At 39.4% G+C, this 144,179-nt stretch overlaps 2 protein-coding genes across 3 annotated transcripts; one reads left to right on the top strand and one right to left on the bottom strand.

The window, feature by feature from the left end:
- Positions 1-2,515: 2,515 nt before the first annotated feature.
- SMARCA5 (SNF2 related chromatin remodeling ATPase 5) lies at positions 2,516-26,906 on the top strand. Of its 2 annotated transcripts, none has more exons than XM_074823736.1 (24): positions 2,516-2,876; positions 5,340-5,414; positions 7,841-8,007; positions 8,757-8,857; positions 9,518-9,618; positions 11,572-11,751; positions 13,209-13,364; positions 13,451-13,582; positions 14,431-14,499; positions 14,854-14,963; positions 15,228-15,454; positions 17,167-17,288; positions 17,377-17,529; positions 18,725-18,861; positions 19,565-19,709; positions 19,940-20,059; positions 20,285-20,395; positions 20,945-21,058; positions 21,243-21,365; positions 22,652-22,784; positions 23,776-23,894; positions 24,837-25,049; positions 25,469-25,579; positions 26,607-26,906. In XM_074823736.1, exons 1-24 carry the CDS (start codon positions 2,736-2,738, stop codon positions 26,670-26,672), a joined length of 3,126 nt encoding a protein of 1,041 aa, XP_074679837.1. In that variant the 5' UTR covers positions 2,516-2,735; the 3' UTR covers positions 26,673-26,906. The 2 variants fall into 2 exon arrangements, with proteins under 2 accessions (XP_074679837.1, XP_074679838.1); XM_074823737.1 differs by lacking the exon at positions 2,516-2,876 and adding an exon at positions 3,140-5,185.
- A 2,717-nt stretch (positions 26,907-29,623) lies between these two features.
- FREM3 (FRAS1 related extracellular matrix 3) lies at positions 29,624-99,230 on the bottom strand. The gene is made up of 24 exons (XM_074821284.1): positions 94,145-99,230; positions 92,187-92,276; positions 67,581-67,727; positions 64,848-65,078; positions 64,472-64,597; positions 61,564-61,815; positions 52,426-52,575; positions 49,984-50,193; positions 48,753-48,950; positions 47,991-48,155; positions 46,574-46,756; positions 44,873-45,003; positions 43,147-43,305; positions 41,614-41,917; positions 39,501-39,632; positions 38,878-39,209; positions 37,233-37,425; positions 36,364-36,468; positions 35,981-36,108; positions 34,970-35,104; positions 32,459-32,585; positions 31,192-31,379; positions 30,958-31,104; positions 29,624-30,154 (listed from the first exon to the last, which is right to left on the bottom strand). The coding sequence occupies exons 1-24, from the start codon at positions 99,228-99,230 to the stop codon at positions 29,624-29,626; spliced, it is 9,450 nt and encodes a 3,149-aa protein (XP_074677385.1).
- Between the last annotated feature and the right edge of the window lie 44,949 nt (positions 99,231-144,179).

Consider the following 144,179-nt stretch of genomic DNA (forward strand, 5'->3'; position numbering starts at 1 on the left):
TCTTTTTTTTTTCTCCTACCTCTGACATAGAGAGAGAGAAAAAAGTATATTGCTGTTTCTATTGTGGAATTAAGATTTTGGCCAGGAATATTTTCTGATAATGTTTCACCTTTTGTGAATGAAATATTTGGGGCTGGTATTTTCTTGCATGTTAACTTTGAAATTTAAGTAAAAAATAGTTTATGGTAAAGGCAGAGTTTCTCAGGAGTAAGAGGAACGGAGAAGGTAAAGCAGTAACCAGGAAGAGAAGAGAAACAATTTTCAAGTAGAGATGAATGATAGCATATTAACATTTTCTGATACCAGGCATACAAGTATCTCAACACCACCCACTGATGTGGTGCTGTTTTATTTTGCTGGATGGCCAAATAAATCAATGAGATTTGGATGGAGGTGGTGCTTCTCTCCCTTCTCCCCTTACTAACTTTTCTCACCCCCTCCACCAAACCAGATCTTACCTGGTGATTTTAGTCTGATTATAAAAGATGGTGTTGAAGGTGCTGAAACATCCTCACCTCTCTTCCTAAATGCCTGACTTCTTCCCAGCTTTTCTTCAACCAGTGATCCTCCACGTGTGGTTTTGTTTGAGTGCTTTGCAGGGGAGACAAAAGAGTGCCAAATGGGGGGGGGGGGGGGGGAGCATAGCTTGCTTCCCGTGCTTGCTGACGCTCCACACCATGCAGACAGCACTGCATCACCTGAAGCAACTCTAGAAGAGGAGAGGGGGCAGAAGCTGAGGCAGAGCAGATTAAAACTGGACATAAAACTATGCTGGCATAGTATAGGTGGCTAAGCTAATACAATTTAGTGTATAACTTGCTGCTGCATATATTTAAAAGTTAAAGCCGTCTCCCTGAATGCAGAGAAAATCCTTCAGCAAAGCTCAGGGATTGGGTTTTCATCTGTGATAAGAGATGACAACAAGCAGTGGGAAAATATGTCAGTAAACTTGTTATTACTTGAGAAATCCTATTCTAGAAGAATTGAGATTTTTCTGGGAAGTTATTCTTCTGAGTAGTTTTGGCAGAAATGAAGTGACACAGTCTTTTGGAAATGTCAAAGCTAATCATTTCAACTTCAAAGAATTGTAAAGGATGTCTGCAGTAAAAACAATGGAATGAAGAGTTGTAATAATCATCGCAGAGATGCTGCTACCTTCATGGTTACAAGAGTTTCTCAGGACGTGGGAGACGCAGCTTCACAAACCTGTGGAGTACACTCACTGCCTGCATCTACATTAACACTCCTTGTGATTGCAGATATGGATATAACAAAAATATAACAAACCTGCAGGAGTAGATCTGTAGAGCAATTCAGCTGATGTGGAGTACCCGTTTGTCCACACCGTGTACCGCTCAGGGGACTTTTGCTTCAGACTAGCTCAGGTCAGGCCCTTTGGACTCAGCCTCTGTTAGCAGTTGGAGCGCAACAGTGGTGCTTTTAAATTTACCTTCCTGTACAGTTTCGTCCATTTTGTGCACTCCGGGGTGGTTCTGGGATGTGCACCCTGGGATGTGGTACCTGGCAGTGTTAAGTGGGGGTGATCAGTGAGGAGCATTCCTCGCCTGAGCAAAGGTTTGTGCTCAGTCATGCCCTGAGGCAGGGGTCTGCAGCCCCTGCTGGCTTCAAGACAGGAGCAGATGCTGCGTTTTGTTCAGTTGGTCTATAAAACCGTACCTCTATACCTGCCAACCTTGTCTAGCGAATAAAGTGAGGGAAGGTGACTTGAGCAGTTAGCTCTGGCACGCTTTTTGGTGAACATTCAAGTCCTATTCAAAATTCACGCTTCTTCTGGAGAGATGTTCTATTGCAGACATTAAAAAAGCACTTGTTTTTATGAAGACCTGCTCTTTGGTAGCAGTGGTGTCCTCCTTGCATTGTATTTTAAAGAGCACACCAGTTAAATTTTAGTAACAAGCCTTTGTGACCTTGTCAGGAGAGCAGCACTGTGATGTTAATTAACTTCAGCCTAGCTCTTGCTTTTAACAACAAAAAATCGTGATGAGGAACATATACAGTAGCACAAGTGACAGGAAGTGATTTTGACTTTGCACAAAGTTTCCCTTATTGGTAATGTTCCCTTAAAACACAGTGTAGTCACCTGCTTTAATTACACACTCTTGCAGCTCCAACACGGGTGCCAGGAGGCCGCAGAGGGCTTCACCCCGGGCCCAGGCCCCAGCGCGGGGCTCCCGCTTGCGCGTCGCGGAACGTTTCTTGGAGGCTCTGGGGCGGCTGGTTCCTGGGCCGCAGCCCGGCCCCCGCCATGCCCCCCCCCGGTTCTCCCGCCACCCTCCCTCAGCGCTGGGCGGGGCTCCGCGCTCCCTTCCCGCGCTTGGGCGGCCCCTCACCTCCACCGTCGGGCGGGCGCGCGGGGGGAAGTGACGTCACTCAGCCCCCTCCCGGCGTCGGGGGGCGTTGCCAGGGCTCCCTCCACGCAGAGGCGAGGCGGCGGTTGGCGCAGCGCACGCGCTCCCGCCGCGCCGGCCGCGGGGCTCTCGCGAGAGCGGGGAGCCGGCTCGGTTCCTGGTTGGTGGGCGCCCGCCCGGAAAGCCGGGGCGGCAGCGGCGACAGCAGCGACGGGCCTCCGCCGGCGGCCGCGCACCGGGCTCAGAGCCCCGCTTCCCCCCAGCCCCAGCGGCCCGGCGGCCGCCCTCTCTTCCGTCGGACGCGCAGCTGGGCGAGCGGGCGCGGAAGCCCGGGTCCCGGCGGAGCATCGTCTTGCGGCGAGGATCATGTCCGCCGGGCAGCAGGCGCCGCCGCCACAACCGGACGAGCTGCCCGCGCCGCCGCCACCGCCGGGCGCCAACAGCGGCGAGGCCGCGGGGACGGCTCCCTCCGCCGCCGGCCCGTCCAGAGTCGACACCGAGATGGAGGTCAGGCGCTTTCCCCCGGTGGGGACACCCCCCCCAAACACACGCGCACCCCCCCCCCCCCTCTCCCGAGGGCTCGGGGGCGCAGCGGCGGGGGCGCGCCCGGCTGCGCGGCGGCAGGTGCCCGCCATGAGGGACGGCGCCGGCGGGGCGTCCCCGGGCCGCGGGAGACAATGGAGGGGCGGGCGCGGGGCCGTGCCGAGCGCGACGGCGCCTCCGGGGAGCTCCCGGGCCCGGGCGGGAAGGAGGGAGGGCCGTGGGGCCGGGACACGGCCCGGCGGCGGTTAGGGAGGGGGTGTGGGGGGCTCCGACCCCCGTTCCCCCTAACGGGCGCCGCAGACGGGCCGCGGGCGTCGTGTTCCTCCGCCGGCTGTTGCCGTGGGGACCAGGGGAGGGGAGGCCTCGCCGCCAGGTCCCTTCGTGTGTGAGTATCTTCTTTGAAGCGGGGGGGGGGTGCTCCTCTCGCATCCGCCCGCTTTGGGGGTGGGGGCTTCATCCTCCCACCCCTCCGCACACACGCTGGTTAAGCACAGAGGTTTTTCTAGGTTCGTTACCCGCTTTTTGAAAGTGGCCTTTTCCTCCTCTCCTCCCTCCCTAAAAAGCCTCCTCATCCCAGCCGCAGCCGCCAGCAAGTCCATCTTCTAAAAAACTAACGTTTTCTGTCTGCCGAAGTGGTTCAAAACTTTTTTCATTTGAAGGGAGTTTTTTTTGGCAACAGGTGCTTATTCCCGAAATTTCAAGGGGTTTGAGCGATTGCCTGGAGATGCTAATTTTATCGCAGCATTGTTTCTTTAACGATCCGAGGAAACTGGTTGGTCCTGCTTTCAGCGCTGGGTGTTTTGTGCTCTTGAGTCACGCTGTATAGTCCAGCCTACTTGATCTAAATAAATTTGCAAATACCATATTTCTGGGATGAGCAAGTAGCCAAAGCACTGTGGGTAATAAGTCCTGCTCGAACCTGCAAAAATAGGGCAATTCCGGGCTGGGTGAAGCGCATGGAGGCTGTGAAACGCGTGCTCTTGAGGTGCTCTCCGTGCAGGCTGAGTTAGTTCCTTTTCCCGTGGGGAAGGGGTTACCTTGCATAAAGGGAAGTTGCGGTAGAAATAGCTGCTTGGAAGTCCTGATCACCTGAGAGACTGCTTTTCTTGCTCTCCAGCTAAATTGCAAGGTTTTGTCATCTTTGTTGCACGTGACGAGATCGGGTGGCGTGCTGCTGCGCTTCTGTGCTTGGCGCATTAGGCATTTGAGGGGAAACGTGAATTTTGTACAGAAATTCAAACAGTCCAGTGCTTATGCTCTCTGGTAGGTGGGTGTTGGCCGAGTCCAGTGGGAAATGAGTAAGAAGATTTGGGTATGAGTTTAAAAGATCTTTAGCCATAACTTGTTATGCTTAGCTCTTTCTATTTTGACTGGTGAACAAAACGTTTCTACTAGGGTTCTTCTGTTTCCACATGCCTTACCTGCCCGTTTTATGAGGAAATGCCCACCCACAAACATCCCGTGTTTTGCCTGCCTTTGTTTCATGTTGTTTCTTACTTTCCTGTTCCTTTGTTCTACACTGGCCAGTAAAGATTGAATTTAGCTCAGTTCTTACTTGGCTCAATTAAACAGACAGTTAATAATGAGTTTGAAGGCATCTCGTTTGTTTCCTTTTCTCACCCTTTCAAGAATTATTTTGTAATAACTGCCTTAGCGTGGTTCACTAGGGAAGGATCATCCCGTTGTTTTTTGTTTTAAGAACAGAAGACAAAATTACACGTGGGACGTGATGGGGAAAGAGTTAACCTAGTAACAGGAGAGACAAGGATAAAAAAGCCCTGCTCTGAAAGAATAATTGAAGGCAGTATGTCAAGGATTTGGCAGGAAGGGGGGTTGAGGGAGGACTGCCCCCTCCCAACCAACTCATTTTTCTGTTAGTAATGGTACAATTATTTGATTTAGTAAACTAAATAGGGGGAAAATGCAGTTTGTCTAAATTCCTACTCTGCTTGCAGTCCAGGTTCTTACTTAGACTCGTTCCCTTGATACAGAGTGATGAAGGATTGGGGTAATCTGGAAAAAGGAAAAAAACTTGAAACTACTCTTGCTTTGAGACCTAAGCTAGTTCTTTCACAGCAGTCTCCAGAGCCAGCTTTAGGAGGGTTTGGGCTCAGCACCCCAGAAGCGGCATGCTGAGCTCCTGGACCACAGCTGTCTGTCTCATTCACATTGATGTGATGCTTTAGTGATGGAGCTAAATCGGATTACAGAAATCTAGCTCTGTCCCCCACCCTGTGGCAGGGATCTTTGATCCATCTCCAGGTAATTTTACGGTAAGTAATAGAAAGCTGACTATATCAAAGCAGCAAAAGATGGCTGTGCCATCTGATGTGGATAGATAATAATTTGAAACAAGCTTATTTTCCTTTTCATGGGTATCTTCCCGTGTTCAGAAAATATTTTTTTTCTAATTCTTTTTCATCTCAGGAATCTTTTGATGATACATCACCAGGAAAACAAAAAGAAATCCAGGAAGCAGATCCTACGTACGAAGAGAAAATGGTATGTAGTATTTGGGACTGTGTACAGCTATCCAGTACTTAGGCAACTGCTTCAAATAGAGTTTAGTTTTCTGCTTGTTTGAAATCTCTTAACTAGGTTTATAAAACTTTGTCTAGTTATTCAAAAATGTTTAAGTAACTTGAAACCAAAAAATATCCAGAAAAAAACCCCTCAGACCCTCCCTTCTCCTTTTTAGCATTTTGCTCACTGGTCCTCTACTCTTTCTCTATTTCCACTGTAGTCATTTGTGGGAATAACTGTTAAATGTGTTTTGCTGTTTCTAGGAAGTATAGCCCTAGCAGTTTTGAGGTGCTCTAGTTTTACAAGAATGGTATAATGGGAAATATTCAAATGTCTTAGGGGAAAAAAATGTAATGAAAAGTTGTCAAGATGCTTTTGAAGTTATCTATAGAGTTGTCCTTCCTGTAAGCAAGGGGGATTATGAAGATTTGAGTATTCACTTTCTCAGTCAGAAATGGAAGGATTATCTAGGAAAGCGTCCATGAATGAAGGACTGCTACCTTACTTTCTCAATGTATGGAATCAGCTGAAGTCTAGGACGTTTTTTATATCACTGTTGAATATGGGAAAATAATTCCAAACTTACTTTGAACTGCAGGAGTAGCAGTCCTTTGTAGGAAAAGTATATTAATTCCGATTTGTGGGGGTGAGCAGCAAAAAGAAGGGTTTGGCATAAGGCTTTGAGCAGGAACTGCGTTTTTCAGTTGAAATATGCTTTAGTAGGAGGACTTCAAAATAGGCAAATTCTTTCAAACAGTACAGTTTATGAGTCAAAGTAAATAAAAGTTAGCTTTCAAAATTCACAGGAGGCTGAGGAAAGGTTTGCTGTTTAGGACAAGTGCTGACTGTAAGCCTTGGCCAACTTTTCAACACTTTCACTTTGTCTAGACTGAAAATGAGTTTGTTAGCTTTTTCTGAAATTTAATTTGTTCTTTGTGAAGCTCTAGTTAGAGTCCTCGAGCTTTTGAAGACAGGTGATTCTGTGCTTCATGGGTTAGCTAGGAGAAAACTTACTGTTTTCCTTATTTTTAGTTTTTATAATATCCTGAATGTAAGAGATGGAGTCGTTCACTCCTTGCCATGTCATTGCATTTTCTTTCTCTGTTTCTCCCTGTTTTCCTTTCTTCCTGTTTGTAATTCCAGTGTCTCTGACTGCATGTGGAATTTCTTCATAGGAAAGTGAAACTGTTTCTTATAATTTGCTGCTTCCTGTGTTGTTTCTTCTTGCCGCTGAAAATAACCCAGCTAATTTCTTTGTGCTACTTCCTGGCAAACTGAAGAAAGTTGGAGTTGTCTCTTCTAGTCTCTAGACAGGCATGATTACAGGGAGAATTGTGTTTTATTGTCGCAGTAGTTGGAAGATGCACTGAAGAAAACGGGGAAGGTTCCTCTGTTGGTAGAATGATAGCTCAAGGTTGCAGAGTACAACCAGTTCTTCTCTGTGTCCTGTCTACAAGATGCAAATGTTTGTTTGTCTCTCAAAGGAACGTAAATGTTTGTTTGTCTCTCAAAGGAACGTATGTTCCTTTTTACTAAGAAAACTAACTTCCTCTAACTGTGCAAGTTGCTAAATACCAGGTTATGTTGTGGCAGTTGGCAGAATGACAGAGTGGTTGCTGTAAGCTCAGAACTGGTTTTTGTCTTGATTGTCTGTTCTAAAGCCTTGATGTGGCCTTGGGAAGGTGTGTTGAATCCAAATGGAACCTGTCTCAAAGGAACTGAACCTTTTAGATACTAATATTGTCTCCTGTGATCTTTTTTGCACAGCAGAAACAGCAGCCTATATCAAAGGGGGCAGTCTGACAAGTTAGACTGAGCATATCTAAGAGGTCTCTGCTGCTGAAATAGGCGTTCTGGCTTCTACTATGGGCTCTTCTGCCCACTCCACCCCCTTTCATGCCAGCTCTTTTGCTTATCTGACACCGCAGTGAGGTGGTGTATCTCACTGAGCAGGCAAGAAACTAATGTGGTAGAAAATATTTGTTGCCAGGTTGATGAGATGAACGAGTTCATTGAACGATGTTGTGTGTGCTGGGTGGGGTTAAATTTCTGAGAGTGGGACCATCATTTTAGATAGGAAAGCGTTGTTAAGGGGACTCTGGCCTTGTCTAGTGACACTCATGCAATCTTTGTGCCAAAGCCAGATTTCAGTCTTAGCGCAGATCTGTCTTGCAACTTTGATCTTACTGTGGAGCAGAGGCTAGCCTTGACCCCGAAAAAGAATATTGAATCTGTCAGCAACAGTTATATTGTTGATGTTAATCATTTCTTCTTTGTTGTTGTGGCTATTTATATACAGAAATGTGAATCTGTATTGTTTAAAAAGCATTTGTTAGCTTTTTCTTTTGAATGAATACATACTGTGATGTCTCACACTTGTTCCACTTAATTTTTCTTGTCAACAGCAAACAGACAGAGCAAACAGATTTGAGTATCTGTTGAAGCAGACTGAGCTGTTTGCTCATTTCATTCAGCCTGCTGCTCAGAAAACTCCGACTTCCCCTTTGAAAATGAAGCCTGGACGTCCACGAATAAAGAAGGATGAGAAACAGAATTTACTGTCAGTTGGCGAGTGAGTGATGACATGTAGGCCAGCTTGTACTGTAATTATGGATTTTATTGTACTTTAGAAGCGTAAGTTAAACTTGCTAGTCTTTTGTCCTATTTTTGGTGTGTGTTTTATGCTGTATAATTGTGGGGTTTTTTTTTCAACTGCCCACCTGTAAGTTGAGGGTTGTTTAAGAATTCTAGGAGTTACAAGAATTTTGTGTTGGTGGTAAAGCACTATCATGATTAAATGTATTCCAGCATGAAGAGAAGCGGGGGCAGAAGTGTAGAGCATTTGTGGCTGTAAGTTGTAAGAGTTCACGGAGAACATCAGTATGCTGATACTGCATCTTAGAGGCAGCTTGAAAATCAGAAGTGTAGAAATTTGGATTGCCTTCATCGCAGCTCATATGGCTACAGTATATCTAGCATTTGGCAGATGTTCCCGAGCTCTTAAATACAGTGTCATTCCCTGTCCTGTAGTTAAAGGCCAGCACTGACGCACACAATTTATCCCTTTCCCGTCACTTTGCTCTAATATTTGAGCCTGCTAAAAATGTGCTCGTCTTATTTTATTAAAACGATAGTGGCTCTAAAGAGTTAAAAAGCAGCATTTCAGTTGATCAGCTACAAATGAGTTGTTTTGAAGAATCTTGCTGGAAGCTTCTTTGGGTGTTTGCATTCTGTACTGCAACGATGTCATATTTAATTTTGGAACAGTTTCACATCTTTTCAGTTTAGCCAGAAACTTACTTCTTTCTTGCACTTTTTCAGCTACCGCCATCGTAGAACAGAGCAGGAAGAAGACGAGGAGCTGTTAACAGAAAGCTCCAAGACAACTAATGTCTGCACTCGATTTGAAGAATCCCCATCATGTGCGTTTCGTCGTCTTCTTTTTTTGCCCCTGTTCTTGTCCTTCAAAATGTTGTTCAAAATGAAGTTTATTTTTATCCTTCCTAAGGACAATGAATCAATTCTGGGGGACGGGAGAAGGAGGAAAAAACCCCAGCACCGGTCTAATGGGACAAAACGTATTGGCGAGGGACTGTTTATTTTCAGTCAGGCTAGAAAGATGGTCCAGTGAGCCTTGCCCTTTAGCAATCCAGTTGCTATACTTTAGTTACTAGGAAAGAGCTAGCTGTTTTTAACTCTGCCATCTTACAATTTTTATATATGTAACCTATCTTCTGATACAATTTGAAGTACCTAATGGCTTCCAGTTCATTTAACAGAATTCAGTATTCTGTTGTTTTAACGTTCGACTGTGTTCTGATTTGGGGGGTGGTGATAGAGTTAGAATTTCTGTGTATTTTGGGTTCTTGCAGAAAATAAAGCTGTTAGAGCGGCTTGCAGAAACAAAATTAACATGTCACTGTCTCCAATCTGCATTGTCCTTGGAATTTACTGCATGAAATTTGCTACTTGGTTTTGTTCTGTAGCTTAGATAATCAACGTCAGCTAGCAGGCAAGGGATGGTGAAATTCTGTGTTAAGTTTTTACAGATCTTTTAGTCTGTATTCTTTCATGTCTTGTAGATGTTAAGTGGGGAAAGCTGCGTGATTATCAGGTCCGAGGACTGAACTGGCTTATCTCTTTGTATGAAAATGGCATCAATGGTATCCTGGCTGATGAAATGGTATGCACCTAGCCCATGTTTCTGGGGACTTGTGAACAAATGCGATACAATACAATACAATTTTAGTTCAGCTGTATATATGGGGGTTTTAATAACACAAAATGCAATGTATAATTTTCCAAATCTTCTAGTGTATTTTAAGTCACTAATGTTAAAAGTGTCACAGGTATCTTAGTATAAATAAACTGTGCCAGCAGTTTAAGAAATAGTCATATCAAAAGGGAATCTGTCAACCTTTAGAAAAGATAAAATTTGTTGGAGGGGAGTTGTCCCATAGAATGACGTGTCCTCTATTTTTTTTTCCTCTATAAATTGCAGCTATTCTGCAGTTATTTCTGCAAAAAATACATGTTACAGTATTCTCAAGCTGCCCTTGTGAAGAGAGTGTCGTGTATGAGAAGAGCAACAAATGTGGGAACACTCTGTTGTTGTTAGGGTAAAATGCAGATAGCAGGATACGAGTGTCCTATATGGACTGATCTCACAGCAAGGGCTACTCCAGTGGGAAATCTTCTGCGAAAAATGATGCAAAGATAGATGTAGCCAGAGAGCTGTGTTAAAATTTCTTTCACACCATGACCATGGATATTTCAGTCAGCACTGGCTGTAGTAGCTTTTGCTTCTGATTTTATTCTTCTTCCCTGAAAGAGAAGGGATGAATGCAGAAGAAATTGTATTGGTTCATCAGGCTGATATGTTTTTGTCCTCTCAGTGATTTTAGTCGTATCTGTTTTTCATAAGGAGCAGATAAGGAAAACCAAAAATCTACTTTTATTTCAGTATATTGCATTTCTCATATCTTCTGGTAATTTATTTTCTGTGTAATAAAACCTCTTCAAGATAACTTAGAAACAAATGAATTTAAATTACTGTTCAGTAACAAGTTAAATTTCAAATATTTTCTTTGACATAAGTGCTTATGATTGGAGGAATTTTTTTTCCTGAGTGCAGTTTTAAGTGGAGCAGGCTTGTTTTAACAAAAACTTTGTCACTGGATTTGTCATCTTCCAAAATGCATCTTGCGTTGAGGAGTTTAAATATTTACCATTAAACGTTTTTTGATTCGTTCTTAAATATTAATCCTTTTGAACTTATTAATGCCTTTCACACAGCTTGTAAACAGTTTTCCACATCTTACACTAGGTGGAATGTGGTTATTTTGAAGACAAAAACTTGAACTTTAGAAGTAAAAATAATGTGCACTGATGGTTTTTGGGTTTTTTAAATCCCATGTGTTTGTGTCATAATCTTTTTGAATTACTTAAATGATATGAGTGATCTGGTTTTTGCATGTCTTCCTCAGTTTTGTTTTAATTAAAATTATATGCTGAAGATAGGAGGTTTTAAATATTTCTGTTGAATAAAGAACAGAGCCCTTAAAGTACTTCTAAAGAAGCTTAGTATTTGTTTTCTTCTTTGACATATGCAGCTGTTTACATTTATATTGGGCTTTCTTCTTGCAAGAACTGACATCATGTCGTAGCCTATAAAAGCCTCCTTACAGGGTTCTTAATTTATTCACTTTATTTCAAGTTTAAGAGAATGCATATGTCCAGCTTGTAAAGTTCATTGACCTCTAAATAAATAATATGAATACACCCTAGTCTACAGAACAAAATTTTATGAAATAATGTTTTCTTGCACTTCTAAGAATGTGTTTTATTTGAAGGGTGAGGCAAAATTCTAACTTTGTAATCCAAGGTTTGAGAATGTTACTTTTAGTTGTTGTTTTGTTTTGGGGTTTTTTTTTGGTAAATTAAATGGGGGAAGCCATAAAAGGTTTTCCTAACCAAGATTTTGATGACGCTTGTGAGTAGCACTGTTTTTAATATATCTCCTCACTTGTTCAGTCTGATGTGTCTTCCTTGTTGTACTCAGAGCTCACTCTTGGGTTTCTTTTAAAGGTGTTTCCTGAGAGATTTTTTTCTTCTGACCCGTTAATGTCTCTTACAGGGCCTTGGAAAGACACTGCAAACAATTTCTCTCCTTGGGTATATGAAACACTACAGAAATATTCCTGGTCCTCACATGGTGTTAGTTCCTAAGTCCACTCTACATAACTGGATGAATGAATTCAAGAGATGGGTACCTACACTTCGAGCAGTTTGTTTGATAGGTGACAAAGACCAGCGAGTAAGTTTTGATATGGTTGTTTTTCCTGTGTAAATCCACCACGTGATCTTGCTGTACTTCACCTGTACCTTTCATTCACAGGGAAGGATATTACTTGGATCTGTAGTGGTCAGACAGTAAGACCTATGAGTGCTACCTACTTAAAATATAACCAGTTTAGAATTCACACATATGTTGCCCAGATATCGCTTCATCACTTTACACTCATAATTTCTTGTCCAAAGATTTTCCCTCTCCTTTTGTGAAGGCAATACACTCTGTACACCAACAAAACCTGCTAAACCTTAACATAGGAAAATGAAGCGTTTCGTGTAAAGTGCTGTCATTTGTATGAATATCTAAATCTGTAAAAAAGTAATTTATTTTCTACTAGACATAGTACAGTACGTTGTATTGACTGTAACAGCAGCTCTTAAGAGGATTATGGGGTCTGTCACTAAAGAGCTGTTTTCTGAAAATAGTTGTCAGCTTAATGATGGAGGGGGCAAGGTCGGTTGGTTGGTAAAAGTGGTATTCAAATGGATCTTATTTGGTGTGAATTTTGTCAATTGTAAAAGAAAATATTGTTCAGTCTGTTATGGCCTTACTATTTCAAGCATTCCCTTCTTGTAACTTCAGTGTCTGTTCTTTGCTACTTTTTTTTTAGCACGGCAAAGAAAACTTAAAAAACATGGAATATGATGATACATCTGTAGATTTGTCAACTGGAGTTACCCATTTATTTATGGAAGGAAGAGTGCCATTAAACTTCTGCTTTTGTCAGCAGACTTTCGTTTTTTTTTTTATTCTAAGGACATCTAGCTCTATTTTCAGAGTCTGTTGGGTTAGAAATTTACAAAATATTGATGAAACTTTAAATAGTTCTGGAGGTCATTGGTCCAGGTCTGATATCTTGTGATTTTTTTTAGTGCATCTTTCTGGAATCCAAAAGTTCTTATTATTTCTTCAGTATATTTCCTGCTTATGAGTTAAGTTCTGCATTTCGAATTCTGACAGATTACCATGTCTGCTTTTAACCTTGGATGTCAGCATTCTAGAAATCGTTCAGTTAGCCAAACAAAGTGTGCTTGGATTTATTTTTTATAATCAAAACCTACCATTTTAAAACTTAAAACAAAAAAGAACCCAAATCGTACCTACAGAAAATTAATTTTGAGTTCTGATCTTCTAGTTCAGCTTTTGAAAACCTCACACGTGTAGGTAGTCATCTGCAGTTTCCAAAGTCAGAAGTTAGAGCTGAAATCCTTTCTCTGCTCTGCCCCCAAGGGTTTTAGCATCTTCAGTACTGACAAAATTGTCAAGCTTTACAATGGTTGTGTGTTATAATGCCTCTCTAATTAATTTTATCTTTTCTTTCAAATTTAGTAGCAACATTGTTTTAAAATTTTAACAGTGCTAGTGTGTTCCTTTTGTTTTAGATTTGACAAAGCCTCAGTAACTGTCACCTTGTTGTCTAGGCTGCATTTGTTAGAGATGTGTTGCTGCCTGGAGAGTGGGATGTCTGTGTAACATCATACGAAATGCTGATCAAAGAGAAATCGGTATTCAAAAAGTTTAACTGGAGATACCTAGTTATAGATGAAGCCCACAGGATTAAAAATGAAAAATCAAAGGTAATTTATACTTTCACTGAGAGAGAGATTTGTGGGGGTGTGGGGACTAGTAATTTTATATTTGCTCGTGTCTCAATGTCCTTCAGTTATCAGAAATTGTGAGGGAATTCAAGACTACAAATCGGCTGCTATTAACTGGAACTCCACTTCAGAACAACTTACATGAACTCTGGGCACTTCTTAATTTCCTTTTGCCAGATGTCTTCAACTCCTCTGAAGTAAGTCTTCATTCCTGCTAATCAAATTAAATTAACTTTGCTGGTTTTCCAGACTTGAAAATAGACCTGAATATGTATAGTTAGGAGTATCAGTTACTGATAACGGTAGATTGACAGTTAGAAATGTTTCCAGAATTGTGAAGTATAGTAGGGTAGACTATTTTTCTCAGCTTGGCCATTTTTAAGGGCTGTTGTGAGCTTAGCAGATGTAAGAGGTATTTAAAATCACGATGTGAAGATGATCCCCACTGCATTTCAAAATAGGTTTAAACATTGAATGGCTAAACCAACTAATTCTGTTCTTATATTTAACTATAAGTTACCTTATTGTTTATCTTAAGACTTCTTTCCTGTGAGTTGGGAGATACGATATAATGAGCAATAGACTTCACAAAGTGAAGGATGTGCTTAATTGTGTTGATGAATTGGGAGCGTAACATCTGTAGAAAGGGAAGCCTTGTGGTGCATTACACCAAAACTTTACTTTTTCCTTTTAATTTTTCATCAAATGCTGCAGTAGTATGCTTCTTCCAGATGGAATTTGTCCAGTGGAGTGATATGAGTGAATCTTTTTCAACAGAAAAGGACTCACATATTGAGTAATTTTTTTTTTTTTTTTTTTTTCCCCCCCCAATGGTGTGGAGGTTTGTGGGTTTTTTGTTCTGTTGGGGTTTTTTTGGAAGATGGTCTGTAATAGAGCTTTCCATAAAAATAGACTGAAGAGGGTAATTTGTTCTTTTACTTATCGCCTGCCTAAGAGAATCACTCGAGTTGTATTTATTCACCATTGTAATGACATTGCACCTTGAAAGGAAACCTCTTACATACCAATGATTTTGTTGATACAGGACTTTGATTCATGGTTTGATACAAACAACTGTCTTGGGGATCAAAAGTTGGTGGAACGTCTCCATATGGTAAGTCTTTCTGCTTTTTGTGTGTTACATTTACCTAAGTTAAGTTCTAAATAATTCTTCTAATGCTGCTTGTGACAGAATATTAGGGTTAGATAGCTTATTCCTAAACTATGGTAGACTTACCTCCTCATCTGAAAGATGATTTTGGCCCAATCTTTGAGTCTTCCAAAGAAAGCACCCATATATACCCATGTATAATAAATAACCTGTCCATATAGACTGCTTTTTCAGATGATCTGGTAATAGGTCCGGGGTTTGAACATTCAAGATAGAGAATATTGGCACTGCTTTTGTCTGTTGACCCGTTCAGTGTTTCAGTTTCCAAAGTACGTTTTACGATTCAATCTCTTTCAGGTGCTACGACCATTCCTTCTACGTCGCATTAAGGCTGATGTAGAGAAAAGCTTGCCTCCAAAGAAGGAAGTTAAAATTTATGTGGGTCTCAGTAAAATGCAACGAGAATGGTAATTCGCATGCTTGACTGTGCTGTAGTTAACGCTCAGAGGGAATGTGCTGCTTGTGACTTGATTATTGTGTGGAACTTAATTCCTTCTGGTGTACTCCCAACTCATACATATTTCCTTGTGATGCTTTTGTGATGACAAAACCATGCGTATCGGGGAGAGCTACCTGATGAAATGAGGGGGAGCTTTTGATTATACTTATCATTTAAAGAAAGGCCAACTTTGTTTTAGAGTTACAAAAGTTTTTTCTTTCTTTGATGATAGGTATACGCGAATCTTAATGAAGGATATAGATATACTGAATTCCGCTGGGAAGCTGGACAAAATGAGACTGTTGAATATTCTCATGCAGCTGCGAAAATGTTGCAATCATCCATATCTGTTTGATGGAGCAGAACCTGGTCCACCTTACACAACAGATATGCATTTGGTCACCAACAGTGGCAAAATGGTAGTATTGGACAAATTGCTACCTAAGTTGAAAGAACAAGGTATGCATCTCATTGTTGTTGTTTGAGAGTTGTTTGGTTCGATGATAAAAATGAGCCAGTGCTTGTTAATGTTTCCGTGTATCCTGAGCAAAAGCCAGCACACTTTAGCCGGGATTGTTGTTGGTTTCTAGCATGATACCATAAATAGCTGATACAAAACCAATTTGTGAAGTGCCTTCATAAAGAATTGGATCAATAGTCCATTATGGCTTTTTATGATGGTGAAGTGTTTTGGTTTTTGTTTTTTGTTTTTTTTTATTTTATTTTATTTTATTTTATTTTTATTTTTGTCCCAACTGAATTGGGACCACAGAAACATCAGTTGGTCTGGGCCTTAGGTTTTCTTTCTTAGCATTATTAGCTGTTTGAAACATAATCATGTGGTATTTCAGCCACTCCTTTGATTTGCCATGAAGTACCATTTCAGATTCAAAGTCTTCATGTAGGGTTAAAGTCAAATCTTTTGTGAAATGTTGGTCTTTCTTGCTGGGTATGTTTTTGAGCAGCACCTGAGTTTTTTTCAGTGAATTCTTTAAGGCACACAAACATGGGGGAACACTCAGTCATTTTAAAGTTATTTGATGGTACGGACAAAGCTCTGGAATACATTACTGTAAAACTCAGTTGCCACAGAATTTTTTACTCTGAAATAAATTTTTAAGTCATTATTTAATGACTTAATGAAGTAACTTGGCTAAAGGAGTGGAGGAAAGTTTGTGACTAGGAGACGCTGCAGAATAATAAAACCAAGTCCAAACCTCAGCCTTAGGTAATATAGAAGTACCCTGTACTTTGTGTCCAGGTATCATTCAAGCAGCTGTGGCGGTACATGTCATTGTAAGACTGAAAAAGAAGAATTCAGTGGTTACTGTGCTTTTTTTGATCTTGGTTTCTTTCTGCTAAGAGGCTTCTTGTTGAGATGTGGCAATTAAATCGGCCTGGTCTTAAATCAAGTGATCGACTTAAACAAAAGAGAGTTCATTATTAGACCTTGAGTCCGAAGGATGAAAAAATCATATTAAGAGAATATAGAGGGAAGTGGAAGGTTTGTAATAATCTGTGTTTTACTTAAATCTCTCAAGTCGGTTGGAAATGGTTGTGTGTGTATATCCATACACACATTTTTTTGGAGGTTCTTGGCAGGTAAGTAAACTGACCATTCTTTAAGAAGAACTTACTTCATTTCTAGATATCTAAATCCAAAACAAATACTTAAAAACTTCATTCTTTACACTCCTTGATGTGTTTATATTTGTGTTATCATCTTACTCTGCTGTGTCTGGGAACATTTTGATAAGCAGTACAACAGAAAACAGAATTTAAAAGGCAGCCACTAACTAGACTCTAATATGCAGCAGGACAAGCAAGCTCAGGAGCCTGCCAGTTAGTAACTAAACAGCTCTAACAGCTGTGAATTCAGTCTAGCATACTCCAGTCACTTCTATTGTTATCTGGAACCCTTCAAGACCCACGTTGGGCACCAAAAAGGACTGTTTTGGTTTAATCCCAGTAGGTGGCTAAGCCCCACACAGCCGCTATGATAGCAGTGGCTGCAGCCCTGCGTTATATATTGGGTTGTGAAATTCTTAACTACTTTCCTTCTTAGTATGTGGAACTGCCCTCCTTCCCTTTCTGGTAATGCAAAGTTGCAGAGTTTGATAAATCTTAAGCTTTGGTGAAAACAAACATAAGAAAGCTTTTTACCAAAACAGGTTCAAGAGTCTTAATCTTCAGCCAGATGACCAGAGTCCTTGATATCTTGGAAGATTACTGTATGTGGCGAAATTATGAATATTGTAGACTGGATGGACAAACACCACATGATGAGAGACAGGTATTTAAAATTTCGAGTATTTTATTTAAGTAAAAATAGTACTCGTAAAACATTTGGTTCAACTGATATGTTCCTTTTATTTATTTAGGCATCTATTAATGCGTATAACGAACCTGGTAGCTCAAAATTCGTTTTTATGTTGAGTACACGGGCAGGAGGTCTTGGAATCAATTTGGCTACTGCTGATGTTGTAATTCTCTATGATTCAGACTGGAATCCACAAGTAGATCTTCAAGCTATGGTAAGAATTCAGATGGAAATTATGTTCTTCTTTCTCATGGAACTTTCCTAGAAATGTATGGCGTGATGTAGTATTTCCAAAATAAATTGGTATTTTTCCTGTTTTAGCACAGGAGTAGTATTTGTAAGACTAATTTTCAGTTCCAGTGCAGCTTCCGCTGTGTGTGGAACCCTCAGTCACTTTTGTGCTATACAATGTTTTATGCAGTGGGAAATGCTGGGTATATGCTACAGTACTCTTAGTAACATTTAACAAAAATAGCCTACTTTGTTTTTTTAAAAAAAACGATGATGTGGCATGTTAATTCCAAAACTATAAAGCTTTACTTCTGTCTTGAAAGACAGAAAAAAAGCGAGAAAGAAAAGCTGAATTAAACTTTTCAAAAACTGCTTTTATGGTGGTAAACAAGCTCATTTTAGCAACCATCTTTTCTTTTTTTTGAAGTAGATTTGCATGCATCTCTAACCTCTGGACATACCGAGAACACTACTGATCACATAAGAAAGTAAAACTATTTAAAAACTAGAAGTGTTTTTTGACAAATAAGGCCTTTCAGTGACAAATCTTGGATATTTCTTTTTAATTATTTCAGTTAAGCTATAGATTCTCAAGTATTCTAGCAAAAATTAGTTCAAAAGAATGATGGAACTGGTGTCTGGAAGCTAAAGTGAGATAGTTCCAGCTACCACTAAAGGTGTATGTTCAGAATACTAATTCTCACAGTGGTTAATGATTTGCCAGTCAGGTGAGGTGGTGCATTGTATTTTTCTTGAAATATTCATGGCACAACTGGACGATTTTGAAAAAGGGAGCTTTTGGTCAGTACAGAGATAATTTCTTAAATACTTTGATTTTACAGAAGGTTACATAAGGTCAGGAGCCATCCAGTCTTCTCCCCTGTGTGATTTAACAAAAAAACCCACACACTATTTTTAGGTGTGACATCTAGAGATGTAGTCATTGTTGATTTTATTGAAAAAAACGCCACAAAACTTGCAGTGCAGATAAGAATGTGCTATCGTGGGAAGTCATATTTAACTGGATGTTTATAAAGATTTAACTAACCTATGCTATTGTGTTTTGTAAATTAGTATGTTGAAACTAATGAGAATTTGAAGACTAATCATGTAGTCATGCTGAAAACCAAGTACTGAAATTTTGGTACCTACTTTATGTTACTTTTTTTTTTGCCTAGGATCGAGCACACAGAATTGGCCAGACAAAGACTGTTCGAGTGTTCAGGTTTATCACAGACAATACAGTGGAAGAAAGAATAGTGGAACGTGCAGAAATGAAACTCCGGCTAGATTCCATAGTCATTCAGCAAGGCGAGTATATGACAGCAATTTGTTTATATATATGATGTGATTCTCTTCTTTTTTTCACAACTTGTGAACTATGGTGAAAGCAGCTAGTAAGAATCAATGGGAGTGCTGCTTTTGCCTCAGCTGAACTCCAAAGATGGAGTGCAAAGGCCTGATCCACTTGAAAATCTATTTTACTGTAGGGGTAGGCTTTTCCTCGCTAACTTTTTGATTAGCTCCCTAGTGTTACATTACAGGCAAGTGGATACAGTCAGATTTTTTTTTTTTTTTAAAGCACTATCCTTTGAATGGAGAAATTAATGCCTTTTTTTAGTAGATGGGGAGAAATGATGACAATGTAACCTTCTTGGTTGGCTTGACTGGAATCAGTAACTTTATTTCTGAAAAAATGATTCAATAAGGTTTAGTCTGGAACTTGTGAAAACATGCACCATAACAAAGCCAGTGTGGAAGACCTCACATCCAAAATGATGTTTGTTTGAACACAATTCATGTGTAATAAAGCAAATATATGTGATCCCTGGCTAGATTTTGCTCACTATTTTTTTTTTCTCCTTTGTTTTTTTCTTCATTTGGAATTTCCTTTACTGAGAAAAAAGGCTATACCTTTAATGTGGAAATGTAAGGGGGAGGAAAATCATGTATTGCTCCTTCCATAATGTAAACTCTTTGGTTAGTTGCTATCCTCCAATGCTTTTATCTTCAGGAAGACTCGTGGATCAAAACCTGAATAAACTTGGGAAGGATGAAATGCTGCAAATGATTAGACACGGAGCGACACATGTGTTTGCCTCAAAGGAAAGTGAAATTACAGATGAAGATATTGATCACATTTTGGAAAGAGGTGCAAAGAAGGTGAGATGAAGTTTAAAAAATATAGAAGCCCACTTGTGAACTTAAACTTGATGGCAAGATAGCATATCCCTAGATGATAACTTGATTATGAGATGGAGAGAATAGTAGCTTTGCTATTGAGGGTTTTTATTGTCAAACATGTTTGTTTTTTCTGCTGTTGTAAATGAGATGGTTTATAATTAAGTACCTTTCAAAATGGCTCCTGTTCTTTTCTCTCTCCCCCTTCCAAGACTGCGGAAATGAATGAAAAACTTTCAAAGATGGGTGAAAGCTCGCTCAGGAATTTCACAATGGATACAGAGTCCAGCGTGTATAATTTTGAAGGGGAAGACTACAGAGAAAAACAGAAGGTTACATTTAAATTTCTTTTGGAGGAAAGACCGGAGTGGTGTGGTTGAACCATATTTATTTAAGAAGTGTTGGTTAAAATATAGTATAATCTATGAAAATAGTTTATAAGTTTTATTACTTATTTAATGAAGTAGATGTAGAGCTAAGTTTTATATAAACTTGTAGGTAGTCTGAATATTTTTCAAGGATAATATTTTTTGGGGTGGTGGCATTTGTTTTAATAGATGGCGTTTACAGAGTGGATTGAACCACCTAAACGGGAAAGAAAAGCCAATTATGCTGTGGATGCTTACTTCAGAGAGGCTCTTCGAGTCAGTGAGCCAAAAGCACCCAAGGTGAGTTGCCCAATTGCATGATAAAAAGCTGAAAGTGAAAAATTAGTCTTTATTCATAAAAACTGCTCTATTCACTTTTATAAATTGGGAGGCAATTTAAATTTAGAAAACTCCAAAGGACTTGAGACAGGCTTCTGTGAGAAAAAAAGAGCGGAATGAAACTTGTAAGATGTTAGGAGGGCAAGACCAAGGCGTTTCTTATTTTATTTTTATTTAAGCAGCTGTGAATTTTCCTTACTTGTGGAAGATTTCCTTATTGCTGCTCAGAATACCTGAACTTTGTTCAAGGGGATGCATGTGTGACTCGTTCCCCAGCCTCTTCCTCCTTCCAGAAGACCCTCTCCCCTTTTCTCACAGGTCTTTTACTTTTAGAATTCTTCATGGTTGTAGTTGTCTCTTGCATGGTGTGGCTTTTTGTTTGTTTTTTAGTTAAGACAGTGCACTTTTGTAACAATAAAGCCTCTTTTTTTTTTCCCCCTCATAAACTGAAGTCAGTTATTACAAGCAAACACATTCTGGAGTCAAATACAAACTTTGTATGTATTTCAGGCACCACGGCCTCCAAAACAGCCAAATGTACAGGACTTCCAGTTCTTTCCTCCACGCCTGTTTGAACTACTGGAAAAAGAGATTCTTTACTACAGGAAAACAATTGGATACAAGGTAATTGAAGAATTCACACCTTGCTACAGTTTACTGCAACAGTAGGAGAATATGTACTTGTGCTGCCTTTCACACTAATTTAAGTAAAATCATGTTGAGCTGAACAAATTATTAGTTCTGTTAAAGAGAAGAGAGGCAATTACCTGTGGAAAAAAACAAATTTTACAAAATGCAATCCTTTCAGGTACCTCGTAATCCTGATCTTCCAAATGCGGCCCAGGCTCAAAAGGAGGAGCAGCTTAAGATTGATGAGGCTGAACCTCTTAATGATGAAGAACTAGAAGAAAAAGAGAAGCTTCTAACCCAGGTATAGTTGGCTCTCAAGCGAGGAATCTGAAATCAGCTGAAGCTTGCTTTTGTTTTACAGTGTTATAGGAACATTTCTTGGTCTTTGATTCACTCATGCCACAGTTAACACAGCTGCAAATTTTGGTTCATACTGAGAAGAGGTTTAGCTTTTGGTTTTTTGTGGGCCTGGATACCTTTGAAGAAGATGCACCAGATGATTAGTTACTGCACTCAGATTCTGGTGAATCTGATCTATGTTCTGTGTATTTTAAGCCTAAAGAGCAAGAACTAGCCCAGTGTCAAGAGTCTGGCTTCCCAAGTTTGCAGTGACTGTAGGCTGTGACATCTTTCCTCAGCTGTGTGACCTCACAGACCAGCTGCAGAGCTGAATATGCTACTTAAAGCATATTTTCTGCCAAAGTATCACTGCCATGTGTAAGTGAGTCCTGCAGGGTGAAGGGTCAGTTTGCCTAAATGTGACTGGTAGTGGATAGTGTCCCTCCCTTTAAGAGGATGTAAGCTGAATAGGTATATAATTGGGTAGCACATACATTTACATTTAAGTTATTTAAAACAGGTTAATGGCTGTTATGCCTTATTTGGGTATTACATCTTCACGTTGTATCTTGCAGGGGGTGGAATTAGAGGACAAGATCTCTTGTTTGAGTAGTAATGCACTGGAACAGTTCACTATTAAAAACAGTGTAACAGTACAATCAAGTAAGCTGCGGCTAAATCATAACATGGCTGGCAGAATGTTTTTGTAAAAGTTATTGCTAATATGAAATTAGGCTATTTTGGCAGCTGATAATTTCAGTGTTACTGTTTCTGTCTCTACTGAGCATCATCACAAGATGGCTTTAGTCCTGAGTGAAGGTGAGCAGGGAAAAAGGCTGATGGCATCTGTGAGGCACTTGGTGGGTCTTGTCAACAAAACCAAACCATTGTAGAGCCTATTGCTTCACTTGAGGGATTTTTCTTCTTAAAAAGTGATCCCGTGTTCTCTTTCAGAGAATGTTGGGAGGAGGGGTTAATTTATGAACTGAAAACTTTTGTCCTAAACTAGTAGGTAGGTAGAGAACCAGTGCTAATCGTTACGCAGTATTTAGATGCAGAGACTACAGTGACTGCAGTATAAAAACAGTTTTTCTACTAACCTTAAAGTGCAGAGGAAGCAGAGGTTTAATACTGTTGGAATGATGGAAGTGTTACTGGCCGTTTAAAAAAAATAAATCTATTGAAACAAACATAGAACAGGACAAATACTGAACTCCTGTGCAATGTTTCCTTTTGATTGTTATAAAGGGATTCACTAACTGGAATAAGAGAGATTTTAACCAGTTCATCAAGGCTAATGAGAAGTGGGGCCGTGATGACATTGAAAATATAGCAAGAGAAGTAGAAGGAAAAACCCCCGAGGAAGTCATTGAGTATTCAGGTAACTTACTTTTTGATTAGTCAACTCTGTGAGTTCCATATCTAATGCTGCTTTCCTAGTTTGGACTGCCTATGAACATGGTCACATCTTCTGAGAATTTCTTACACAGCTCTTGGAGACTTTCAGGGTAGAATTCGGTACTGACGGATTTGGGATCTACTGATCTAGATTTTACCATGTTTAGTCCCTGCATAATTATTAAAGCTGTGCATGTAAACTGTTACTGACCCACTTTAAATATCATAAATCTACTCTTAACTGCATAGTCTTCAATTCTTGTTAATTTTTGCAAAAGAAAAAGCTGAGAAACAATGCTTAGCTGGAGAGATTTCACTTTTCCTTATATTTGCCAACCAGTAGTTTTCTTGAATCTTTACACCTTTACTACCTCACCCTCATCAAGAGTGGGATACAGTAAACATTATGTGACTGCATGTATAATGGCCATTGGTTTTTATAACTTAAGTCCACTTGGCTACTCACCTCTGATGTCTCAGAAGTGTTTTCTACTGTAAGGCAGCTGCAAGGGCCCAGGGCTAAATTTCTAAATGTATATAGTAACTTACAGATGTGAAAAATTATTTTAAAAATGCTTTTATTTAAACACCTGTCTTTTAGACACTTGCTCTTGTCTTCAGCCACTTGGTTGCCCTCTCACTTCCCTCTGTAACAATGTATTGCTGTTATATCAGTTTACATTTGAAGAAGGTTTTTTCTTTGAGGAGATCGGTTTTTGTTAGCCATTCTGGCTTGTATCGCACCTTGTTTAAACTGAAGACTCCTATATCTACCGCCTTCAAAATAGTGTTTGTAATACTGCAACACATGATATCAGGAAGTGAAGGTTCCTTACCAGGTAAAGGCATGCCTATTCTCATACAGCAGTAAGTTCTGGTGAAAGGAAGTAACAGCTAACATGCTTTTTTTTAAGGTGAAAAACCCTAACTTTTAAGATGCATGATAAGAAACTAACCAATTGTTCTGTTCTTAGCCGTGTTCTGGGAAAGATGCAATGAACTCCAAGACATAGAGAAGATCATGGCTCAGATAGAAAGAGGAGAAGCCAGAATTCAGAGACGAATCAGCATAAAAAAAGCACTTGATACAAAGGTATCTTTGCTGTGTTTCTTGCTTCCTTTATTTGAGATGGAGGACTCTGTGTCTAGCCACTGTGACAACCTGTTGGGCATTGTACTTGCCTCTTTTTGCATGTTCCTCAGCAGTTGCTTCCTATAGCTTTTCCATTCTATAGAAGTGCTGTCCTGGCTAATAGCTGTGATAACTTCAGGTATGGCCCAACCTCCTGTTTGTAACAATCATCTTTATCATAGGACAAACAGTTGATAGTGCCATATAACAAACTCCCAGTAACTACATGCTTTTTGAAGAAGCAGAATTTCTTTTGGACCCATGTAACTGAAAATCCTATATTTATGTTTAGAGCACTTAAAAAGGGATGACTTACTGAGCAGAGGAGGTTTTTGTTCTGATCTGTTTCACCAACCAGGGTTTGGTAATGAACAGGTTTGTAGTAGATTAAGACAGTGTATCAGAACTTCCCCCCTCCACACACACACTTCAGGTTTGACTAGTTAGTTATCTCTTCTAGGGAAGTCAGGGGAAGAACAGGGTCTGACTCAAATTAACCAGAATGCAGCTGAACTGTGTGTACAGTCTTGTGTACCCTTTTTACTCTGATTTTGACCCCTCCTGAGGATTTGTATGTTAAAAGGATCGCTGCCATTTGAAGCCTGGCAGATCTTGACTGTTTTCAAATGTAGTGACAGGTCTGCAGTCTGCCGTAAATCAAAAGATCACAAAGCTGTGTGTTGTCTAAACCAGAATTTACCAGTTGAGATGCATCTAGAACCCACAGTTCCTTACATGTGATGACTTAGCACCAGAGATCATAAAAGATCTAGTTTTCTAACTTGGAATTGTTCATCTGCCTATCTTCTTGTCATGTATTCATGTATTTCTTTCCTATAAAACAGTTCCATGCTAATTCTGAACTATTTCTTAGTTTTATATGATCTTATTTGTTTTGTTTAGATTGGCAGATATAAAGCCCCTTTCCACCAGCTGAGAATATCATATGGTACTAATAAAGGGAAGAATTACACTGAAGAGGAGGACCGCTTTCTAATCTGTATGCTTCACAAGCTAGGATTTGATAAAGAAAATGTCTACGATGAATTACGACAGTGTATCCGAAACTCTCCGCAATTCAGATTTGACTGGTTTCTCAAGTCCAGAACTGCAATGGTATGTCTATTAATCTGGTTTGCTTTTTGTTCATAACGACACAGTCATACACCAGGCTAATCAAATAGCTTCTGAAATACTGAGGTATGTGCATGTGCACAATATAGTAAATTTGTATAGACTTTCCAAAAACTCTACTGGATGGCAAATGCAGTAAACTAACAGGTCTTAATGGGAGGAGAAATTCAAAATTCCAAGGTACCATTTTTCAAAAATCAACATGAATTTGAGTTAAATACAAACATGTTTTAAAAAGCAAACATCTGCGATCAAATCCATTCCTGCCAGACAGTAGCTATCAAAAAATATTCCTTTTTTGCTCTGCCAAGGCACTACCTACAGGCATTTCTAATACTATAATAGGATTTTTACATTAAGTCACTGCCTAATGTAGTGAGTGACTATGTTGTGCAATTTAGGAGCTGCAAAGGAGATGCAATACGTTAATCACCCTGATTGAAAGAGAAAACATGGAACTGGAAGAAAAGGAAAAGGCAGAAAAGAAGAAACGTGGACCAAAACCATCTTCGGTAAGATTTAAAAAGGCATTTCTGTGGTAAAGCTCATTTGAAGACAGGGTGCTTTTCTCATTGTCTAGGAAAAGTGGTAGCTAAAGTTATTTAAAAACAACAAAAAAAACCCTTCTAGGGCAATGTTAAGAGCTGCTTAAAGTTCATGCTGTCATCGAGCTAGTATGGTTGTGGATGTCAAATAAAGGAAAATAAGTTGAGGTTCTAAACTGTAGCTCACACATGCTTTGGAGCAGATCAACTTGTTACATTTTGGATCACTGAGTTGGGATCCAGCATAGGTTTACCCTGGTAAAATGAACCAGAGATTTATTTGGCCTTTTGATTAATTTTTATCCCTAAAGAAATGATAAGTTTACGACTGAGGGATACGTAGGCGATGCAGACCGTTCATTCCACTCTGAGAATGCTACAGCTTGTGGACAAGCGTTCCCGTGTAGGCTCTGCTGTTTGCCACCACTTCCCTCGTACGGGGGGTTGCTCATGAAACGGGCTTCTAGAGTTGGGAAAACAGCACAGATGCTTGACTGCTTTCTTTGCTGACTAAATTCAAAGGATTGCTAAATACACAGGCCTGTTTTGTAAAGGCAATACCAACTTTACCCATTTTGTTGCCTACATTTGTTGTTTGAGTGGTTGTATCAAAAACTTAGACACACAGCTTAATTTGCAGATGTGCAGAAACCAGTAAAGAGTGGTGGATTAATAAGTCTCTTAGAACAGTTCACAGAATATTTAAACAGGTATTTAGAAATACCATTTCATAAACAGGAAGCTTTATAACATCCTTATTTGTTTCTATATACTTTTTACCTCTATGAAATCGTACTCTTCCAAAACTGGAAGAATACAAACCAACAGCTATCCTGAGGAGCATGTGCGTATTTGCCATATTGCAACAATTGCAATTTATCACATTTTAAAGCTGCCAGGGTGTAAATCGTCTCCATCTGCTTTGACTTGAAATGCATTGCTTGCTTACAGTCTTTTTGTATCACAGTAACTTACTAAAAAACTTACCTTACAGGCACAGAAGCGCAAAATGGATGGCACCCCTGATGGTCGTGGAAGAAAAAAGAAGCTAAAGCTGTGAATGCAGAATTTTTCTAATCACTAAATTTAAAAAGTAGTTCTTTAATTTACGGGTCTTCATAAGATGTACTGTATAATGCTCAACTATATGTCATTAAAGGACATCGGGTTCATCTGTTTACTGAACTAGAAACATAGTACTTAATGTAGTTTCACTTTTTTAAATGCAACAGCTGTGCTGAATTTTTTTTACCATTAACACTTGAAGTAATAAATAGGCTTCATTTATTAATAAGGCTTCTCATGACTTTTTTTTCCTTAATGTTTTCACTCGGATACCTATTTGTTTAGTCATCCCCCAATGTTTTTTTTGTCTTAGGGTGTTGTGAACACTTTTTCCATTATGATCAATAGAACTACGTAGTTGTGTTTTCTTGTTACAAGTCACCCAGTCAAACCCCATTTCGGTAAATTCTGTACCTTACCTTTATTGAACTTAATTTTTCTGCACGAATGGTTTTGCCATTAGTGGAAAGGTCAGGTATTTACCTCAAGAACTAACAATCAGCATACGTACAGACTGGAACAAAATTATAACATTTTTAAGCCTAAGAATGGTAGAATTGTTTTTACCAGCAAACAGCAACAAGTCAGAACAGAAAAGGTAACAATATATAAAAATAACCCGCTTAAATGCAGAGACAGTCTTGATTACTGTGGAAAGAACTGGTGCTGACTCTGGGGTGCAAGACTGTAATTGTCTGGCAATCCACACTGTTCACTGAGCTAATCAAAGGGCTGTGCACCAGCGTTTCCTACACTGTCCTTCCTTTTCTATGTATCTGGCATAGAATGACTGAGATGAAATTAACTACGTTACAGGGCATCTATCATCTAATGTAGCATAATTTTGGGATTTACTAGGGAAAAATACCCCACAAAACAAATGCTCAGTTTGCATTGAGTAATCTTTGCTGTTTTGGCCCTTTTAAGAACACATATCAAAAAGCATCAGTGTTGTGTAAACTGGGAGAAATGCATCCCTGAAAAAAAATCTGCTTTTTGGAGCTTAAGTATTTAAGCAAAACAGGACATAAGAAAAAGATCAGATTTCACACATGTAGATTTCATGTACAGCAGTACAGTTCTTACTAGTACATTAAATTAGTTTTTATTTGCAGGTGACTGAGTTGCAGACACCAGCTGAAAACAGCTGGAGTAACCACACATTCTTCTTCAAAAAAGTCAAAAGAACTTGGTATGTACAGCAGAATTAAGAGCCAATCTACACCACTTTACAAGTTGAATTGTCATTGGCAGCCCTAGAAGACCTCAGTCTAACTCCTTACACTTAGTGTACTGTAAACTGGAATGCCGCAATGCTGAAGCCTTCCTTTAAAAGCATCTCCTTTCACAAAAAAAACCCCAAGCACCATCAAAACCCCAAACTACAACAAGCCACGATGGCTTGTTTACAACTAGCCTAAATAAAAACCTTTAGAGGAAGCAGAAAAGAAAGATTTATTAAGTAGCTGAGCAGCACTTCATTTGTGCTAACAATTCTCAAGTGCCAATACACAGAAAGCGAAACAAACTGAACCTAATCTCCCATATGGCATCCTGCTAGTTATAGAAAATCCATTTTCTTTCAAGTAGAAGTAAAAAGCGAAGCAAAGTATTCGCTCTAGATGCTACAAGTGTTTCCCCCGTGCCGTCTGGCAAAATAAGGTATCTTTTAGAAGTACTTGCCTGTATTTTCATGCTATAATGTCTGTATCAAGCAAAGGAAGACGGGCAATTATTGTACAGCATGGGAAAGCAGTCGTTAGTATTGTTCTGAAGTACTAGCATCTGTTAAGCATGTTTGAAAGCACTTAATATACTATTTTTCTAGTGTGGCTTTACAATATAGCTCTAATTCACAGAATGGTTTGGGTTGGAAGAGACCTTAAAGACCATTCTAGTCCCCACCCCACCGCCACAAGCAGGGACACCTTCCACTAGCCCAGGTTGCTCAAAGCCCCGTCCAACCTGGCCTTGAACCCTTCCAGGGAGGGGGCAGCCACAGCTTCTCTGGGAAACCTGTGCCAGGGCCTCACCGCCCTCACAGGAAAGAATTTCTCTTTATACCTAATCCAAACCTGCCTGCTTTCAGTTTAAAACTGTTACACTTCATCCTATCCCTACACTCCCTGATAAAGAGTCCCTCCCCACCTTTCCTGTAGCCCCTTTCAGTACTGGAAGGCCGCTATAAGGTCTCCCTGGAACCTTCTCTTCTCCAGGCTGAACACCCCCAACTCTCTCAGCCTGTCCTCACAGGGGAGGTGCTCCAGACCCCTGATCATCTTTGTGGCCTCCTCCGGACCCGCTCAAGCAGGTCTGTGTCCTTCTGATGTTGGGGACCCCAGAGCTCACAAAATTCTCACTGATCACATGTAATACTTTCCTTACAGATAATTACAAGTACAGCCTTACCTGTGTGAGTCTCCCACCACCATACAGATGTCTGAGGTCCTCATTAAAAGTTGAGACAAAACTGTTGGTATCACTCAACACCATCATCTACTACCTAGCTTCTGTTCTAATACTACTACCTTCTTCTTTCCCCATCAATAATTATTTAAAAAAAACAACAACAAACCCCACAAAACCAAAATCAGTTATATAAAGCTAGATACTGTACCAGCATCCTTCTAAGCACCAACTTTTCATTGTGGATATAAGGCACATTTACAGCTGCATCTATTCAAAACATTAAAAAAACCCTAGGTTTAAAAACCAAGAAAAAAGCATCAACTCCCATTCATGGAGTTTGAATTCTATAAATAAGTCACTCACACATGAACCTACCACACCAACCCTATCAGAAATAGCTGCCCAGTGCTAATAATTGAACCAGTGTTAGAACAAGAGCAGCCAAGCATCTGTGCAAAGGAGTCAGCCAAGAGCTAGGTTTGAGAGTCTGCTTTTTGGTGAAAATACATCTTAAAAGACAAGCACCCAAGAAATTGTCTAGACTTCTGAACTGTCACTGCTGTCATGTCGTGTGGTCATAGCATCACTGCTGCTGGAGTGGCTGACAGGCGCTTTGCTTTTCCCAGCAGAGGCCTGCTTCCTCTGCTTCCACAAAAAAAGAGTTACAACCACAGCGCCCAGCAGAAGCAGCAGTCCTGTCAAGCCTCCAGTAATGGGTACAAGCCTGTTTCCAGGGTCCCTGCTTGTGATTTCCAGGACTGGGCTGTGATGTGTGACGCCAGCTGGGACCACGGCTTTTTGGATGACAACTGCTTTCTCAGAACGGTCAAGTGCAATATGCTGAATATTCGTGCCCCTGTTTTTATCCGCTCCGATGCCCTGCGTGAGGACCGGGATGTCTGGGTTGGCTCTTCTGCTGCGTTTAAAGGCTGTGGTGTTAACGCTTCCTTTAGCAGAGGACAACACGTGGTGGTAGTCGAGGCTTCTTTTGCCATTGTGCCTGTGTGCATTCTCCTTCGATCGGACCGTGTAAATAGTGTGAACGTACCATTCTCGCCCAGCTGCCACCTTAAAAAACCCCCGAGCACATGAAAACCAGAATAACCTCCCCCATGCACATTTAGTATAAACCAGAAAACACCAAGCATCAGATTCATCCAGACAGACGTCCCAAGTTTGCTGCCAAATATCTCTAATTAAAGTCAATGGCAGAAATAGGCACTTGGAGATAGGATTAATCTTTTCTTAATGCAGACTGCTGAAGTAGGTCAGATAGATAAACTATGTTCTAAGAGAGCCTATTTCTTTCTAATGTTAATGCAGAAAGGCATTAACATTAATGCCTTTAACCTGTTAATGCAGAAAGGCTACTACATTTACCTAACAAAACACTAGTCCTAATTTATGCAAGAACCACCCCACTTCAGGAGACCAAAAAAAGACTTCAGGAATTTGAATTAATCTGACTTAAAGCAGGATGCACAGTTCTTTTTTTTATTTCATATCATATACAAACCAAGTATCTTTTTTTTTTTTTTCTCCTTTCTCCCAATTGCAAGAAAATAAAGTCTAATTTCTTAGTTTTCCCCTGTGTAAAAAGGCTCCCATGGTAAGCTAAACCAGTGACTTCTGCTCCCAGTCAGAGATGTACATGTCTGCAATAGCAGCAAGGCTGCAGAAGGGTAGCTCTGTGTTACAAAGCAATGCTGTCATTGTTTCTGCGCTGTTAGGGAGAGGGAACAAAGTAAACGTGTTGCCAAAGTCTGTCGCTGACTAACATAGTGCCCACGATTACCTACACGCTCTGTTCTCCACCTCAGTCATCTTCTAGCATGAAAGAATTTCTGTGATATACTTATCAGACAACTTGCCTGGAAGAGTGGAGCAGATGACAGGCTGAAACCATCAGAACCAGGCTGTTTTACTAGAGGAAAAGCATCTGCATGATCAGCTGCTAATGCAGCATGAAACTCCAGGTTCCCGAAGGCTCTTGTTTGTGTCTCAGGTTGAGCTTTATCCTAAAGGAAGTAAGTTTAGTATTTCCAGACTCACGTGGAAATGAGTGATCTAAAAATGCATGCTACCATAACTCTTTGGTTACGTACCAGGATCTTGAATCTGTACAAGAGGGAGGGTGAGTCAGCCAGGCATCCGTATTCCTGATGGTCTGGGCTGTACTTGGGCACATACCCATCGGCACCCGTGCAGAGGAACACCTTCTCGATGTTGCAGCTGAAGGAGTCACCAAGATTCTGAACTGGATCTACCATCACTCGGCCATAGATTTCAGATCCTAATAAAGCAGATTAATACATTTTACATTATACCAGTCAATTTAAAATTATTAAATCACATTATTACCAAACCACTGTTGTTAAAAATTCTCAGGACAGGAATTATCTAGATTTAAGTGTATCACCCTTTGTACGTGAAGACAGGATTTTCCATGGCTGTTACTATTAACTTATCATGGGCTTTAGTCTTATTTTTCTGTTACAATTTGTACTGACTTGTGGTTCTTACAGTGCAACTCTTTTTTAAGCAAGCCCTTCCCTTCTCTTCACTAGATGGCAACCCATATTCACATATAAGAAACTATCCAACCTGATAGTATTATATCAAGCAAAATAAAGTTCTTAACTGGACATTTGGATTTCAGACTGATAACCCAAATATGGGACTGATTAAAACCAAAATTATTTCTGGTCCAATACTGCCATTACCAGGAGTTTCCCTGGAACCTAACAGCTCCCATCAGCGAGTGAGTGAGTACAGTGTGTACAGTGAGTGACTGAGTACAGTGAGTACACCTGCCCGGGGCCAGAAGTGAAAAAAAAAAAAAAAAAGAAAAAAAAAAATCAAGAATGAGTCTGAGGAGCTTGGCTGAAGCCAGCTTCAGTTATTGTGCATCCAGTCTGCAACTGAGAACAGCTGCATGACCGAGTCAAAGAGCCTCAGGTGTACAAGTATTCAATTCCTGCATTTCTGGCTAAAATAACCTAAGGACTGAAATTACTTAGCCCTCTCAGAATGGGGCAAAAATTTCTAGTGAGGGCAGCTTCGAAGCAAAACAACCAGAGTGAGGGGAATATGTGATTATGCAGTAACTGAGCAAGAGTTTTCAGAACTGCAGTTTCAGATATATGCACCTACCTTTGGAATGCTTTTCCTCTCAGAGCCCATAAACAGACCCAAAGCCTGTTTCAATTACACTAAATTACATCATAGTTTAGTGCTTCTGTATTTTACTTTTCCGCAGCGGAAATACATAGACCATGCAGGGGTTATAAAACTAGTAAAATATTCAGCTCTTGTTAAAAGTGGTTCTGTTTCAGCTTTCAAAATATGCTGAATGTACAATTGACTTTTTACCTTTAGTGAAGGCTACATCAGCTCCTTCTCCAAATCCCATTGATCCATCCGATATCCAAAGCTCCTTTTTGGACAGCAGAAACATTTGAGTATTTAGACTGAACTCTGCTGCCACTGGGTCACTGACCTGTGGGGAAAAGTGAAATTAAATGATCAAAAAAATGCCTTGGTCATAGCTTTACAATGATCATGGCCATAGTAGTGAAGTGCTGATCACACCTTTCAGCAGTGCACAGCATTTATAAGAATCCCTCCTACAGACACACATATATAAACCTCCTGTCATGCTTCCCATCATGACCCATTAAAACACACAATTGTAGTGCTTTATTTAAATGTTGCCAAGTAAAACAGCAAAAGATACCGGTTTCCTCAGATATAGGACAGCAACGTATCTGTTCAGTGACACTTGCAAAAGTTACTGGGAGAACAGGGCTGTGGGCAAGAGGCCAATAAAACTAGATCAGGACCAGAACCTAGCTCAACACGACCTATTTCCCCTACTCTAAACAACAATAAACATATTCAAACCAACAAGCACAGGATGGGAAACTTCATCTGCTTCTACTCACCCCCAGCTGCACTGTGCATGTCCTACCTGTGACCTAGAAGCTGCCTGCAATTTGCCCAGAAAAGTAACCTGGCCTTTGGCCCATGCCTGAGGACAACACAGGAGTTGTCCTGCAAGTAGGTTAACTCAATGGTAGGTGGCTCCCAGTCACCACCTCTCTGCCTTCCCCACCACAAATGCCTCATGGCTGCAGGAGCCCACGAGAGCCCAGCACATTTGGATGGAGGACGCTGGCACCAGGCAGCAGGTCCGTGCCGGCCCCATGACTCTGACACTGCAGAGTGCTGGGAGACCCACTACACATGTAATAGCAGGGAGATGTAGAGGGGAACAGAAGGCCAACAGCTCTCCAACACAGAAATAAAGTAAAGGACTAATCCTGTTGACCACAATAAATCATAGAATCATCTAGGTTGGAAAAGCCCTTGAAGATCCTCCAGTCCAACCATTAACCTCACACTGACCGTTCTCAACTCCACCAGATCCCTCAGCGCTGGGTCAACGTGACTCTTCAACCCCTCCAGGGATGGGGACTTCACCACCTCCCTGGGCAGCCCATTCCAACACACAACAACCCCTTCTGGAAAGAAATGCTTCCTAATATCCAGTCTAAATCTTCCCTGGCGCAGCTTGAGGCCATTCCCTCTTGTCCTATTGTTTGTTCCTTGGTTCATCCCCAGCTCTCTGCACCCTCCTTTCAGGTAGTTGTAGAGGGCGATGAGGTCTCCCCTCAGCCTCCTCCAGACTAAGCCCCCCCAGTTCCCTCAGCTGCTCCTCATAAGACATAATAAGCCCAGCATCTAAGGTAACAGTCAGCTTCCATCCCACAGGGTGTGATTAAATTCACAGAAGTGCAAAAATAAACTTCACATGCAAATGCCACCACAACTCCAGTTATTTCCTTCCTCATCAAATAATTTTCCTTTTCCTGTGCAGTATTCATGTCTTGTGTAACAAGGTGGCAGCAGGAAGGCTATTGCTGAAGCAGCATCTTTAAATTAAATTCAACGCCAATTGTTTGAGCAAACAAGACAGAAACAGTCAGCTAATTTGCATGTAATACAGTTGTCTCCACACTTGCCACACATGCCATGCAACAGGATAATGAAGCAGAAGGTTAAAAAGCAGTTCTAATGGTCAAAAGGGCTCTGAGGTATCCAGTACTTTTGGGGAAAAAAAACCCCAACAGGTCATTTTTAATGTATTGACTGCAGGACGCAGTGTTATACTAAGAGGTTTTAAAAAGTCTCGTATGTTCACTGAAAGTTAAGTGTCAGATTCAGAGCCCTTGGTCTCCAAATGCTATTCAAGTCATTCCTCAAGCTAGCTGCAACAGAAAATCTGGTCTTTGTAACAGTCTACAATAGTAAATTACCACTACTTGGTGCACTGCTTTTTATTTTTTTTTTGCTTTAGTATATACAGGAACATTGTCACAAAGTCACACTAACACTGAACAAGCGTTTCCCACTGCTTGAGAAAAAGACCCTCTTGATACAATTCTGTTACACTGAATCTCAGTTTTAAAAATCAAACTACAAGTTGTTTTTGAAAACAGTATCACTTTGAACTAAAATTCCCCCTTCAGCTCCTGCCTTCCTGAAAAAAAGCAGCAAAGTACTTGGGAATAGGCTAGACAATGAGGTAAATAAATGGAAAAATAAGATTTTAATTATGGGGAAAAGAATTAATTTAGTTTGATTTTATCTGACCTGAGAAGATGAGATCATCAAGAGCAATCTACAAGCACTGTAAAACTCCTTCTGAAGCCATCTGAAATACTCCATGATTTTCTCTTGACAACTGGTACTGGATGGCCTATGCTGGAACATTATTTCAGTGGTTACAGAATACCTCCTTTCAGCCTAAATTTGCTTTTGGCTGGTTTTGCCCACGAGGCTTCATGGAAAAATGTGCAAGCCCCAAGTAAAATGGTGTACCTGTTGGAACCTGATGTCCATATCAAATGCAATTGGGTCCCGTGGGTTGCAGATGACAGGAAGGGCATATTGCTGACCAGGTGCAGCAGTGCAAGGGATGAATTTCACAGTGTAAGTACCCGAGTAATCTCGTACCTGCAAAAAGATTAGAGAAATGAGCATTTCTCCACAGTCTCTGAACGATCTCTTTTTCAGCTCACATTGCCCCTGAGGTAAAGCTGAATTCCCAGCAGCATCCTAAAGACTTTCACTATCTTGGACATTGCTGTTTACAATCGTGGGGCTTTACCTCATGCAGGAAGCATGTGCACCACTGTCAATGCACTTCAGCAGCACAGGCAAGGCACTGACACATGCTGTCTCCCCTCTAGTTCTCTGTAAAATAAGGACTAATACAGAATACCTGCTATCAGGCCTTTGAGGAACTGACCTTGCTGTGGTGGTGGTGGGAATCAAACATGTCAGTGTCCAAATCTAACATACTCTCTGAAGAGAAGCTGATTTTGGCTGGATTTTTAGTTAATGCAAACGGCTCCTTTCCTGCCAGCTCAGTAACTGAACTGTGTCCCTCTCAGAGAAGCAAGACACTTTTAAGCAAGACTCTTCTGCCCTATTAGAGGCAGAGGTTTTGGGGCCACAGTAGTTCCCACTGACTCCTGAGCTCAGCAGGAGCTAAGCAGCTTTGTGGGGAAAAACCCAGCTTCTCAGAACAGCAACAGCAACTCCTGGATCAGTTTCCTGACAATGCCAAGGGAGATAACGTTAGGGAAATTCTTCAAGAGAGGCCACAGCTCCATGAATGGTGCCAGCTAGCGCGAGCATGAGCTCAGGCCTCCGAACTCAAGCTCCAGGGAAACCAGGGACTTCTGACCATTACGTAATGAGAATACACAACTGCATCCAAATGAGTTGACGGTTACTGATATTATAGTGCTGACGACTGCATGGAAAGTATGTTAAAAACTGACATTCCCTTTGCTTCCATAAATTCAGGTCTGAATGCAAACTCACAGCAAAGTCGGAAATAAAACTCCACTGCTGCACAGGCTGGTGGAAGGTCGGCTCACTTCGTAACAGACTGAGCGTAAATGTGAGGCCAGGGTGGTCAGTAGACATCACCATTGATGCCAGAGATGTTTCTGAAAGAATAAAAGGCAAATTATAATTTGCCATAATTAATACTGATGCCTGGCATGGTATAAAGTCAGCAGACAAAAGCAAAGAAGCCAGAGAATGGAAAGGCATTAACTTACACCCCGGAAAAGGAAGCGCCTCAGTTACTTACTCTCCTTCTATACCCAGACAGACCCTTTACTGTGATACCCTTCTCCTCTGCCAGGTAGACAGCACTACAGATGCTCTGGCTAGCAGAGGTGGACAGGCTGGGCACGCACCTGGGTGGGACATCACCAGCTGGCCCCGGAAACGAATCTCCGTTCGGAAGTTCACCACTAGTCGCCCTTCATCATTGATCCGCATACTCGTGGGATAGAGGGAGCCTAGGGAGGAAAAGACAACGATTTTACCACCAACATTTCCTGAGTGCATTTTTAAAGGAAGACTCTTCATGTATTTTCTGCATCTAGAGATCTGAAACACTTTACCTAAACTCTGGTGCTCTTCACAGATACCAATAATTGATTATTTTGAGACAGATCTTCAAATCCACCAACTTCAGAAGAAATGCACTCATTTACACCTGCTAGTAGTTTGAGGCATTAAGGCACATTCTTTTTTTCTCCCTCTTGATGACATAAGACCGGCCCCACCTGAAGTATATCCACATAAGCTGATATAACAGAGTGCAGGCAGGAGAAAGAAGGTGTCTGGGACTTTCTGTCACATGGACACCAGGGCTGCTCACTCCAGTAAGGTCCCTTTTACAGGCACTTCCCCTGCACAGGGCTGTGTAAATGCTTCCGTTGCCTTGTAACTGGTACCAAAATTCAGCACTGGAGCCTATCTCTCCATAAGAATGTCTGCTTTAGAGTTGGTCTGTGCACTAATTTATCTCATTTTTTATAGATTCAAAGCGGTATGCAACTGAGGGAAGATTCAAAACATCTAGTCTAGTAACATAGGGCATTAAAAAACAAACATAATTGTCCTTTGGGTGGGTGTTTTAACTGAGGGAGTCAATGTGCTGCTACTGATTTCGAGATTCTCAAGGATGAAAAGCACCGAGTTATTGACCATATGTCTCCCATCATCAGAACGTTGAATAGGATGGAGTTTAGAAATGATGGCATCTGAAACAGCTCACCTTGGAGCTCTGATTCAGGAGGGCTGCCTATCCCATCTTTCCATAGGATAGCCGTGTCATACACAAAGGTGAGTCTCAATTCAGATTGCAAATCAAAATGTTGCCAGTCACCAATGGCAGCAGGGGAGTAGAAGACATAGGAGACATAGAGAGGCACCCGCAGAGTTACATACGACTGCACCAGATTTAAGACCTGAAAAACATTGAGGTACAAGGTTACTGCAGGTTACCTGAAAAAAAAAAAAAAAAAAAAAAAAATCACTGCCAACTTTACATTCTCATGAACTGCACTCTTTAAATCTAAGCAAAAAAAACCTGCACAAAAACATCTTACATCTGTTACTGACATCACTATTATTTCAGGTCCTACAAATCACCTCACTAGAGAGTGTCCTCAAATCTTTGCCGGTGTAACATAACAGGGGTTGTACCTCTCCAAAACAAGGACCAAGATTTTGTTTTACCTTGGAATTTAAAAAAACAAAACAAACCCACAAACCAAAACTTTCAAAAGAAACTCCATAAAAATTGAAGGTGGCCTAAATTAAAATTCCAGATCAGAACTGCCAGATCCCTTAGGCATTCAGAAATCAAACACAAATTTAAAAATGAGTCCTGTAAGTAACACCTACTTTTACAATAGATTGAAGTCTATGGATTATGGCACCCTGAAACACTGCAATTTAAAATTATGGTCTGAGTTAAGAAGCTCTCTCTCTACCAAGTGACTAACAAGCAACCAGAATGGGAGGCCAAGCAGATAATTAGTAAATAAATCTTTGACCACTAAGCATCAACTGAGAAGGTAACAGTTGAGCACCTACAGAATGGGAAAGCTGCTGAGCCAAGGCTGATTCAAAGTGGAGTCTGCACAGAGGCTCTACAGCCCCCTGGAATTTCCTGTAATGTAAGTGCAATTGCTGTAGGGTGCTTGTGCGCTGGGTTATTTTCCAAGTAAACACAGTATGCTGGCAGACACTACACAGGGGAGCCACCATGTGCTCTGTGATTGATGTTGATGCAATTCGTATCCAAGACCTGGAAGGATGGCCTGTTTTTCTCAGGAAAATTAGGTGTGTGTTTGTTCCTTATCATTCAATCTTCTATTTATAAAAATCTCACCTACTTGACAGCTCTGCCTAAAGCCCAAACACTGTAAACCTAAATTAGAGCTTCTAATTAAAAAAGTCTTTTAGGTTTTTTTTTTGTAAAAAAAGCATTTTTTTGTGTAGCCTTAAAACACACTTCTAGGGTCAATAATATACTTTACACACATGGTTTACTTCTATAAGGCAATAAAATTGGACCCTCCTTTTTGAATATGCTGCTACACAGACTTTGGGTGATAGCATAAGCAGGTACACAGTTTGGAAAAGCTCTTTGGGTCAAAAAAGCAGTTTCTAAAATCCAGACTAGGAGCAACAGCCATGCAGTAAGCTCAGCTACCGGGAAGATGAATCATGTCTGTGCGCAGAAATACGGGGCAAACGTGTACATCTAAAAACATTTGTGCTAACGGAATATGTATCAAACCGCCTGCGCAGTGACTAAATCCTTTCTCATGCAATCCTTAGTAACGCTTTCTGTTGGACTTGTGCTTCCAAAGCCTCCTGTTGAGAGAGGAAGGTGCTTCAGTGCCACATACCTGCCCATCTGTGCTAACAGAGCCACCGCAGTCAGCCAGCAGCTCAGATATATCGTAGTAACTGTTGAACTCCCAAAGGCAAGCCTCAAGGTTGAGGTTCTGGTAGAAGCGCAAGGTTTTGGCAGACCGCAGAGCAATGCTGTACTGGTAAGGGGATGCTTCTCCAACCACTTTGGGGTTCTTTGTTTCCTCTGTAATAAACCCATGTTTGGTCTGGATCTCATTATAGTCCAGTAGGTTGGAGCACTTGTGGTGTCCCACACGAGTGCCATCTGGACTAAGTGTTAGCTCGAAGTTGGATAAGGGGCGTGTGGAGATAACCGGCAGCATTCCTGAAACATAAATATCACGTGACCCATTAACAGCCTGAAAGTAAAAGAACAAATGAAGTATTCATTAACTGCTTGTGAACGTATTTTTAGAGGTGGAGTCTGGAAACATAGGAGCTAAGGAAGCCCAGTGTTTCATCCATACATTAAACCTTGCAATTTGCAAGACGTTCATTAAACATGGATTATTCACGGTTCTGCCACAATGCAGCAAACAACTGTGGAGACAAACCTGTGCGAGAGGAAAAGCCCAAAGCAGCATGTGTTAATTAACTCTCACCACTTGATGCTTACCATCCATATGGGGCATTGTGACTGTTAGTCGGATCAGATTGGGATGGTCAGGATCATCTGGACCTGTGTAACGAATTTTAGCCGAGAAAGGTTCTGCTCCTACTGTTCCTGGGATGCGAGGTTGGCAAAGACCTGAGCGAAGGGAAAGACAGGTTGTGCGATGCCTCCTAAACTGTGTCAAGCAGCTTGGAGATGCCTGTCCATAGAGCTAGGTCAGAAAAATGCAGAAACATCAACACGCTAATTAGGGAGTTCCTCACTGTTCTGCCCATGCTAACCCCTAGGGTCAAGAGGTCCTTTTCCAGAGAGGCAAAGGCAGCAGTATGAGAACCCTTCAATGCCCAGCAGCGGCTGAGGAACCAAACCTCTTCCTGATGAGGATTTGTTTTTCCTCCCTAGAAACTGGGAAATGGCAGCTTTAGATCAGCATTTACCTTGGCTGCCATCACTGATGGAGGTGAAGAGTAGGGTGGTTCACAACCACACCTGAGCTCTTGCCACAAAAACCAGGCTGCCTGGCGGGACCCAACATCTTGCAGACAACAGCTAACTAAAACAGAGAGAGGCAGTTTGTGCTGTTCTGCAGGATCCACCACTTACACTGGAGAGGTATTTCAGGTTTGTTCTTTTTCTGTGTATGACTGAGGCAAAGATAATATCTGATTAAGTTACGCAAAGATCTGGCATTTTAGGAGCATAGCGGTAAATCCACAGAGGAGTTATAGTGCATAATGGCCACTTTGGACCTATAAATTTAACACTTAGGAGCCTCAGGGAACCTTGAAAACTTCACAGGCTATTGCCTAACTTGGTAACAATGGAAAGTCTCAAGGGAGCTACTTTTCAGCCACTGAGCATGAACATAACTGCCTAAAACCTGATGGATTTCAGTCCAGATTACATCCCCAAAAGCTTCCCTTCCTTCCCCAGCTTGTGATCTTAACAAAAATTACCGCCTCTATCCACCAGCTTCGTCTTGTCTTATAATGACAGGCCACTGCCACTACAACAGGACCATCACTAATACCCTGGTAACACAAAAATTTTACAGTTCTTCCCACATAGTTCAACCCTACCAGGGGTTTTGCACTGCGGCTGGAGGAGATGGAGAGGAAGGACTCCATGTAGCAGAGGAGATGTAGCAGAAGGTCTGAGCTGCACAAAACATGTGAGGTAGCACAGCACGACCTATTTGCATAGTCAGTGAGCTGACTAAAATGAGAACACTTTAGTCTAAAGAGACAGAGAAGAGTCACACCCTAGCACCCAACAATTTGGCCCTGTGAATCCTGACACGCTATAAAGTCAGGCTCCTGCTTTAATTTGGACAGACTAGGACTTTAAAATAACTCCCAAGTAACTGTTCTAGTCACTAGCTGATTGAGCAAAAAGATGCATTTTCCTCATTTGAATTTCTGGAAGAAAGCAACAGATTTGACATACACATGTAAATACGGATCACAATTAAGAAACCTGAAGGATGTGGGCTAAACCCAGAATTAAGGATGTCCCCTTGCCTTCTGAGGCATTGCATAAGTTCTCAGCAGTTATGCATGCAATGCTGCAATATCAGAGTTTCCACATGTATTTCATGCCCCCACCCTTTTCCAGAACTTGTATTTTAACTGTCTTTCATCTGCAGGTCTTTAGACAATATCAAATTCAATACAGCTACAATCTGCTCTCGGTGTCGGCAGCTGTGCTGTTTAAACTAAAAACACTTTGAAATAGAGGTGTATTTGAAATATCTATCTATCTATCTATCTATCTGAGAAAAGCAAAGGACCCAAGACTGGGGAAGTCAAATTCTGCTCTAGTCACTAGTCTAATTAGGTGTAAAAAAAATCATTATGACTATTACACAGCCACTAGTTACTTACACGTGACCTACGATGGGAATAAACTCACGAAATACCACAGCTGATGAGATGATAACAAGATGCTTTTGCCTTTCACTAGCAACAGTGCCGTGTGTGAATGAAAAAAAGATTAACTAACATACAGGCACTAATGCCCTAAAACAAAACACCCCATGGCAGACCTCCATCAGCTGCAAACACTACCTCATCTTTTCCCAAGAGAGGCTACCCAATTCCCATCATTAAAAACTTACCTTCTCCTCTGTTAACTGTATAAATTGGACTTAGCAGCTCCAGACCAGCATCACCGTTGGCATTCACAGCTCGAGCTGCACACTGAAGCCTGGAGCCTGCCTGAAAGTATATAGAGTCCAGGGAGATGGATTTGGTGCCGGTAAAAAAAGTGTTGGAGTCTGCTTCCCTCATGGGGCTGGTGACACCATCACTCCCACTTGGAGCACTGACAAGCCAGCGGTACAGGGTCAGAGTATCATTGATGTTTTCCGTGGCGCAGATGGATCCGGTTTTGTCGTAGTCTGAATATTTGGGATTGCATGCCTATGGGTTGGCATTGACACAAAATAAGGGGGTTAAATATTCTTACCTACACCTGCTCCAGGCAAGCAAACTGTTAAGCATTATTCTAACAGTACCATGCTTATTACTAAAACTGTATTAGCAAAATAAGATCTTCATGCAGGCACACTATTTTCCCCTTAACTGAGGAGATATGAATGAATGCCATAGGGCTTTTTAAATTGAAAACAAGAACAAACAAACAAAAAAACCAAACCCCAGATAGTAGTGAGTTCCCATTACAATTCATGTGCCACCTCTGACCATGCAAACTTGGAAAATGCTAGTGCTAACTCCAAAATCTGAACTCTTGTTTGACAACATCAGTCAGTTCTCCTAAATTTAGACAAGCTAGCTTGAAAAATCCCAGTTTGAAACCACTCTAATAAATTAGAAACTGTTAGAAACATAAAATGAACGGGCTGAATTCATACATCCCCGGCAAAGAGCTGCCAAGTTACAACTGCACTCCTCCCAGCAGTCTGTTGCTGCTCTCCCACAACAGAATCAGAAAGGAACGAAGATGAACGTGTGCCTTTTGCTAGTGCAAAATTCAGCTCTTCCCCCCCGCCCCCCCAAATCATCCTTGATCAACAGTTTAAAACACCTGACTTTACATAGAAGCGGCAGGCACACAAGTACGTGTCCCTCTGTGTGGGAGAGCAGTCTCCTGCAGATGGGGCAGATGGCTGATACCAGAGGCTGTTCAGTCAGCTTTGGTCAAATCTGCTGCCCAGCTGCTCATGGCACAGCTCTGCTCACAAAGCCCAGGATGCAAACTGTTTCTGGAAAGCACTGTATGGCCCAGCCACAACCCTTGTTTGGGCAGCACTTGGCTCCTCTTCACCTTCCTGCCTGCTCAGCTTTGGGTTCAGAAACCTCTATTTTTCTGGCCCTCATTCCATGTGCCCAAGTGATCCCCTGGAAGCGGGTATTAGTTTGGCAACACAGCCCAGTACCAAAGACCTATTCAGATCAGCAAGAAACACTCACTGCAGAAACAGTGACCCTAGGGGCATTAGTGACCCTCTCTTGGAAGCTCTCCTTCTGAATTAGGTCAGCAGAAAGACTTACACAAGCGTCTCTGACACAGTAACACCTTGCTGCTTTTAGTTGTCACTTTCCAGAATTGAACACTTTTTCAATTTTCTTACATGATCCAGAGCATGGAATGAGTAAGTTGGACAAAAGCATACAGAAACAAGCCTTACCGTTACACAGACAACAGGATAACCAGTGGGAGGGTGTGGATTCTCCTTGCTTTTAGCAGTATCGTCATACATCAGAAGTGAGACAACCTGGGGCACAGCTGGAAACGTCACATCTGCCACGCTGTCCATTTCTTCAATGTACACAATGGCTTTACTCATCTGAGTTGAGAGAGAGAAAAGGTTACTGCTGAAAATAAGGAATGGAGGGGGAAGGAGAATTTGTGCCCACAACTTAATTTCTGCCACCAAACTCATTAAGGTTTTACCCAGGATTCTTTGATAAAATGGTGCTTTGTATTAAGGAAGATTCACTCCTCAGCGGTTTTTATAGGTTTTCTACTTAAAACCTGTTCACCCGCAACCAGCTAAAAATTAAGGAAGCATTAATTCCGCAAGCACTACGAAAAGGGAAATAAAATATTCCCATTTTTCTTTAAAAAAAAAAGTTAGCCTTGGCACAAACACACACCCAATTCTCACTCACTCCCCATCTTCAGCATGGCAGGAGGAAGAAACAGGATGAGAAAGCTCATGGGTCCAGCTAAAGACAGGGAGATTACTCACCAATTACACTAATGGGCAAAACACACTCAACTTGGGGAAAATTAATTTAATTTATTGCCAATTAAAGTAGATTTGGCTAGTAAGAAACAAAGACAAACATTAAACCACCACTTTTCCTCCTCATTTTCCCACACTCAACTTCACTCCTGACTTCCTGTCAAAACCTTGCCACAAACATAAAATACAAAAACAAACCCCAAACTCTCCTAATCTAATTCCAGAGACCATGTAGTAGCTTCAGCCTACACATCAATTTGGTATCACTTGACAGTCAGCTTAGGCTTTTACCAACTTAAGACTGTGTGTAAACTTTAGAGCCTCTGTTTTTAAAATTGCGGCCTACAAATTTACCAAGTATGATGTAATGGATCACAGGGCCATAGTTTCTCTGCATGTAGTAATTTAATGTATATAATACTGAAATAAGAAGTTGCTAGTGTTTGAGTCAAATTTGATAGCCCAAAATGGCAAGCGGTGCTCTTCAGAACTGTAGTAGCGCTAACACTTGCTGTGCTCTCCTCTGCTTCACCAAAATAAAGGAAGAAATGGGAGACAAATCTATACCCATGTGTCCCCATTCGTGCCTTCCTCTGGAGCCCACGAAGCGGTGCAGAGCACCGATCAGAGCACCACAGCATGGCTGCAGCTGCTGCTGCCACAGCTCAATGCACACCTTTAGAAAGCGACCAACGCAGGATCTCCGTTGATCTGGGTCTGGTAGCAGCCAGAGACACTATTAATACAAACAAAACCTGCCAATCACAGCATCTTGCTTTCTTTTTTTATATTTTTAAATCTTTGATACTTTTCACCATCTGTAATGGGAAAAGTCAGAACAGGTTTCTGCAAGCCAATTAGTGCACCATACTTTCCTAAGATGTATACCAAAAACTTGGAAAGAATGAGAGCGCTCTCCACTGCCAAACTATCTGTGAAGCCTTTAGTGGGTCGCACATAAAACTTGTAATTCAGTGCTTCTAGACTTTGTTCAAAGCGTGTGGATTTTCAGCTAACTTACACAGGTATGCCCCAAACTAACCACAGGAGCATATGAATACCAGGGTGTCATGCATGCTGTGAGTACATGGGCTTTTAGATGTTTTTACACAAATAAAAAAAATCATCATTACAAACGGCAACTTTTGTTGTCAACAGTGGTTACCTGTGTCTCTGCTACCATGTTCTCATCAGCTTTCAGGTGGACTGTAAATGCTTCTCTCATTTCTCTTATGCCGTCATACAGAATCTCTACTTCAACAAAATGCTCAGTTTCTCCTTCTCTGAATTCAATATCTGATTAAAAAAAACCCAGCAAATTAATGCAAAATCAAGAGCCAAACAATTGTTTTCTTTGGCAATTATGTTCAAGTACAGTTTTCTTTTGCAATAACATGGTTTTGCTCTAAGTAGAATGTAGTAGTAGACTGAGCTGTTAGTATCTGTTCTTCAGCACAATGACCAAGTGAAAGTAACCTGCTTTTGCTGGACAGGAAAAAAAACTACAAGTTGATATTGATGACTTGTTGGAAGACTTAAAATACCATCATAACATAATATCCTAACATGATTTTGTGCCAAGCCAAATAGCTTTCTTCCAAACAATTCCTGGACACAGTTCAGAATTAGTGTGGGCCAGGGAGGCAGTCTGCATGTAGAGATGCTGCTTCAGTGGCAAAGAGAGTTCAACAGAGTGGATCTGCATGTCAAGGAATGGTCCCACGTACATTATTATACCAGTATGGATACTGCCTCAGGCTCCATTTGCAGTGCATGTTTAAGTAGGATCCAAAACACCCGCACTTTGAGCCGAAAAGTCAACATACTTGGCATTAGTTAGGTCTTTAGGAGACATGAAATCCCAAGACAAGAACGGTCTATTAGAAATAGTCATCTATGGTCCTTCCTCTGGAAAACAAGTGGGGATTTCTTGCTAAGAGTCAGGAGGAAGTGGTACTCATTTTTCTGACACCAGCCCAGTCAATAGCATGAATATTCAAGAAATGAGAGACCTCATTTTACTTTCATCATATTCAAGGTCATACCTCCCTGGGAGACACTGTAGAAAAGCTAAACCCCTAGGAAGTCTGCATAATCACCAGGCTATAAACTGTTCCTGTGAGGGTGACACTCCATCAAAACCATGTCACTATGAGGAAAGCAAATCGAAATGCAGCGGGTCACATAAAAAGAATATGGGTCTGTAACCTCAAAGTCTGGACTCCTTCCTGGGAGACAGGGGACCCAGGTGCCAGCTCCCAGGAGTGGGCTTTCATATGAAAAGCTTGCCACCACTGGCAGCTTCTTACTGTACATGCTTAGGGCGGATCTCTATTCCATACTGCAGGATGATGAAAGCAGAATAAATCTAGACAATTGCCTTAAAATAGTAGAACCAGGAATGTGAGCCTATTTCTGTATAAACTGTCTATCGTAATATCCCAACCCTCTGCCACCTCAGGGGACCTGAAGGCAAAGCTCAAGAACCAAATTCTGCTCATACACATGACTTGGGTAGATAACAGCCTGAGCTAGGCTGAACTTTCATTCTTATGAAGAAATAAGGAGTTTGCATTCCAGGTTAGGAAATTCTAAGTATCCCAGAGCAAACAGGATCTCACGTCCAATCCTATACTAATACAGTCCCTTACAGGTCCCACAATTACCTTGGAGAAAAACAAAAATAGACAACGCTCAAATCTCCGATTCCAAAACACACAAAGTGAAGCAGGAACTCTTAGTCTAAAGTACAATACTTGCCATTTGGTTACCAAGACAAGAATTCAGCTCCCTGTCCAGCATTCATTTGCAGGAAGGAATTTTCCAAAGTAATGTTTCCCATCCCTACACCCAATGAAGCCCTTACCTTCTGACATTGGATTGTAGTCTTCCCCTGAGGTGGCTGAGCCATCCTTTGTGTGCACTCTGACAACAGATACTTTGGAGCTATCACCGAGGCGTAGAACATGGATTCTTACTAGTGCAATTTCTCCAGGTTCCTGAGGCTCCTGAATGCTGTGTTTTATTTCAGACAATTTAATCACTGGTTCTAGACAAGAAAAAAAAACACAACAGAAACCTGAATGTTAAAAAAAAAAATAAATTTACTCATGTAAACTAGACCAAGTGCAAATACCTTATCTGAGAGTGGATAAACCAAAGGAAATGAGAAGGTCATAACAAACCTGAAAATTCAAAGTGATTGTCTGGCTATTAATTTATTTGGTTTATTGACTGCAGTGTGGAATGATAGAAGTGAAATATTTCAGAAACTGGAATTCAGATAGACATTTGTAGCTGTAGGGAGTGGCGTTCAGAAGATCTCGCGATGTATGGAGGGAATAGCTGTAGCCCCCCCTTGTTATGAGGTAACGTGATGGATGGGCTTGTAACACTAAGGGCACACCCACGAAGGAGGTGCTTGGCGAACGCATATATGTAAAATACACAGTTTAATAAACGGACATTTTGTAACCACCATATTGGTGTTTGTGCTGATGTCTCCAGGAAGGTTTTAACCTCCCGCGGTATTAGTCCCTGCGACCTGAGCACCACTGACATGTGGGTTGGCAGGTTTAAAGAAGCAGAGCTAATTACAACATGTAGCTATTATTAAAAGGAGAATACGTGGTCCTCTGGTGTTTGCTTCAGTGGAGCCTAGAGTGGAATATTTAGAGATAAAATATGTTTAGCTTTTGAAGAAAGCAGTTACTTTTATAAGTTATTTATTCTAATGCCTTGTCAAAGATATGGGATAAATCTGATTTTCTTAAATTACTCTCCATGACTTGTAAGGTGTCCATTTTACAACATTATCAATTATGGTTTTTGTTTCGTTGGGGTTGTTTGGTTTGTGATGGTTTGGGGTTGTTTTTTTTTTTTAACACGTCTTTTGATATTTTCAGATGCATAAACTGTACCATCCGTACATAAAAGTCCCTATTATATTGCTGAAAGTTTTGTGAATTTGACCCCAGGCATCCATGATTCTTCAATTTAGTCAAATTTATGATACTGTTATCAAAGCAACACATACAGAGCAATAAATGGAATGGAAATAAACAAGAGGATTTCTCTTCCCATTATCTCACAAAAGGCAGAGCACCAGTGATGCATTCAGAATAGATTAAAAAGGTGCAAATTCAAAACATAAAAATAAAATACTTGACAGTTTGTTGAAAAGCTTGGTACTGGGTACTTTGAAAACTGTTGAACTGAATGGAATTAGTCCCATTTTCCTGTTTGCAGCTACGTATATAATCAACAACTAACACAAAACTCACTGTCTTCTTCATCCTTAATCTTGATCACGGTCTCCTTCTGATCCCCAATGGAAGCACCAAAAGTAGAATTACTTTTCGGTGTTCCAAGCACCAATCTGAATTCCTCCTCCTCCTCATAAATTACATCATCCTCCAGAGTTACCACACAGGGCTTCTCAGTTTCTCCTGCAGAAAGGTATGGACAAGAACAAGACATTATCTTCATAGGAGCGCAAAAGACCAGGATAAAAACAAAACAAAACCCCCACGCTTTTTCCGGCTTGCCATAGAAAAGACAGTCTCAAGAACACAGAAGCAGAGACTAGTGCTGACTGGAATCCTTCAATTTTTTGTTGTGCTTGAGTCAATCTCTGCTAAGGGAAAATCCCAAGGCTCTGCCACAAGAGGAACTAAGCAGCTTCCCGTGCACCATTCAGCAGGGTGTTATATGGCAAAGAACCGGCTGCTCTGACTCTCCTCTGCTGAAAGCACTGTATCAATGTCATTCCTGCTTATTCTCATGAACAAGTGCTATGCTGAAAAGCATAGCAGAGGATGGTCAGTATTACCGAATTCTTTATTGTCCAGCTTCAGCCATAATAGCATTTGAAAGTGCTGCTGTCATAGTCACAAAACTGTTAAATAGTCCTGTGTCACCTTCTTTATCCACAGAAGCTCAACTGGCATAACAACTCCCAGAATGTCCTGGAGGTCTAGCTCTTATTCACCATCAGATTACTTGTCAGACAAAATTAAGTTCAAATTCCAATGGGAAAAGCTTACCTGGGAGAAACACCACTACAGAATCATCTGTATTTGGCCTCTCACTGTAGTCCATCATAACTTGGGCAGAACCCTGGCGAGTATAGCAACGCACTGTGGATTTATGGTTAATGTCACCACTTCGATAAATGAGGGCTACCAGCTGTTCATCATTCTCATTTGCCACGTACATCGGTTCTTTGAACTGGACTTTGGGTACTGACAACAGAACATGTTACGCAAGTTGAAAAGGACCCTCACACATGGGTAGAAAATATTAATCACTTTCCTCGATTAAAAAAAAAAAGTAATAGTTTTCTTTAACTTAGCATTTTATTTGTTAACCTTTTACAGTAAACTGAAGAAGGCTCAGATTTACACATGCTTTTTAAACACAGATTTTGAATCTAGACAAATTCAAATACTTAACTGGTCTATGGCAACTAATTGCCAATTTAGTACTAATTCTGTCACCAGTCTTCTCCAGTAGCTAAAACTTGGTGATTTCACAGTGAAACTATAACCACTCTTCAGAGTTCTGTTGGAGAATGAGTTTTCTAAAACAATATAGCTTTTTTAAGTCTTTGAAGTGCTGTGGATTTGCAGAAACCTGAGACCGCTAAGAGTCAGCTTGGTTTATTTACCAAGTGCTGGAGAACCTCCCAAAATTGTGCTGTGTTGAGTGTTGCTGGCTTTTAAAGTTTTACACCTACCTTTTTTTCCCCACCTTAATGCTCCCCTAGAAGAGACAACACAGTAAAAAGCTTCATTCAATAGCATGAGCATCAATATCTCATTATTATTTGAAAAACTTAGCTCCCTACAATTTTTAGTGTTCAAATAACTACATTAGGGAAAAAAAGTTTAATCCCTATGGCTTCTCTACCTTCCAAATTAATATTCATTCAAATAGCCTTAACGCACCAGGCATAAGCAAGTGTACTTTTAGCTCGCAGCACAGCTCCACTATAATGTTAACTTGTCCAAAACAGTGTCTTCAAGTACATAATGAGAAGGAAGAGAAGACAGAGTAAAGAACCTGCCCTGCACTATAGCCCTGTATTCCAACTTCAGGTGTAGCACACAGCTGTTAATCTTTATAATGTAGTTGGGGTAAATGATATATCACAGCATATATACACATAGTAATTTATGCTACTGCCAAAAGAGCTCTTCCACCTTCTAAGTGCACTTAAAACACTAAGAGGAAAAATCCTTGAAAAAAACTGTCCCCCACTCCCTTTATACTTACAGTCAGTGACAGTGTCATTGATAAAGACAGTGGCTTTGCTGGGCTCTCCAAGCACTGCATTCGTGGGCATGCAGAGAACTAGTTCAAACTTCTCGGAACCTTCCAGAATAGGCTGGCTCAAATCATCAAGGATGATCACTCGAAACACTTGCATGTTGACTCCCGGTGTAAAATCCAGGTTACGGCTGATGCCCACGTAATCAAATCCAGCTGTTTGGGAAGCAACAAGACTTGTATGGTCAGTTACTACTATATGTTAACATTCACTTGTACATTTGCGAAATGTGTTCATAGCTGTTTCTACTGCTATCCTGGAGAAAATTCAATTTAGATTTTTGTCATGCACAAATAAATTTGGGAACAATGAATATACAGTGCAAAACACACACAAACGCCTATCTGGATCACCATTCACTCTTTATGCAATCAGCACAATTAAAACTTGTTTAAGATCCCTTAAACCGCAGAGTAACAGGCTACAGCATCAACAACACACAACAGACCTCATAACCACAGCAATTTAACCCTTTCGCTCAAGTCTTGACTACATACATGGGGTTTTACTCAGTTATTTACCTTTAAAGGAGCAGATGTCTGTGCCAGAATAACTCCAGCTGTACCCTAAGAAAAAGTGTCTTGCACCAGGCTAGATCACTGAGCTTAAAAATCATACTGTTACCACTGTCTCATCACTAAAAGAAGGAGGCAGCTTCAGTGCAGGTGAGAACACCTAGAATGACTTTTTGTGTGTGTGCATGAGACTATTAAATCTAAACTGGAAGATGTATAATGGTTTCACTTCTTCCTTCCTCTTTGTCCCATTGTTTCACTGAGATTCTATTTCCATAATTTTACATTCTTTTTACCCAGAGTGTTCCTGCCTATCCCCTTTTAAATGTTCTACTTGTTGCTTGTAATGACAGCAATTCCTTCCCTTCTTTGTCACAGTATGTTTAAATTTACATACTTAAAAGCAACTGTGCCTTTTTCTTTTACATATCATTTTGCAGCCTCTGGATTAGAGGCAAGGAACAGTTAACCTTCATAAAAGCTGACCTCCCTGGTTGGATCTGTGCATTATGAAGAACCACAGTTCTTGCACAGGTTTTGTTTTCCTTAATCAAATACTGTGCGCATAGGCATTTCATATACAACCATATTAAGATTTTTTTGCATTTAAAACTCTATAAATACTTAAAATTAGGAAAAGATTTAATGAAGAGGGTATTTTTTCCAAATCTCATAAGTAGGCTTTAGCAGAAGTGATTTTTTAAAAAAAAACTAAAACCACAAGATTAGAAATGCAACATTAGTTCGCTACTTTATGCACAACACAGAAAATCCTGTAGGACCCAAATATATTTTCTCACCTGAATAGTGAGTCTTCACATATTCATCACACACATTGTTTATTTTGCTAACCGCTTCTCTGTTCCTCAGTAACTGTAGTCAAATTCTATTTTCATATACGTACATTATAAGTTAATTAACTGTACCTTCAATCATACATGCTGCATTACTAGTTGCTGTAACTCTTTGTTATTTTGGTAGCAAATCTGATCATCTATCACACACCTATTAAAAAAGACAATTTTGCTTTCAGCTTGATTAATACGAAAATTTCTGAAGCCTTACCTGTCTCTTGCCAGTGTGTCATCAATTTGTCGGGCTGAACAAAGAAATTCTCGTTAATGCAACTGATTTCCTTGACACCCAGCAGTTATAACTGCTCCTTAAAATTAATTTAGCAGCTAGCAAGTCAAGCAACATATTTAAACAGCACCACAAAATTTTGGCCAGCCTAAGTATTCCCGAAGTCTGATAGCGAAACTGACTTTTCATTGGGACTGAGAAACAAAACAAGGGTTTTACAGACACAGTCACCAGATTTTGGGTATTTTGGGTCAGTGTTGGATAGAGAAAATCCTTGGAGGTCACACTGGTGGTGCCTTCGAGAATTTCTCCCCACGGTAACTGAGGCACCCTAAAATCTCAGCTATACCAGCTCTCATAGATAAATAAAGCTTCCTTGGCTACTGTACTGATAGAATCATTTCAGGGCAACCGCAGGTTTATGCTGTAAATTCAGTTTTATTCCAGGGAAACACAGTGCTATAAAGACAACACTCTCTCTCGCTCAAGTTGTTTCCCCCAATGTCTGCCATGAGTTGAGGTGCAAGTAAATTAATGATCATTTTATTCACATTCAGAAAGTCAGTGAGCTTAGCTGAGCTGTTCTTGCCATACACAACGGGGTCACAAATATCATGTTTCTACCTGATAAATCCACGTCTTATGTCTTTTACTTAACTTTTCCAGCCCATATATACACTGAAGATAAACAAGAGTGAATGCCAGGTATCCCATTTCCCATGCTGTCACGTCCCTCACACATGCTCACATAGTCCAAGGCAAACTAAGCAACATTTTTACGTAACTCACCCTCTGCTGACACTGGTTCTGTTTTTCTGGAACGCGCTGTGACAGAAGCTGCTTTGGACAGATCTGTTCCAGTCCTCCAGACACGAATCTCCACATAACCAGCGCTTTCATCCACTTGATATTCAGTGTTAGCAAAGTACAAAGTAGGTTCTAAATACAGAGAAAAATGCATATATTTTTGAAAAAGCTTCTTTGGCCTGCTCTTGTGCACATGTGCTTCAACTCTCCAGTCTGACTTTTAGTGCTTAAACTCTGCAGTTTGACTTTTAATATGTTAAAAAAAAACCAACCCAGAATTACCAATTTCCCCTGCAAATTCCAGTAATATCTACTGTCTGCTTACATAAATACACCTGCCTACAACTTAACATAAGGGGGTTTTAATCCTTTAAAAAACAAAGTAAACACTCCTTGAATTAAGTAAATAAAGTGTTGTATCTAAATATTTTTTATCTTATCTGCAGCTGATGGAGATCTTCCACAGCCAGCTATTTACCTTACCATCTGAAGTAAAACGGCCACTTCAGGAATTGTGATAATGTAGCATAACATAGACATAAGATATGGGATAGTTCTTCCATTACATTTTTGCTAAGTAAAGTAAGGCAGAAATTTTTTTGAAATTTACTATTAAAGGAAGTAGATACCTAAATATACCTTCCCCTCTCCCTAAAAGATAAAGGCAGTTGAAGGATTTCAAGAGTTTAGACTTTTTTTTTTTTTAAATTGTTTTCAAAGCATACATTTGACATCGGTGTAGCAGATGAAAGGGTTACAAGCTGTTTTTTTCTTCAGTGCGGTAAACTGACTTTAGTTATTCATAGGGAATACAAAAAGTTGCACAATCCAGGTCATGCAAAAGGTCAATATTAAATCGGGTTTAAGCAGACTCTTGTTTAGCGTAAGAGATCAAACATCACAAGACTCTCAAACCAGAGCCAATTTAGCTGCCTTTCTGAATACCCATCAAGAAGAATGAAGCAGCACACACTGGAGACACATTATACCTGCTGCTTTTACTAACTAATGGATAGAGTCTGCTAAATTCAATACATGGCCTCCTTTACTTTTGTCACCTAAACAATAGTAAGCTTTATCATGCTATCAGTATTAATAAAGCCTGACACATTTTGTCTGTGTTGTATATTATTACTAACCTATATGAACACAATGTAGAGAACCTCTCCAATACCACAGTAACATTATTTTAGCACAATAGCCAGTATCTTCTTTAGTGGAACCACCAGCAGTTGCACAAAAGCCTGGCACTCATCTAATACACTGCAGTTCTGTTGCACCTCTTGGGGAAAATCAAAGAACTCTGAAAAGCTTTAGAAGTCATGATCGTTGTCTCTTACAGTTAAGGAAATGGAAGCTTAGAGTAAAACAACATGGTCCATAAAGACTTTTTAAATTTCTGGTGTTTTCCAGAGCTCAGTTTATTACTGGACTTAAAGCCAATTTTACAGATGGGACAAACAGTTTTCAATTATTCAATGTGCCAAATAGAACACAGAAAAATACACAAGGTTTTGTACATAATGTCAAGCAATTCAATAATAAAGTGCCTCATCCTAGTAATAATTTTTTTACATTCTGGATCTTACCTTCCCAAACATAAATAAATGATCTTTTGTGAATGGGGGAGGATATCTAGCTAAGTTCTATTCTCAACAGGGACAGACTGTACTGCTCAGCTAATGTGTGAATTTTACATTTGCCTAGAGGCACTATCTCCTTCTTCCATGTATATATAAAAACATCAGAACACCATCTGGCCCATACCTATATAAAGATTGCCACTCCAGCTTGCAGGCACCTTTGGATACTTACTGTAATTTTCTTGAGCCACTGAACTGCAAACCTTCACATTACCATCAGAGCAAACCCTAATAATCACAAAGACTTACTGTATAAGCAGATAAGATCTTCAGCACACAGTATTAAGGAAGGTACAAATGTTCCAAGCAGGACTGCATTAATATTTATTTTCAACCTTTTGATAGATTACCCTTAAAAAGGCTGAAACAATTCCTTCCTTAGTCACCCAGCAGGATGTCTAACAAAGCAAAGCTTTTGGATGCAAAACTCAAGAGAAAGGTTGGAGAATGAAACCAGACACATGATGGTGGGTTAAATAGTTTAACAATACACAAAGCTCTTTGAAAATGTGTTTTTCTGAGGAATGTATCTATTCATCAGGACTGCAGAACTTACTTCTAGCTAAAAACTGCAACCTGTGGGGGACCGGAGGTGTTGGCTTTCTTGAAAAATTGTTTTTCATTTCTTGAAGTATTTTTGTGTTTTAAGAAGAAGGGTATCACAACTGAAAGTCAAACTGAATGTCTCATTTTATGTCAATTAAATACTTCAAGATGTTTTCAAAGAAAATTTTGCCTTGCCTAAAGCAGTATCCCAACACAATTTTTTCTCTCCACCTTCCTCCCACCCCTCCAATCAGCAGTTTTAATCATCAGTTATTTGCCAGTTTTGGCATTTTTCCCCCTGCCATGACAGGTAAGAGTTTGAAGATGATCACATTCCCTTCCCACAGGCTATGCATTTTTAACTATTAAGTCTTCTCCACATGGTGGGGAGAAGAGTAGGAGTCTAAATATCCAAACTTACATGCCTTTTTATCACAGCTAATGGATTATCAAGTGACCTCTGATGCCCTATAAGTCATTACACTTCTGTTTGTGTAAAGCACAGAAAGAGTAATTCCTCACAAGGCAATGGCAACACTGCAGGTTATATTGGTGTCACTGGGACCAAGATCCTACTTCAGTGAGTGGGCAGAAAAATCACTGGGGTCCTCCACCAGGAATGGAAAAACCATTTGGAAAAATACAACTTGACAAATACTGTTACAATTTTGGCTACATTTCATGATGATGATCACTGCAAAGTATTTACTTCAGCAAGAGTAATCAATAGTCTTTGTAGTTAAAATTATTATTCATATTTTTTAAAAACGTAAAAAAAGTTTGTAATATATCATCTATTCTTTCTCATTTCTTCTTCCCCTCTGAAAGAACTGTCTGAGATTCTAGATTAGTTTAAAAAGTAGACTGGTTAATTTTCTCTATTTACATAGAAATCTGCTTTCAAATATCAAGTCCATCAATTTCCTTTAGGCACAGCTTAATGGATTTTCAAGTACAGGTTGTAATTCTTTTGAAGTTTTAAGAGATCAGGCAGTTCAATTTATTGCAGTCCATGATAACTGTCTTGAATTGGACTTTAAATAGCAACCTCCTTAATTGTGAGAGTAAATTTTTTTCCCCCTTGAATGCGCATACTGTTTGTACAACTGTATGGACTGTAACATTATAACTTCAGATGTCGGTGCTGCTCCTTTTGATAACAAGCTTTTTGTTTTGAAATATGGCTTAAGGAAATGCAATAATCAGTCGTATCATTCTTATTACAGTCATCTTTCCCATTTCTATTATCCTTACCATAATTTGTCATTTTAAATTGTGCTGAGCTTTTTATAATTCTCCTGCTGAGAGAACTTGAAATGCTTCCTGCAACAATCCAAAGTCTCTTAATCTTATTGTATTATCAATGAAAAATACAGAGTAAGCAAATACTTTTGTTCATTTTCGAGACAAGCAGATGAAAATAAGATAAAAATAAGTAATGCTATATTTTTTTTTTTTTTTTAATCTTCCAAATGAACATGTTTCCCATGTAAATATAGTACAATGAGAGAGAATTGTTCCTCGGATACTGTGACCATTGATATATTCAACAGTATCTTCTGTGTCTTCAGAGTTTCCAAATGTCCAATCTAGATACACCTACTCTCCCAAAAATAGTAGGTATAATAAACATCAGTCAACAGGCTGTTAAACACTTGAGGTTCAGCCCTCAAGGAAGATGACACTTGTGACTCAGTTATTACAACGAAGTAATCACTTGTCTCTGAAACACAACCCATTCTTAGTACGGAGCCCAAAGATAACCTCAGTACACTTAAATTCTACCAAGGCAGTATATTTTAAAGACACATACCTTATTTAGGATTTCAAAAGCTGATACACCAAGTCAAAAAAAAAAAAAAAAAGAAAAAGAAAAAGGAAAAAAGAAAAGCAGTTTTAAAAGGGGAGGTCATTCATGCATTTATACTCTTCTTTCCCTTTTATGATGATCCCTGAAAAAATCATTACATTAATTACTGAACATTTAACTAAGAAAGCAGAACAGCATCTGAGGTAACTAGTAATCTTTAGTAAACAATAGTGATTTCAATCATGAAATACCATAAAACTATTAATTTAAAATCAATTTTCCTTCATAAAATAATAGCTCTAAGTGTTAGTTTGGCCTGGAAAGCCAGCCAATTTTCTAGGGTTTTTTTGGTCTTTGGGTTTTTTTAAGCTGTGGTCCTGAAACCTGTTCTACCTGTGATGCCACTTAAACACTCAAGCAAAGAGCTAAGGTGGATTTCCACTTGCTTAGAAAAATCACAAACTGTTTGCACCTAATTCTTCAAAGCTGTTTACTGAATAGCCAGACCCTTTGCTCAGCCAGACACGGACAGGACAGCATGCTCCCAGGTGCCCACATTACAGGAAAATGATACACAACTTCTAGCTTACTGGTTTAGGATCAAGGGTCTACTACAAAACCTGCATTGTTCTCTGGCTTGGAGACACCCTAGATCAAAGGATAGACTTGATGTCTTGACTATTAACTTGCTGTTTCTTTTTAAGTCTTGAACTAACACTTTCCTTTATTTGTTACCATGATGCTATGAGAATGTGGAGTAATAATTAGAGATATTTAAGTTTTAAACTTTTTCATGCACTAAGCTATATGAAACTGGTGACTTTGAAGACCTGAGACCTAATGAGTTATTTCTGGTTTTTATGTGCATATAACATGATTCTGTGAGGAGCTATGGATCTTCACTTGAGGCAGCCTGTGGGAGGCCTCTCCTTATGACATTGACAACAAAATTTTAGGACTTTTTTCTTTATAAAGTCATTTTTCTCTTTAAGGAATCCCTGGGCGTATGCCTCTCAAACCATACTTCACACTTTGATCTATGCCTTCCTCCATATAATACACAAACCATACCACACCTGAGTACAGATGGTGGAAATCTGAATCCTTCAGATGCTAAATAGGGATAAGTTTTACAGTTGTAGTCTGAGAGATGTAAACAGTCCTGTGTACAGGTAACACTGAAAATTTTCATGCACTTCACAGAAAAAAGCCACTGCAATGTGTGCTTTATTTTCCAGTATAAGGTCGTTATACAGAACCATTTGTTTAAAAATGCAGCAAGACAGGGCCCTTCAGAGAGGAAAACCTATGTGGAATATACGTAAGAAACCTCGAACCCTGAAACAATAAAACCAAGAAACTGCTTTCTCCTCCATCTTCACACACACAGCACCATGGATACCAGTGATCTCACAAGCTTTATGAAGCTCTCATGAGACATCTCAACAGAACGGCCAGCAAGACAAAAGTAATTTCCATTCCTGCCTGTGCTCTGGTATCTGACTTTCAAAATGGGAATAGTGACTAAGAGAATTTAATAACGTTTGAATGCCTGGTATTTATCTCACCTTACAGTGACATTATATTTACTGCTAGAATGTTTTTTCCAAAATATGTTATATACTTTGTGAACCACTCTGTATAACTACTTAAACAGCAGTAATTCTGCTAACAGAAACTCTGACAACATACTGACTGCTTTCCTTGATGACACTTCAAGTGACTTGCCTTCTTGCTGTAAAGCTTAATTGCCAGTAAAACATTTAAGATTGCTTAACATAACTAATTCTTCAACTTCCACTGACATGCACCAAAATGATTGACATTAAAGTTGTGGCATTTACATACAGCTTTCTTTGGTCTAAGAAGCTTGAGCCTTTTCTCTCCCAAATGTCTTTTTTTTTTTTTTTTTTAAATTGTTGACAAGAAATGTATTTGTTACTTCAAACCTTACCAATGTTAAGCAATACCAATACTAATATCACACAATAACCTGCTTTCTTTCTATTTGATCATCATCAGATGTGGAATGCTGTGAATAAAATCAGCACAAGATATTTGCTTTTATATATATGACAGGGAGCGTTCACAGAATCTCATCATGGGTGAACAAAGGAGCAAAGTAATGGTTCCCAAATTACTTTTATTTAGAAAAAGTGTGAGGAGTACTTCCTGTGCTGCTTGTTATAGCAAGGAACACATTCATACTGCATATATCTGCATGTGGTCATAGCTGCACACTTCTCTACACTGTCAAAAAGGCTTTATCTCACTATCAACAAAAGCTCCATTGACTGCACTGATGTAGTCTAACACCTCTGTAGGTATCTAAGCACTTATGATGTAATTATTCAAGCTTATCTGCTATTGTGCCCTTTACTTAAACCCAGCTATATTTTTACCATCTGTACTTACAAACAAAGGGGTTCAGAACTCAGATCTTTCTGTTACTTGCCATGAAGGACTATGCCTAGTAGTTTGCTGCAATGTTACTTACTTTTTATTTAAGCTGTTAAGCAGTTCATAAACCTGTAAAATTCTGGAAGTGGTGCCCATATTATGGACATTTCTGTAAAAATTTGTAATATAAAAAAACCCCACAAATGCAAAAAATGTGTGTCATGTTCCAGGCTCATTTATATTAAAGCTAATCATGTCCTGAATCAACATTAATTTATGCTGTGTATGGTCACATATCCATACAAGTAGTTTTGGAACACTATCAGATCCTAATAATAAAATTTTGCATTTTCCTTTTCTTTTTCTAGGGCTGGCTAACACAGGATTATTATTATCCCTTAGGGCTGTGAATAATTCTACTAAAATATATTTTAAAGCCTTTATCTCTCAATTAATTTCTTTTTCTCCTTGTAGGATTCTCCGGTCATTGTTAGAGGCATCACAGCACACCTCATCATAACTAACTTGACCAAAGGATTGTGTGAATAGAGTCACATCCCATATCAAAGCTGTGCTCAGCTTTTCTCCAGCTGGAAAGAGGCACCTTCAGGTTTACTATTGCCTTATTCCTTTGCTGAGTCTAAAAATCATTCCAAGTTTGGTCTGCATACTTCAGCTGTTAGCATATTGCACTTTACATTGAGAAATGTTATCTGTTTAAACAACCTGTTTTTCCCAGTATTAACAAAAACCCTTAAGTGTTCCTCTTTCAGACACAACCAGGCATATGGCTATGAAATCTTCTTTTTCATTTTAATGGACTGTAGGACCATCCACTGTAGGAGCGGTAAGTATACATACTTATCCACTGTATATACAGTTACAGTACTGTATAAGAATTAGAAACTTGGTGGATCAAGGTGCCATTCTGCAGAAAAACAAAACTGGTGAAACTACTCTTTGAAACTCAAATTTTACACATTTGATAAAGGAGGTTGTCCAGTTTCTTATCAATCAATCCAATGCCAACAGTCTACTTCCAGGTCAGATCAAAATAGAGTGGCAGCTTCTTTTCTGTCTGTTTATTCAAAATGGAAATAGTCTTACAAAGTGATGCATTCTTAAAAGACTCTTCATTTCAGAGCACACTTTAAGAAATTGAGCTTCAACCCTGGCTATCTTTCCATATGACATAGGCTGAGTCCAGAATTACCCAGAATTTGTCTGATGATAGGTTATTAAGTATTTTGCTGGATGGTACTCTTAGAAAGAAAGCTTTGTAACAAAGAAGGAAAGAAAGTGAATATATGATAACCTATCAAAGTTGTATTGAAAAGTAGAAGCATGATAATTTTCTGTCAACTAATATAATTATCTATATGGTAATTTAGCTTTATGTATACATCAAATAATTTTCTATCTATTGAAAACTGCATAGGAAGCAGTTTTGATCTGTTGATAATAAATGATTTTGTTTTCCATGAAAATGAAAATCTGGTCATTGAGTCAGGTAAAGAAAACAATTCTTTCCTTGCCACAATGGCTTAGTTATGCATTATTTTCTCTTCCTATTCTCTGAAAGAGATAAAGAAGCCTTCTGACAAATCTCATCAACTTAAAGACTGTGATACTCTTATTAACTTCATTGTCATGGCAAATTCACTTCTGATGTAAATCCTTTGGCCTCAGAGAAATTACACCAGTGATTATTTTGGCCCATTCATGTTTCCTTTGAGAAAACATTTTCCCCCTCACCAATTTAACTGTGTCTGTTTTGACTAGTTGACTTCTGCAGGACTTACAAAAGGGTAGAAATAAACAGTAGCTAATAGAAATAGTCTCCTGCGTCTTTAGCTTCTACTTCATATAACAGAGTGAAAATTACTTTTTTTATTGCAGGACACAGAAATCAGCCCCCAAATTCTCATTATTTATGAAGCTAATCAAAAGCTCCAAACAATCAGCTCAGTATATCTTAAATACTGAACCTGACCATGTATCATGTATCATCGTGTCTAATCACAGTACAAAACTCCTGCCTTATTTAGCACAATTATATTCACAAGATTGGATTAGCAAGAAAGATTTAGACAGGGACTAGAAGAACAAACAGAATTATGACAATAAAATACATGGCTTTTCTTCTGCTTCTGTCTAATAGTATCAATTCTTGAAGTGAATTCTGTGTCTCAAATTTTATAACAAAAAAGGAAGACTTGCATTTCTACCTTAAAAGTGCACTAGTCTTGACACTCTAGGAATTACCATGCATGACAAATTAGCCTCTATTAATTATTTCTTTAGCTTTATCTGATAGTATACACATTATTTTCATCTAAAATACTGTCACAAAACTAATCCTATACCTGTGTAAACTACTGTAATCACGGGCTCTGCTGCAGTAACAGTAAATCTAACCCTCACAGATCTACTTCAGAGTAATAAAACAGCCATCTAGTCCATGCCAGTAAAGAAAAGAAAATCTAATCCTCAACTCCTACTGCAATAACAAAGCAGCGTAAGCTAAAGTGCATGACACATATTTACACTATATCTTAAACACAGTTCACGTCTGTTCTGCCAGTTTTTCTGAGTAAGAAAATCATAGACCCAAGTTTTCAGGTGTTTAAAAAACAAAAACACAGTGAAAGAAATTATTTAATCAGTAAAACTTCCAAAGAGGAAAGCCCCAGCAAAACAAAATTGCTTCTTTACACTCACCATCATCTGTGTCAGCCAAAATTATTATTTTAGTGCTTGGGAATTCAGTGCCAATTTGGCCACCCACTGGCATGCTCAGAGAAATATTGAAGGTCTCATCTTCTTCATAGAGAGAGTCATCAATAATGATAACACAACAGATTTTCTCAGTCTCATCCTTATTAAAATGAATAATGCTGCTATGATCTTCAGGACGTGAGATGTAGTCAGAGTAAGACAAGACAGTGGATGGTACTGTGCCAGTAGCAGAACCTATGGGGAGAGAGGGTAAAAAAAATGAATTACAGGGACTCAGGACTTTAGAGAAGTGGAAAAACAACAGGCCTTTAAATGAAACAAACACAGAAAAAGTCTTTTATGCTGGAACTGACTAATAAATATGCTTCGGTAACTAAACACAAGAAATTACTCCTATTTATAATTACAACTTCTCCAGCAGCAAAGTGGCTCAGAGAGCTCTTATTGTCACCCAGTACTCTCAGGAAACCACTCCTGCTCCCAATTCACCATTATTACCAGTTATCCTGACTCAACTTTTTGTGGGGTTGCACTTCAACCAGATGAGAGAAGTGAGTCAACTAATTCCTCAGTGGCCAGCCCTGGGTCCACAGGGATTTTCAGGGGACAAAAGCCTGAGCAACCCTGTCCCACCTCACAGCTGCCCCTGCTTTGAGGAGCAGATCTAACTGAAGACCTCCCAAGCTCCCTTCTAACCCACATAATTCTGAGTACATTAGGTAGCTTCATAAGTACATACAACATGCATTGATTACACTCCTTTACCACAGACAGGGGTTAGTAATGTGTCAGACAATAAGCAGGTTGAGAAAGAGTAAATGAGAGACGTCATGTTTACCATGCTTATCACATTTAAAACTTTGCAAAAAATTATTCTACTGCAGCATGTTTATGAAAACAATTACTGCAGCATGATCATGAGAACAATTACAGCAATTGTGCATTTGGGTAAATGACTAGCCTACAAGGACAAAAAGCCTTAAATAACTCAGTAAGATCTTCTGTGCCTCAATACACGACAAAAGAGGGGAACATTCTGTTAAGCCGTTATAAGTCACTGATGAAGGAACAAATGACCTCTGAATGCCTTATACTCTGAAGATTCCTGCCAACCGCTCAGGCTGACTCTTACAGGTAAGGGTAAAATAGAAACAAAAGGTGTTAAAAGGATTTTCTACACCAAAAGTTTAAACAAGTCACAGAACTGAGTATGATCCCCCCATTTTCCCTGCACATGAAGCGTACAGAATGCTAGTTATCTCAAGCTATGACTAGCGGATAGAAGACTTCTATATGAAAACCATTTTTTTCAATCAAAATTTCTGTATTTCACTGCTTAGGATAAAGGTTAACCTCTATCTTAAGCTTGATTTCATTTATAAATGCCGTTACCTTATCTTTATTAAATCTATTTTTGAATGCATATTTTAGTTTTGATTAAGAGTTACCTGATATATTTTATAATATCTACTATTTTTACAATATCTAATACTTTCTCTCCTCTGCCATCTTGCTTCTTCAGTTTATAGCAGGCTTATTTTGTAGTCAAGAACTGTATTTGGAAAACTTAGGATTTAAATGAGTTGAAAAAAGAATCATATTATCAATTACCTGTCTGTATTAACTATAGTATGAGTGACTATCACTGTGCTGAAAGTCAGTGCACCACCACAAACTTACATTCACACATCTCTGAATATCAAGTGGAGACAGACTTGTGATCTGAACTTTGCATCTGGCCTCTAACCTAACCAAAATCCCAAAACCTCATTTGATTTTAGAAATGTTTTCGTTTTAAATCTATATCTCTTCTCTGTGATTCATGACCAACTCTATATATCGCCTTCTTTGATAACACAAATTCACAAGTGAGATAAAAAGCATTATTAAGACCGATCATTGCTTCATGCAGCCTTCTGCATCAGTTATGTTTAAATAAAAAGTGATATGCAATGCCTGTAGCCTGTCAATTTTGAAATACTAGTTCTTGCTGAATCAACTGAAGCCTTGACTTGGCTTACTGCAGCTACATAGTCAAAAAGCAAAACACTGACAACAGGAAACACCCCCCCACACACAGGGGTCCTTAGTTCTCATTCAGGGTATATAGAAAGGTGCAGTGATCGGTCAGATCACAGAATCACAGAATTGTCTAGGTTGGAAAAGACCTTGAAGATCATCCAGTCCAACCATTAGCCTAACATTGACAGTTCTCAACTATACCATATCCCTAAGTGCTATGTCAACCCAAGTCTTAAATACCTCCAGGGATGAGGACTCCACCACCTCCCTGGGCAGCTCATTCCAACACCCAACAACCCCTTCTGGAAAGAAATACTTTCTAATATCTAGTCTAAACCTCCCCTGGCACAACTTGAGGCCATTACCTCTTGTCCTATCACTTATTACTTGATTAAAGAGGCTCATCCCCAGTTCTCTGCACCCTCCTTTCAGGTAGTTGTAGAGGGCGATGAGGTCTCCCCTCAGCCTCCTCTTCTCCAGACTAAACAACCCCAGATCCTCAACAACAGGAGAGGTACAGGGCTTAAGACTGGAAGAATCCTTTTTTCCCTCTAAACATTCAGTGCAGGGACAGGCATTTCCTCTTCAGTGGAAAAAAAATGGTGCCTCTTCAAAAAACGTATACGTACATGTATACGTATATGCATGTGTGTGCATACACACACACACACATATTCTTCTGTTTCGGGCTTTAAAACATTCTCTAAGCAGAGAACTAAACGCACATAAGTTGCCTGCAAAAGTCACTTGTTCCAGCTACTGAAGTTACTGGCAGTACTTGCTGAGTAACAACAACTGAATTTGCTTTCTTACTTACCTAAACGTGAATATTATGCTGAATAATCTGTTACTCAGCTAGATAACATACCTTGGTGTGTAGAACAAATGACCATCAGATCTTGACTGACATCTCCAGATCTTCTAAGAGGAATCAGCAATTCACCTATATCTTCCTCTATTCTGTATTCCAGCTGAGGAATATACACTGTAGATACTGAAGAAAAACATGATGAGAGAAGGGGGAGCACCAAGGCTGAACACCTGTATGACATTACATACAGAGTATGAATTTAGCCAGGGAAGAGATTTAATAAGAAATACAAATTCCTTGTTCAGCTAAGTGAAGCTTTAAGACAAGGCTGAACCACAAGAGAGCAAAGACAGATACAGGTACTCACAGGACCTGCAAGTGAACAATACTGCACCTAATCACAAATTCTGAGGGAACAAGAAGTGATACATACCATCACCAGGATCCACAATTTCAACTGTTGCTATTGCTGGAATCTCAAGAGCAGCCATAACTGGATCAGACAGAACAATCTGGAATGTTTCAGATGCCTCATATTCATTGTCTGCAAATATCCTCACTCGCCAGGTAGCTGAAGCCTGTCCTGGATTGAACTGGACCTGTTTCTGAGGTTTCCCCTTGAAGTCTTTATCCTTTACTGCCGTACCATCTTTGGTTCCAATACCTGCATAAAAATTTGGAGGAATTATTCTCCATTCATTTCAAAATTTTAATAAAATTAAAGGAACAACCACAAAAAAATAGTTTTAATCTGGCAGTTACTTCAGAAAAAAGTAAGGATGGTTACATCATACTTTCTCTAATACTGTTGCATAGCTCATGAAAAACAGGTAATTAGAGTAGGATCCTGCCAACATTTGTGTGTGTAAAGAATTGTATTTGCATGAAAAATTCCATTGACTTCGCCTGCTGGGCACTTAAAACCATCAACAAAGTTACTGAGGCATGAGGTTATTTATCAAATACGACTGAACCGAACTGTTCAACAGGGCTAATTTTCCCGTCTATATAAAAATTCATGGAACAAGTTTTCCAGTTATGCCTTCGGAAAAGTTGTATCAGTCTGTTAAGAAATGGATTTGTCAATTAAGATGTCACCCACATAAAAAAAAACAAACCAAAAAACAACCCCACCGCTCATCTCTTTCAAAGAGAAATTAATCATTATATGTTTAATACTTTGTGATTACAGTTTCTGTTACTACTCTGTATCTGTGCTGTACTTACACACATTTAAGATCTGTGAAGTACCTTTATCACTTTCACCTGTACACTAAATGACCTCTAAAGACTTTTTCATCTGTCCAAGTCTTGCTTCTGTAGATGCTCTCCTAGCTAAGTGAGTAAATAACTTGTCATTTGATGTAGAATTGCAGCTCAGTGAGACAGAACAACATTCTCAGAATTTACTGGGCCCACCACATTATGCAAATTTGCTGCTCTCTCCCACCCCCATTTCTTCTTCCTTGTGTAACTCTAAATTGCAATACTTAGTCAGATATCCATTCTCTCTTCTGGGGTATTATTCAAGCAGAATCTTTTCACTGTACAGGTTTAAAAGACTACACATTCTCATCTTAACAAAAAACAGAGAGCGCAGTTACATACAGATTCTAGGGCTAGAGACGTATCCATTTAGTTCAAAGTAAAGCAGCAAATGAAGATTTAACTCAGTTTTGTTTGCTATTCAGATCAGACATTTTTTTGCTGTAGCAAAAGAAAAGGATGACAAACCATGAATGTTTTGAAAGAGCAAAAAAAATATCCAGAAATCTGAACATGCCTTATTGGAAATTCGCATGCAGGGTGCTACAACTGACATAAGGATTCATTCAGCTTTTACTACTTAATGCAGCACAAGCACTCATTTTTTTGATTTTTTTTTTGGAGACTGTTCCATACATAAAAATATATCTTAAGAAGGTACTCCAGAAAATATTTTTTAAAATAAAAAGAGTTGTTACACATTTTCAAGCCTGCATATTTTTATAGCTAGGTTTCTTCTTTGTTTTAAATCAAAGGTGCACACATACTGGCAGAATCCAGCTGTGGATGTAATGAAGTGAAGATCTGTAACTCACCGTGGGGTTTTGAAATTCATTACTGCCTTTGGGTTTCAATCCAGCATTCATTCAAATATATGAGCATCTTTATATTAAGGTTCAACGCCAGCAATTACAAGTCACTTTACCTCCCCAGTTGAGAATGATTAACCCTTCTAAAATCAATGGCCTACGTGTTTGTGGGAGAACCTGATGGCTAGCAAAGAGCTTCTGAAGGCTGTGGAGCGTGAAATCATTCCTAAATGATTTAATTCCTAAATCATTCCTAAATTCCCACCATTGTTCTATTCTGCAACTGTTTAAATGCCTGATTTACTTAATAGTCAGATGACAGCCAGATGTACTTGTGTTGCACAAAGCAAATATTGTCATGCATGGGTTCAAATGATGGAAAACCTGAAACTTTAAACCTTTTTTCTTTTTGCTTGTTTTTAAATCAGGGAGAAAAAGACCTTTCTGCTCAGTGCTCCTTGAGTCACTCCATTGGTGCAAAGATTTCTGTGACTCCTACTTTGCAGAACTGTCACGACTGGGTACTCTGCTATCCCATAATAGCACACTCATAATGTCAGTGTGCTCTACATCAGCCACCTCTGCTAGCAGACGACCCTTCGAGAATTTCTAGTAGCTTTTGGATTTTCTCATAGCAAAAAGGCCAGCATAACGCTGCCCTTGTAAAGTGAGTTTAAATAACTTCTCCACAACTTGGTTCTACAAGCAGAGACCAGCTACTTCAAGAACTTATTTGTTTTCTTATAGCTAAAGTTAATGAATTACAAAATGTATGCTCCTGCCAAAATAAACAGAGTATCCCAATTTCTGTTTTGTTGTCTGACAAGTGACTTCAGGAAACAGACACTGGGCAAACAGAAGTTCATTATATTGATTTGTTCTTGTATCTACTAATACACATACTCAGATTTCTTGGTGTCAGCAGTAGAAAATGAAACACGTAACCATGTCTGAGTAGTAAAAACCTATACCATTGTTATTATTTGGAATTTATTATGTAAACAGAGGAACAAGCAGCTATGGAACAGCTCCTTAAAATAACAGCTGCCTTTTCTGGTGCAAGAAGCTTCAAACATTAAAGATTTACTTACTGATAAAAGAGGTTTCTCGCAGATATCCTCTGCGTCTGATGGTCACCTCCAGATATTTGGAGTTCTCATCTACAACGTAGTTCTCCTTCTCCAGTGAAATCCAAGCCCAGTTCAGTCGAAATGGCTGGCTCTTTAACATATTCCCCCCTGTGTCACAGAAAAAGTAGCCTGAATACTACATATAGTTTGCAAAACACAACTAGAATTCCCTAAGGTCATTGCTTAAGTATATTTGTATCACCTCAGGAAAAAGCCAGCCTGCTTTTTCACCTGCAGATATGAAGGACAGAGGTGCATCACATGAACCACAACGGTCCACGCTCCCAGACCTTCCAGAGTTGACAGTCACATCTTCCAAAAGGCTGGAGGCTAGTTCAGGGATCACAGCCTGTGTCTTAACACACCAGCTACCTAATTAAGCTACCTATTAACTCTCAAATATTACTTTTGCAAAGTTTATTTCTGTCAGGACTGGGATTAAGCTGTGAAAATAAATCTCTGGGAAGTTTTAGGTGGGTCACATTGTAGTCTCGCATTACTGACTCTTTTTAATAGTGCTAGTATGTGCCCATCAACGTCAAACATGAGCACAAGCTGCATTCAGCATCTCCTAGTAAATGCAGGCAACATGGAGTATCACATAAGGACATATCATATCATGAATTCTATATTGATTCATTGTGCAAAAATATTTGGAAATTGTGACTAAGCTTCTATTCTTTGCTTTCAGGAAAATAATTTATTAAAAACAGTAGTTATTTTGAAAATTGTAAGCTGTTAGCATTTTTTTTTGTTAAAAATTATGTTGGTTAACATTTGTCTTTTAAAATAAAAATCACATTTTGCTCTATAATTATGTACTTCCGTTACAGAAGGGTGACAACATGAGATCAACTGACTAATTCAGCACTGGATAAAATAAGCACTGAAACTTTTGGATTAAAGGATCTAATCCTCTATTAGTACCCAGTTGACATCTAATCAAAATCACCACATAATTCTCATTTGCTTTAATGTTAGTATAATTTCCAACATTATATCTACGGGATTTGTCTCAGGCTCTTAAAAAGTGTAGGGCAAAGTCCAGCATAGGCTTCTCCTGCTAACTGGAAGCAACCCTAGATTATACATTGCAAGTAATTCCAGTAATTAGTGAGGTTACAGTTGGGTAAAAGCTATGAGCCTGGAATAATTTTGAGATGTTTTAAGTAGTTACAGCTTGGAATTAATTGTGTCTTTGAACAAAAAATGCAAGTCATTCAGCAAGATTGTGAAAAAAGCATTGAAGAAAACAGATTTCTGAAAAATCACCTTAGTTGCAAGCTGAAGCCTAAACCTATTTATTAACTGGAATATTTTCAGAAAACTCTAGTTATGTTTGGCTGCTGCTTTGGCTTACACTGTATTGCTGCACATAGACTGGAAAAAGACCTCTGAAAGCATAATTCACACGTGCTTCTTGGTGTCTGCACCATTATAGAAAATAGAAAGGCTTCTTTTTAGCCTAGAAACATCCCAAAGAATGACATTATTTCTGCTGAAAAAATGCTTTTCAGCATGATCATTATGTTTCTGCTAGACATCTTTCCTGGTGACTGTTTCACAACTTTCATCTCTTAAGAGACATTGGTGTTTTGGTTGGTTTTTTTTTTTCCCTATTTTTTACAAATAAGACTGAACACACTGTGCTCCAAATTAACAAAGATTTATCAGCCTAGAAATGAAGGATTGGAAACAAAGGGAAGCTCTGACTTAAGGCTACATCAAAACTAAAACCAATGAAAAGGTTCACAACATGAAAAAAAATTTATTTCAAAAATAAATTAATGATAAACCGGCCAATGTCCTACTAGTCAACAAATGCAGTCAAAAGCTAGTTCTCAGGTGTGAAATTACTGGTGAACTGCTATGTAGATCTATACAGTGCTAAAACCCAGATGTGATGGGATCACTTCTGCTCTTGTTTCCAGTCACAAGTACCAACATCTTTGTCATTCGTTTGCACTGCAAAGCCCTCCTACACATATAGAAAACATATACAGCCTCCTCATGCATACATACAAAACACACATATATGTATAGGTAAATATACTATTATATATGGCTGTTTAGCAAAGACATATTCATCGTTCTTCAGGTATTCTACAGATATTTTCTTTCAGAAATGCCTGCTCCTACTACCAGAGCAGAAAGGGTTTCAGGAAGACTAATCTATGATATAACTACCCCCAGACTATTTAGTCACAACATAATGTTGCTGAAAAACTAAAGTAAGACACACCCCCCCCCGCCCCAAACTGTTATCGTTAGAGTGCAGTACATGCAAAAAAACATAGTGTTGGGAAACACTGTGGGAAAACAGAAGCCTATTGCATATGTTCACCTATAGCATCGGCAAGCTCAGCACAGTGTGACCACAGGATCTGATGACTGACTGCTGGAACTGATGATACAAAGCAGCCACTATGAATTGTTAGAAAATATCTTTTGCTGTCATCATCACTAGGAAAGATCAGAGAGCAAGAGAGCTAAAGATACACATCACTTTTCAGTGGTATGTATATCACATACAACTGAACTCAATATCTGGCTCTTTGTGAACTCCTGCATTAACAAAATGATCCCAAAACCAGAACCCAAACTCTCTGTAGGCTTAAAGTAGGCTCAAAGTAGACTCACATAATTTCTTACTCCTGGGAACATCACAGGACTCAGCATCCTAGAAGATAAATGTCTGGAACACCCTTTGTCCCCATCTTTTAACATACAAACAGAAAAATACCCATTCATACTCCTAGACAATTTTTTCCCCCTTTCCAAACAGACATCTCATTCTGTAGGTGCACTTCCAACAGCAGGTTCCCAACCTTGAGCTGCTTAATTTCAGTGAAAATCAGATAGCTGAGGAACTCGTACTATGCACAATACTAATACGAGGTTCAACACTTGTTTACCGCCTTTCAACTTCACCCATTCCTTATTTCAGAACTGAGAAAAGGTTAGAGCAGGAGGCAGTTAAATTTTTAATGTAATATATTTCTGTAGTTTTTAAGAGATAATAAAGTGTAGTCTAAGGAATGCACTCTTTATGTTGAGGATTTAGTACTTCTACTTTAAAAATTACAAACAGAAGAACTTGATTCTTTAAAGTGTATTCCAAATATACACATAATACCTCTATTTTCTAACTAAACCACAAATTCATTAGATTACTTGCACATGCATCAGAAGCTGTAAAATCTTGCAGCTTCGCATTTTGCAATTTTCAGGAAGAATATATATGCAGGGGTGACTGCTGAAAAAAATTAAGCATTCACATTAAATATTTTATATTAAATATTTTACATTTGCATTTTTCAGAGAAACAGAGAACACTGCAAATGACAACAAACCATATCTTAAAAACAGGCCAGTATGAAATTAGATGGTTGCCAGTTCTGCAGTTATGATAAATGGAGTACTCCAACAAGACATTATAATTAATAAGGCCCCTAACTGTTTCACTACCCAGTCCATCAGCCTTTTCCTGGCCAAAGAGGGAAGCCTTCAAGGGATGTCTCATACCATCAGCTTCATAAACTGAACAAAGCCAGAACTGGTTTTCTCTTGTAAAAGAAAATTTCATAAAAACCTCCTGAGGTTCATAAAAAAGAGCCCTCCATTTTCAGTGTTTTCCTAAAAATACTACCCTAGTTACTGCTTTCTTGGTTTTATTACCACTAAGCAAGGGTTGATGTTGTGCCAAGTGTTATTAGATCTTGGGGAAAGAGACTAGATTAATAGAAGGAGGTAAAAGTTGGCCATGTGCTTGGCACATGGGTCCTGCAGGCACTGAAACATAGTTTGTCTTTCTGTACCCCTCTCAGACAGCATAAATGTATATTCAGCAGTTCTAAATTAGTAAAGAATAGTACATTAATAACCCAAATGGCAGGACACTTTCTTTTTGCTCTGGTGAAAAGTCCATCTGACCACCATCGCAGACGTCGGTTTAGCTTGGGTGGTTGGCAGTGTTTCTATCAACTCCTTCAAGTGAAGTTATGTTTCTTTACAACAGCTGCTCTGTGGATGCAAGCATATTTGCAGTTGGCTTTGATTTGCTGGATAGCTAAAATTTACTGAAAGGGATCAGAAAGACAGAAAGCAGTTCAGGGGAATAAACAGTGAAGGAAATAAAAGGAATGAAAAGTTGGAGAAGCACAGAAGGAAGAAAGAACAAAAACCTACCAGCTCAGAAACAGAAAGTAAATATACATAAGTATAAAAGGGAAATAGTTCCAAATGTTGGAAAACTTAAAAAGGGAGATGAGGAGGGAAAAAATCTGAATTAATTTGTAACTTTAAGCTAAAAAAATCAAGAGGTGGCAAAATCACAAATGGACACTCATCCCCCTACCACCCAAAAATCTTCAAAAATTCGTGGGCAAGGGACAGACAGCAGGTCAAGAAATGTAGAGTTTGTTGGGAACTAGGCAGTTTTCCTTTTTGCCTTTATTTTGAACAAAATTAATCTTGTACTATGGCTCAAGGAGTTATTTTTTCAGAGAAGTCATGTTCTGAGAAAAAAAAACTGAAAAGACACAACAAAGCAAAACACCTCCCCTGCCCTTGACATCTCATTTTCCCCTGTATTTACAGAGATGCCGTTAGAAAGGGTTTTGGTCATTTTTCGTTTGGTGTTTTTTTGTTTGTGTGTACCACAATATCAGGCTGTATTGTAATGAGGGAATATTCACAGCCTGATATTTGTAATGAGCAAGCATTCTGGCTCAGAAGGAACAAGTGGCTGTTCTGAGCAGACCAGCTAAAACAGCTGCCATTAATCCCTAATCTTCTTTTATCTTCCTTCTTTGCTGGCATACACAGGAGGTCTAACATGCTACTCAGAAGCAGCAGGCAGGCATACTACTAGACTCAAGAAAACTTTGTTCTCACAGAAATATTTTCCAAGAAACTTTAAATAAATAAATAAGCAGTCAGCAATAACCTCAGACTGAAAATTCAGAAATGGACTTGATGTTCCTAAAAGTATTTTTATTTCTATAAATTGTTTCCATAACATTAATACTATAAGCACAAATTGCAAAATTAGAAGATGTAAAAAAGGACTAGTTCTTTCTCTGTCTTTAATTTTGATGTAATTAGTAGATTTTCCTCTCCTGAATGTCTCAAGAGCTGAAATAAGAAGCACAGGCTATCGACCTAGAAAAAAACACTTTTTTCAGTGGTCTATTCTAAGCAGCCACTTTTATCTGAGCTAAAAGAAAATCTAAAGAAACATCAAATTATTGGTGAAATGGCTTTCTAAAGAAAATGCATCACTCTGGTCTCCCAAATACCTTAAGTCCGATTATAACATAAATTCCATTTTAAGGACATGCCAACATTTCAAAAGACACTAGAGTTGACTTTGAAGAATATACAAATAAAAACAAAGAGTAACCAAGTTATAAAATCACTTTTTAAAAAAAAAATGCCTAAATGCAAAGTGCAGAATACATATCAAAAATGGCTGCTGTATAGTATCACGGTTTTCTTTAAGCACATGCAAGTCAAAAATAAGAAAAAATTGTAGGTGTTGGAGAAGAGCACTACCAAAATTAGGTGACAAGAAAGTACACCTGATCATTTTGAGTGCACAAATCTAAAACAGCGGTACTGCACCACAGTCAAGACTGTTACATTAAATCAGTATTTAATAGGTCTTTTACAACTCATGCCTGATTTCAGTTATCAAGAAATTTTGAGGCCTTAATGAATCTACAGAAAGCTGCTTATACTCAAGATTTTTTTTGTTTGATGTGGTTGGACAGCAAGGGTTAAAGGAACAGACATGCTGTTGTTCATATTGCATTGGAGCGACTTTCATTATTGCAGCTTGTGTTGGAGGGTTGGTGTGCACGGGTTGAATCGCCTTGTCTTCTGCTTTTAAATCTAACCCAATTATGAGGATTTTGTCTTTTCATCCTCCCGAATTCCAAGAGATCTGGAAGTTGACTAAAAGATTTGTAATTTGAGAACGATGAGCCAGTGCCTACAGTGAAACATGAGGCGAGCCTGTACAGCAGGAGACCAAAAGTCATACCCCATTCTTGCCTTTGCTTGCCCACCCTTCCCCACTCCCATTCCAGGACTCGATATAACAAAAACTACATGTATTTTATATTAAAAAACCTGATCTGCTCCCATGTTCTCGATCACAAAAGAGCATTACTTCATTTGTGGCTCCACTGTTTTTACGCATGTTCTTTTCCTTAGTTGCTTTGGCCTGTTTTTTTCATGAATTAGTAATCTTTACCCAGACCCAGTCATCCTCCACCTAAATCAAGTATTGTATCCTTCTGTTAAAATTTGCTATTTACACCGTATCTCTATAGTCTATAGTTTCTCTTTCTGGAAGCCATTAACTGAAGAGAAAAAATGTCCTTAAAGCCTCACAATTACATGCTTTGCTGCACTACGTGATTCTATACTAAAACTATTTATCTGGTGGAAGTCATCATCACACACTGTTCATCCATGCCAGTGTGGAACACAAAAGCCATGCTCCAATTTGCTGTATTAGCATGGAGGAACATGGTTTAGCCTGAATGGTTGGAAAGGTGTTTTCCATCACCTAGGCCTTCCCAATTCTCAGAGTTTTTCCAATATATGAACATACTACGAGAGATCAGATGGTAAAAGGAGCTCTCAAGCAAACTTACTGCTTCTCCAGAAACTGTAAATATTTTCCACTATAGGAGTTCACGAGAAGCCCAAGAATTTTTGTTCTGGAAAAAGGGAACTTGGTATTTGCAACAAACCATTATCGCTGCACTTCTAAATAAATTGGGTTTGTTGGTAGAGGGAAATTGCATTTAATAGCATTTAGTAGTACAATCAGGAGAAAAAATAAGGAGAAAAGAAGTTTTGTATAACAGGCTTGTCTAATTTTTGTCTGTTTTTCTAACGGCCTCAGTCATGGATAACTGCAGTCTAGCCATGACACATTCTATTTAGAAACATTCCCCTTTTTAGAAAGAGATGGAAAATTTAAAAGTGGAGGGTTCAAGAAGGGGAGATGGGACAGAGACTGAGACAGAGGTACAGCAGAAGGATGTGTGCTACGAAGACACAAATACACTCCTTACCACCATCCAAGGAATTTCCAGTTGTTCCTGAGAGCAACTTTGTATGATTACAGAGATACAACAAAATTTATTAGAGGTCATCACATACATAGTCTTATATACTCTGCTTGTTATGAGTTAAGTCTAACTCCTACTCTTCATTTAATTTAAGAACAAATTAATCTTCTTCATGTAACCAGGCAGCTCAAACAACAACAAACTACTCTGAAATCAGGCCTATGGTCCAACAAGATATATACAAGACAGATGGGAGATAGGAGATTTCTAGCTACTATATTTCACAGAAGTCTCTTTGTCTGGAAAGACTCAGAGAAAAAAAAAAAAAGAGAAAGGAGACAGAAAAGCACAGGCAGAGTAAAAGAACATCAGAATAGTGAAGTTAACAACAGAAAACCTAAAAACCTGGAACATGCTCCTGAGAGAAGCTAAGAGTGAGCTCTTCAGTAATTTTTCACATTAATTTGAACAAGCAGAAAAATGAATTTTTGTCTAACCATTTCTGTGCCAGAAAAAAAAAATCTTCATCAAAAAAAGGAAATGAAAAACTTCCTTGTCACTTGTTTGCTCTGGATGGTTCTTGGATTTTTATTATGCAGAAGACTATTAAAGAAGTACACTGTCTGCAAAACGTGATGAGTGTTCCTTGAAAAGTGTTTGTAGGTAAAGCTAATACTAAAGCCTCTGCTTTTCTGGACTGTATTTGGCCTGAAAGAAGTCACGTGGGAATTTGTTCTTCCACCACCATCCTTTTTTGCATTAATTATATTGAGAACTATATTCCGAGGAATCATCTTCATTTCCATGTTTAAGTTAGTTAGAGAAACTACCTGCCATTGTAGAAGAAGCAACATCAACCAATTCATCTAATTAGTCTAAACTGTGCAGTATTCAGTTTACAAGCTATCCATACACCAAAGTCTATTGTACCAGACCTTCACAATAACACACACATTCAAGAATTCTGCAAGCCATTCGAACTGATAAACCAGCAAAACATGTGTGATAAATTCTTCATTAGAAGCTTCCTTACCCAGCCATCATCTTGCATATGCTCTGCCTGGGCTTTGATCCTAATCCAACCTAATACATCTGATCTAATTCCTCAGTATCAGTTGTTTCAAACAGCTATCAATCCATTTGCAAGCTGTCATGTCTGATTACCTATACAAATGATTTGCCAAATCACTAAAATATCATGAGAACAATATACAGAATATGATTTTTAGCAATGATCCTTTTATCATGAGACTATAAGTGCCTTACAGACTCTACTTTAAGCTTTTTAAAGGGCAGTATGATAAACATGTTTTATGGATGGCAGTACAGCGCAGCCAAGGGAAATTAATACAGGAAGTAACAAACCATAAATGAAAGTAGAAAGACTGGTCAGCAGGCTCCATAGACACCTGTCTAAATTCTGGAGAGGTGCCAAGAGATACCACAGAAACATAAGATATGTTCCTTTCATGCTTCAGAGGCCTTTCCTTTTACTCCCTGGTGAAATGCCTGTTCAGTCTTAAAGATCATTGCAATATGGCTGTTTAGCAGAGCATTAGTAAGACCCGTAGATGAGGACAGATGATGGCAAAAAGGTTTCCTTGAACCCTCCAGCCACGTTGGCTGAAGTTCCACAACAGGGTAATAACCTGGAGCCTCTCCAGGAACCTTATAGAAATCGGTATCTGTCTAACAAGGATCAGTATTACAAGAAGTGATGACTGCCTCTGCCTCCTCTCCTCTTGATTTTCTGCCCCTGTAACTCGGTGACAGTCTTGATTTCTTCACACATGAAGGCTGCTTGCCCAAACACCCAGTCCTTTGATATCCTCAAAAGGGAGTGCCATCTGGGTTGCCTGAAGAAGCGTGCTTATTGTGTTTCAAAAGACTGATAATTTTTTATGTAATTACATTTTAGAGACAATAAAGAGAAGCACTGGAGCACTGTGAAAGGTGTTCATGTTATCACACTTGGCCAGGACATTCTCTAGGCAAGTCTGTGTAAAGGAAGGTAAAGCAGGTACCCAAAACAGAAATGAAAGCTTCTGAATACAACCTCGCTCATTTCTACTCACAGAGCTAATGAAGCAAATAAGTTAAACTTGGTAAGAGCTTCCTCATTACTTACACACTGCATCACAGTAAAGAAAGCTTAATAGCAATTTCATGACATGGCAAACTAATGATGCCAATGACATTTAGTCATGGAGCAGGTTGAAATTAGGAGATAACTGCTGAAAATCTAAGAAGAGCCAAACTGCACAAATAAATAATTGCCACTGAAGAAAAATTGATGACTGAATTACTGAATGTGGTACCCAAAGGAGAAGAGGTATATCTTCTACCTATGAATGTACTGATTTGGTAAGTATTTCCTTTATGCTAATCCTTCAATCTGCAGAAAAGATTATTAAATAACTGCAAATTAACTAGTGCACGTTTGTTTTTCTAAAAATACTCTGTAAACTTCTGTCCTAGAAACTACATTACTCGGCAGAGAAAATCTTTGGATCTGGTCTTAAACTATCCCATATCCCTTTTGCTAAAATGAAATTATTCCAAAAGGAATCTCTAACCTGACAGTGACATCACCTGAACTTGCAGTCTCCTTCCCAACAGCTTAGTCACTGCCTATGACTGTGCTAGCATATAACAACAACAACAAAGTTATCTGATGCCTCACATTGACCAAATTTAATAAAAGGTATAGTGTCATGTTCCAGTCATGGTAACTATGATGAATTGACTATGCATTGTAATCTTACAGAATATAAAAATTCAAAATTTAATGCCTGGATTGGAAGAAAACTCCACAATTCTTTCAAGTGAACCACAGGCCTGATTTTGAGGTAGACTACTATCGTTTGAACTGCCTGATTCCATGAAGAAGCTTATTTTGTTCACTATGCTGGGATGAGATCAAAGTGATGTAGATAGATATATACAGCTGAGTGGATATACGTGACAATCTTAAAAAAGGCTGTTCTTTGTGTTCTTGTTCTTCAAACAGCACTCTTGTTCTTCAAACAGCACTCTTCACACAGTTAAAAATGCAATCCCTGTCTCAGAGAACAACAATTCTTTGAATCTGTCTGGATCCTTCAGGAGAAAGCAGGGGGAAAGATCAATGGATGCATTCATTCTACCGAATATTCCTGCATACTCCATCCTGAGCAAAATATAATTTCAGTTATGCTGTTACATTGTCGGTGCCAAAATGCATTACGTTTCATAACAGTCAAATTAAGTAGAGAGGAAAGATATATTACCAAGTTTACCATTCTCTGTGCAAAAATAACATCATGACTGACAACACACATGTTCAATGCACAAAGGATACAATTATCTTATGCTAATCATAACTCAGAAGTGCAGAGCTTTCTTTATAAGCAGAAAGCCACTACATTTTCCAAAAGGTAACTTTCAATGTGTGCTAGCATGAGATAAAACCACCCATACATAATGCAAATGGTAACTTTAATCATAAATTAAGTTCCTCCCCTGAATCAATGCTCTCTTACAACATACTTTAATACGCTTGACATTTCAGATCCCTGAAAAAGCTGAGGCTTCACAGTGAGACCTTGGAGGTATAGTAAATCAAGGACCAGTGCAAGAGATCTGTGTTATAGTTTGACCTTTAAAGTGTTCCAGCAAGAGGCAGCTGACCGATCCATAGTTTGAACCTGCAGGTTTCATAAGCGTGATGGTTGTCTTGGAAAGTTATGGCCTTCATAATTCCCCAAATTACATCAACACGTCAAAACTAGGCAACGCAGTTGATACTACAGGCAGTCATTAGGGAAGGCTTCGTAAAGTGCCATTACTAGGTAGAGGCTCAGGCTGAACAATGGACAGTACCTTTGAGAAGTGAGAAAGAGCTTTGCTACCTGAGAATTATAAGAATATTTTATTCACTTCTTATCTGCAACCACAAAGAAATGTCATAAACCTCTACAACACCGGTGAAAGCAGCTGCCTAACTTCAGAGATATTTCTTTCCTAGATAAGGCTAATGTGATTGTTGCTGACCTGTGGAGCCATTTCCTGCATAACAAAAAGTGAAATACATACTGGGTAAGAAGGGCACAAGCCACAGTAATGGACAGGAGCATGGCTGACCTTGGAAAGTTTGGTCTCATCACTGGTGCCAGTTAAGTTCAAATGACATGAGAGAAGTCAAATATCTTAAGAAGTATTATCCTGGTCACAGCACTGGGAGTAGAAAATCCTGCACTCTTCCTCCTCATCCAAGCAATGATTGACCAGATGGGGCAAGGCAGTGTAGGCCCTACCTTAGGAAGAGCACAATGTCTGTTCCCTCTGTCTACATGGAAGATGAAGCTAAGGAAGGAGAATCTGCACCACCTTCATCAAGACTATTGCTATCAATGCAGCAGCTGTGTCTGTCATGAGTTCTGGAGACTCAGAGACTTGCCTCTGGGGACACAACCCCCTTATAACTTCCTTTGGAAGATACTGCTTTGAGCAACATCTGGTCTGCATATTCTGTTCATTAAAATACCTTCAATTAATTTTTTACAGATGAATAACAATACTGAAATGCATTTTCTAGTGTTTCAGAATAGCTGACTTTTAAGAACTGATAACAAGCTGAAACAAATGGAAAATATTAGACTCAGATATCAAAGAGGTTAATACTGAGAAGCTCTGTGCTGATACTGACAATGAACTTCAAGGAAGTTTAGGTGAAACCAGATAACAAGTTTTCAACTTGTCACTATTTCAATTTCCATTTTGCATAATTCAGCTTGAGTTCCAAACATCTGAAACTGAATCCCATAGTATCCTAAAAACATTTTCAGTACTATAGGAGATGCGTGTTGAGCAGAACAAATAAATTTGTATTTTGTTTGAGACAGACATATTATATGGAACAGATTTATATCTTCTTTTTTCTTTCCCTAACTCCTGGATAGTGACAGAGAAAGGAATAACCACACTTTCCTGAATGTATCACACATCTAAATGGCCTGATCAATACCTAATAGAAAAGCACATAAAAATACATTTTAAAGTTAATTAGCTCTGTGTTATTTATAAATACCTTCTGGATTCAGATTTTGTACTTTGAAACTCTACTTCAATTCCTAATTGCCTATCTACGTATTCAGATGATGCACCAGTTAAGGGAATTACAGGCCCCTCTAATTACAACAGGTTAAACCAGGAGACATTCATATTTTGAATGCACATTTAATCCTCATGCTTAAAATTCCCATCGCTAGCAACATTTATGGAACAGAAATATGCTGTCAAAGACATTAGAAAGACAAATCACAGACCCACGTGAACCCTGAACACAGAGACTGCAGTTGAATTTATTACTGCAGAGCTTACTGATACATAACATATGAAAAAAAGGAATGAGGTAAAGAAGAGCTGCTAAAAGACATGTAGAAGAAAAAAAAAATCTGAGATTTGAAAGAACCAGAGGAAGACAGAAAACTGCCCAACGCATGTCAGGTCTTCAGGAAGAAACACCATGGTCCATCAAGTCATCAATTTCAGCAGCACTAGAAAACAACATCCTTTAATTAAGTATGTCCTATTCTGGAAAACAATCCTCCTTAAGTGATAGGTTTGAGAAATATTTACTCAGTATTTTTAGGGGAACTGAAATCCAGTATTACCAAAGATGTCAGGTAAGCAGACAAAAAGAAACTAACTTTATCTGTTGTCCAAGGAGTTGACCTACATCAGCTTCCTAAAAAGAAAAATCTTATCATGCCATCCAGGAAGAACTTATCTGCTGCCACACATTAACAATGCAACATCAGATGACTAGGGAAACTGTGTTTTGCTTTAGTTTCCATTCAACTTCTATTACCGTTTTGAAGCAATGACAAATGTGTCAGTTGCCTGATATACCTTCCTGATATGTTTTACATACCTCATAACAACAGGCTGAATACATCAGAGACTAAAACATATGCATGCCTGTTTACCCATACACATTCAAGCAAAACCCAAAGAATTCTATTATCTCATGTTATAGTTACAACAAAACATCTATGGAACACATTAACTCATCAGTAATGGGAAAGGAAGGAAAATGCATAAATTTAATTAAAAAAAAAAAAAAAAAGCATGGTCTAAAGCTTGGTTAATTTCAACAGTAAGTTATAGAAGTTCCTAAATGTCTATTAATGTTATCTTTTAAATTTCTTAGGCTAAAATTGTCAAACTTAAACAGATTGAGACATGAAGAAATTCTAATCAGTGTCCATAGACAAATTGCAAGAGACAGCCATGCCACAGACTTCTCCTTTTCTATAGTCTTCCTTCTTTCTCACTCTTGTGCTCTCTCATGTTCTTTTAAATTTTATCTTATGGCTAAAAGGACAGAGAAAGACCCTTGTAGCAAAAATAAGAGAACTAAGAAAAATTATGTTCTGGTGCAGACAGGTATTCTGGATTTGATTAAGTTAGTGCTAGTAAGAAAAGGAAGATTTTGCTTTAAAGCTTTTACCATTCCCTTCTACTGCAAGCACTGAACCAACCAACAAAAAGAATAAAACAGACCAGCTGAATTTTCCGTAGGAACCACCAAATTAGTCAAGCCCACTGAAGTAGTGTGATGTGGGAAGACAGGCCAATCAGAGGGTTTCAACATTTGAGCAAGTTATAGCAGTAACATATGAGAGCTGATCTGTAATAGCTCTGTGTACATGCTCTGAGTGCAAAAAATGGGGGGCGGGAAATTACCATAGTTCCATTTCCTTGAGCTTTTGTAGGTGTTGAGAGAAACACATGGAGAGCATATGAATCCACGATATGCTTGAAGCCATGCTTTAAACAAGTGTGAAGTACCATTTTGAGTGTGGAACCGTATTTGTAGAACCCACATCTTTCTTACATTCTTGGGTATCCATCGGGAAAATAACCTACTTATGAAGCCTGAAGCTCTAATAATCCCTGCAATAGTTATACAAAAAATACAGAAATTGATCTGACATTCTGCTTGACACAGTAATGCTATGTAAACTGGCAAAACAGGTTAAGTGAAAATCAGACTTGTGGGTTGTTCAAAGAAAGCAGTTAAATCTATGCAAAGTTGACTGGAAGAGGCATTGGCCTACCATAGGTGATAAATGTATTTGTTAAGGAAAGAGGGAAAAAAAAAATATATATATATATTTTTTAATAGTCTGCTTATAGAAAGTACAAGAGATTACCATGGCTTTTGAAGGGCAAGATATAAGTGTGATGGTTTGACCAATCCAGGCCCGGCCCTCCAGCTGTGCTCCCTCCCAGCCCAAGGAAAGTTAACTCTATCCTGTCTGAAACCAGGACAGTAGGTTTCAGTACAATTACTATATAAGCAAGAAGATAGTATTTTTTTTAAGAATTCATTTTATCTTAATCTTTAGTTCAGTGAAAAGATACCAGCTAGAAATTATTTAATACACATGATTTTGAAAAGTTAACAGACTTCTCTGTACTGTGTTTTGCATGATTAAAAACAAGTAGTCGGCCATGAAATCCTTATGTACAAAGAAATGTACCTTACAGCTTGCCAATTTCCTGTGCATTTGTTTAGTTTTTCTATACTGCACTTTTTAAGACATTTTTAAGAAAGTTTCCTTTTCTATTAACATATATCTTTACAGGCTCATATGCTGGTATTAGTGTTTAAATATGGTATTTAACTTCAAACAAGCATGAAAATGTTTTTGACAAATGAAATAGTAGTGTTCAGGAGCAGTTCTCAGTGTGTACCTTTACACATGCATAACTGGGTGGTCAGATGAAGACCAATGAAGGCAAAAGCCTAGTTGCCCTCCTTGCCCCAACAATTAACTCAGGCACTATGAGAACATAGCTGTGCAGACGACCCCAGCTACTTAACAAATTCAAGGTTTAACACTATTCACTGTATTCAGTGCAAACACTCTGGGGAATTTTAGTTTTAGCTGAATCCCAGTAAGTAACACCTGGACAACCACTGCACTGACAAGAAAACAGTGTGAAAAAGTTTGTTCTCTAGGCTGCAAAAATCCCTTTATTGCCTTTTAAATTCCTTCAATATGCTCAAATAACGATGAACATAATTAATATTTCACAGTTTAGCTTTCACATTAAGGTTTTAAAAGCTTTTAGTGGAATATCAAAGATCACACTCCAAAATGAATCTGAACTCTAATATAACTGCAGCTAAAGCATATAGGACTTTTGTGAAAAGCCAGGAAAGAAATCAAGTACTTTTTCCTAAAAGTCTGTATTACTGTTTGAATTTAGCAAACTTATGGGACTGAAAAGTAATTTCTGAAAAGCCATAACATTGGCAAAAATTCCCTCCCAGCTGACATCTTCAGAAGCAGGTCTTGTTGTGACGCTGATAACGAATAGGTTCTGTGTGAGAGAATTTTCAGGATTTACAGAGCCCTGGTTTTAATCTCATTCACACTGGCACAACACTAGAACTACTTTTTAGCACCCACCTTTAATTTCTTAAAATTCTTGAAATTAACAGTTCAGTCCCAGTCAAATCTCATCTAAATCCTAGGTGTCATATGCTGTTATTATTAGAAGAAACACAGTCAGTGGAGTAGTATCAACATGAGATGAGGCTCAGGACACTCTCGCTTTTAGTTGAGGAAGTCCTCAAAAAACACACAAAACATACTATTCTCTTACTAGATGCATGGCAAGTGAGCAAGTAGCTCTCAAAGCTGGTTCAGCTTCAGAGTTGCCAAAGCATCTTTGCTGCTTCATCCAGGCCTTGTAAAATGTCAGAGGGGAAAAAAAAAAAAAGTTCAAGCATAAAGGCAAAACAGAGGGCAGCACCTTCACAATACTTGCTTTGCCTGTGGAGTTGCTTCCATACAGTCAGCTTATAGTGTAAATAGTACTACCCTGGATGTCTGCTCCCACTTTGTTACACACACACAAAGGGTACAGATTTGAACCCTATAGCTACTGGCTAGAGAAGAATCTTACTCTGCAAGGACAGTTGTATATAGCAGAAAATAATGAGGCTTTTACAAATATGTCTTTCCAGCTTTTAAGAACCAAAGGTCTTAAGTACTAAAAAGCCACGATCAAGGAGATGGCAACTCTGCAAATTCCCAGCATGTCTGACTAAAGATGTGAAGGCAGCAATTTGGAAAACAGCAACACATGAGCTAATGAAAAACAGAGAGCAATCAGTGTGAAATAGAAATTATCAAGTGCTGAGTGTCAGGGTTATGATTGTATCCATTCAAAGGAGATGATAGTCTGTAAGTATTATGCCTTTGGTAGCCGTTGTTGTCATCAGAACAGAACTAGTTAGCAGGTAGAGATCATCTTCTTTAAGCTATTGCCTGGTAGACTCTTCATATGCTATTTTCTCATCTCTTGTTTTGGGCCTGCCTTGACACTGGGTATTGATAAGGGACAACAATACAAGGAAAAAAAAATTAACACTTGTAAATCAAAGAATCATTCTTTCCATCCCCAAAGATTCAAAACCTAAATAACCACATCATTTTTTACAAAGAGATGATTAAACTACTAATGATGCAGGAAGGACAGAAAAGTTCAGCAGAGATTTCGTTTTTATCAATAGAAGCAGACTGAGGGCCTTGTACTATATGAGAAGGAACTACTTTCTAAAGCAGCACAGGCCAATTTCTAAACTGTCACTAGAAAAGATTGAACACCATATTTTTAAAAAACAACAAACCCATGGGCTCTTCAAACACATGTAGTAGGTACCAATAATAAAACAGCTGGCAGACCTTACTCTCTTTCAGAAACCACTATTTCTAATCGGGATTAACAAAGATTGCTACAAACTGGGATGCTAGTCTGTTCCTTTTGTGGTCCAGAAAGACAACATCTTTTGTGGCAATACTTGATGATAACAGATTGTTAAAAAGGTTAAAAAAGAGAGTCAAGGACAGGGAAAAATTTGGTGAACTAAATGAGCTGCTCAGTAGATAGAGCCTATTAAAACAAATCCCACGTTTCAATACCTCCAACTACAAAGTTTTACAGACATTTCTGAGATCTTATTGAAATACAAAGTAGATCGTATGTATGGAATGAGGCACCTTGTCCTGGAAATTTCTGAAATGAATCTATTATGCAAAGCAGAAAAAGAAATCAATAATAAATCATCTTCCACTGCAATACTGGAGCTAGAGAACCCTTTGTTTTACAAAGGGGAGAACAGCAATTAGGAGCTTCAAGGTTATTTTACTTCTCTACATTACTAAGAATCAGAACTCAGCACACAGTTCTGCTTTCCACAGTTAAACAAGACCTTGGAGAAAGCAGGGTAGACACAGCAAAAGAGACACAAGACTAATTACTGCCTCATTGAAAAAGTACTTCATATTAGGAATGAAGAACATATAGATATCTACATTGTGTAAAATAATGCTGTGGCAAGAAACCTGACAGCTCTAGCTGGCAAATAGATTTACATATCAAAGCAGCACTGTGCAGAGGTACAGGTTTGGATTCTGACTGGACTTCAAAAGCTCAGTCAAAAGGAAACCAAAAGGTACTTTGACTGCAGAGTAAAAATGTTTTTTCTAGGACAAAACCAAGAGTGATAAACAACTCTTCAATCTAGCACTGTCATGAGAAGAATTCGTAGCCCAAAGGTGAAGCTAGACTACTAGAGCTTTTGTAAACACACACATTTTCCTCAGTAAGGATGAGGAATTACTAGAACATATTAGCATGGGAAGTTATGTTTTTCCTTTTACTTATTTATGCTTTTAATCTAAAAATCAAGCCGAGATATTCTATGAAATGTGTTAGTTCAAATAAGAGGCTTCTGGACCCAGTAAAGTAACTGAGAGAAATTACCAGGGATCCAGAGCAGAAGAGAGCAAATCACCAGTGTCCCCCTTCAGCTGAAAACACCTGGCTTGAAGAATTTACAGGAGAGTGTCTGGTTTCAACATAACTGTTGGGTTTTTTTAAAGACCACAGAAGCCATCATAGCAGGGAACTAACAGAAGGCTGCAAAGTTGGATTGGTGAGGGAAGAGAGAGCAGTCAAGCAGCTTTAGGAAGTAAAGAATGGAAAGGAGACGGAAAGAAACATGGTTTGGGAAGGAAGGAACATAAAACCTTGTTGCAGTGGTAGTTCAATATGGTAAGGATTAATGATAGAACCTAGTAGGTTCTGTCAGGGAACAGAGAAGAAAATGAAACTGAAAATGTTCAAATAGGGATGCCCATTAGCCTCTGCATCTTTTTGACTCTCACAGGCCCAACGAGTACCTCGAGACGTCGATAACGTTCATATACATAGTGGGGAGGCAAAATAGACAAACTTGTGAATTAAGATGTTCTTGTGCCCCGCAATTTATTCTCTTCCAGGCCAGGCATCTTACGTTATAGAGGGTGTTAAAAGTAAACTTTGCTAACCATAGTGGTAAAGAACACTTCAACCGTTTTCCTCTTACCTGTATTAACAAATGCTATATCCTTTCTCTGTCCCCTCTACTCCAGACTGAATAGTACCAAATCCCTTAATCTTTTCTTACTGGTCACATTTTCTAGATCTCTGGTGATTCTCATTTCTTCCCCCATGACAGTTTCTCCGGTTTTTCTACACCTTCACAAATTCAGACAAACTTTGTACAAGAAGTCTAGTATGGGACTTTCTACCACTGAGTAGAACAATTATTTCTTGCATCTTAAAAATAATACAGCCATCCAGTTTCTCTTTTCTAGTACGATTGCCCTCTATTACACAGTAAAAAAAAAAAAAAAAAAAAAAAAAAAGAAAAATCTTGCATCAGCAGAAATGGTATCCAACCCTTCCTAAGGGAGGATTAAAATAAAATAAAAAATTAAGTCTTTAGGTGTGTAACTTTATTCATTTTGGAAAATTTGGCTTTAAAATTGAAAACACTGTACAGTGCATATCTTGAAACAGCAGTAGATGAAGGGATGAATCAAAGTCATGTCAGAACCACTTCAATGTTTTCATTCCACAATTGCTCTGGTTCTCTCCTTTCAGCAGAAACATAATGCCTTTGCAAACAATTGTATCAAAATAAAGCCTCCCCACCTAATGGCTTTTCATTCTTGAGGTCAACACAGGTAAAATGCATCATTCAGTGCTGTCAAGCATGACAGCAAATTAGAGCACACCAAAAACACATTAAAAATGGAAGGCATTTTTCCACTGAATTCAAAAGATTCCTGCAGTGCAAGTTATTTGACAGGTTTTGTTGTATAAGAATTCATACATCTTTGCTGACTAAATGTTTTCAAACTTTATTAAAAATCCAAAGTTTTTGTAAAACCCTTAAAATTCTATTTAACTTGGGAGAAGTGTAGCTTTGGGTTTGTTTTAAGGCTGCTTGAAAATGACTCATTAGTTGGAAACTCTTTGCCTCTTAAATGATGCACCTTTGTGTCTGAAAGTACTTAAATTATACCACTGCAACATCTTTTGCAGGTCTGCAAACTGTTCTCAGATTTGTGGATGTGAGGAGATAGATGCACAAAACCTGCCTACTAAAAAGGAGAATTATTCAGCAAGAGGATGGTATGCTAACTTGTATATGGTAACACGGAGTTGATTTGTAAAATCATTAGTAAAATTAGAGAAATATTACCTCCATGTAAGAGTAGACAGTTGTTTTAGAAGAATACAGTCATTAACACGCACAAATCTCACCAGTAACTACATTCTGCCAGCTTAGGTGATCAAATTCAAACCAAGGATTGCTAACAAGCTGGCGAAATTCTGTATTTGTGTTACAAAAGGAAATAACAAAACACCATTTAATTCTGCCGAGAAATTAATTTTACACTTGCATATTGTGCATTAAGAAGAATACCTATTCTTAAGTGACCAGATAACATTTCTAGATTTTATGAGCAAGCATGTGACTTACTATAATATTGTATTAGAATCTGTGAGAACTGTGTAGCTCACAGCATTACAAAAGCCTGTATTCTTGTACCTTCTTAGGTGGCAGCTTCAATCAAAACCCTGACGGGCTATTCAGAATTAAGGAGCCATACTCCTTGCCTGGAAAAACATTAAGAAGCTTAAAAAGGCTGAGGCTCCTTTTATCAGCCTCAGGGAGGCCTGGATCAGCCCCTGAATCAACTCTCTGGCTGAACAGTCTGTCTTTGAAAGCTAAAGCTAAGAAAAAGGGTGGAAAAAAAAAATCACATACTACCAGAAAACTGCTAGGTTTTCCTTCAGGTTTTCACCCAACACACCTCTTCCATGCAATTTATTTGCAGTAGCACCAGTCAAATACTGGTGAGAAGGCCTCTGAGTGAAATCCCAGGCCAACTAGAATTAATAGCAAAGCTCCTGCTAACTTTAGCAGGGTCAGATTTTCACCCCACAGACCTGGGACCACATTGAGCAAAATGCACAGAACAAATTTACACTTTAGATCATATTCTAAATTTGTCTTTCTACAGAGCTATTTTTTAGTAGCTAAAAGTACATAACACAATGTTTTCTTTAATATTTTAGGGATTGCAAATACTCTTTAGTGCATTTCAGTAGGATTCCTTTATTCAAAGGGAATTCTAAGTTTTAAAATTGCATTCCACACAAGGTTTGAAAGAAGCCTGAACTAGTCCCACAAAGTTCACATCAGCAAAACATTATAGCTTTCCGTATCAGCAAGCTCTCATTATTCTTTTGGCAACAGTAATTGAAAACAAGGTCTAGAGGGCAGCAATGACAGGAGTGTCAAAAGGTTGTGTACTAAAATACTACAAAATAAAAAAGGTGAATTCTACAGGTAAATAAAAGCGTTACTCATACAAAGTATCGCTGAACATAAGCCAGGTGCAGAGGCATTGGACTAACCAAATCTAAGCTGATTTTTGCATAAAAATCACCACGAAAAAATAACAAAAGCTTCCAAAATCAAATATGGTAAAGTTAAAAATAACCACTCTAAGTTTACTGCATGTCATTGCTCGATTACAAATCTTTGAACAAACTTAACATTATGCTGTCTGTCTACTTACCCCAGGAATAAATCGTTAAAACCAGCTGAACCTTACCTACTTCGCATTTAATTTGTACCAACATCTGTTCTGTGAAATGAACGGCAGGCTCAACCCTGAACATTCACAAATCGGAGCTGCCAGCATGCACCATAATTAGTAGGTTAAAATTCTAGTACTTCTGCCCAAATTTTTAGTTTAATAGCAGGAATGGGAACAGTTTCCTCAAGTTAGAGGGATCAACTTTCCCGAGAGCTGCCAGCCATTCTTTCTCATACGTCACTGATAAAGGTTTCCCAGCAGCTCTCTTAAATGGCAGGAAAAGTAGTTATCCAGATAAAGCACCTAAAGGAATCTTTCTTACATTCAGGTTAGACAAAATGCTATTATTCAAAAGGTATACTCTCCCATTAAAGGGTGAAACTTCTGCCTGGAATAACCCGATTGTGTCTGTGCAAGGGAAGTGACGGGGCAGAGAAAAACGCACACGTTTTTCTCCTCACATTCGATACATACACACACACGTTTCAGTGCTCAGAGTTGCCTTTGTATTGATGCAAAATTAAATGCTTTTAAGAGGTCTTTAGAAGCTAGAACATAAAAACATAGAAAACAGCAGGCTCTTTCTTGAGTGTTGCTAAAGCAGCTGCAAACTGTACTAAAGCAGAGCACATTCTCTCCTGCTGCTGGGCCTTTAGGCGTTTTTTCCTGAGTTGTACAACAGCAATTACAGTTGTGCCTTCTTTCAGGCACTCTCTTGGGAGGTAAATACCCCTGAGGGAATATATTTAATGTATTTCTAAGCACCAAACCCATCAAAAGAGTAATCCAGATAGAATTTCTTTTTAAAGTATTTCCTTGTGCTATAGTAGTAATGACAGTATTGAATTTTCAACCTTCTTTCCCACACCAAACAAGTTTTAAGTGAATTTCCAGATGTTACTCGCTCAGCACACCTTCCTGTAGCCATGTATTCTTCCTGTAGTTGTGCCAGTCACATCAGTATACAACCACCCTTCAGTCAGTACATACTTTTGTTACTAGCATAGCTGCACACATTTATTGCCACAGCTTTTCTTATTCTGTTGATATCTGGGACAGATGATGAAGTAATCTAGCTGAAAGAATCACTCAATTTAGCAGAGACTGAAAGTGTTGTTAATGAAAACATCTAGCAACTGTCTCCTTTTGTGTCCCTGGGTGTATAAGGAATAAGAATTACCATCTGTTCAGTCACGTCATTCCTTTTCCCCCATTGTATCTCATCGTTATTATATCACCCCACTTAGTCGTGCCACAAAGACCTGTATATTGATCAAGTGACAGCAAAGTAAGATGTCTGTAAGATACACAGGTAGCAGTTCACAGCACCTTCTCCTGTGTGCTAAGTGAAATGCAAGAAAAATAGACAAAAAATGCATCTCCAACCTTTCTTAAATTAATATCCCCATTTGATTTTAATTGCATTGGTTGCACACTACTTCAGAAAGAGCTAGAAAATAATTGGCTAGTGAAATCTAGCTTGTTTTTTCCACCCCCCCTCAGCTGGCCAACCTTTTTCTTTCAGTATAACCAGAGAAAACACAAACCAAAAGCCATTTTCAGCCTGTCATAGCTTTGTCTCCCAATTACTGTACTGGCTCCTAAAAGAGATCCTTCTAGCTGTAAAGTTGCCAAGCATACAAAGTGCCAGCCCTGGGGAATGGGTTGGTGCATTCTGTGCTTATGAAACACGTCTTCCAGTTTCCTAAAGCCCACTGTAACAACAACTGAATGAAATTATTTACTTACCCAAACCTTAAGTAGAAAGGATATCATTTCCTTCAAGCTATGAATACTGTGCACATTCCCAGCTGCCTACTATTACTTCCATCTTCATTTGTAAACATGAGAAACTTGCCCCTGACAGGATCACAATGAACCAGAGGTGTGGTTGATCTAATATTGAAAATGTTTTTAATGTCCCTTAAGCTACATAACCTTTTGTATATGAGGAAAGTGACAATACCAAACAATTGTTTCTAAATGTTCAATTACTTCTTGGACAATCAAAAATAAACAAGTCACATCTCATTGTTTTGCTAACAGATACCCTCAGTGCACTGCCCAAAAACATTGTGTTGCCCTACAGATGGGATAAAGAAACCACTGGAAGTCATATCCAAGGTGCTCGTGTCATTGTCAAGTCATAAAATGAGTAAGTTCACCTCAGCTTGACCAAAATGTCTCAGCTAACCAAAGTGTGAGACAGTTCTTAATCCATAACAGAATGCTTACTTCTCAGGCACACAGTTATCTGTGGCTGGATTGGTTTATAGAAGTGGTAGTCATAAAACTACAATGATTTATACTACTACAAGAAGAGAAACAGACTGATTATAGATAGAATGTAATAACTGGTTTTCAAGAGAAGATATACATTTTCTGGTTTGCAATAATTAGAATAGGAAGCCTTAGCAAACTCAAAGAAGCTGTTGCTTTTCAGTGACTATTCTCATAACTATCAATGCAGATTTCTTTTATCAAGTCTGCCCATTCAGGACAAAATATTTTAATGGTGTTTCAGAACTGTTTTGAGGCCCACTGGGAAATACTCACAAATTTAACTTTCTGTCAAATGCTGTGTTAGAATGCTATTCAGACATGTTCTACACTTTTAGGATTACATCAAACTATTCAGGAAGTTTACAGAGATTATTGTGAAGTGAAGGCAGATCCTTACACAGAGTTATTTAACTGACTTGCAAACTTATTTTACAAACCTTCCTGTCTGCCTTTAATTAAGAGGAACTTGTGTCAAATTTTGATGAATTCTCAGTGAACTTAATTCACGTGGATGATTGGGGAAAAAAATGCAGCCTACAGGAAAAAAAAAAAAACATAAACAGAAAAAAACCACATTTACAAATAAGATTCATCAAAGGAACATGCAAAAAAATGCAATATACACATATCAGTTGATATAAATAATCACTGGTCCGCTGACGCCTTTGAAGCAGTAACAATCTATGCAAAACAAGGATGTTCTTCTGTATAAATAAGAGCAAAATGGACTTAACCAGCCTATCTTACCATTTTTCCAGGCTCTCAGACATGTTCTAGATCAACTGAACTCTCTTTATGTAACAAAGGTTAGCATTCATTTTCTCTTTTGTTTCAGTAGTTGGCCCTGATTCCAAAATCACCAAAGCTCTACCTTGTACCGTTGAGATTTTGTACCATGTACAGCTGACCACGAGGGATTGACTGTTACTGTCAACAGTCCTCCATAAAGGCCACTGAACAAACAGTATTGTGATAACAGTATATCCCACTAAGAGTTCATAGCCTGCTATAGCAGTTCACATTAATTGTGACATTATATGTTAAAATGAATAAAATATGCTGATTTGTGTTCCTATGTGTTCATGGCATTTTACATATTACTTAAAGAAATAATAACTATTTGTTTATTTAATGTGAACTATCTTCCAGATGGTGCATTCTAAGATATGTATAATTAAGCATCTTAATCTTACCATTGTCTTCAATGGAGAAATAGAAGATGTCACTGGTAGCATTATCACCTTCCTTCAGGACGTAGCTGATCTTCATTTCATCAATATCAGCTAAGAAAAGAATATGCTAAATGAATCATCACAGAATTTTGCTACAGAACATAGGACATAGTTCATTCTACCTTTACTGTTTGATTACTTACTAATACGTTGGCTAATTTGTCGATAAAGCATTTCAGCTACCAAACTTGTATAACGTGGCATGGCTTCTTACACTGGTCTATACTCAACAACACAACATAAGTTTAGTTATTAGCTCAAAGAACAATAGCAAAAAGACAGTGAGATACAGTTTTACCATAAATATTTATTTTTAAATACTAAAGTCACAGCCTTGTTTCAGCACATTAGCATGAATTACTTTACTATAACTAAGTTGAATCTGTTGGAAGTAAAGACCTGCCCATTTTTTAAAGATCAATTTAATCCGTTTTTTAAGTTTTTCTATGATACACAAAACTGTTGCAGGTACATTGGAAGTGAATATGAGAATGTATTAAACAAATCACAAATAGCTCTAAAAGTGATTAAAATTTTTATTAGATACTCCCAGAGAATAAGGGAAAACTATCAGGATATTTCTATTACCCTAAAGTTGCAAGTGTGTTATCCTGTGCCACATTTCATCAATGCGAAGGTTTCAGAGAAGTCTTTTACTTTTGCTTTTATTTTAGTTAAATAAACAACAGTTTCATTTGATATAAAAATGTTTGGGATATACCTAAGTGTTCTTTATATTCCATTCAGCATTAAGCTGTTCTGACCTATGGAGAGACTTATTCCCCTGCGGTTACCCATTGCTCTTGTCCTGGCATGGGAGATTTGGGTGCTTTCTGACAATTGAAAACGTATGAAACATTCTTGAATGAATGGCAAATGATTTTTCACAACACTGTAGCTTGGCAGATGAACTGCGGACTTTTAAAAATAAATTGTGTTACCATAATCTTAAAGCTAGAGCCTGTCTGGAAGTTATAGATAAAGACATAAAATGGAGATAAAGACTTTTTCTCTCCCCAGATTGTTTTCTCTTGCTAAGGAAAGGTAACACACCTGAGCACATAAAAATCATGGAGACCTCTAATCCTATTATAGCCTCTAACGAGAACTTTGGTATTGTCCCCCTTGCTGATAGTCAAAGCACACTGGAGGTAGATGAAATCAAGGCTGGAAGTTTCCTTGTGAAAGCTTTCAACATAGTGTTCTACCCTGGAGAGATGAATGACAGCCCTAAAGCCAGCAAACTCCCTAAGATCGGCTGGAGCACAGGGACATTTATAGAAAGTCTGTCTGCTGTTACTGTGCCCCACCATCCTCTAAGGCTCTTCCCCCTGCCCAGGTTTGGTGGAGCTGACCTGAGGGACACCTCCCTACCTACTGAGCTTTCTCTGTGGAACAGAATCGCACAAAATGTCACCCAAACTACTGAGGCTATACTGGGTTTCCCCTGCCCCCATCCTTTTTTTTTAAAGATACTAGATCCAGTGATATACAGAACTGTTAAGCACCTTTCCAAACAATTTTCTCTGAAGGCAAATAGTGGTTTTTGAGCCTGGGTTTAATTTCCAGGCAAGCAAATGGGTACTTCAGTCTTCAAAAAGAAACTGGTGCAGGATCTGCAAACCACCATTTCGGATTTTATCCCACCTTCTTATGAGCAGTGCCATGCTATGTATATTTAACACACGGTAGGAAACACATTGATGCATGCACATACAACACAGAACTTTTCTATTGTGTTTGCATAGGTAAAACAAAGCTTCATTTCTAAAATGCATGTATTATAATTCTGATCATTTGCATATACTTTGTAGTTTAACAGACATTACTTTCTACAAACAAAGATCCAAATGATATAACACAAAATAACAGCTCATTGAGCCCAATGTTTCTAAGCAAACACAACCATTAGCACCAACCTTGCATAAATGTTCCAATGCTCCCATTTCCAAGGCCAGTATTAATGATGAAGCCATGCTGCGGCCCATCTGTTATTTTGTATTTCAACAGCTTGTGAGGACTATCTCGATCTTCTGCCTTTAGTACCTTACTAGTGATCAAGAAGCCTAGGTGCCCAGCTAGAAGCCTTCTCAGAGTAGGGGCACCCTTGTTCACCACTAACTGTGGCACTCTGTTGTCCAGTGAACTGATCTGAATCTTCATCATCTGGGATTGATGGATCTCCTTGCTAGTGTCAGGGAAAACGTAAAAGTTTGTGTGGGTCCCATCAGTCACAGTGAAGGAGAAACTATCCTGGCTGGTTTCCGTACCATCATGTCTGTAGCTGATAAGATTCTCACTCAAGTCTTGTTTGGTGAAGCTGGTGACTGGGTAGCTGTTGTTGTACAAAATCTGGCCATGCACTGGAATCTGAGTGACCGTGAACAGGAGTAAATGGTCAGGCGTATCCCCGTCTTCCACAGTCAGCTCAAATGGGGTGATCAGCCTGGTCTCCCCTTCCTCAACAACCAGGTCACCAATAGTTAGAATTGGCTTTTTATTGTCCACATCTGTGATAGAGACCCTGAAGGTACGGAAGACTGGGTTATAACCATCCGTCACTTCAAACTCAAAACTGTCCATCTTCACCTCATCCTCTGCAGTGTGAACGTAGTAAATCTTGTTGCCAGCAAGTTGGAGTTGAGTAAAGGAAACAATGGGTACTCCAGGACTGTCTGAATTCTCTAGATGGCCCCGGACTGGGGACCGGGTGACACTGAAACACAAATTTTCATCAGGACTGTTAACATCACTTGTGCTGAGCAGATCAGTTGTGAGTGTCACTTTTCCACCTTCTTTCAGAGTTACACCCTTGTTGATCACCTCAGGGAAGACCATATCAATGCTACCAATGGTAATATAGAAGTACCTGTCTATCAAGGCATTAATACCATCAGTGACATCAAATTTAATCAGATCACGCACTCCGTGTAGGCCAGTATGAACATAGCGGATAAAACCCAGATCTAAATCATCTTGTGTGAAGTTTGTGCCTTGTGTAATGTTGCACAGCACTTCGTCTTGTCTGTTCAGATGCTGTAAGAAACCCTGCACAGGTGCCAAACGGATGACATAAACAAGGCTCTTGTCCTCTGAATCGATGTCTGTGGCTTTAAGGTCTTGACTAGAGATGACCTTTGACTTGCCAATCTCTACTTCCAGACCATTGTTGATTGCCATCCTGGGGGTCTCATCATCTACCAGGACCACCATAATCGGCACGTTCTGCTCCACTGTGTGGTGTCCATCAGTCAGCTGAATTTGGAAGCTATCTTCTTTCGTCTCTGAGTCATCATGTTCATACACAATGCTGGAAGTCTCCCGGATTTCCTCCGGGGTGAAGCTGTGAACAGGCACGGTGCCTGTGGACAGCTGCTGCACAATCTGCCCATGTTTAGGAGGGACAGCAATAACAAAACGCAGCTCATCTGGAGGCATGTCTGCATCGGCCCCATTGAGGATGGGCGTGTCAATCACCAGGCTCATCCCCTCAAGCACCACGAATTCACGCACAAACAGCTCCGGCTTTTCATCGTTGGTGGGGACGATGACAATGGGGAAGAAATGGTGAGGCGAGAAGTTAACACCATCAGAGCACTGGAAAGTGAATCTATCCTCCACAGGCTCCACCCCTTTGTGAATGCTCTGCACATAGTTGACATGGCCCAGACGAACATCTTTGATGGAAAAAGCACTAATGGCACTACCAGCTCTAGACTTCTCGGACCCTGGGGCTGGAGAGACATTTTCCAAATATCCTGAAGTGGACTGAGCTGTGACAACGCACAAGATGTCATCTCTAGGAGTATCTACGTCCTCTACATCCAGCTGATCCAGAGTTAGAGTGCTCTTCCCTCCCTCGAGGACACTGAGCGGCTCTGCCGCAACCATCACTTCAGGTGCAATGCTGTCCACAGGCAATATAGTTACAGCCACACGCACCCTTTGTACTGCGCTGACACCCACCACCCGTTCACTGGAGAGGTCAGAAATGGTGAGATTGAAAGAATCGTACCTCTTTTTCAAGCCAATCTCTCCACTAGTGTGAGCGTAGGCTACTGTTCCGCTGATGAGGTCATGCTGGGTAAACTTTTCTGATTGCACTCCATCCACGAGGATGTCACCCAGCTTGGGTGGATCCTGCACAATGAAGGTCAGCACCAAGTCATCTGTATCCTCATCTGTACCCTGGATAAGTGATGTAGTAATTTCAGTAGCACCATTTTCCAGGACATCAATGGCTGCTCCCACCCGCCTGTGACCACCAGGGAGAGCAATACTTGGGTTTTCATCATCCACAGGCTGCACAGCAACCTTGACTGTGATTGGCACGTGGTGGACTCCATCACTCACTTCCAGCTGATAAGAATCACTGGCAAACTCATCACCACTGTGCTTGTAGGAGATGCGCCCACCAGTAATATCATCTAGCAGGAAAGATTCCCCTTGCAGGATCAGACCCTCCTCCAGATAACGTAGATGGCCGTGCTCCGGAGCTTGAGTTACAGTGAAGACAATCTGGTCTGCAGACGTGTCCTCATCTGTGGCATCCAGCTGATGGCTGGTGAGAAGGAAGCTGTTTCCTTCAAGCACAGTGAAGCCTGTATTGGTGATCTGAGGTGGCTGGTTGTCCACTGGCTGCAGGAAGAGAGTAAAGGTACCTTGGAGAGAATTGCCAACTGAGTCCTCTACAAGGAAAGTGAACTGAACCACCCGTGGTGTGATCCCCAGCTCCTGCTCGGGGGGTCGATACGCTACCTTGTGGTGGTTGACCTGGGCTTGGGTGAAACGTGTAATGGACATCTCAGGACTGTCAGCCAACACAATCTCTCCAGTGACCACAGAGTGGTTCTCATCTGTGTCAGTTGGGGGTGTCAGTAAAGTGTATTTCAGCTCCCTGTCATCTGTATCCAGGTCAGTGTACTGTAAATAGTGCTTCTTAAAGACAGTCAGCTGGTATTCCTGCACTGTCATCTGCAGGCTAGTACCAGGGAACAGCGTAGGGGGCAGGTTGTCTACAGGTTGGACTTTGACAGTGAGCACATGCTCCCCTGACCTGTTAGGGGGGTCGTTGTCGTCCTGCAGCCAGAACACGACACGGCCGGTCACCGGGCTGGCGCTGTGAGCTCCCGTGTGCCGGAAGAACAGCCTCCCGTCGAGGATGTCCTGCTGCAGCCACTCGCTCACCACCCTCTCATACACATGTTTATCCTCCACAAAGTGCCAGGGGGAGGAAGAGGAGTCACTCTCCAACCCTGCTCCATTTTCTTTGCTCTCATGAGATGCCGGTTGCTCCGCCTGACGCAGCAGCAGCTCACCAAAGGGGTGGGAGTGTAGTAGGGACACTGCAGAGTCCCCAACCAGGACAAAACGGATAGAGGCATCATCAGAGTCAATATCTGTGGCACTGAGGACAAAAGGTGAGATTTGGACAGTCTGGTGCTCGCTCAGCACCAGCCCCGTATTTGCGTTAAGCAGCGGTGGCTGATCATCATCAGGGGCAATGGTGATGGGGTATAGAAATTCGACCTGGTGCTGCCCGTCGGCCATGCGGAAAATAATGTTGTCACTGTAGCTGTGCTCACTGCCATCGTGCTGGTAAATCACTCGCCCTGCTGCGAGCTCTGCAGCAGTGAAGTGCTTGCGGCTGGGCGGTACACCCAGTACCTCGAGCTTCCCGTATCGCAGGCCCCGCGTCACCCAGACCTTCACCTCTTTCAGATTATCCTCATCACTGATCTCCAAGTTGCCAGACAGGGGCCGTGACTGGCCCTCAAAGAGCATCAGCTGCAGGCCAGCCACGCGACTGAAAGTGGCCACAGGGGCCAATGTGTTCATGGGCTTTACCAGGATCACGAAAGCAAAAGGCTCTGAGGCAGCGCCGTCAGAGTCCAGCACTTCCATTTCCACCTGGAAAAGCCGCTCGCGGTCCGAGTCCAGGGTAGGGGGCTGGTAGGCAATCTTCAGCTCCCTCACCTCCTGCTGCGAGAAGGCACCGAGAGGGCGGCCGGGGTCATCGGTGCTGAGCAGGAAGCCTTGCCGCCGCGGGTCGCTGGGCCAGGCAGAGATGAGACTGAAGATCAGGAGGTCCGGGGGGGTCTCCAGGTCCTCAGCAGCCAGCACGTCCGGGGTGAGGGCCGTGAGGGCGAACTGCTCCACCTCCAGCATCAGCAGCGCCAGGAAGCTGGGCTTGGGCGGCGTGTTGTCGGCCCCTTCGCGGATCCGCACCAGCACCTGGAAGTACTCCCGCTGCCCGGGGCCGGCCGACACCCTCGCCGGGATGCGGTCCCGGCCGGGGGAGGCGGTGGCCGCCGTGTGCTGGTAGCGGATCCCGGCTCGCAGCACGGCAGAGCAGTCCCCGCTGTAACCGGCGGGCAGCGGTCGGCCCTCGGCGTCCAGCAGCCGCCCGTAGGCGGGAAGGGGGCCGGCGGCCTCGGGGGGCAGCAGCGTGAGGCGGCAGCGCCAGCCGGGGTCCCCCTCGGGGAAGCTCAGCACCTTGCCGTCCAGGGGCGCGCTGAGCCCCCGCAGCTTCTCCACGGGCAGGGGCAGGTTGCGGCTGAGCAGGCGCAGCTGCTGGAACAGCACCTCCACCTCCAGCGTGAAGGGCACGACGAGGGTCCGCCGGGGCGAGTCGTAGCGGAGCTGGAGGCGCAGGCGGTACCGGCCAGGGCTGCGCGCCCCGAAGTGGGTGTAGGTGACCTGCCCGCGGGCGAAGGCGCAGGGGAAGCGCGGGGGATCCACGGCGCCGGCGCGTTGCTGGCCCGGCCCGCTCCCCACCGCCGCCACCGCGCACCGGTCCCCCGGCCGCACCCGCAGCACCAGGTCGGCCGCCGGGTCCAGCCAGACGGAGCGGCCGAGGGGGACGCGCAGCCCCCGCCTGGAGACCAGGATAGCGGAGGCGTCGGGCTCCGGCGGGGGCTCCGCCGCTCCCCGCGCCCTCAGGGGCCCGAGCAGCAGCATCGCTGCCACCACCGCGGCAGGAGCCCCCCGGCACCCCCCGGCCATGGTCCGGCTGCTGCGGCTCTGCGCCGCCCCCCGCCCCGTCGTGGCTACTAAAGGGCCGCGGCACCGCCCCGGGGGTTGGGAAGGGCCCTCCCCCCGCGCTGGGGCTGGGGGGTGCCCGGGCGAGCCGCGTCCCGGAGCGGGGGGGGAGGGCAGCGAGCCCGGCCCTGCCCCCGGACCCCTGCCCGGCCGCAGCATCGCGGACCCTGGCGCAGCATCGAGGGCGGAAAATAAGGAGGGGGGGAGATGAGGGAGGAGAGCGGGGCTGGAGGAGCGAGGGGGAGCTGCAAGGTGAGGGAGGGGGGAGCCGGCGCTTCGGGCCGAGCCTTCCCGGGCGGGGACAGGACTCCTCCGGCTGCCGGGGCAGGGCAGCCCCTAGGGGCTCCCGGCCGGTGCCTGCCCGACTGAAAACCCGACATAAATGTCCTCCTCTCTCGAGGAGGGGGGGAAGCGAATTCAGTGGGAAGAGCAGATGCAGGCGAACAAAGCCAACACGACCATCCCCCTTCGTGCTCTAGAAGGGGCTGTTGATATTTCATCACGAAGTTTCCTCCCCTTCACCCCCAAACTTGGCATACAGCTCGTGCTAGGTGCAGACAGTAAAAGGGGGTGGGAAAGGAGGATATCGGCAAACCACGCTGACTTTAGGAAGTTTGCTTACTGCTAAGCGACTTCCCCCAGCCAGACAAACGAAAGCAGCCTCGGCAGCTTCCCCTTTACTGGGGACCGTTCCTGCCCAGTTTCACTTGCTCAGTCCTTGCTTAGGCTCTTGGCTGAGGACAGCAGATAAAAATGCTATTGGATTTTAAAAAAAGGTTTCTGTTGGTATTACTACTGCACTTTTTAATATTTTGGACATTTAGCCTACTGTTTCATTAAAGGAACAAGTTGCTTAAAGCTTTATTTACTGTTCATGATTTTTTTCCTAATTCTTCAGGAAAATATCAGCAATTTACCGAGTCCCACTGTGCATGAAAATTAATTGCTTACCCATAAGCTTAACTACCGCACTACTACATTGCTTAACTACCATAAAATAGGATTGGGCTTTTCATTCTTAGGTGTGTTCTGACATCTTTATCAATAGCAACACATATTTAAAAATAAAGTGCCTAGGGAGACCAAGTACACTGCTCTGGTTTAGTACAAGGTTTATACAATCATCTGCTATTAGTTATCAATGGCACTTTTTTTTTTTAAGTATAAGAACTTTCTCATACATGAGTTTCCATGTACACCAGACAACAGTTCTGTACTCCATGAAAGTGTTCTCTGGAGTGAGGACTGAGCCCCTGGCATGGTTGACACTAACGAGCTTTTACTGGGACTTGTCCTTTCAGGAACACAAATATATCCAGCTTATTTTCCTTAAGCCAGTGGGATATTTCTGAGCAAATATAACTGGACTAATCAGTAACAAAGATGTTGCTGAATAATCACAGATAGAAAGGGGTTTTCTGTTCTTGATAGATTCAAAGACAATATGCCAAATTCCGTTCTTTGGTAGAACAGTGGAACAAATACCCCAAGTGAAACCTGTGCGTACATCTACATATATACACAAACATGCAAAGTTCACAAAATTTGCACTTTTTCCATCCTTAGTCAAATCTAGGCGTTTGTTCTATAAGGAACAGTGCCAGAACACAAGGTCCTTGTAAAACTCAATGACTGTATGTTGTTGCCATCAAGTTTCCTGGAAGGTAAGACAAATTTTCCCATTAAAATAAATGGAATGAGAAATGAGATAAAAATTGTAATTGAACACAAGAGTGTTGGGCAGGAGAAACTGAGGAATTGGTTTCCCATGTATTTGTGCTCAACCTACTTCTATCTTTCAGTTTGTTGTGAGGTAGTATAATTTATCAGAAACATGAATGCACATTGAAAAAGTGGATTATGTATTATGAAGTTATGGAAACCTGACAATAAAGCGTTGACAAACTAAATCCAAACTATATGCAGTGGTTCTGACTGCCTTGCTCATACCTATTCTTGACTTTGTGCACAGCATAAGAGTCATTTTCTCCTCTTTCTGTTTTCACTAGCTTTGAAAATATTTCATCTTTATGTCACTGAAGCCCAGACCTATAAGCATGTAGAAATAAGTGCTCATATTACATGTTAAAGTTGTTGGAAATGCTTTTTGCAGAAAAGGAATATTTGTTTTTCCAGCTCTTACGACCTGATTCAAAGCCCTCTGAGTCCTGCAGTCACCTTTCTGTTGACTTTGATGGGTTTTGGATCAATGGTAGTTATAGAAGATATTTAGAATCAAGTTCAAAGAATTATTAAAGACAGACAAAGACTTGCTCAAGTGGCTTCATTGTGCCTCATAGTCAAGTGTCTTCCTTCCTACAGTCATATTCCAGTTAAAAAAGAAAACAAACACTGTATTTCAATATTAAAGCAAGTTATGACTAATGGTAGAGATCAGACAGTCAAAAAACATGGATGCTTGATATCAGTGAAAGATTCTAGAAATCTTGATTTATCATCATGTTAGTCCAGTGTTACAGTAGCATAACTACAACTAAAAAAAAGTTGCCCATTTTTTCCTCTATGCTCTACATCTTTTATTAATACTCCTGATCCCAAATTAGGCTCAAGAGCATTTCCGCTCTACTTTCACATAAGAGCATAAGGCATTCATAGCTAGGAGACAGTCCAAACCTTGCAGCCCAACATACACACTAGGTCCTTAAGTTCTAAGGCTGTGTCATTTTTTTAAAAAAAAAAGAAAAAAAAAAAGGAAAGCAGAAACAGCTGCTTGGAGGGTTCATTAAGCTGGAAAATCTCCACCTGTTCCATTAAAAATAGTATATCTTAGTTTAAGTGTTACACTGACAAATTGTGTTTAAAAAAGTAGAGTTAAGGAACTCCTTGCAACTGTTCCCTTCTGAATCAAAATTTTCCTTAAAAAATAAATAAAAAAAAAAAAATCACACAACTGTAATTTTGGATATACAAGCACTGATGCACATGTTGACCCCTACTAACCAAGTAGGTTGAGCCAATCTGACAGTTCACGGTAGCAAACCTCCGATGTGTTGAGAGTTAAGGTTTCAGAGCCAATTACCATGGAAATTATGACTTCCAGTCCAAAACAGCAGACTTTCCAGAGAACTAGACTTAATAATTGCACCAAGATCCTTTTTCAGTCACACAAATACACATAAAATTGAAACTAGAAAGATGTTTGAGATAATATATGCTACATAAGTGAGGTGTGAGCACTTTAAAAACAAACAGTATGTCTTCCAAAAACTCTTTCTGATGGTTATTTCTCATACTTAACAATGAGCATTATAAGCAATTCTTAACAAGCATCAGTTAAGTGTGTGGAAAAATACAGAGATACAACAATAGATTGATATTTTTGCTTACCTTGGAATTCGTTGCCCACCTGTCTCTGAATTCACTATTGGTTGTATGGCTTCAGCTTACTCCAGTTTAAGTCTCCAGTCTTACTGATTGGATCCTTCATTGTTTTGGAATGGTCTTCAGTGGTTTGAAACATCTAGTTTGGTTTCAAGTTTAAAAAAAAGAAAAAGAAATTACTCAGCTACTAGTGTTAGTCCATCTTTTTGTATATCGCATCTTGAAGTGAGGTAAGAGGAAGTGTTTTCTTGGATTGATGGATATGTTGGAGGGAAGGGACTCTTAAAGTTATTCAAATCGGAAAACATGAATGAATCTAAAAAAGGCCTAAAAGTAATTTATTGAATTAAACTAATGAACGTAATCATTTCACTAAGTGCATAACTACATCTGCTTTGGTTTTCTTTTAATATATGTTTCATTTTTGAATGGCAGTATGAGATGCAGCAACGACCAAATTAGACATCTGTTCCTCACCTTGGAAGCAATTAGATCTTAATTCCATGGTAGTACAGAAGTCAGCAAGGGCTCCCTTATGCAGATGAGATGCCCTGGTTTGGAAGCGTCAGGACCCTGCCCCATATCTTATGAGAGTTTTTGCTGTGTGATCTGCCTTCTGCCTGCACATGAGGTGCCAACACCCCTGTTTAGAGGCTGCAAGTAGTACACCAGTCCCTGGCACTGCACAACCAGGGTTTCTGCAGGCATACTGACATTATCTGCATGCTGCCTTTGAATTTCGTACGGGCTTTGCCCCCCCTCAAAAAAAGTAGTTCCAACACTGTCACATTTGTCTTCAGAAGATATTAAGCTATACTGTATCATGCCATAGATGAATAAATGAGAGCACACTTGTACCTGCACTTTCAGGCAGCAAACTTACTGCACTTTACAGCACACAGGGAACCAAGTACTCTAGAAGAAAATAGAGTGGATCTGCAAGATCTCATACTATGAAATATATGTACCTGTTCTGGTAAAATAAGATGTTGAAATTCTGCTGTCGTACATTCTGCAGTGCTCTCTACTGGGAACTGTTGTCCTGACCAGCTGTCTGTGTGTGTATAGATAAACGTGAGTGTGTATGTATGTACAAATTTGGTTTCTAAAAAACTCAGCAGCTTTATAGAACTTTGGGGATGGCAACACTGTAGTCCTTAAGAACTCAAGAACTAGAACCAGGTTATAAACCTCAGTTCCAGGCTAAGAAAATTGCACTACTGTAATCCTTTCTTCTGTTGTGTTCTAAAGAAATTTAGAAATACTCATACAAGTCAAAAAAAAAAAAAAGCAGAGCAGTAACTTTTGGAGTAGAAAGCATCACTGAAGACCCTTCCCTAAATTCAGGGTACATAACCATCCAGCAGAGAACAAGGCCTGGAGATAAATCAGCCCCTAGAATCTGGCTGATCTGGCTGTATAGATGAACAGCCACACAGTCAGAAGATGATCTGCTGCAACTTCCCATATAAAGCGTATACTTTTGAGGGTTTTTAAAAAAAAAGTGTGTGTAAAAGCCCTTTCACAGTTCCTAATGAATTTCCATTTGATTTCTGCACTGGCTGAAGTCTTGTCAGCATAAGGAGGAATAGCTGGTGATTCTTAGGAACTTTAGCATGAACCCAGAGCTATCCACTTCTGCACCTTTTTGAGAGAGAGATCTGGGTCAGTAGGCTACCTCTAATGTCTAAGTGGAATGCTAAGAATATCCTCAGTAAGTAGAAATCTACTTATAGCAAAAAACCTAGAAAAGATCAAGTTAATTTGTGCAGTGTTTAACTAGTAAAGTTTTATGTTTCACTTCAAATAAGTAAGCATTCCACAAGTGAAGATTCAGCTGATGCTTGAGTGTTTTGTTGTATCAGTATAATGACTCCTCACTTTTTAAATAATCAGAGGTAAACAAAAGTATTCAAGAGACTATTTAAATTGCAATAGGAATAACCTTAAGACTAACATCGTTGACTCCAAATCAGCCTCATATTGAGGGGTATTGGGACCTTGCACACTTGTTCATTCTTCCTTCCCCTCCCCACTGTAAATCAAGAAGGATGTCACGGGATCCAGAATGATCATTCATGCAACACCCCTCACCCCAGTCAGTTGAAATGATGATTTACATACTTCACATTAAAGCACAGGGCTCCTTGCATTCTGGATGAACAGATATGATAAATGAAAGTAAACCAATGCACTAATTAGAAGCTTTTTATGTAAAATTATTTTAGGGTTAGATCACAGTATTACTATGAGAACATAAGGTACTTAAATCCATGTCTAAGCTAAGAGAGCTCCCTCTGAAGTTTAAGTAAATTGAATTGTCAGTCTTCACTTAGAATTAAGAATCTTCCAATATTGTACAAGTGCACACAATGGCTTCACAATGTTTGCATAACAATTTTGCATATTATTGTAAAAATACAATTACTATTAAAGAACTTTGTAATTATTACAAAACTATCACATACACTGTGATGAAGTTTCCTAAGCAAACTGTATGACCAGCTAAAGCTACATAAAGGTTCTTCCTTCTACATTAACATCGAAAATATAAACACTAAGTAGTCCATCTATAATATTCTTTTCCTCACAGACTGGTTAGTTCTTAGTCAGATGTAATTAAAAAAACAGGTAGCAATTTGATATTGAAAGTGATTGAATACTCTTTAATTTTTAAAAAGGTCTATTCCATTTAAACAGAAAAAAACCCGATGCTGCAGCTGCCATCCTCAGGACCTCTTTATACCCTCTCCGTCTTGCAGCTGCAGAGCACAAATGAAGTCCAGGAGCTCCCCATGGAACGCTCCAATAGGCATTTCATACCATAACTCTCCCCTACGATGGAGCCAGTGGCTTCATTGAGTTTGACTGACAGGGTGGAGCAATTGGGCAGTGACACATACAAACATCAAGGAAGCTCCCCCGTGCACAAGGCTCCTAAATTCATGGCTTTGCTGTCCCATTGCTAATTTGCAGTAGCATTCTGGGGGACATTGACAAGGCTTGCAAACAGTTACAGATTTTGAAAAGACCAACTTCTTTCTTACTTAAACATTAGCATCAGATTCAAAGCATTCTGCCCAGGCAAAATGGTATTCTACCACAAGGAAAGGGGGAAACAAGCTGTCTTTGGTATCTAGTTCCAGATACACCCTGGGGCAATTCTACCCAATCCCCCCCCACCAGAGGCAAGTTCTTCAGAATGAAGGGGAAAGGCAGTCACCTAAAACTATGTGCTCCTGCACACACAACAACAGTTCAGCCTTGTACGTGGAGTGCAGCAGCATTTGCCTTTAAACGCATTCCCAGACTGCCTGACTAGAACAGGCATGTAACAACAAGAAAACCAACCCTTCCTCTTCTCTAAGAGAAAGTTAACGTGTCACGGACCTCACAATCATTTCTGCAGAACACAAAGGTAGAACTAGAGAGCTGTATTGGGACAGGCATATTTTGAACCAATGTGCTTTCCAAATCAGTTTAACGTAGTTAGAAAACAATGAGCATATACAGTGACTATCTGTGAAAATAAGGTCAGGGATAAATTCTCTAACCACATGATAGTCCAGAGCAGAAACAGGTATTGCCTTGCATCTCAATTAAGAGAGGCTAGACACTGCTATTTCATACATTTATATTTCTATAAATACATGCGACAGTCTGAGAAGTTTACAATGTCCGTCTTTTAAAACTGTACTTATATACAAATGCAGCGAGACCCCAATGGTTATGTGCACCTTTGAAGAGGTATAAAACCAGAAAGTAGCCTTTTATTCTTCTCACTCAAGTTTCAAAAACTTTTCAGTGTACACACACTTCATCTGTGTTTGATTTCTGGTGGCCAAGCAGCTACCCAGGCATGTTTACTGAATGCACGGCACAGGTTTCCTTCCCTCCTTCGTGCTGCAGGTGTTCCCTCTGTGACATTTCCTGATTTTATAGAAGACACACAGACAAACTTCCGCTCAGGTAGGTCAGGTTACTGATTTATCTAATACTCTACTGCCTATAATCTTCCTTCCGTCTTAAACAAGTAAATCCCAAACCATGCATTGGGTTCTTTGAAATGAATAGGCTAGTCCTTTTCTTCTTAATACCTCTTAGTACTCTTTAGAATAGGAAAAGGTCAACAAGGTTGTTCACATGAGCACTACCAACATCAGAGAGGATTACAGAATTAATAGCTGCCCTGAGAGATCTGCTCAGGTAGACTAGCCAGCCTTTCATGCAAGCAGCCCACCACTCCAGGCAAAACTACTCTGACAGGAGAAACGGCTAGAAAGCTTTAACTCTTTCATGCACACAGAGGAGCTGCCTGTTCACCTCTGTATGGAGCAGACGCAAAAAGTTTGTGGGGTAGAACAGGAGCACATTTGTGAGCCACTGTTCACTGTAGAGGTTTATTCAAGAGGTGTGGGCTCCTCTAGCTGTCACCCTAGTGGAAGAGAAACTATGCAATTTTAGACTGCATCTCACCACCTGTGAAAGTTGGTAGATATGAAAGATAAACAAGTCAGTCAAAGGAAGTTAAAGAAACCTTAAGCTAAAGCAAATGTCATGTATTTTACCACAATACAGAAATAAATCATATCCATTAACTATTTATGGATGAAAGGTTTTTTAAAAAAATCAAATACAAAAAAGTTACAAGGTATTGACACATCTTTCCAGATTTTGTCACTGTAAATTCTATTTCCCATGAAATTAAAATGGCTGATATGCCAGATATTTTCTTCTTATCTTTGCAGGACAGATTACATAAATTTGGTCTTCCATGGCAATTTGGCCCATTTTATCAACTGGTTTTTGTTTTCATCAAGTCTGCAAAATTTTTAGATCCATTCTTTAGCAGAGTATAATTTGATAACTCTTTGCTCACCTACAATTGTTAGAAGCTACTGCCACTCTGGAGACCTGCTCCCTATATTTACAAAACCAAAAGCAGTTGGGAGGCTCTAAGAATTTGTCATTTCTCATATTTTAAAGGAGAAAATGGCATGATTTTGTAATATTTGATGACTGATGGATCAAAAGAAGATAACAGACAAAAGAAGGAAGAACAGTGGGATCGGTCAGAAGTCCTAGGAAACTGAAATTAATCCCATTTTATTTGTAAGAGCCACTACTTTCACTCTATACTGTTATGTAAAACACAATTATTATTCTTTTAAGTGTAGCCCAAACTTAGCAATCTGAGCTGAATCTATCCCTGAAGATTTCCCAGCCCGGTAGGAACTATTCAATTGTTCTGAAGCCAAAAATCAGCATTTCAATATTCTACTAGGAATGGACTTGAAGTTGTCCTGTTTTTGTATCAGTTTTTCCACACAGATTTATACAAACAACATACTGTGGATTTTTGGCATGTGATGTGCTGCTACAACGATGCAGTGATATGTCTGCTTAAGACCTATGAAACCAGATGCTACCCATCTTATCTGCACCATCTCCTCTGACATAGATATCAGAGGATCTAAGTTCAAATTCTAGCTGTTGTATGTTAAATATAAAGAGGATTTAGTTAGCTCCTAGTCAGTGATGCCATTCTGCTCTAGGGACTCATATGCACACTCCAATATTCAGGGGATCTGATCCATATCCTTGGGACAAAGATTCTTGTGTTTCTTAAAAAAAAATTAAAGCAAAAGCACATTGCCAGATCACAGCAGTGCTTTTCCAAAATTCCTATTCTGTGAGGTGAGAAATAGTTCCTACTTGTTTAGCTTCCCTGTAAAGCAGAAGAATACTCTACTGTTGATGCTATTTGAAAAATAATCCCCTTTTTCGCCACCACAAGATACCTCTACTCATATGCAATCTTTAAAAGATTCTAGAATTCGTCTTCTTACTTCATTGTTTTTATTTATGTTAAATGAGGAAGTTATTAGATTCATAGGACAAAAGAGACCAAATGTAGGTGCTTGTAATATTACCATGCTACTCAAAACAGCCCAGAGGGGAGGAGAATGAAAGCAGTAATACCACTTTCCAGGGTTTATGTGTCAAGTAAGTAAGTAGACCAGGGTACACCTGGAGGTTTTGCTTGTTTTCTTTTTTGACAAAAAAGTTTTCTTCCAAATGGAAGCACTGATTTGATAGGAAAACCAGCTTTTCAACACAGACATCTACTTCAGAGGTATGAAGTAGATACTTACCAGGCAGAGACCACTCATTAAACCAGTGGAATCAGCTGACTGAAGGCAGGACTTGGCAGACAGATCCAAGCCTGGGGTCCAGGCAGCACAGCTACATGGGACATTGGTGCCGGAAAGAAAATCTGTGGCACACATCTCCCAGGCAGCCTGGGGCAAAAGGCATAGGTGAGCACTTGAACATGGGTCTCCCACATCCCAGGTTAATATCTAGACTAGATCAGGTGAATCCACTCCCTTGGACAACCTCAGGTTACCCTTAAGACAACATCACATATTTTAAGCTTTTCCCCTTCTGACATCTCAGCATGCAGTTTCTTTCCTACTCTGGTCATCAGATTGTTGCAGAGAAACAGCAAGAGACTTGAAAGGTTCACTTTTTCCATGCCCCAACTTTGAGAAAATAGTTTCTGACTTAACTCTTTTAGAAGACCAAACCTATAAAATCTACAAAAAAACCCATATACAGAATAAATATTTGTTGACATGAATGTCCACAGTAGGATGTACATGTGCTCTGCACATGCACCAAAATTAGCTGTTTCACATTCCAAGGTACAGTACAGATGTTGCAAACATGACTAGAAGGATGCTGCTCAGTGAGAGCACAGGCAGAAGAAATAACTAATGCTGCATCTCATTTTGCTTGTTTTTCCACCCTGCACCTCCAAGAAGAGAATCACTTTTGCCTTTTAATGAGTACATCTGACTTCACATGCATGCTTATTTTAAACAATTATTCTTCTGTTACCAAGAACTGGCACAATGTAAGTAAAGGCTAGGCAACTTTGTAAAAAGGAAGACTATTCACAGTAAGATTAAACAAATACAAAGCTAGATTTTTAAAAAGAGAGAGAGAGAAAGATTTCTCACTGAAGCAAGAAACCTCTTTTAAGCATTTCTGCTTAGGCGGGGTCACCACCACTCATTGATCAAAGCATCACATATAAGACATTATGCACAAAACTGTCAGAATTCTTCTCCCATGATCCCCAGCCATGCATGGAAAGCAAAAAGCTAAGCCCCCAGCTAAGTTAGGAGATCTATCAACCCATCCCTCCAGTATTATATTGCTAGATAGTCAAATCATTGACTTTATACAGTAGTCACTATGCATATATTGATTATATATAGTGAGTCAATAATAAAGCAAGAGATTAATCAGATGCTACAGGCATTGTATGAGCCTCCCATAACAGTCCTACCTTATTTCAAGTCCTCTGTCCAGAAGTCAACACCATCAATAGAGCAATAACAACTTATGCTTACCATTAGTACCTCAACACTGTATATGTCTAGACAGCACTATATTAAATCTAACTCTTATTGCCAGTTTGGTCTCCAAAAAAATTAAAGAATAAAGATAACAACCTTTACAAGTGCTCCTGATTGATTGACTTTTAATATATTTCAGCAATACATCTGAGATTCACATTTGGCAGTTCATTTTCCTAACATGGATGTTGTGTTTTGTCTCTCCAGGATGTCTCAAATACACACTCAGAATCCAACACTGTGCAAAGGTATCAACCCCTTCCTTCTGAACAACTCCTTCTCTTCCTAATCTTTAAAAACAATCTCAAATGTGAGATTTTTCAAGTTTGATAGTTCTATAGTCTGCAAGCCAACAGAAGCACTTTACGTTGAATACATCCATGTGGAAAACTGCAGTGAAAGCTACCTCTAGATTTTTGTATATCTTATCAGAACTCTGTAAAGTTATAACTGTTCAAGTCAAACTATAAAAATATTAGAAAAGTCTGAGATGAACTGTTAAAGAATCATATTCTATTATTCTGCCACATTGCATTGAAGCTGGTAAGTATTAGGAAATACAAATCTCTAAACATCAAATGACAGTTCTCATGCTAGGAACTGCAGACAGTGCTTAAGAGTCAGGTGCTCCTCTGAGCTTTTTACTAAAGTAAGAGATCTGAAAATCTGCTGGGCTAATATTAAAATCCTCATTAACACCACTTTGCAGCAGCTAAGGATGCAAATAGGGTGTAATCTGATAACAGCCAGGAAGTTCACAGTAGCTCTAGCAGCAACAAGAACACTTTTGTTCCAACTGGAGAGTTTATTTTAAATTTGGAATACTTTTTCAAGGCTAACTGGTACAGTTCAATGGAGGATCTATGAAGTTTAAGATTAAGAGCATTCACTAATACAATACTTTACATCACCAGTGTAAAGAGAAAGACAAATACCAACATTATACAACATAGCAAATTTATAACAACCTAATAAGATTTGGCTATTGACACTACTAGTGCTCTTTACTTCATTCTATACTACCGAGCTCTCTTCTCTGTTTATTGATTGCATACCTCAGTAAAGAAACTGTTTAAGTACAGTGTCAGACCGAAACAATCATAATACATCTTCAGAAACCACTTATTTGGATAGGGATAATGAGTTTATGGACCATACTTGATAGCAACTTGCAAGGTCCACAACACATTCCAGGGGCCCACAGGCAGTTTAAACACATTAAGCAATCAGGGGCTGAAGCAGAACTGGCTGTGCACAGGTCCAGCAGCAAACACAAGGCACCTGGTATATAATAGCAAGGTTAACACAAACGGGTAAGAGACTGTCAGGAGGTATAAAGTACTATCACTGCACCAAACTGTAAACAAACTTAGAACATATCCTACTGTTTCTCTCCTTTAACCAGCCTCACACAGCAGCAGGCACTCTGACTCAGACAACTGGTATTTATTTGTATAATCAGTCACTATGGCCAATCAGAAGCAATTCCCCCACTCACACAATAACAAAGTTTGAAAAAAGTTGTCATTTACAGCTTAAGTCTTTGAAAAAACCACAGTTTTAAAGCATCAGCTTTAAGTAGTCACTAAGTAATTGTACATTTTGTCTAAAAAGTAATATATCAGCTTACTCACCATAACTGCAAAATATAAATACTGCTTTAACCCTGATAATAGCTTAATCAGTGAGAGACAACAGCTATGCTGATTTATTTGGCGATATAAAATCAGACTGTGGCTGCACTAGTTCAAAGCAAGTTCGAACATCACATGGCATTTTAGATTCAACTGTTCATGCTGCATTCCCCAGGGCACACAAGGAACCTCAGTGGTACTGACACAGGAGACCATTGCTCTCCATCTACAAACACCACAACTCTAACTGTTTCAGAACAGCAGTGAGCTTTTCCCAAGGTCAGAAATGGGATCTCTCATGGTGTCATCTAAGGGTTCAGCACCTAGGAAGTTGCTGCTTTGCAGCACATGCCAAAAGAATACCCTGCACTGTGCCATTATCACAGCAGGTTTTAGCTAGGAACATAAGCACGACATGGTAGAAGCCCTAGCTAAAACAAACTTGGCTTTTGTATCAGAAAAACAATCTCTGAAGAAATAGAATGCTACAGAGCTTTTTTCTTGTTTTCTTCCTTGACAGAACAGCATTACATCATCTGTGTCGCCTAGTATTTCTCAGTAGAGTCACAAATATTTTGGCTAGTCACTTAGTCTAAAAAGAAAATGAAAACACACCCCCAACCAGAAAACAGACAAAACCTATTCATAATATGAAACAGAAACTAAGCAAGGAACAAAATTTTTAAGACTATTTTGAGAGATATTCAGTTTGGGTTATCAGTAAGACAAACCTTCCCAAGTTTAGAAATGCAAAAAAAATATGAGAGAAAACTTACTAAAATAATTCAAACCCATAGGAAAAAAAGAGCTGCCTACCTCTACAACTGGCAACAAATACTCATTTTCACAGACTTGCCAGTAGTCTTTTAAAAGTTCCACACCCTCAAGTTAGCCTTATCTACTAAACCGTGACCTCTGCAAAGTGCTGTGCTAAGGCCCGAGGAGGAGACCCAGGTGTTGCTCAGCTGCCCTGACTGGCACCAGCCTCCAACAACACCTGGGGAAGGTGCTGCCCAGCCCCCCCAACAGCTGAGGTCAATGGAGTCATCACATACATGAAACTGCCTCCTTGCTCTGAGTTTGAAAGACCAGAGGCTAAAAAAGAAAGGAAACAAGCTCTGGATCTAAACTATATAATTTCTTTGGTTTTTGTTGGGTTTTTTTTTTCTTTCTTTAAAGCTTATAGCTCTTGAGAAGAAGAGGCTTTACAGCAAAACCTTCTATAATTTGTAGCTGCTTTGAAGGCAGAAAGGGAGGTTTTTGATCACAGTATAATCACATTGTCACAAAGAGCCCACCACAAAGAGACTATTGTTAAGTCTTCCATTGCAAACATTGAAGTCCTTTATTTAAAAAAACAATCCCCCCCAACACTCTGAAATAACTCCCTCATCAAAACTTCTTCTTTCCCCACTCTAATAGTGTGTTTGGAAACACTGAACAAGGGGAGCAATTCATTTCAGGCTGCAGCATGTATACAAGCCCTCATCATATCATATATTTGCAAAGTATCGGTTATTCTCCATTTACAGTGCTGAGTTTCACAACAGGTAGACGAGTTTATTAAGTTATGTGCTTTGATAAGCCAAGATGCAAGCTATTTTGAATTGGTTCATCTGGCAATTATTTAAATCTTTGATTATAACAACCACTCAGAGGTTATGTGGCCAAAAGTTCTCATACTGTACTGTATATGTACTTACATATTTCTAATTCTATTTAGTTAATGTTAAGAGCATGATAAAGTTTATTAGAAGTATGCCACAGCATGGCATTTTCTCAAAGCCTTTACATTCCCTGTTTTCTAAACTGTCTCTAAATTTAATGTCTTTCTTGTTATGATAAATACTAGAAATCTGCACTCCCAGTATCTGTGCTTGCCGTTACCAAAGCCACAAAAAGATGGGATCATCCTCCTACTTCTCTTAATTACTGTCCTGGTTATACATCCAACATTTGCATTAACCTTCTTAACAACACTTGAAAACTCACACTGAGTTATGCTCTAGGTCTGCCTGCCTTCCAAGATATGGGCCTGAATTCCTTGATCTTAAATGCATGTTTCATGGTCCTTTTTTCCCCCATAAATATAGCCAAATATTTTGGCTAGTCACACAGTCGAAAAAGAAAATGAAAACACACACCCCCCAACCAGAAAACAAACAAGAAATTGTTCAGTAAAGAAATTGTAGCGCTCGTATGCCTGACTGGATCCACACATCTTTACAGTGAGTACTACACACCCTTAGATTGATGTTATGATTTTCTACAGGCTTTTCTTAAGTAAAAAATTATTCCTTAAGTAACACAGGGTTGTGCATCATCTCTTGCATGTATAAATTGTGTCTCAACAGTTTGCTAGGTAGGATTTCTGATTTCTTATGGACTAATTTTTCTGAGAAGGCATGAAAAAACCCCCACATTTAGTGTTTCTTACCTAAAAACACACACTTTTACACATTTTCTTAATGGATATACAAAATAGCAAGGGCATCAAAAGAGCTTGGAACTCCTACATAAACTGTTTTAGAAAACCAAGCCCACCAGGATGTTCAGCACAAAACCCCTAAATAAACAAACCTCCCAAAAGACATAAAATACACTTCTAGGTCTCAATAAAAATTCACCTTCTTTTTATAGCTAGGTTTTAATTGAAAAGTCTACCCTGAAATGAGATGTTTTGGCAGTAGCATGAAGCTTACAGCTGGCTATTGGCATTCCTTTGTCAGTTTTTGCTCTGTCTGCCAGGGAATAATATGATACTTGAAACTGAGTGCACCAAACATTAATTGAAGCAGTAATAAGCAGGCAAAAGGATATTTCCTGGACATTAGTAAGTGACTGAGAGAAGCTGATACCCTTGGGATTAACCTTAGGTGCTTATTAACAGCTAGGAAATATCCTGCATGCTGTGCTTTTTTGCTTTGAAAGATTTTAAAGAAAAATCTCTCTTGTTAAGGTATTTTATAATTAACAATGGTTTTGATCAACAAATATAATACAGAATATTCCTAAACATTGCTTATATTTAAAACAATATGGGTTTTTTGTATTGCCTTAGTATCAAGTTCAGCAAATATTTCTCAATTTAATCTAATTAGTGGAGAAACTCATTTACTACTCGTAAGAGAACTCTTTTGTCTAGCATTTCTTCAAGAACTTTTAGAATCTAAAGGATGCATGACAGTTGTCTGTGAGACTCTAAAACCTTAAGATTTTAAAAAAGTACAGGGATTTCCATCCTGCCTACATTTCTGACAAGCTGCCTTCTCATCTTTGTAGAGCAGATAAGAGATGTCTGTCACCAGAAACAGAAGTTATTGTTAGCTGGCTTTAAAAAGATGTCTTTAGAGATATTTGTTCTGTATGCTAAATTTAGGGTTTGTCAAACAAAAGCATGCTATAATCTTCTTTAAGCACATTCTAACAACACAGTCCCAAGGTCCCAGCCACACAAACCCCTTAACATTAGTGAAACCCTGGCCCCTCTGAAGTCAACAGGAGCTTTGCAGCCAATTCCCACAAGTATATGGTTCATTAGTATAAAACTTCCATATTTCATTCATTTCTTTGATCACCTATTATGCCCAAAGTACAGAAAAATATCTTTGCAGGTTTCAGATATCTGCATGCTTGTCAAACAGGTATGCTCAGGCCAGCCAGCAAACACCTCTGGAGTAGCAGGTCTTGAGAAATGGAGAACATTGTAAAGCTTTGCAAAAAGGTATTTTACTATATTGGACCCATCAAGTGTTGCAAGTGAGGTGAGAACAGACCCTTCTTTTTGGCAAGTTCCCATTCCCTAGAATACTTGTCTAGAAATAAGATTTCTTTTTTAATCGAATGAAGAGCCTAAAAATAAGTAACAAAAGTATGAAACATTTTTTTACCTTTTAAAGGAGCAAATGACAGCAGTCATTTGTTTCATTTATTTCCATTCATTCATTTCCATCTGATGGAAAACAGATGAAGGGAGGAGAGGCAGGCATTTACACTGAAACCAATAGCACTTCTCCCACCATTCTTGTCTAATTCATCTTCCCCGACACATAGAGTTTCCAACTATATTAGTGTAGGCGTACACATCTCATCATTTCTGTGTAAATTTTTGCCCACACAGCTTTGGCAGTTGAACAGCTGAAGTTATGGAAGCGGTACAGGGCTCTGGCTGGCTGTGCCTAGAAAGTAGCTGCGGCATGTAAGAAAAGGAATTCAGGTCAGAGTCAAACCACAGGATAAGCCTCATTCAGCAAGAAAGGTGTAGTTACAACATGATTGGACAACATATTTTACACAGTTTGCCGGTTTGTAATGGTTGCATGCATGCGCTAGATTAACATGAACTCCAGACCTTGTCCTCATCTCAGCTACCCTGGTCTCCTGTTGCCTCCCTTGAACACAGCTCTATCGTGGAGATGACCCGATCTTTCCAGGACAATCTCACTTGGCTACACCTTTGAGGGCATCGTGACAAACTTCTACACCAGGACTCAGCCCAGTCACATTTCCCCTAATGATCCTACTCCCCTCCATGTTCTGCGATCACTTTCCCTGGATCTGCTCTCAAAGTCCCCTCAGGTTGTTTCTGTGGCATATCCCAGAGCTACACAGGTCACTGCAGACCTCCTCTATGCCCCTCATAATCCACATGTATGGAGGAGGAGCTATAGGGTTTAGGGGAATCTAAATAGTTTGGTTTTTCCTCCCCACTAACATGAGTTCTTGAAACTTTGCTCCCCCAAATTTCCTCACAGCCGGTCAGCTTGTTTGCCTTTTACAGAACCTTATTGACTGACTTACTTTCACCCATTTGAAGCCAGTATTACTCAATTCTTCAACAGAGGAAGGTGAACCAGAGCAGATGCAACTCAGCACCAGTGCCAATCCACCCTGTGATGCTACCAACAGCCCAGAAAATAGGGACTCAAGCTCCCATGAATCTTGTAATTAGTTCCAAGGAAAGAAAAGCCACCAAAATTATCCAGAAAAAAAAAACCCCTACCAACCAGTAATTGCTTCTTAATCACATTTTTCTGAAGATATCTTAGGGGTTTTAATTGTCTTTACCTGTAAGAAAAATGTGTTGAAGTTTAGATCCAACTCCAGTGTACTGTACAGTGTTTGAGAATAAAGTTGGCCTTTGAATGGAAATTGGTACCAACACATAACAGCAATACAGTGCAATAGTGTTTCTCTACAAACTAAAACTATCTATCAACAGGAAAAATAAACAGGCAAGCCAAAAAAGAAGGTACTAGAGTTTGATTTACAGATTAGATAGATGTGATCAATGTAACCTATAAGTTTGGAGGTATGATAATGTGATATAAAGTACTGTGCTGCAAGGACAATATTGTTTAAAATGAAAGATTTTTCTTTTCTCATCCTCAGAAAATGGCTGCTTGTCATCTTTGAATTTAAGTGAACTGATTTTTTAATCAATTTTTAGTATTCATAAATGATAATTCATTGTTAGAAGTTAACACCATACTTCCAAAAGAGGAAACATTTGTAGGGAACTATGTACAGTGTGAGCCTGTTTGCATAAGTGAAGAGTCTCCCTTTTTCACTCCCCCAAAAAATCAGAAGCCCCTTTCCTCCTTTACCATTTTCTCATAGAAAACAGTCAAAAAACTGAGACATGTAACTGATCCCACTGTCTGCTCTGTAATCTCTTACATGAGGGCAATGACAATGCTTTGCTTTTAAATCAGCCTCATTTAGAAGGATCGGAGTGATTTACACAGGTAGGGAGAACCAGCAGACAGATTCAAGTAACATTACTTAGTTAACAATAACAGTCTATTGGCAATGACACCTAAAAGCATTTGATTAATCTTGTTCGCTTTGACATGCTCTCTTTATGGGAGCAATACATAACCTCCAGTTTCCAGAGACTTCCTGGATATCTGAGTACTTCACCCTCACAACTGGCTGACATTCTTGTATCTTTAATGTACGGTTTTAACAAATCCTACTTGTGCCTAATCTATTCTCAGACAGCCAGTGGGTCCAATTATGTAACTTGAAAATTTCTTTAAGAGAAGTAGAACTCCAAACTGCTTTCCTCCTATCTGAAGTCTTGCTATTCATCTGTCTCCTGGCTTTAAAACAAAACTATAATCCATAGTCACGACACTCAACAAAAAAAAAATAATGGAGTGATCAATTAAACAAGGGAACAAATATCAAGGTACTTCATACTTAAATGACAATTCAATATGAAGCATAATGGCATCTGGTTGCCTTGAAAACCTGTCTTCACAGGTAGTGTAACAGATAAGTAAAGAAAAGCTCAACCAATTCAGTAAAACTCGAATTTAGCAGAATAGCTCACAGGCACTTCTGCATCCTGTTCATCAGCCAGGTACACAGATAGAGAAATATAGCTACTGTACATACACAAATAGGGTGGAGACAGCAGGGCAGGCTCTTCCCATGCTCTCTGAGAATGGCAGATGGAGATAAATGGCACTGACTGCATGGGGAGAAAATCTCATTTTATTCCCAGCACAGTACCAGATCCGAGGCGGGTCAGTCTCTCTCACTGGCCGGGTGTGATTTCTTTCCCCCAGTGCCACCTGACTGACTCAGCTCTGCTTACTCATGCTCCCAAAATTTTCTTCTGAGAAGTTGAAGACATGAGGAACTGTTCATACAAAACAGAACAGGTGAAGCCTGTTTGAAGTAGCCTTACCTTTGAAATGGAAAGATTTTGTCTGCTTCTCAATTAAATAGAAGTAATTTAGGAAACAAACCAGTCAGAGTTCTGCTGCTGCTGCTGGACACAGGCAGGAGGGACGGGATTCTGCCAAGGGAGGCGTTCATGTTTTTAACCTTTGCAGTTTGGAGCCAGTTACAAAATGGGATAGTTGTGGGTAGCAAAGACTGTCTTTGAAATTTCAGCCTACCTGTCTTGGGAAAATGCAAATGCAAAATGAATCTGTTAGTATTTTGTTCATTCTAATTTTTATTATAAAAATATTTTTTGCTTGAATATGGCCCAGTGAAGCACATTCCTGAATTCTGTGGGTCGGTCTCACATCTATTAAAAAAAAAATTATTTTATTAAAATAAATTTTATAATAAAATAAAATATTTTTTATTTTATTTTATTATAAAATTAAAAAAAAAACAACCAAGATGGGATGTTGGATATAAGTCCTTCTATGCACAAAGTCTTGCAATATCACTATGTAACGTCACTTTCAGGATAGCTCTTCAGACTTCACTGTCTGGGGCACTCCAGACATAATATTATTCAAAGGTCATTCATAAACTGCTTTACAGATCTTTAAAATAATGTCACAGGTCTGTTTTCAAAATACACGAAAGCCAGGTGACTGAGAGTACGGGCTGAAACAGCACTCCTAAACTTCCTCCTCTTGTCTGTGCGTGATGGCATGTTCAAGTGCAGACATACACCTGCAATATATAGGCAGGATGAAATAAATTAAGGATGGGGTTTCAGTCCTAATCCTAATTCCATGGGTTTTTTTGCAATTTAAGATAGACTTCTAAACCTGGTTTTCCTCATAGTCCTTTGTAGCAATAAAATTGACACAAGTAATATAGAAGAAAGAAATTGTGTTGAAAATTGATGGAAGGTCCTACTCCAGCTCACTGATGAGATTATCAGGGATAGATCTCCCCATTTACTAGGCAACTGGATGGTCAAACAGCACTTCTTTAACATATTGATCATTCATTTAAATGAAAGGTGACCTCTTTTAACGAGATTCGCAGAATTTCATTCACAAAATAAGGGTCCTTCAGACAGTCCTTCATTTATTATATACCCCCAAGAAAACTGGTGGGAATATTCAAAATCAAAGACAAACGATTCCCAAGAAAATGCCAAAATTGAGTTTCTGTTATAGAGTTATCACAGGATTCAAAGCATTCACTCATGCTTTTAAAATTAAAATGCAACAACAATCCCCCCAAAGCCTCACCACCTTTCCCATCTCCCATATTATATAGACAGGTACAGCAAGCTGCCCACACACTAGCCCTACTTCTCAGACTGTGCTTCCTCTTTTTGTGCAGGGAAGGTGCTGGAAGTCTTATCCCAGCTGGAGCTGCTGGCAGAGGAGCTGAGCCCTGTGACTGCTGGGTGGAAAGGGCAGCACTGGGAGCGGGGCTTGTAGCTGCCCCTGCTCGCTGGCTGGGCTACGCTGGACTCACCCTCTGTCCCAGCCCGTTGTACTGACTTGTCTTCTAGTGGAGGTACAAGAAGGAAAGAGACAGCTTCTTTTACTCCAGCAATCTCACTGCACTTTCGTTAAGATGCTGCACTACAATATTTATGAGGAGAAAATAAGAATAAAATTGGAAAGGAGGAAACAGAACCACTGCTTTTCTCAGCCTTCTCTTGATCTCCACGTGCATCAGTACAACTGCTAAAGCTCTTGGGTCCCATGGTTCCAAGGGTGTACAGGCTCCTAATTTCTACTCTGGTTTTGAAAGGAAGAGGGAGAAATATATTAATAAATAAGGCCCAAACCCAATTTGAGTTAGGGCAAGGAAAAAACAAGTGAGTGTAGGACCAAGGTAGTCCAGCCCCTTTGAGAAGTCAGGTCAAAATTCCTCACAGCCTCTTCCTCTTTTTGAGAGACAGTTGACACAAACAGGGCTGTCTGCTTTGGGAAACAGTGTCACTGTAATACACAGGGTCAGACAACAAGTCTTTAATAATAGTATAAAGCAGTAAATTGCATACATTATCTTCATTGCCAAGTCCAAATCCCTGCCAAAATGGGAAATATAAACCAAACTTTTTCCCTTTCCATTGTCTTCCTTCCTGAGTGCAAATAGACACGTGTGCACGTGCACAGACACACAAATTTTTCTTCATTTGGTATGGGCCGTGAGTAGCTTGCAAGGTCTCCTCGGCCAACAGACACGAGTATCAATTCTTGCAGTGAGGAAATGGAAGCACTGGTGCAGAAAAACAACAACCCACACAATGATTTAATGAGAAAAGTGTTGACAGCGAGCTTTACTATTAAAAAAGAGTACATGAATACATGAGTACAGTCCTAACAGCACTCAAAAGGAAGAAATTAATGTATACACATTCAGTAGTGATTTGTAAAAAGACAAACCTCTAAAGGTGTACTGGGAGACCTGCCTCTTGTTTCAGGAGCTTTAAAAGCTAGTGTGGAGAGCAAACCTGGTGACCCAGGGGTCAGTATAAATATTTGTTAGTTTGAATCGCTTACTACTCAAGACTGAGAAAGAAATCAATGTGTTGCAGGTACACTGATCTTCCTCTTTCACGTGCCCAAGAAGTCACAAAGGCCTTTGAGATTTCAGTGTTGTCTCAGAGAACCTTCCCCAGTGCCTTCCCAGCATAATAATCTGCCATGACTAATAGAATAAAATTATGAAAAAAAAAAAACAAAAACCCAGAAAGAAAATTAAATAAACATTTCTGTAAATTCCCACCCACAAATCCAGAAACATCAAGAGTTAGAATAATCTTCAGCTGGAGTTTGGATTTTTTGTCCTAGGCTGTGTTGATACCTTACAGTTGTCAGCCTCTAAGAAGGGCTCCAAATAAGGAGAGAATAGCACATGCAAAAGCTATGGCCTAGGAAACACTCAAGTGGAAGAACGGATTAAATTCAAGCTCTGCGGACAAGGAAGTTTATACTAACAGACACAAATTTAGATTTTGCAGCTGCAGAGGACACCTTTTGCCTTTATGCAGCATTGCAACTCCACCAACTTGAGCGCTGAAAAGAAAAAGAAGCTGTTGAGCGGAACACTGAGGAACCAAATTTCGTTGCCTGCTTTCAGGTCCCTTGCCCTGAGGGTGACTTTGATAATTGTAGAGAACCTGGGGAGAAGTATTTGGAGAGTCTGGATCAGTGAGTGACAGATACACACCGACAATGATCATAGGAAGGTGTTAGCAACACCCCCTGGACTACACAGTTTTGTCGAGATGCTTGGGTTTGGACTGTCAAAGCCTGGATTTCTTTAAGGAATAGGTTCATTTCAGCTGGAGCTTTGGAGCTTTACCTAAATTGGTTTAATAAAGTGCTAATTATTTCAAACTAAAAGTGCACATGAGATGTGATAACATATTTGGGATCAAAGCACAAGTCAGGTAATTCAGCCAACCAAAGTTTTGTACCACTGTTGCCAGATACAGTCCTACAGTTGAATACAAACATCATTAGGAGGGCAGAGAGAGATTAAAATACTTTTCCAGCAGTTTAGCAGTCTGAATGAGAAAATGCAGCAACGAATAAGGGTAAGTATTATTTCTCAGCAAAACTGCAGTTCTGATAACCTACATTCAGTAGACATTTCTTTTTTAATATTTTGAATATTTTCCTGAATATTCATTAGGTAACAAGATATGCACCTCTTGGAGCCCTTCCCTCATTATGCATGAAAAGTTTTCTTCAATATACAAAATATTATAATACCCAACGCTTGGCTTTTCATCATGTTTAAGATAAATGAGAGAACAAACCCAGTTTAAAATTGTGTATTCTACTCAGGGTAAGACTCAAAATGCCAATCAAGTCAAGTGTCATCCGGAAATAAGACACAGAATGAAACAGGATCCAGAGACAACTGTGAACACTTAGAACCTTTGAGGACGTTATTATGACAACCAGGCGATAAAATTCAGGATCACCAACACAGAACAAAAGTCATGTGTGAAAACAACCTAAAAAGTTTTTGCAAGAGCAAAATTCTAGAACAATATACTAGTGCAAAAATATTTAATAAAGCTTTAGACTGCAATTAAAGTTTACAAATAGTTTTTCTCATTTGAGACTTATTTTATGCCTTGGTGAGGTTTTTCATAAAAAATGCACACTAAGACTCATCTGTGATAAATGTAGTAAAACACAGTTAAGAATATTTATATAAAAGGTCATTTTCATTTTTTATATCATTGACAAATGTTCATTTTAGGCTGAAATCCAGTAAATTTTAATTATTAAAAAAAATTTGCGAACAACATTTTAGACCTGTACTGTGAGTCCATCCGAACTAGGTTTCACTCAGAAGATATTCTTACTGACTGTGTTAAATATAACCGCACAATGTGTTCTGATTAAATAATTACACAGTCGTCAGCCACAACATGTAGGTTATCTGGTAACACCCCACAAGCCTGGAAATACTTCCTCTTCTCTTTCCTTTCCTTCTCTTTCAAACATGTAATCCTTCGCAACACTACAAATATAGAGAACTGGAGAAAAGATGAGCAACAATTTGGAACAGTAGAGAAAAAATACGTTTTATATTACATCTTATTAATCTTATCAACTCGGATATTTGTTTATTCATCTTCCTAGTCCTCAGAACTAATTGTGATCCTTCCACAGTAGTAATTTACTTCATAGATAAAAATAGCTATGAGTAGGGCAATAGCTCTTCAGCTGTTATAAATGTAGCTCTTATACTATGAAATAGTTCCCCTAAATATCCTGTCTGCTCAAGTGGCAACAGGACATCAGATGCTTCAGAGTTGTGTTTGAAAAATTCAAACATGAAAGCCAAAAAGGAAACAAGATTTTTTTGATGATTTGGATAAAATTAAATCCAAATACTTTTGGTTATTTCTTGTGAAGCTAAAAACAGTAAGACATTTTGCAAAATAAAAATTTGCCTGCCTTGCAACTAACAACTAAATGATGAAACTCCCCTCCTCCTCAGTCAGTTTATGAATTGCACTAGACAATTCAAAACACTTGAATTTTAAGGTGCTTGGGTTTTGTTGTTGGGGGGTTTTTTCTTTATTTTCTTTATTCTCCCTCACACTTCAGGATACTCAAACTAAAGATTATGCCCTTGCATGAAGGAATGACACTGTACTACCTTCCATAAATGTCATTTCCTGACAGCAGATTTTTTGTGAGTAATTTCCTGACAGCAGTTTCTTGTGAGTAATTAATGACCATAACCTTATGGGATTTCTTTGGCATCTGGTTCTCATTGAGGTTTACCTGAATTTCTATTACAAAGGGTAGCTGAAGATTTGAAGTTATTCCCTGCTACTCTCTTTCTGTTTATCTGGTCCCTTGATTCCTTGGGAAAAATGTTTTACATTTATTTTCTCACTTGTAAAAATTTTACGTCTTTCTCACTCCTGCCTCCCTTCCCTCTGCCCTGGTGATGTAGGTTTGACTATTTTTCCTGTCTCCCATCTGAAGATGTTTCAGGTTCTGCTTGAAATCACAGTGATACTTCATGTCTCTTTCCCTCTGACCCTTTGGACCTATACATAAACCAGGGAAGGTTTAGACTGGATATTAGGAAGTATTTCTTTCCAGAAGGGGTTGTTGGACGTTGGAATGTGCTGCCCAGGGAGGTGGTGGAGTCCCCATCCCTGGAGGGGTTTAAGAGGCGGGTTGACACAGCACTGAGGGATATGGTGTAGTTGGGAACTGTCAGTGTTAGGTTAATGGTTGGACTAGGTGATCTTCAAGGTCCCTTCCAACCTAGATGATTCTGTGATTCTGTGATTATGGCCATTCCTTCCTCACAGCCTAACAGCTCATGTAGCTTTCTGGGAGCATACCAATAGCTTTCCTTTCCACAACCTTTTTTTGATGGCTAGCTTTTAGAGGATGAACTTCTGACCAGTAGTGATTAATGGTTATCAGCTCTACCTGACATATTTTCTAAACTGGCAAGCATCCAAGCTTCATACGTTACTGAAACTTAAGTATGCACTTTACAGCAAATTAAGTACTCCAACTGAAAAGAAACCAGCAAGCACCAAGAAGCTAACCCTGCCTGCATAAGTATATTCTATATCATGATCACAAAAATATTACTATTTAAAAAGACATAATACTTTTTGTTAGATTTTATCTTGAGACACTAGACAGCAGACTCATTTTTTAATGTGCAATAATAAACTCATGTCATTAATATACAAATTGATAGTTTTATTTACATTTTCCCCTAAGGTAATGCTTCTCTCTTTCATTATAAAAAAATAGAATAAGATCTAAACTACAGTTTGTAGCAGCGTTACCTCAAAATAAGATTAAGAGACTGTTGGAGCTTCAGGATATTCTCATGACTTTTTGTGATGAACAATTTTTAACTCATAAAATATGCACACTAGTTATTAATTATTGGACTTTGTTGATTCCTCCTCCCACTCAGTTCTCCTTACTTATATCCAGGTTATACTCTTTTCTTCAGATCTGTTCGTTTGTTTGTAAGAAGCAAAAGACTATTACACACTGCAAGTGTAGGAGTCTGGGCCGCGCTGGGAGAAAGTTAGTGCAGACAGAAGAATGCAAGGACGAAGACAAGGCCAGCAAAATAAGGCTGGCAAAAACACACAAGATAGCAGATAAGTGAGAAACACCTGTGGTCAGCAAAAGCACACAAGTCTGAGCAAAACAGGGTATGAGATAAGGGAGTTTTGGCAAGTTTTGGGCTTTACGTGCTAATTGCAATTAACCAATGCAAATGCTCGTAGAGGCGCGTGAACAGCGCGTGTAGATGACCTGTAGCCTATTAAAAGATAGATGAGTGCGTGTACGGAACTTAGTAGAATATAAATGTAACCAGAAAAGGAATAATAAAAAAAAAGATGGATGACCTGATCATCACATTGGTGTTACGTCGTTTCTGTTCCCGCATGGAGAAATAAGGACCCCGGCTAATGGTGACCCCGACATGCAAGTGTCCACATTAGAGTGATAAGGATAGAACTCTTACACTGTTTACACTGGATCAAAATCAATTATTTAAAAAGCTTCTTTGATAGTGTGTAAGCATAAATAAGATACTGTTGCACTGAAATAATTTTGGCTGATGTTTGTAAAATATTTAGTATAAAAGCAGACTAATTTTGTATTCTGAAACTAGATGGTTCAAAACAATTTTAAGCAGCATTGCAACACCATCAAGCAGCCATCAGATGTGAGAATTGGTTACGCAGGCTAAGAGTGATTTAGACTTGGACTCTGAACACCTGTTTATAGAAGTAACTGGTTCCAGATACTTCTTTATGAAAATACTCTTTAACAGAGAATTAGGAAATCATTTTGCCATGGTGAAACATGTTTCTAGATACAAATATTCATTCTAAGCAAAACCAAACAAATAAAAAAAAAAAAAAAGAATAGGAAAAGTGAGTAGGCATTTTGTTTATCTTAAAAATCTTGCCATATTTTACCTGCAAAATGTCAAGTACACTGAACTTTCACAAAGAATGAGAAATTAGTCTTGCAGTGTCAAAGCACATTTTTTCAGCTGTCTCTGTATGTAGGAACCACCAAGTCATCAGGCTGAGGAAATTTTGATCACTTTTATGTGCTTAGGATTACTACAAGAGATACCCAAATGTCCTGTTTAGCAGTAGGACAAGATGTTCCTTAATTAGGAAAGAGATCTTCTAAACCTGCTAGTGTATTGTCTAAGGTTTGCAGTAGTACGGTCTCACTGGCTTTCACCAAATGATGCTGCTGTAAATTGGAAATGAGATCAGCACCAGTCACTGTGCTCACAGTCAAACTTTGGGGGCCTTTTGCTGGCCTCCCAGCCACGTACCTATGTGGGTTTAGGATTGCAGGATGGTACATTTCAACACCACAACCGCCTGGACATCTTCACCAAGCCCTGCATATTCTTCCTTGGAATTCACATATTTGTAAGTGAAGCATAAACATGTTAACAGATATAGAGTTGGGGTAATACACTGGACTAAGGTCACTGGAGTAGCTTTGTGTAACTGACCCCAGGTTCGCAATCACATTCTGGAAACCTTCATGACTGTTGCACTATTACTTTTTACTGTTTACAGTGTATCTGCTTTTAAGCCACTGACCCTTTTTGCTTGCATGGAGACACTGGGACTTCATCATAATGAAAAAAAAAAAAAAAAAGTTAATTCACACAGATTCACCAAACTTCAAAAAAATAAGTAAGAAACATCTCCTTTTTCCAGCCTTCTCTGATTCTGGGTTTTACATCCGATCTTATCCTCATGAATTCACGAATCACACTATTTCCATCACTCTATCACAACCAACATTTTCCCTGTGCGGTGCATACACATTTCCACAATTCCCAAGCACCAGCCACCACTTCCCATGCAGAAGGCTTCTACTACCTTGCAAAGGTTCACTGGTATTTGGATCCGTCCAAATCTAAGCTCAAAAGTTTACGGACTTGGCAAATTAGAACAACCCTCCTGAGAAAACTGAGAACAGTTTCCTGGGGATGGTGAATGTCCTCCAAACTGGGAGAATGGTATACCAGGAATTTGAACTGCTAAGTCTCTGTACATCAAATGAGCCCCACAATCACTGGGCTAACAAAAACTGAGAGGTGATGACAATCTTCCCTCCTTCTTTTTTTCCTTCCCAGATGTTTTAAACTTTCTCATCTCATCTGCATATGGAACAAGAATTGCTCTTGAAATTGCAAATATTTTCATGGGATAGAAATAGAATTTTCCACACAGTTTCAGGGAAATAAATTTGAGACAATCCTTTAGTAGTGCTATTTGTTGGTTGAAAAAGAACAATCTTTCTTTCTGTGTCTCCTGATTCCTTCTTAATGAAGTTACATTTTACTTTCTGTATCCCACAACACTGTTCCTTTCTATGCTTTAAGACAGCTCCACAGAATTTAACTGCTTTCTTCCTTTAATCACAAAACAAGTAGTACTACAACATTTTCATGCAAGATCATGGTATTAAGAGGATACTAGTAGCCTGGCAAATATATTAATCTGGCAAAAGCAATGCTTCCAATCTGACTCCTAACTCCTTTCTTTTGACTTTTTCAACATGACCTAGCGACCTTTGGCTACATTAGGTCCAAAGGCCAAGAAGCCTATGGAAAAGTAGTAGGTAGCTACTTTTTCTTCCACAGCAGACTGGAGTATTCATTGAAAAAACTTCTGTAAACTACAAAGTTATTTTGAAACATTTTTCCTTTAAAAGGGAGAGAAAATAATTTTAGTACTTACGCTTTCAATAACTCATTTTTTCCTCTTTTTTAAAATAAAATGAAGCTGTAACCTAATTTAGTGCTCATGCAGCCTTTCTGGAGCAAACAATATAAAGAACCACACAATGTAAATATAAGAAATAAAAAATACAACAAAAAATGTCAAGTGTCTCATTTTTCAAAGCTGACAACTGGTTTTTGGAAAGGAAATTTCAGGGGGAAAAAAAGAGACCACCAGCAGGCCTAAGTATTCAAAACAAAGCAAGAAACCAGAAAAGTGTCATTATTTGAAACTCCCTTTTTTAATCTCCCTATTGTGTCCATAGTCTAAGAAGCCCTAATACAAAAACTGTTTGGATGCAACATAGATTTTTAAGAAGTGTATTTAGTGGTCTATATAAAGTATACTAGTCAACTTGTTAGAAAAGGGAGCGTACAAATTCTGGGTTTCAGTATTCTCTCTGAAGAAAGCAAACAGCTATTTTTTCAAGGCAGCCTTAAATATCTTTCATTCTAAGAGAGTAAATGGCTTTGGGTTTGGGTAAAACTCTTCACTGCCATGACAAGTAGCCCATCTTCTTTAATTTATTTGAAAGCTGAGATAAGCCAGGGCTCCTGTTTCACTGTAAGATACAGAAACAGTAAGTGATTTACTTAGCATTTTGTTACAGGTCTTCCACATTATTTGAACAATAGTAACAGGCCTAATAGGACTGTAACTTGCAGACAGCTTTTGTCAAAGAGATACTCAGGAAAGCAACACTGGAGTTCAGATTATAAATGAGCATAATTTAGAGCAAATAAATGAATATGAAAAGGAGTTTCTTGGCTATCAGGAACTAATGAGATAAAAATCTGTAAGCAAGCCAAATACCCTTAAAGCATTCAGCCATTAAGCACCAGCAAATTCTTTAACCAAAAGTCGGTATTCCTGAGTAAACCACAATATTTGTTACTTTCTACTGTTTTCCATGCTATGTGCAACTATTTGCATCTCATCAAGCTTTTCATAGAAGTTATTTGCTAGCCAGTGTGGGAAAAAAAGATCTCATTTTAAACATGAACTACATTCAATGCAACACTACTGAGATCCCATTATAGTTAATATCTTCTGTTTCTTCTTTGATTGCCACATCAATCTTTAAGAAAATTTGTATTTCACTCCCCTGCTTTTCAGTCCTATATATTCACTAGGTAGTCACTATATTTTTAAAATAACTTGGGAATTATCTTGGGATAACTCTGATTAAAGGATATTGCATCAATGCAAGAAAATATCCATGTATCTCTGGCTGAATCTACAGTGTTTCCTAACTAAGGGCTCTAGGTGATGATCACTTACAGCCAAGTAAATTGTATTCTCTGGCACTTAGAGCTTCCTTTGGAGAAAAAGACATTGATATTTCTGAGCAAATACAAGATATTTTTAGCAGTATTTTGCTGTAGACAGGGTTTAAAGATATTGGCAGTGTTTATTGGTAGCTGGAAAAAACAGATAAATTTCCAGGCATACATCTGATTGTATACAAACATGCCCAAAGCTGTCTAATTTTCCTTTTTTTTTTTTTTTTTTCCCCCAGTTGAATTAATTGGAGATATTATCTCTACTAATAAACTTTGTCCTGACAGATATCTTTGGCATCCTGCCTTCTGGACCATTCTCTTGGTCGGGTCTTACTCATGCCTGTTGTCCAGGGCTGGCGCCTCACCATATTTTCCTAAACTGACAAACTTGGGCATGTTTTCTTCTGGATTAAAATTAGTGGCACAAGGCAGCTCTCCATGACTCTGCGAGCAGGGCTGAACAGGAAGACCATGACTAGCTTCTGCAGCTGTCAGAGGCCACATCCTTCCTCTTGGTTCCCCAGATAGGCACATCCTCTCAGGCTCTGTACAGTGGTTGCCCATGGCAAATCTCTGTTTAGATTGTCCTCTGACTTGCTACAACATATAATTTTTGGAAAAGCTACTTGGAAAAGATAGCAAGGCTAAGAATGACCTCCTGAGACCAGCAGTTTAGCAAATCCACTATTATGTTAATTCTACGCAACATCGTATTTTGGAGTGATATTTTCCCTCAGTTATTACCCCATGAAATTCCAGTAGTGTTGTAATACCTGAACTAATGGTCTAAACCAAATTCACTGATTCAAGATGTTTGTCACTCTGAAAAAAAGGGATAATGGGGTTTCAGCTGAGCTGACCTCTCTAATCATGTGAGACATGCTCAGCCAATTAGGGACACAGGATAAATACCATTCAGTATACACCACTGCATACATCTTAACACACACATCTTCTCAGGGTAATACTTCACTGACAGTCAGAGCAGAAGGTGACCTCTTCATTAGAAACCTATGAATTAAAATACAGTATTAGCAAAGACTCATTTGCTAATATTAGTCAAATTTGAGACAGCCCATTCAAAAATATTTCCTTCAATCTAAATATTTCAGGCTGCTTTGCTGAAGAGATGAAGTTTTCTTGGTAATAAAATCCATAGATTTCTTTGTCTTCCATTTTTGTCCAAGTAATGGCTAATATTCAGAACAATCCTTGTGACAGCCCTTGCAATGAGAGGTCAGAAGAACAGCAAAGAAGGATCAACAAAGAGGATTCTGGAGAAGGTTAACACCCCAGAAGATCACATTTCAAGGAGTTAATTAAACATGCTGATGTTGCAATAATGGAATAAAAATGGGATTTAGTTCTTTTGATATTTGACCATTTACAGTATACCTGGCAGAGAATTAATTTGTTTGTTGTTGTTGCTTATTGCCAAACTACTGCAACTAGCAGAAATCCACCTTTAAAATCTCTATGGTTGTACTCTCTCCTTCAGTAAACTGCTGTACATTTTTTAGTGTATTCTCAGAAGCTGCAGGAAGTGAGTGTTGTTTATTGTCCATTCAAAACAACATATTGCTGCATCAAGTTATCTTAGTGGTGCTGAAAACAGTAAAATATTTTATTTTTGCTTGACTTTAACACCTTTCCTGAGGCCATTCTGCCACCTGTCTACAGCTGAACAGAACTGTAGAGAATACTATTTAACATTTGCAAGAACTAATTATGTTATACATATGCAAAAATATAGGCTGAAGGCATCAACCAGTTATGATGTTTCTCCATCTATATGTTGTCAGGAACACGTTCATAAAAGTTCTAGTTGACTGATAGAAAAGGTGCAACTGAGGGAAGTTGCTGCAATAATCTGTGGGGTAGAACCTCACCTGGGTCATTCACATCACAAGCAACTCTCACAGCCACCAACTTTGACAGCTGTCAGATTCTTCAGCTTGAGAATTTTCTGCTTGCCAGCTGGGTGTTGCTCTTCTGTCATCTTCTAAATGCCTTTATAGATTATTTCACCATGTGAAGAAACATCTTGCCATTCCACTGCCTCTCAAAAAAACATCCTTCCTTCACGCTCTGTGGGAGGCAGGACTGACCAAAGTATGTAAAAGGAGACAATCTCTGTTGGTAAACTGAGGAATTTCCTAACCCCTTTAAGTGAAGAAATACCCCATTTTTTTCCACAAATAATTTTTCAAGACTGTTTAGGAAAACCTCATGTTTTGTTTTCTTATTTCAATTTTTACTTCCAGAGTTGTCTCACAGGTGTTATACAGTATTTGGGAATATAGATTCTTTGCCACAGAGATTACACTTATTGAAACAGCACTGGAAAACAGGCAACTTGGAAACAGATTTCTCTGGATATCAAATGAGAATGAGTGCAGATGGATGAAAAGTAGTAGTGTCCAGATGTAATTTACATCAAACTTTAATAATTACATTTAGAGAAATACAGTCCACCTATAGCATATCTCTCATATCTAACTTCTTTTACAACAGCTAGGCTCAAGGTCAAGTTGTCTTGAACAACTTGACAACTAAAGAACTGAGCTGGATAATGATTCAGTGCCCTAGTTCACTGTTAGCTGTAGCCTGTAATAAGACGCAATCGTAAATCTGCGTAATTCCTGAGGAAGAAGTGCCACCACAACATTATTAGTTTTAATTGCAAGACAGTAATGTAGGACACTGTAGAAATTCTTAAGTGATAATAATGTGACTGTTTTCTCCAGGCTTTACTTTTTCTCCAGACAAAGGAGATGGGCCTGGTCACATAATCCTCTCTCCAGCTGTATTCTGATTGGTTTTAGGTATGGTTACCAGAGTAAGGGCAAAATTTTTGAATTTCTCTTCTAGGTTTTAAATTCATTGTAATGGAATTTAATGAGCCAGATTAATTTAGTAGTCTTATTCATCTTATTCATTACAAATAACCCTGGACCTTGAGTAAAACTCAAAAATGCCCCATACAAGTAAATAGGTGTAATACACAATAACAGTAGAAAGACATTTTTGTCCCCTCAGTGTGTCCTGAGGGGGAAAGAAAAAAAGCTAACTGGGTGGAGATGATCAGATGCTCCCAGAAATTACTATCAGTTTTGGTACAGCATGGCCACACCTGTTTTTTTATCCAAGAAATCTTTCACAAAAATTTTATTTAAACATCATCTAAGTCATCTATTTCATTACTTTTTCCATAGGAATCAATGGTCCTGGTTTAGATACATTTTTAATGCCACTATTATAATATTTCTAACGTAACCATTGAGCCATTATTTTTTTATAGCACATCTGAAATTTCCATTAACAATTCATAGTAATCACAAAAACAAAGAGCATCTTGTGGCCATTTCTACTTGATACTCAGCTACACTGGCTCTGCCAAGTGATTGCAAATATGCAGCCAAGTAGAACAAGCAAAGGAGTTACACCTAACCGAACATCCTCTCCTCACATTTTTGATCTAGTGCACAAAAAACAAATAGGCTGATTTGAAATTATGTATGGCACATTTGTAGTTTATACCATAAACTGATTGATTATATTCAGAAAGAGGACCAGATCACTTTCAAACACAGACTCTCTCTAGAACCTGAAACAACTATTTTCTAATAAACTGAGGAGAGTTACTCACTTTGCTAGGAGCCCTAGTTTTACAATTTAAGCCACTGCTATTCTTCCCTCATGCAGAATGTTTCTGTACAGTAGTGACACAGACAATTTCATGGCCTTTTTGAGGAGTTTAGACCAGAAACCGAATTCTTCTATGTAAGGGGAAGATAATCCTTTTGTGTTATGGACACCTGAATGAAAGTGAGCTGATGTCATGATTTCATTTTGTCTTTTGCTTTGTCAACTTTTCCCAATCATTTGGCTCATGAATGGAGGCATTCAGATGGTGATATATCATGTTTTGTACTCAGCATATTCTACTCTTCTGTAAATAGAACTGCACCAATCTTCTACAGCCACAAGGACAGTCATACAAATGAGTTTATACACAGCTGCTAATAGCGGTCCCCATGTTTTGCTTGCATTTCCTCACCAGGCTATTTAGATGGTGCTTGACCAATAGTTGTTGAAAAGGCTTGCAAAGATGTACACTTTTTTTTTTTTTTTTTTTTTTTTTTTGGAGTGATGGTTGTGTCCTGTAATCTGGCTGCTTTCTGAGAAATCTGGCTGCTTTTCTTCACAGACCTTGAACATTGGCCCATGTATGGTTCCTTCTGTGCTTCTCACTGCTCATTGCCACTAGCAATGTGATCTGATTCTTCAGGCTGTCTTGTTGTGGTTACTTGATGCTGTCTGAGTGGAAGGGACAGCAGAATCTTAGGAGCACCTGATGCAACCTGCTACAACATCAGTGATCAAGATAGTTCACACAGTCACAGAAAACCAGTGACAAATATAGATCACCACCCAAAATTCTAATAAACCCTCTTTCTAGTCCATTGTTTGTAAAACAAATGCTTCTTTCTAGATCCTTGCAATGGTTTGTTGGATGATTAATTTAGTTTTCAGAACTTGCATATCAGTGAAATTGATGCACTCTTTGCAATACCATTACTTTTCGTTCCAGCCTGACACTATGTCATTGCTCTGCCTCGTGTTCTCAGAAAGTCCTAACTTTTGAGGCTTGGTTAGCACTTGTTCCCCTTCCCTTTCTCCTAAGTAGGAATAAACAACACCAAACGTTTTGCTGCTACAAGGTACTGGCCTAGTAACACCTTCCTGATGACCTGAGATCCAGATAGCGAAGGTAGAATTGCAAACTAGTGCATTGTGGGCACATCATGATCACAATTTCCTTGGAAGTCAAAGGGAGTTTATCTTGAAAGAAACAGAGTAAGGATTAGGTGACACAGATTCAAGCAGGTAACTCATTTCAGTATTACTGTCAGCACTGTAATATAATCAACTTCAGAATTTATTTCAAGAATGTTTGCATTCAACATTGGAAGTTTTGTAAATGCAAACGTGTTGATTTGCATATTTAAACCTAATCTCTGAAGGGATTGATGCCAGGAGACTGAAGTGACCTTATGAGGTTTGCCTGGGAAAGTATATGCTCCTTCTATACAATAGGTAAATTGTGCTGTGATTCAGCCTTGTATGTTCTGTGGTGATTGATGCGTAGCCTGCTTCGGAAAAAGCTAAAATCCATATAAATGCTTATTTTGCATAGTTTAGATTATTCTATTAATACCAACCCAGAGCAGTAATGCTTGTGATACTTTTGAGAGAGGAGAAAAGATGGGGAAAGAAGGTGATACCAAATTCTACCTCCTAAGCAGGTCTGTCTGAACTGTATTCAATGGCAGAAGGCAGCCATGTGTCTTCAAAGATTGCCAAGCCTGGCAATGGCTTGACAGCTGTTCATTATTTGGAAAATGCAGCCTGAATGCAAGTAACTTCAGCTTTTACAGAAGCTGCATGACTGAGTGCTTAGTTGATTGAGAAAGTGAACTCATTTCAGAGTTATGGCCATCTGACACAGTTTGAAGTGAAAAATGTTCTTAAATGCTAGCAAAATCTTTTCTTCTATGACAGAATAAAGCCATAAGAGCTGTATGAACCCAGCAAGAAAAGAGGAATATAGCAGTCTGCATTGGGTCATTTTAAGTTAGGAAACTGGAAAACACAAAACTTGAGTATCAAGCCTATTATAACACGTTTAATTACCGCACAGTTCAACAGACTCCTGCCTGTGCGAGTTTATCAAGTTACACAAGGAACTGACATTTAGAAACTGCTTACTGAGCAAATTTCATGAGTAATTTCTTTGGTCTAATATGCTGGCCACTTTGTATTGAAGTTTGCATCTATGGTGAAGGAACGCTTAAAAGTAGGGGCAGCTGACCCGAGCACTTTTATCTTTCAGAGCTTCAGAAGCCATACGCTTTCCTTAATTACTCACCTTATCTGCTTTATGATTGTGTTGTGCTTTTGTGAGTAACAACTTCTTCTTAGGATCTGTTCAGACTTTGAGGTGCAGGTTTATCACATGGTGAAATCTATGTTTTGCATGTAACAATTGTTTTACCATTTCTAAATCATGACATCTTTAAAGTTCAATAATTAAGACGAAGCATAAAGCCAATCCCAGTTGTTTTGCATATTAGTGTCAGTTCTAAGTGTCAGTTCAAGTTTCTCAGCCATAAAACTAGGCAATCCTGTAAAATTGTGCTAAGTTCCCGTAATATGCTTTACAATCTATTTCTAGCCTTCGACCTCAAACTAGGAATACACATGGCCCAAGGGGAAAAAATATAACATTCTGGTTGCTTCTGTGATTCTTTTCTCTAAACTTTGAGTTACACATTTTGAAAACTGGCAAAATAAGCAGCTACAAAACTGCAAATACTTGACTACCACCCTCCACATCCACGCATCCAAAACCCTATAGTGGCAATTCAGGACTGCTTTGCCAGTTTCCCATGGATAACCCATCTATGAAAGCACTTTATAAGAATCCCCTCTCCCTGGGGTTCAAAAAATGCTCTGTCCCTATTGTCCGATAGGTTATTAGAAAGCTGAGTGCCCCATGTTACTTCCCTCATTGGCTTCTTTCTCAACGTCCAAATTTTTCATCTGTTCTGAGGGAGAAATCAAAACTCCATTAAGGAAAAATTCTCCACATATGAAACGCATGACTGATAAAGAATAAAACCGAAACAAAAGGAAAAACAACCAAAATAACTAAGGAGGAAATAATATGTAAGGGAACCATTATTTTAAAAGTACTTTTCTCCCTCTAGCCCCAGTCTCACAGGACAAAGATTGGTATGGCAATAAGTTTTCTGTAGTCAAGTATAGTTCAGAATTATGTGTACTAATGCTATGACAATAAGTGTATACTGCTAATAGCTTTCCATCACAGCTTGAGTATTTCCACTCCAAGCTGTGAAACAACATAAAGTCCTACAGCTTATCTCAAGGGCCTGCTGCATTTAAAGCTTACACCATATATTCAGCTGTAGGTATGCATGTGTGGGCAAGAGGAAAAGATGAGGCAAGAGGGAGTAAAGTGAGGAAAATGCTCTGACAGTTCTTTAAACACATCTAAAGATCTACTGCACAGTACTCATCTACTGCTTGAGAAGCTGAAGCAGCCTTAAGACACCTGGCTTTTTGTGTTCTCTCCCTTTGCAGGGATGGAAAATATCCATATCCTTTCTACAATCTCTAAAATAAGGTTATTTGTTTTCTAAACTCACTAAAATTAGTGCTGTTCTCCCCAGTACTATGTCTATATTCCATATATTTCCCTATATTCCTTTGGCACCTTTTTCCATAGTAACACTCCCTCCCTCAAATCCACTTATTAACTGAGTATAGTAGTATTGTTACCCACCCAGGAAACCACATCACCCTGTTTTACCATGGGAGAATTAAATTTGGCAAAGAAATACTTGGATATAAAAAGATGAAGTATTTCTTTCAGGCTAACTACAGTCATTAATGTAGTAGCAAGTCTAACAGTTGGTTGTAACTTTAAACGTATATTCTAGGCCTGCCTTAAACTACTTAGTTGGTGAAAATAATCAAGCTCACTGGTTTTAGGAGCAAATTACTCTAAATTGGAGTATACTTCATTTTTATTTGTAAGCTTCAACTTTACTGTAGACAGTAAACACTACATTCCTGAATATTTCATTTTTTTATACACAAACCTGTATTTTTCCAGGCTAGCTGAAATTTTCCTGTGCTTTCAAAAATGATTTTTTTTTTCTAGTCTACCAATGCCTCCTTGTTACCTCCTTCCCATTTCCCTTCTGACCAGTTCAGAGATGTTCTACTTTGAAAACTCCCCTTTAAGGATCAAAGTATTTACATTAATCATCCCAACAGGCTATTCAAGATTCTCTTTTTTAATCATGATGCACCCTTTCCCGCAACAAACTTGAAATGCTTTTAAAAAAAAAAAAGGCAACTCCTTTTTCCAGAACCCCACAGCTTCTAGCACCCACTCCAATACTTTTTAACACATATGAAAGTATTATAAGGAGATAAGCATATTAAAAGATAAGCCAATTATACCATCTCACACAATTATGTTAATCAAATGCATATATTTGTCTGGAAGAACAGGAGCTAAATCAACAACATTCTGTATCCTTATGTTAAGGCTAAACTTGGCTTATGTAAGAACTTCTAATAACTGTTAATTAAAAGAATGAAATAAAGACCATTATTGATATATGATAATACTATGTATATGTACACATGTATATGTATATACCTGGCTAGAACTTGGTCTGAAACACTAACTTAAAATTTGGTTAGTACTAAATCAACAAAAAGGACTAATTTTCAAAAGCATGTTATAGCTTGTAAATAATTAGCTTTAATACTTTTTTAGGGTACATTTCCATCTGTTTTAAAAGTGATAGCTAGATAACTCTCTTGCTGTCATTGTCTCTATACTTTTACCTATTTGTATCCTATGAATAGGTGGACAGATTGCCCTGTACTATGTGATGGATGAAAGCTTAAAATGGAAATCTGAGCCAGCCATCACTCAGGAATGGCAATTTCCTAGAGCTTCCCTCAGAAGACTTCATCTCCAGAAAATTTTGTAGGACAATGGTCTCACACAGTAAATCCTTTAAAAAACAGGAAAAAAAAAGAAAAAAGAATACTGTCAGAAATAACTTGTAATATCACTTTCACACAGGTACACGAGAGCTTGTTGTCATTTAATGGATTCGGCATGCATGGTTACTCACAAAAGGCTCCTCTGGGATTCAAATCACTGGTGTTAAGCTTTTGCTTTCCATCTGCAGTGTGTGCCTATAAGTAAACTTAATGCTTGGTTGTAAAAAGGGATGTAGAAAAATGTGTAAAATGTCTTTGCATGTGCTATCTTAAGTCTTTAAGGGGAAGTTTCTGTTAGCAACACACTGCAGAAGCATTATGGAAACACAGGCCTTCTGGCATTTGAAATCCAAAGAGTACTTTCACTCCTAAGTGAGCTGAGTATAGGTGACAGATCCAAGATTGCAAACCAGAGATCCTACGCATGCATTAAGTGTGAAGATATGCTAACTACCACCACACAGACTAACCACAGAGCCAGAAGTATGCAAAGGTGTGGTCTGGGGTCACCCAGCCCGTTCAGAAAAGGAAGCACAGAGTTGGAAGCCACGTTCACAGGATACTGTGTAGAGCCAATAAGTGTTGTAGAAATACTTGCAGACCTAGCCATACTCTTCATGGACATGGCCTGCTGAATTTGACTTGTGCTGTTACACAAGAACTTCCCACCTCAGTTCTCCAGTCACTAGGAAGCCTCTGCTTTATTAAACTAACAACCAATTTTTGGAAGACATGCGTGAGGCAAAGGCTGTGCACAGTGTCACAGTTTGGCTCAAGGAACAGCAGTAGAAGAGTCAATATTAACATCCTCATATTTTCTTTCCTGAGTACTTCCTTTTAGTCTGTTATAGACTGAACAAAGATATCTCTTGTTTTTAAACAAGCCTGAGTTCAGACTTCATCCAGAGCACAGAAAATTATTTCCAGTGATTTCACCAGGTTTCTCATCAGGTCAGTCATACTGCACTTGGCATCTAGAAACAACATATATCCTACCTCCCTAAATGCCCAAAGGAACTGAAAGGGCTGAACACACCTTGAGAGTAGATTTGTACAAGTATACCTACTAGTATTACTAGCATTCTGTTTGCAACCAGCATTTCAAATAACTGGAGGGAGGCTGTGGTAAAATGCAGGTAAGAGAAAGGAAGCGTCATACGGATGATTCTGTTGTGCGGAAAAAGGTGTTTACAAAACACTTCCACATTAATTTTGAAGATACATGGTGAGGAAAAGTATAGTACAGTGACACAGTGCTCTTCCTCTTCTGGCCCTTTCCACTGTTTTCTGTTATCTTTGCAGTCTACCTCTCTGCTCTTCCATTTCTCCTCCACCACTAATTCCTTTACATCATTATTTACCTCACACAGCCCTGCTTGCATTTGTATACAGGCCCACCCTGTGCTTTGCTTATCAGAGATTGCCCTGGTACCACCACGTTGCCCTCTTTCCCTCCCAAGGCTACTGACACTTGCTGAATGGAGCTTAATATAACTACAGTCAGGAAGATGAGGAATCATCTCTGAAAAGCTACAGCTTTAATGTGAGTGTAATGGAACATTACAGAGTAAGAAAAGAGGTATAAAATTTACTGGAAGTAAAATGACGTGATTCAGAGCAAGATTTTCAGGATCATTTGGATGGCTAAAAATGCAATTAGGTGTTTATGTAACTTTACATAGCTGATTTTTAAAATACTTCTGAAACTTCCAGTCTGTATGTCAAAGTGCTGACCTCTCTTTCCTTCCTCCATCATCCCTCCAATTTTTCAACTGGCATGGCCAGGAACTGTAAAAAATTGCCACAAAAACGATATAGAATATACCATCTCTTCAAGAAGACCCATAGAGATTTTAATCAGGGTCTGCTGATCAATTTTGTGTTTGTGAAAAATGACAGATTAGCAACTGCAGGGAGTCAAACCTTCTTGACTGCTTGTTCAGTCACCTTTATTACTAGTAAAATAGAAGGTGTCTTTGAACTGAGAACTACAACCGGAACAACAGATCGTATCAGCTCTTCAGCGTATCCGTTCTCTAGACAAGGTTCCATAACGCACATGAAAGAATCAATGGACTCAATTTTTCAAACAGCATCATGGTAAACATTGAATAAAACCAATGTTATTCAACTTTCTGGAAAAACACTATTTGTTATACCTTTGGATGTGTTTTCTGCTCCTTTTTTTCAATCACACTGGAAATACCATTCATAAATTTCTTCTAACTGTAGAAAATGTAAAATGAACTGCATCCTTTTTCACATAACTTTGAGATATAACACAGATCACAAATTAATTTTGTACTACCTACTACCTGAAATAAATTATGAGCAAGAGATTTATAGATTTCAAGGAATAAAGGATTTTAAGTCTTATCTAAATACAGTTCATATTAAAAATGACCGGGTTATTGAAAGAACTGGGACCTTTTTTTTCCATGTTTATAAAAAATCCACAGCCTGAGTGCCTCCATTCTAAAAATACGTCACTGATTCCTGAAGAGAAATACTATTTAATTTTGATACATATTTCAGTTTTTTGGCAACAAGCTCTCTACTGCCAACACTTTTTCTCTGCAGAGCATTGGTCTCTAATTCAGAGTTGTAAAGAATGTTGTGGTGAACTTCTTCAGTTCATTAGTAATTAATGAAAAGCAAAGAGGAAGGATTACTATCCTATATTGCCACACAGGAACAACCACCCAGGCAGACATAAACACACCTCCCATGTGATAATTACATAGCAGCTTTGGTTCCCAATTTTATATATTACCTCACCATATATCATCCTGATTTAGGCTTTTATGGGTGCAAAGTGATTAATTTAAAATCATGGCAAATGCTTCAAAGTTCTATACCGTTTTAGAAGAAAGAGATGTTCTGGCTGTATGTGAGTGGAGTTTATGGAATATGCTGTGTTATGACTGATCAGAAAGATCAAATGCTTCCGATGGTGACAGGTACTGGTTGCACAGGCTGCCTGAAAAGGAAGTGACTTTTCAAACATATTCTTTCTGCATATCTGTAATCTCTTTTCTGGCTAAATTCACTTCCTCTCCCATACTATCATTACTGTCAAGTTTTTTAAAACCTGACGTGTATCACATTCATTCAGTTATAACCTTCACCAGGACTCCTGCCCCAAAGGACCTGGCTCAGGAACCTGCATTGTCATAATAGTTTTGCTGTTATCACCTTGACTCAAGTTCCTCCTTGTCACTGAGAATGTCTGATAAGAAAAATTTCCTTCAACATGTCTACATAATTGGATAGGAAACGCTCTTCTGATCTAACAAATGTTTGAGTCTAAAAGAGTATTTCCTTTTCTCAGCTGGGGAATTTGCTTTGCTACCTTCTGTACCTAAAGAACATATAGACAATGAATAACACATTAAGAACACATCAACTGACAACCAAATTACTGCTTTCCTTCCACTGGCTTGGGAAATACAGCTCAAATACTATTCAAAGTAGTAAATGGTCCCACTGGCAGCAAGGATTCTGAGATTACCTTCTCTGAAACACACCAAGATTATTTAAAAATCAATACACCCAAACCCCTCGAAACCCTAAGCGACAAAACATCTCTTCACAGCTCCTTCCTTTCTCTGCTGTCCTTATCTCATAAACAGTAAGACTAGCCAGCTTAAATGCTGCTTCTCTGTCTTCATAATTGCACAGCCCCCCTCCTTTGGAGACAAGGCAACCCACTCGTGGAGAACAAGGCTGGTAGAACATGGAGAAGCTGGTAAAAAACTTGGCAGGAGTGAAGCAGCTTTTGTCTGAAGTTAACGACACAGCACTGGGTTTTCTGGCACAAATGGAGAGATGCCAACAAAATTAATAACTAAGCAGGGCTTCTTAGCCAAAAATGAGTTTTGCAAGCTGTTATGCATCCCCAGCCTCCTGATACTGCTTGTTGAAGCAGTGATGATTTCTTAAAGTTAAATCTCCGTGGCCCCTTGGATGGAGTATCTGCACTTACATTTTCCTCCAAGAAGCACTGGGATGGGAACCCAGTGGGCAAGTTTTAGACAATATGACTTCAGGCTTGTATTTACCTGATAAGCTAAAAACAGTGTTGAAAATCCAGACTTTCTCTAGTTATTCATAACAAAACAACTTTCCCAAACCTCATGGGAAACTTTAAGAATATGTTCATAGGACTTCAAGAAAAATGCATGTTCTAATTTGGTTTTGCTTCAGGCTTAGGCTGGGCTTGGTGCGGTCTATTGATAGATGCTTCCAACGGGGGTTTCTGGTTTGCATTTTGCTTGCTTGTTACTTTTTGTAATAACTGTTGTTTTGATTGCTATGGAACACTGCCTAGTGCCACATTTCTCAGATCTAAAAATAAGTAAACTTACAGTAGCAACATAGTAGCAGCCCATTCTTCAAAAGGCAGCCTGCAAAGCACTCCCTGGTAATCTAGGGCTGACTAAATAGCTCTAGCTCTTTCCTTTGCCCCTGTTGCATAGCAAAAGCAGCTGAAAATGCAAACATCTGGCTAATTTCTAAACAAGCAGCTCATGTATTCAAAACTAAAACTAGAACCCTATGACAAGGAGCGCAAAGTGAAAGCAGTGCCTGTGCCATCTCTCTGCACCACACTCTCACCACCTCATTACAGAGAAGCTTTAAGCATTGCTTGATGAAAATCCTACCAACTCTTTGCCGCCCTTCAATAATTAGCTTCATCATCAAGATGAAAATTACCTTGGCACAGACCAGAAGGATAGGTGAGAAAGCTAATTCACTAACTCATTTCATGGGTCCATCACCATACTCACCTCCTGAGCCACTTGAACACAAACCATGAATGAATCTCAAGAGTCTACTTTCTGGTTTAGCTAGAGTTGCCTCAGCTCAACTAGATTTGGCTTTCCCTGTCCTGTCTTCTTCTCCCCACCCCACACCTTCATTCTTCACTGGAATTTTGCCAGGGAATTTAGCTCATGGGGTGGAACAATACCCAATAGTCCATGAGCCGCGGGGCAAGGTACTGTGTAACCCCAACCCTGTCCCATGACAAGTACCCCTGCACTGCTACAGCTCTACCAACTGGACAGGGATCACTATTCAAAAGTTTTCTAGCCTCTCTGCAGTAGAGAGAAAGAAGAAAAAATTCCGTCATGAAAATCCCTGTGGGATGTAGTATGAATGGGAATTAACAAGGCTTTCTACAGTGCAAGAAGTATTTCTCATTCTTAGAAAGCGTGAACATTAGACATAGTGAGCTGCCTACTTTGAGGCTGCTCGCCTGACTGGTGTTTAGAAGAATGTGTTTCGCAGTTTGTAAATGTTCTATAAATGCTTGATATTTACATTATCTATATGGCAAGATAAGAGCGTAGGACCGAAAGCAGTTTTATTCCTGCAGAAATTTTTTCCTTATTGCCACAGCTACAGTACAGCCATCAAAGAGTGGGAGTTTAGTATGTGAGAACATAGCTTCTATGCTTTAAGATCTCTCTGTTAATTTTCTGTTTTAAGAGGACAATAGCAAGTATTTCATTCTCTCTCCCACAATCTAGATTTCTAGCCATATGAATACTTGTTCAGTTGTATGACTACTCAGACCCTCTCCTGCATTTTAATTCACTGTACAGTACTGTGTGTTTCTTCATGCCTAATACTTACACAATTCTATGATTTTATATCTGACTAGCTGCAAACACAGATTGATCATTGTTACTAATCCAATTCAGAAAACAGTCAAATGGCTTACTGTTATGACAAGCTCCATGAATGCTGCCAATGTTTTTCACAGCAAGTACTTTTACCTAAAGCCTCCGAAGAGATAGTTACAACCAGTCCAACCTGATGCTTGAAAATCTATTTTGGATTTTGTTCCCTTTATCAATCTGCCATCAACCTCGGTTCTTGATCTGAATGAGTTCATCACAAGATTTTCTCCGCTTGATCTTTCTACTCCCCTTAGATTTAAGCACAGCACAGATTTTTCTTCATTTCCCTGTAAGAAGTTTCTAACAGCTATAACAAACAATCGGAGGACATCCTAATTTACAGGAAAGAGGAAAACAAATGCCTACTCTTTTGGCAAATCACCTGTAAAGTCAAATATTTCTGTCTCCGTGAGAGCTCTGTTACACTAACAGTAAAACTCTGAGTTTTATGCTCACATCTTGAACTTGATAATTTGTTTCTTCCAAATTTATTTCATCCTTTCCATATCCTACAGTTTAGAAGTAAGGTTTATGTGTGCCCAAGAAACAATCCTGTATCAAAACTTCAGCTTCTTCATCACTGCTCTGCTTCATAAGTAGTTCTGCCCAAGAAAGTATCTGGTGTAACAGACATTTCCAATAGCACTTGCCCTAAAACACGTTCACTGGCACTTCAACTCAGAAGCCTTTAGAGAGCAAGAAAGAAGCCTGTTAAAAACTTACTGACAATTTAATAGAACTTGTAAATGATGTTATAGGGCGTAGAATGGCAGCCTTTTGTAAAGTGACTCGAGAAGGGGCATTGTATTGAGTGACAGACAACATTTCTGTTTACTGGAATGTAGCTTTCACAGCAGTCTCTACAACTTCCTCTGGGATTTCCAGCTTCAATAGCTGTCTACATTTTGGACT

The sequence above is a fragment of the Strix aluco genome, chromosome 4 (assembly GCF_031877795.1).
Source record: "Strix aluco isolate bStrAlu1 chromosome 4, bStrAlu1.hap1, whole genome shotgun sequence".
NCBI lineage: Eukaryota > Metazoa > Chordata > Aves > Strigiformes > Strigidae > Strix > Strix aluco.

Excerpts from the sequence above, each read along its gene's own strand:
- SMARCA5 (XM_074823736.1), top strand. The coding sequence starts at position 2,736 with ATGTCCGCCGGGCAGCAGGCGCCGCCGCCACAACCGGACGAGCTGCCC. Across the intron at positions 11,752-13,208 it reads TAGGTGACAAAGACCAGCGA|GCTGCATTTGTTAGAGATGT; the intron begins GTAAGTTTTGAT and ends CTTGTTGTCTAG. Across the intron at positions 21,366-22,651 it reads AAGAGAAGCTTCTAACCCAG|GGATTCACTAACTGGAATAA; the intron begins GTATAGTTGGCT and ends ATTGTTATAAAG.
- FREM3 (XM_074821284.1), bottom strand. The coding sequence starts at position 99,230 with ATGGCCGGGGGGTGCCGGGGGGCTCCTGCCGCGGTGGTGGCAGCGATG. Across the intron at positions 64,598-64,847 it reads AATTGTGGATCCTGGTGATG|TATCTACAGTGTATATTCCT; the intron begins GTATGTATCACT and ends GTTTTTCTTCAG. Across the intron at positions 52,576-61,563 it reads TTTGGCTGACACAGATGATG|AACCTACTTTGTACTTTGCT; the intron begins GTGAGTGTAAAG and ends CTCTGTATTTAG.